Raw genomic sequence first — 138,229 nt, 5'->3', positions numbered from 1 at the left:
AGCAAATACAGCAATACTGCAGGATAATTCACTGTGGGGAGGAAAAAAAAAAGAGAATATAATTTTTCTTCCCCCTTCTAAGAATTGAGGCAAAACTAAGTGTGTATTTGAACTTCTCCTTTTGAAATGCTTTCCACATAACTGGCTTTACCGAAATGGAAGGGTGAATTCATAGCTCGGATGTTTCTAAAAATGTCTCTGCCAAATGCGTGCGGCTGCTATCGCATGCCAAGTGGTCCAGAGCAAGCCAGGCTGGAATCTCTGGGGGCTGAGAATATCCAGGGGGCATGTGTGCGCTTGTCTGCAAATATGCTGGGCCCTTCTTTTGAAGGGGCGGGGAATTATCCGAATGTGTTTGTAACGGTGTGATCCCACCAGAAGTGAAATCTAAAGCAGATATTTTAATGAGATGCGGTGCCTTTTCGATCCTGTATTGCTGCAAAGTGCGCTGAGCCCTTCGTGTAATTGGTGCCCGAGTGCTTGCTGTGCTTTGCCCCTCCAGGTGGGTGATAGTTCTCCAAACCAGCAGCAGGTGCAGCATGCCAAAGGCACTCAGCTCTACCAAAGCAGCGTGGCTGCTCCTGATGCCCCGTCGTGCAAGTGCCAAGTATCCTCAATGGGTTTCTTCTAGTTGCTGACATCAATGCAGTTCTTTCTCTGAGGATAGCGGTTGAGAGAAGGACCAAAGCTCCAAAACGCGATGCTTTTCGTAGGGCTGGAAGTTTGCTCTGGTGTTGATTGGTTTCCCTGGTTATCTGTGTTTGACAGTCACAGAACAGCAGAGGTTGGATGCGCCTCTGGAGGTGACGTTTGGATGGACCTCCAGTAGAGGGGTCACTGCCCAGGGCCGTGTCCAAGTGGCTTTTGAAGCCCTCCAAGGAGGGAGACCCCACAAGTTCTCTGGGCAAGCTGTGCCAGTGCTCAGTCACCTGCCCAGTAAAGAAATGTTTCCTCGTGTTCAGATAGATCCTCTTGTGTTCTAGCTTGTGCCCAGTGCCTCTTGTCCTGGCACTGGGCACCGCTAAAAAGAGCCTGGCTCTGTCCTCTATTCACCCTTCCTTCAGATATTCATGTATGTTTATAAGATCTCCCTGACCCCTCTATTTTCCAGCCTGAAGAGCCACAACTCTTTCAGCCCACATTTGGTCCTTATTTGTACCATGAAGTAAGGTATTTTTTATACTATGAAAAACAAGCTCAGCTTAAGAGGTGGAAACAGCCTGTGTTATAGTTGGAATTTTAGCATAATATTCACCTTTCTAATGCAGCTGTTGATGGTATCATCAAACATTTTTCAGTCATGTACATTTCTAGGCATGCTTTGTAAGGAATAAGGGGATTAGCTGATGACTGTAATCTTGCCAAGACTTGATGGCTGCAAGATTTGTCATGATCTGTAGAGAAACAGGAAGGTTAACTGAACCTAAAATGCTCGCAGGTGGTGAAGGCAGACTTTTCATGCTCCTTTCCAGTTATACTGCGGTATCTGGAGCACTGTCATCTTTCTAGTTGCATTCCACACTGTGAATGTCTTTGACTCGTGGACTAATTGCAGCTGGGAAGTGCAGAACCAGCTCTTGCTCCGTCTGCTATCTCTGCACTGGTCCCACTGTGCTGTCAGGTTTTTGGCTGAATGAGTGCATCCAGGGGCTCTTGCGTCATTTCACTGCTATCTAAATGGGTAGCGAGGATCTGGGTAACAAAGGTCTGGTTTCGTTCTTATGTTCTGAATAAGGCTAAATCTACAGACACCCTGATTAATAAGGGCACATCCATAAGGACCTAGTTTTTAGAAAGAATATTTCTTAGTCCAGTTTCACTTAGACTGTTTCCATGGTATGTTTAGCCACTTTTTGCCATTGCTATCCCACCTGGATAGGTAGGAAGTCTCTTAGATTTACGTGCTTTTTTTTGCTACTTTAATGAGCTTAGTTCTTTTTATCATCAGAGGTGACCTGTTTTTCTGATCTATTTGTTCTTGATAGGTGACTTACTGAGTTTTTTTTGAAGGATGCTTATTCCTATGTCTCAGTTATGAGTTCAACAATGTTACAGCTCTTGATAGGCTCTTTCCTTAGTATGTTAATTCTGGTGCTGCATGTAAATGGGTTTCATGCAACTGGCAGCCGAGGGGAATGGCACGCTTCCAGCACAGACCTCGGGTACTACTGCGAAGGAGAGATGCAATAAATACCGGTCTCACTTCTCATGAAGCGATGAGTATCGGATGCCAAAGCGCTGGGTAAATCATGAGGCTTATGCAGCCTTGCAAAGTCACTGAAAACAATTTTGTAGGGGTTGTGAGAAGTAAACCTGGTGAAGGGCTCTCCCTGGGGTGCCGTGGCACTTCAGCGTCACGTAGAGCGCCGCGGTCCCGTCCCTCCAATTGGGCTTCCCTTTTATTTTTAAACCTGCAGCATGAGACCGATCAGATGCTATCGCTGCCGACCTTTGTCTCCTGCCGCAGCAGCGGAGCTGACTCGCACGTCCCGCTTATCTCCCTTCTCCTAGGCTGCCAGGCAGGGTCGCGGGCTGTGCCGCCGTCCTGCGAGCCGCTTTGCCCTGCGTTTGGTGTCAGTTTCTGCATGAAAGGAAAATGCCACTCGGCTGCTCTGAGCCTGGCCTGGTGATAATGCTGCGTGCGTCCCTCCGCTCCCGCGATAAGCGCCCAAAGGGCAGGCAGGGAGAACGTCTCCGCGGGGATCAGCGCACACCAGGCCCTATAGATAGAACCACATATATATAGAACAACATGAAAGCTTTTTGCTTGCTTCTTTTCAACAGCGTGCTGGCTACGTATCGCGTGCAGGGACGCTTTCGGACCTGACCCCTGCAGGGGTCTGCTCTCGCTGTGCCCGCCAGGTCCTCGCTCTGCGTCGTCCCAACGGGAACGCAGATTTGAAACTGAAACCCGCGGCCCCTGCAGAGTGTTGTTCTGTGGTCCTGATAAACGAGCGGAGAGGTGGATTGGTTTCCCTTTATCTTCAAGAAGGACAGCGGGGGAAAAAATTTGTTTGGATTATTGGCTTTTCGTAGGTGTCACCCAACTCCCCAGGAGTTGTTGCTGCTGCTGATCTGAGATAACTCTGTCAGTGGCATCTAGGTGCTGACATTATTGCTAGCTGGTCTGAAACGGAGATAAGATTTTCTATATTGAGTAAGGCTATTGATCCAGTTGGCCTCCTATCCCGTGGCTGATAATAGCAAATACTTAATGCATCCAAGAGAAGCGAGCCTTGCCTTCGTCTGAGTTTGTGCTCCAATACAACGCTGCGTATTTGGGATTAAACAAATGAATTCCTTTCTGAGCCTTGTTCGACAAAGCATTTTTCTTTTGTTTCTTATCGTTTGGATATATAATTGTGTGTGCTGCCAAAGATCTTAATGTTACTCACGTTAGTTTAAATGTCAGAGAGTATATTTGAAAATAGCTGAAGCACAAATGCAGGTAGCTCAATGCAAGTAGTTTGACGCCAGCGACTCCCAGCTTTCAGTTAGCGACTGCTTTGTGCCAGTAAGCTGTCTGCTTCTTCAAAACCAGCCACAAAAGGAGGGGAGGGGATTTCTTTATGTGCTGATTTTTATTTTTTTAATAGTTTTGTCTTGGTACTGGTATCTGCTATTACTAAATAGCAGACTTTGACCCAAACTTAGCTCCTGATCTCCCACAGACCTAACTGTAGATAGCTCTGTAGGCAAATAGAGAATATTCGCAATGAAAGACAGCAAATGGGAATTCACTTTTGGTCAAAACTGCAAGTCGGTTAATTTCTGTAAAGATGTATGTGGATGTTCATGTTTACGTACTGCAATAAGAGCTTTTGGTGTTACTGCCTTGTGAAACGCACATTAAATTACCGCTGTTAGAGGAGTCTGCAAATGTTAGTGAGCTTTAAGAGAGAAATCGCCAGCAGAGTATAGTACCAAAAACATCCAACAGTAAATACAGAATGCTTCCTTTTGGGAAGGGGGCAAAAAAAAAAAAAAAAAAAACTTCTGTGTTTATTTATAAACTTTAAGTCTTCGCTTCGGCAGAGCTATTTTGGGGGATCGAAGCCGATGTTAACAGCCCTTTCCACACTGACCTGTGATGCGTAAGGCATGGGATTTAGTGTTGTAGTAGAAACCAGACCCTTATTGTTAATTAACATATCCCAATGTTATGAAGTACCTTGTCCATGGACCCGGTGGAAGAAAAAGCTCCCCCAGGTAAGTGGAGCCACTCAGTATCTCTTGCAGCCCGTGCACACCTCCGACTCTCTGCAGCTTGCTCCAGAAATGTGCTCATCAGCCCCAGGTGCTGCTGGTGACAAATAACATTTTCTTTGCCTTTGTACACTAGGGCATTAGATGGGGTGTTTCAATTCACGATCAATTATTTTTAACTGAAGAATGATAGCCCTGTGTCTAAATTATCTCAGGGCTTAATTCACATCAGTTAAACCTTTTCAGAGGCTTATTAAAATTCCTTAAGTGTGTCCAACTTATCAGCAGTTGAGTGTCGATGGCATTGTACAAATGTTGCTATTGGAAATAACTGAAGTTTTGTTTGACTCTATTAGTCCCATATATACATATTGCGCCTGTGACTATTAATACTACTTAGTACTTACACGACTCCTTTCATCTGGCGATCAGGAGGCATTGCCCGGGGAGGCCAGCATCGTTCTCCCCTTCCTAAATATGGGAAAACCGTCGCGTCCGGCGGCTGTCTCGTACCGGGGTTTGACTTCTCCCACCAAATGCTGCCTGACTTGGCTCCCTGTCTGCCCTGCTGGGTTTTAATGAGACTTCATCTCATTAGGTGTAGCACCTGGGCGCTGCTGTTTTCTGTCTGCATGAGCACACGGCAATGGCGTGGCTCCTGCAGCAAGGCCCCCACAGTGAAGGAAGATGGATGGATGGATACAGATGGAGGGAAGGGAGGAGATGGTACTGGGCTGTGCAGAAGGCAGTGGCAGCAGTTGCTGACCTGTTTCGGAGCAGAGGGAAGTTTGAAAGGAGGTTGGAAAGGTTTCTGATGGGGAGAAGGCTGTGTGGCTGGTTCCAGAGCACCCCTGTGCTGGCAGGAAATGTGGGGAAGCTCAAAGAGGCTTGTCTGAAGTTCTCATCAGAGCCTGGCGTTGACATCTTGATACTGAGAAAGAGAGGATGAAAAAGGGAGGGACAGTCTCTGAAAGGCCTCCGGTGCCCCTAGCTCAGTTTTCCCGTGCTAATCTCCAGCAGCGGGGAGGAAGGAGAAGTCCTAATTGTCGAATAAAGGGGCTACCTGTCTGGCATCGGATGCAGCTGCTGGAGTGTGGGTTGCCAATGTGAATTTATAGACAAATATCCAGTCGGAACTGCCCGGGTTAGTGATCTCACGCGGTTCTCCCTGCTCTATTTTTTTCCCCCTCTCCTGCAATGTCAATACCCAGTTCCCGTTCCGCTCAGGCAGGTTTGTGTTTACACGGGTCTGGGTTTGCCTCTTACTGAGCTCGTACAAGGTCGCCTCCTGACTCGGTGATCGTTCATCCCAGAAACCACTAGGTCGCACTGTGAAATAAAGTTCTGCTCAGCCCCGCACCGCCTCAGCACTCACCTACCCCGCTGCGCCTCCTCGGAACAAAGCGAAGACCCATTCCGTGAGGTTGAATTTCAACATAAATGAGTCGATGCTCAATATAATAGAGTATATAGAGCTCAATATAATAGAGTATATAACAGAGAATATATAATAACACTCTGCCTTTGGGCAGGGAGAAACCAGCCGTGATATATGCTGCTGTATATGCTCTTAGATGTTTTTGGGCACTATTCAGCAAAATACTTCAGCGTGTGCCCACTCAGTACGTGAGTGAGCTGCCTGCTTGTCTTGGCGAAGCAGAGCAGAGGCTCGCGCAGAGGAAAGCCCCCCTTTGGACACACGGAGGTGTTCTGCTTTCAGTGCTAACCATCACTCAGAAGCACAATAAACTGCAACGCAGATGCTACAAACATTTCTGAAATGATTAATCTTTGGGTTTTGGCAACAGCTGCATATTTTAGCTGAGGTGTGCTGCACCCAGATATATGGCATATTATTCTCATAATAAGCTTTTTTTTGCTTTATTGGAATATAACTCCCAATTTTTTATGTAGAATTTATGAAAAAGATAGTGTGCAGTTTGGTACTCAAAACTATTTTAAGTTAAACTGAGTTTCTTCTATCCCAATGAGATTCCTTAATTCCTATATATTTCTAATTTCCTTTGGAATATATCACAAAGGACAGTGTATTGATTTTATTATGCTAGGGGTTATTCTTCCAAAGGAACAGAGTTAGATAAAACTTGGTTTTTAATTATTGACTTGCTTTTATTAAAATTACTGCAGTTAATCCAAAGTATTTATCTGATATATTAATCCCCATGTTATTCTAAAAATAAAATTGGCAAAAAAACTTTGAGCTTCAAGTTAGCAAGCGAACTTTCTGCGTTCTGTTCAGCGCAGCTCTGTGTAGCCAACCGCATAATGGCTCGTGCACACTTGTGTTACAGTTGGCTGCCGGGTATTTATGCGGGACTGCACTGGGGCCATATCGCTGCTTTTTAAAATTAGAACTTGCTCTGACGGCCGCAGGGAGAGGAGCCGTGATAAAGGGATTGAGCATCGTGCTCTGCGGTAACTGCCGGCCTTGGGTGCTTGAGCTGCAGGAACACTGAGCCACCGCTGCTGGAAAAGCTTGCCTGCTCCTTGGCTGCAGGGCTTGTGATCGCACCCGACTGGTGTCAAACGCTTTGGAAAACTTTAGCATCAGCCTTCGCTGAGGAGCTGGAAATGAGGAGCAGGAAATTATTTTCCTGTATCTGCCGCACCTCGTGTAACAGCTTTTCCATCTGCAAAGTAATTACGTTCCCAAAAGTATTTCTTGAATCAGGCATAACGCAGGACTGCTAGGGAAATAATGTGACCAAAAAGGACTGTGTTTACACAGTCTTTCATCTTGTGTAAGCTAAAGATATCCCAATTTAAGCTGAAACAAATGCCCTTATTCCGAATGGGTTGTTTTCACCTTTTTTTATATGTCTGGCCACCGAGGCTTACAGGAAACTAACATTTTGGCATCACCTGTTGCTCTGGCTGTGTCTGTGGGTGCTTGCTGGGCAGTTGCTCTACCTTATCTGGTTACGTCTGTAATATCTGCAAATAAGTTATGTGGTATTCTCATCCCCCTGAGGATTTATGGTGACCCCTCGGGGACCTTAATCGTTGGATCAGTACCCTTCTGACACCTGTAGATCAACATAAACTTGACCTTTGGTCTTGACAAATCTATCACCGCAATGCCCTTTTTTTTTTTAAGCATCCCCATTGCTGGGAGCTGGACGGAAGCGATGATGGTGGCGGGGAAGCCCTGCACCCGTCTCAAGGTCAGAAGTCAAAATGATAAAGGGTGGGTCTGTGGTACCCGGGCGTAGCCATGGGGGAGCCTTCAGGGAAGGCTCCTCTGGGCTTGTGGGGTGGGGCTCAGCGAGCTGCTGGCCCTGTGGGGCGTCCCGTGGCCTGGGGAAAGCCAGCTCTGAGCCCTGCATGTGCTCACAGGTGTGTTTTCCTGTTGCCCTGTTAGAGCTGGCTGGTGGCTGGAGGAAGAGCTCTGTAAAACGCCGTGTTCGGTGAAAGCTGTTTCCCCTTCTAGGGGTCTTGCTGATAAGATGGGATGTGCTGCCTTAAAAAGCTGCTGGTTGTGCTCATCCTATCTTTAGCTCGGGTCATCAAAAAGTGTTTTCTCTTTTTGAAAAGTCAGTTCCTCTTCGTGCAAGGCTTCCCTACGCTTGCCCCCAGCCCCATCCATTTTTCCATCCATTTAGCATGCAAGTTAATCCCTGCTCCAAAGCAGAAATTTGTCTGTGTCTTTTCGGGCTGCCCGTGTTCAGTAGGCAATGGAGGACCTTGTTCCTCACGTGAACCATCTGCCGCTGTTTGCAGCACCGTATGTGAGGTTAGATGACCCCCACAAGATTCTGCATGGAGTGTTAGGGCTAGAATTTAAATAGGGTCTTCCCAATTTCAAGATCTCACCAACTTTGAGCTTACTGGAGAAAAAAAAGCAAGACCACAAGAAGTGTGCATGCTACATAACAGGCATAAATAAGGAGCACCCCGCACAACAGCTAATCACTGCAAGACTATTTTCAGAGTGATTATTCGTTGTCCCTGAAAGTTTTCCACAACGTGTCAGTGACTCAAATTCTGAAGTTGTTTCCTTTCTTAAGGAAAAATAATATAAAATTCCTGTAACCCACACTGTTTTCTCAACTGATTCTGAATCTCCTCTAAATAGTTTTATTTTCCCTCGGAAGGTGGGTGTCGTACTGGTATCCTGCTTGATACAACAGGAATGGCATCAAGATGTGTTTGTAGAAGATGACGCTCTTCAACTGACGTACAATCTGCAAAATTTATTTCATCTAAATGGTATTTTACCAGGAAAAAAAAAAGAAGACTGTAAGTGGGGAACTAATTGCTTGAATGGCCTCTCGAGTCCCAGCCACCTGTACCTCAGCCTAAACTTGACTCCTGTCACTTATGCTCTTTAAGTGTGTCCCGTTGACTTCGGGATGAAAGGACTGAGTAGAGCTAATGAGTGCCAACGTCTTGATTTTTGGCTGCAGTTGGGAACAGCTGCGCGTAGGGAAGGAACCTGCCCAGCAAATGAAAGGAATGGCCATCTGGGAGGCAGGGGGAGGAGGAGATAGGAGGCATTTCCTTCTGCTCTGCAGTTAGTCAGGCTCTCTGCCTTTCAGGACAAATCTTGGAGGGCCAGCTTGGCTTTCTGCAGAAGAAAGAATCTTTAAATATGTTAATTTTGCATTTGTAGTAAGGGTGTGTCTTACTACCGGGGGCAAATAATTGCCTGACTCTTAGAAACCTCTCTTCTGTTTCGGTTTTACGCTGAGATTTGAATGGATCTACCCCCAATTTACCTTTTTACCTGAGACAAGTTGAGCATAATGATATTGACCCTCACCTGAAGAGTGTCTTGTGTCACCACAACTCTGACTGTGGCTTTTCTGTGCTGCAAAGCTGAAAAAGTTACTCAAACTTAAGCTTGAATCTGAATTACATGACACTTAGGAACATGTCTGTATTCAGCCTTTGCTTTGGTAGCCTATTTGCTCTGTCTTCAGCTTTTAAGGCCAAAACTCTTGATGGTCCAGCATGGTATTTTCCTCATTATGATTTCTTGTCCCTTCTTTGAGTAAATAAAAGAGCAGGATGATACCTGCTACCCAACATAGCTATCCTTGCAACAAGGCTTGTGTAACTCCTGTCGTGACCAAGAAGCCCAGCAAATCTAAGGTATTGGAGAATAAACCTTCTGTATCATGGTAATGATGGGTGTATGTATTTATGAATTGTAGAAAGGTGGAGTAAGGGTAACACTGAAGCTTGTTTACAACAGGGATCCAAACCATAGAACTGTTGTCCTCTGCGGAACAATGAGGGAAGCTCTGGGTGTGTAAAAAGGAAGGGGGGAAAAACGCCAACATTTCTACTTACCAGCGTTTTTGTGGAATGTAAAAATAAGTTTGGCACCAAGCTAATTCTTTTGTTCAGAAATGTTCACTCCACCAGAGCTTAGCCACTGGTTCAGGAGCTGTGGTGTTAAAATTTGGGGGTTTGCCTCTTACTCTGATCTGAGTGATTTAAATCCCCCTAACCCTGATGTGCCATCTCAGCAACGTGTAAATGGTGATCCCAGTAGTTTGCAGGGCGGGTGGTGCTCAGCTGAGTAACACTGGGGTGTGTAGTGGTTTAAAATGCCACATTAAAAGAACTGAAGCAGTACTGATTATTGGTTTCTAATGGGTTCTAAAATGATGCTTGGTGGCTGTAGCTGTCAGCTCTTGTGGGTGCCCCGCTGATCCCCCCCATGCAGCATGGATTGCTGCTGCACAGGTTGGTTTCAGCATGTGTAATCTGGACCTGCACGGCCAAAAGGCATCCGTCATCTCCTGCTGTGACCTTGTACCACCTGTCTGTCCCATGCAAGGCCAGCAATTAAAACGTAAGGTAATGAAGACAGCAAGACATGAAAGGGCTTTTCACTCGCTGATCAAAGGGGTAGAGTGCAGTGTTTTCACAACCAGTATATTGAGACCAATAGGACTAGAAATGTTGTTGGGAAAGAAACTAAAGATATTTGGAAAGTAACCTACAAACATCCCTGTTTTGGTGTGCTGCACTAGATGTAGTTTCCCTGTGCTCTTATTTTATTTTGTGGGAAAAGCATCAAGTACTCATTTCCACCTTGCTACCTGGGGAATAATCCTTGTGTGTATAAAAATGAAATGCTATAATATTAGTGCTGAGGACTGCCTAGGGAAACTTGGTTTCCAGTTGTAATGCCTCATTATATGAAGTCATTTAAATTTAAATTCTCAAGGAGAAATACCAATGGGCTGTAAATTGGTGTCTCAGGCCTGGCTCTCGGTGCTGCTGCAGACCAGCAGCTCTTGTGGATTTTTTATGTGCATCTAAAAGGAGAAATTAGCCCAAGGTCCCAGACAGGCATGCTGATGCCTGTGAGTGGTGGGGGAGAGATACTGCAGAACATCTCTTTTTATAGCAGCAATTCAGCTTTCCTGTTTTAAGAACTATGAGTGAGTAAAGCAAATTTTCAGCATTGCTCTAAAGGGGCTGTCCATAAAGATGTCAGCGAGGAGCTGTGTTCCCTGTGGGGGGTCTTTGTACATTTAGTGGTGACAGCACAGGACTCTTGCAATACCCATGGATGTGCAGCGTGTGGATTACTTCCTGGGCATGCAACTGGAAAGAAAAACCCAGATATGCACCATACCCCAGCGCATGTATAACAACCGCCCTAGCCCTCATAACCAGAAACAAACAGCAGCAGGATGCTAGAGCCTCAGCATGGGAGGATGCCAGAAATGCAGCCGGGTGTCAGCGTGTCCCTCCGCTTCCACTCTGAGCCTCGCGTGCTGCCTGTGCTGGTATGAGGACCTTCAGCGGGATTAACCACGGCCGTAAAGTGAAGTGTGTGTACTTGCGGGGTGGATCTGGACCTGTCCCTGTGGTGGTGAGGGAAGCGGCAGCTGACACTGTACAATGCATAAAGCAGCACACGGAACCTCAAGTCAACCAAGATTTATGTTTTCCTTCCCAGAAATAGCATAAATCATCCCACTGACATCATTAGAACTGACTTGCTGAAGCCAGGCAGTACAAATTTGTTCTAGTCTTTTGCTACTTAAAAATATAAAAAACTTACTTATTTGACTGAAGCACTCTTTTTGGGGGGTGGTGGTGGTGGCGGCCTGTTTTTTAACAGCTTCTCTTGATGACAGCCAGCCAGAACTGTGCACATGTTTGTGTGCTGCACCTCCACTGACTGCAGGGACTGCTTTGAAAGCAGCTTTTATTTCTCACAGATAGTAAGGGGTACAGAAAATCCTGGCCAGGAAGATGGGATCTGGGGGGCAATTTTTAGGAGCCAGTCCTGTGACTTATTCAAAGCCTGTGCTGGAGAACAATGCAATCTATTTAGGAAACGTCTGCAGTGCTAAAATAAACTATGGTTATATTCTTGCAGCAGCAGAGTGCACCAAATCCTAGTCCCAATATGCAGAACACCTATAAAATATTTCTGAGAGGAGGTGTTTTTAACCCTGAAAATTAGTCATCTGCTAAACAACCAGATTTCTTGGATCTAGGACCAAAACTCTTCTTTTTTTTTTTTTTTTTAAAAAAAAGACTTAAAAATGTTTTTTCCTAATACATAATAGATCATTTCATACAATTTGAAGTGCTGGACAAACTTACTTTTCCTTCTTGGGCCTGTTAACTCTTGACCTTACCCACTCTACAGTAGCATCATTCATGCTTGTTTCTCCTTCAGCCTCGCCATCTCCACAAATAGCAATCTAGTTCCAGGATGTCTCCCCAAGACCAATAAATGCTATCCAAACCTAAGGAATAAAATCGCTTTGGCCGCTAGGAGATTCTGCCCCTTCGCGAGTTGATTTTTCTTTTTGGGCAACTTCTTTTTCCAGCACATCAAACTGGGCAAGCATCGAGCGCTCGCTGCAGGCCCCGGGGGTGAGCGCTGCACTTGTGTGGCCCCTGCTTTGTGTCGGTGCAGGGGTCTGCCTGCGCTGACCCGTTTGAAAATGGGGCGCCTCCGCCTGTAATGGAGCTGGGAAAACCGCACGGGTCTCCTGACGTGCAGACCTGTGTTTTAGCCATTAGCCAGTGCTGCTTTGTTGACACCAAACAAATGTTATTTTAAGCAGGGATGACTTAACAACTGTTTTATGGTCTTGGTGGAGTCAGTGCATCAGTCGTTCAGCACAGAGCTGGTTTAAGTGTGCCCTGCTTTGCTTTTCTGGATTCTCATCTCTCTTCATGGGTTTCTGTCATCTTTTCCTTTTGCTCATGTTCAGGAAAGTTTATTTTTTGTCTTATTCTGTATCTTAGTGTATTTATCAGGGCTCCATTTACACTGTTTGTATGTGATCTGCGGTTACAGCAATTCTTTCACACAAAGACAATGAAGCTCATCTATTATTTTTTACTTTTTTTTTTAATACTGATTTCAGCCAGCCCGTAGGCTCTAATACGCATTTCAGGCAACAGCCTGGGGCAAGCGTATGCAGTAGCGTGATGGCAATGGCAGAGATGGTTTAAAGCTGGTTGGTTAGCTGAGGGACAGCTGTACAACCTTCACTGTGGTGAGAACCAACACCAACCTAGTTCAGTCAGTGCCCCTGGAGATACTCTTCTGCTCAGTGCCTTCTGAGGACTAACCGATGAGCTGCGGTGGGAAGGGAGGAGAGGGGACTTTGAGATCCTTAAAGATCCTGTGTTGGTATCCGGAAAGGAAAAAAATCAGTGTGGGTCAATGCATGGCCTGGGAAGTGGAAGAAGCAGTAATGATGAGACCACTGTCAGAGGCTGGCTTGAAGTTTGTTCTAAAACAACAAAGCAATGTGTTTTGAGAGGGGGGGGAAAAAACACCACAATTCCCTGTGGCATGGAAGTGAACTAGGAAGAAGTTAGGGAAGGCCTCGTCTCTGAAGGAGGCTTTCTTAGTGAACGATGCTCTGCAGAGGCAGTGTTACAAATGACTGCAGGAGACAGGTAATGATTTGCAAGTAATTTATTCCGTGTCGCTTTGCTAAACCTTGATTAATTAACTTCCACAAATGTATTGCCAGAGCTTGGTCTCCTGTTGGGAGAAGTCTCCATTTCCCTCTCTCTCTGCATAAAAACGTAGCACGAAGCTGATATTGTAGTAAATCAAGCACCCAGGAATGAAAGATCAGCCTCCAGTCTGAAAGCTCCCAGTCTCCTTTCCTCACTCTGGAGACAATGAGGAATAGCATTTTAAAGGTGTTGATTCTTCTTAATAATCCCCGTTAACAAGAAATCACTTACTGCTGATATTGATCTAAACTGTTGTCAGTGAGATGAATTAGGAGCAGGGGCAGGGGAGAGAGGGCTGTTGATCTGTTGTTTTCCTGCCGGGCTCCTCCAGCACACTTTGGCTGATTCCTGCCAGGACCAAACCTTGTTTTGTGACTCCACGGAGTAACTTTGTGTGAAAGCTCCCAGAACTCAAGGAATAAGATTCTGGCCACAGATGCACTATAGGAATTGTAGGGGTGTTATTTAGGAAAAACAATTACCTCAATTTCTAGAAAACTGCCAGAGACAAGGGATTTGGTATCAGTCCCTTACAGCTGACATGTTTATTTGTTATTTTTGTTCCTTTACAAGTTGTATGAATTCCAGATAGTTTGTGTAAGCCCACCGTACACAATATGTCTGAAGAGAAGCGGTGCTGAGCTGCACTCCCGTTACCTTCGGGTGGAGCTGGGGGCACTGAGTTCTTCTAAATAAAGCTGGCCTAGAACGGGGGGAGGGGGAAATGCCGGTGCCAGACCGCGCAATTCAAAAAAGCTGAGGAAAGGGCACTGAGATCAGATCCAGGTACAAGGATTATTAAAAACCTCTGTCCTTCACCCCCTAGCATGCCCCGAAACACTGAGAGGATCTCTGATTTCAGGCTCCCTAGGGAAACGTTCATACCCTGTGCTTCCCTCTGGAACGATGCTTTCTAAGCATATATATGTATTTTTTTTTCATATTGCTCCAAAGACCATCATGTTCAGGCAGAGACATGTCAGGTTTGATGTGTTCAGTTTTTGTAAGCAGTTGAGAGGACTGGACTTGTGTGAGGGCGTGCTGTGGTGTGTGCCGACAGCCTCGGTGCCTTCAAAATCCCGGGGAAACCTTTGTCCACCACTCAGCCCTGTTGGCCACGCCGGCTCTGGAGGCTGCTCTTGCAGGAGGCGAGCCAGACCCGACAGAGCAGAACTAGCAGCGATGGGGTGCTTGAGCACATGAACACCGTGAGTGCCCTGTGGCTGAAATCAGCATGTTGGGGGTTAATTCCTAATGAGCATTAATTCTATCCAGCTTCCCCCATATCCACCTAACGAGAGGTCTTTAACCATGCCTTGCTCTGCGGCTGCTGGAGCAGGGCTGCGCTGCTGTGCTCGCCTTCAGCCAGCTGCTGCTCTGTCCTCTGCCTGCACTGTGTTCAGAGCTGGCTCCAAAGCTCCGGCTGCCGTTCCAGGGCCCCGTCTTATCCTGCCGCGCATCTGCTCGTGATGCAATTCCCACGGGGATGGGGAAGCGTGGGGAGGAGAGGAGCGTGTGAGGGGCTGCGCATCCATCCCGTGCAAGAACGAGCACGGGGCAGTCCTGGAAGCTGGACCTGAAAGTGGTGTCCAGAACTGCCCTGCAGAGTAACGGCAGGCCAGATCCCAGCGGACGGCTGGATTCCCTGATAGCTGCGCTGCTGAGATAGGACGGGGGGAAAATAAATTTGAAGAAACGACCACATGTGAGGAAGGGGAAAAGATGTCTGGACTATGTGGAAGTGAGAGGGGTGCTGTAGACCACATCATAAAGGGCCAGCCTCTGAACAGCAGAGAGTCACGTCTTAGCTGATCTCAATGCTTTCCCTCATGTTAACTCGGGACTTGTCCTCATCGCCTGGGGGCTCCCTGTCAGCTCTGATCCTGGCCAAGCCCTGCAGCAGCAGGCTCTGACTGCAGACGATGCCAACAGCCTTGAGCCAGGCAGTAACGCTGTGCGTGCCCTATCGATAACTGAGGCACGGAACTGCCAGTGCCCCACGGCATGGCAGAGTTTAAACCTGGCTCCCTCCCGTGTTCCCTCCCTGCGGCTCTCAGGAAAGCAAACACCTCGGCTCTTCGAGCAGGCTCTTCTCTGGCTACCCTGCCGTCTCTCAGCCACCTGCTAAAGTCTGAGAGTCCCTCCGCCCCACAGACTGTGTGCGAAGAAGGCCGAAGTTAAGGTGCAGCCAGCGATCCCGGGACAGGGGACAGGAGAGGTTTTGTGCAGAAGTGGCCCTTTCCTCCCGGGCTGCACCGCTCTGGGGCTGGCCCCAGCTCCTGCACGTTCAGGGGTAGGCAGCCGTGTGTCCATGCTTTGGACCCTGCAGCCTGGCCCCCTTTGCCGTAACAAGCCCAGTGTCCCCCTGCCGGGTAAGTGTCCCCGAGGCAGGCTGGCCTCAGGGGGCACAGCCCCCTTTGCACAGCCCCAGGCAGGTGGCTGTGCCCCGTGTGGCATTAGGGGCTCCGCGAGCAGCACCCAGGGCTCGTCTGCCCCTTGCAGAGACCAGGAGGAGGTGGGAGCTCCTCGCCTGTGCCATCCTGCCTCGGGGGGTGTGGGGTTGGTCCCTTTGGGAAGGAGGGACAGAGGCTGCAGAAGGCTTCCATTCACCAGCAGCCTTTCATCCCATGTCCCAGGGCCACAGCCACCCTGTCTCCATCCCTGTTTACTGATGGGGCCGATAGGGCCAGGACAGGAGAGGTTGCAGGTTCCCCTAATCGCCTTATCACTGGGCCGGACAATCTCAGACACTCAGAGGATGTTTTGACTGCGCCGAATTACAATGTTTGTTGTTTCTCACTCCCAATAATTGACATTTGATAGCGACTACTGTAAAGGCGGCCGAGGGGCTGGGGCTGAGCCAGGAGAGAGGCAGGGGGCCCTTCCCCTCCGGCAGCCCCCGAGCCCTGTGGTTTAGGGCTTGGACTGTTTCCCCCCCTCCCCTCCTTGCGCTGCCTTTCTGTGCGAGGAAGAACTCAGCCCCCCCCAGAGCCTCCCAGTGATGGGATCTGGCCGGGAGATGGAGGCGGGGGGGACAGGGCTCATGCACAGCAGTCCTGCCCGGGCTGGGGCTTCCAAAGCAGGTTGAAAAATTATTTTTAAAAGACATTAAAAATACAAGCACGGTTTGCACTTACCAATGCGGAAATCGCGGAAATTTAGGGAGGGCTAAAAGGGGGGGTGGCAGCAGGGGGGAGCCCTGGGGGGACCTTGGCCGTGCAATGAAGGCGGGGGACGCGCAATGAAAGCCACTCTCTTTAATGACAACTCGCTGATCTCCGTCAGCTGCTACAGCAAAGGGAAAGGCGGCGGGACGAGGAGAGGACAGTGCATTTCGGTACTAACGGACGTTTTAGTGCATAACCCTACAGGGACCGGGGGGTCGGGGGGGCCTTGTTCCCCAGGGGGGCTGACCGCGGCTGTGCGCTGACGAGATCCCCATCAGCTGCCTGGTGAGGGGCAGCCCGGGGGGGCGCTGAGCTGGCCGGGCAGCAGTGACCGTACGGGAAGTGCAAAACTTAAACGTGGATCTCAATAATAATTAGTATAAGAGTAAAAAAAAAATAATAATTACGGGTTGTAGGGCTTGGCTCGCTGTTGTTCGGTTAGTGGGAAGAAGGCAAGCAAAACGAGCGGCTGTTTTGTAGGAAGGAAGGGGAGGAATTACCGGGACGAAGACCCCACTGGAAGCAGGGAGCCAGAAGGGTCCAGCACGGCCTGGGGTGGGAGCAGCCCCCCAGTGCCAGCTCCAAACACCGGAGGCCTCCCCACAGAGATGGGTGCCAGGCTCCTGAGCTCTGGCGGGATGCTCCAGTGACCCGTCCTCGTCCCCCCGCAGCCCCCAAGTGTCCCGAGAGCGGCTCCCAGGCGCGGCCGAGGCCCCTCCCCGGTGTGGGGTTCCCCTGTGGGGCCGCCCTACCAGGCTCGGATCCCGTGCAACGTGGAGATGCCCGCGTTCCCCTGCGGGATGGGTGTCTGCACCGAATTCAAGTCCCCCACGCTGAAGTTCATGAAGTTGTTGCTGGCCGCCGAGGGCTGCATGGGCTGCACGGAGGGGTAGTTGCAGTTGTAGTTGGCGTTGCAGGCGGGGCTGTTGTAGTTGGGGTACGCGGGGTAGGCGTTGTAGCTATAGGGGTTAATGCTGACGTTATAGGGCGAGCTGTAGGGAGAAGACTCCCCCAGGCAGGGCTTCCCGTCCCGCACCAGCACCGGCACGGCTATCCGCCGGGGCGGCGGGATCCCCACCATCTCGAGGGTCTGATCCTGTCTTTGCCTTTTGCATTTATACCTTCTATTCTGGAACCAAATTTTCACCTGGGTGGAGGTGAGCTTTAGGACGTTGGCTAGATGGTCTCTTTCGGGAGCCGAGAGATATTTCTGCTGCTTGAACCTTCTCTCCAGTTCGTAGACTTGGGCCTGGGAAAAGAGGACGCGAGGTTTCCTCCTCTTCCTCTGTCTGGGGCGCTCGGGATCGTCCAGGTCTCTCTTCTCCTGCTCCAGGCTCTTGTGCAGGGAGCACAGCTCTGCAGCAAAACAAACGGGCAAAGGAAAAAGAGGGAAGGGGGGGAAAAAATAAAAAAATAAAAAAATAAAAAGAAGGGAAGAAGAGCGGTATTAAACAACCCGTGTGTACTGAGAAAGACCCTGCAGCGCCGTCTCTTCCCCCGACCGCACTGCTGCTGGCCTGCTCTTGTGGCAGCGGCACTGTCTCAATCATGCTTGCTCAAGTCTCAAGTACCTCTTTAAGCAATTTGTCTTTATTATTATTATTATTGTTACTATTGTTATTATCATTATTATTCTTTTGTAAACAAGGAGGCTCCGCGCCGATTTTAGTCACGCTCGTCTCTGCCACGGCTTGGCTTTCTCGCACGTGCGCCCTTTATATTGAACCCCAGCTGCGGAGGTAGGCTCAGCAGAGCTATTAATTAGAAATAAAACTTGTTGCCTCATTTCTCTTCGGACGCGATGGAGGCCTCGGGTGTAACATTGTGCCTTTGCCTCCTGCTTCCGCAGCGAGCGTGGCTGTTGAGGGGCCAGGGGTCTGTCCCCTCCGAGGGGCTGCAGGGCCGGGGGGATGTCTGGAGGGGGGTATGGGGGATATGAGATGCTTCTCCTCCCCTCGCTTTGCTTCCCCCGAGCCCCTCGGCCGGGCAGCAGCGGGCAGCCGAGGCCGCTCGCGGTGCCTCCCGCAGCCTCCCCGCGCCATCCCCGCAGCGCCTGGCCGCTCGCCTTTACCTTTCTTATCCGCCTTGGGGTCCTTGGCTGAGTCCATCTCCGCGTAGCTCTTAACGTAGTAAGGGCTGGGGAAGGCCGCCTTGCCCGGGGGAGGCTCGGGCAGCTCCTCCCGCAGGTCGGGCAGGCCGGGGGGCTCGGTGCCGAAGGCCTCCTGCTTGAAGGCGGCCAGCATGCAGGAGGGCGACGGCAGCTCCATGGGGGCCAGGCCGCTCTGGTGCTGCTCCAGGTTCAAAATATCCTTGACCGAGAAAGGGGTCGTCGTCACAGGGCTAGGAAACATGGCAGAGGAGAGCGGGGCAGCGGCCGGAGCCCGGGGTCATGGAAAAGGAGGCGAGGAGCAGCCGAGGAGGAGCGGCGGTGGAGCTCGCCGAGGGGGCACATAGCATCCCCGCCAGCAGCCTCGCCTTGTGCACTGCAGGCAGGTAGGAGCGGACCATAAGGGATTGGAAGGAGGGACTAGGCACTTTTTGGGTGACTTTAGCTTTCTATTGGCCAACATTGCGGTGATGGTATGAGAGATGCAAAGTTGCATGTCACCTAATATAGTAATACATCTCCAAAACATCCCCGCTCGTTTAAAGGGGCGGCACTGTATTTATCCAGCTTTCCCCGCCGAGTTTGTTGATCCATTTAGAAAAAAAAAAAAAAAATCCAGAATGGCCTAATGTGTACAAAGCCCCTATCTGATGCCATCTATCATACAGTCAGATTAAATAAACAGGCCGGGAGGAAACCATCAACCAAATATGTGCTGATTTCATTTTTTTTTTTTTTTGAACGAAGGAACGGAGGTTTCGTTTTTAGCATTCTGCAATATCCGAGCGCAGGAACCAGAAAACGGGAGGTCACTGTTGTGCGAAGGGGAAATCCGTGCTTAGGGTTCACACGCCTGCAAAAGCCAGCTGACGGAGAGCGACCCTCGGGCTCTGGAGGCCGGAACGAGGGGTGGTTTTTTTTTTCCGCCGTTGTTCGTAAAGCTTTCAGCCCCCAAACCAACATTATTTTTTAAAAAAACCGCTGCTAGTGCCAGCGTTTGAAAACACGGGGCCAGGGGCCGAGGGAGCAGCAAACCTCGCCGTGTCCCCAGCAGCCGGGGGCGAGCCCCGGGGGCGTTGCGGCTCTTTCTTGGCTTAGGGGTGGGAGGAAAAAAAAAAAAAAAAATCCCCCTTGAACGGCTTCTTTGGTGCGGGCTGCCCGGCTCCGGGAGGCTCCGAGCCCTGCGGGGCAGGGGGAGCGGAGGCCGGGGAGCGAGCGGCGGAGCCCCCGTGGATGCGGTGAGTTGGGGAGCCCTCGGCCGTGCCCTGCCGGGGAGGCTGCGGCTCGCAGGCGGCCGCCGAGGGGCAATTTGTAGGGTTTGTCCCCGTGCTCCTGCCCGCAAAGCGTCCTCCTCCCGCACAACGGGGGAAAAAAGTCCTCCGAGGCGGGGAAAAACCAGGGCACCTGCCCGCAGCAGCCCTCCCTGGGCAGTTTTTCCCCTGCTGCTGCTGATTTTTCTCTCCCCACGGAGAGGTTTTGCGTTTTGGGGCAATTTGGTTAAGGATTTTTTTTAATTACTTTTTATTTTTTTGCGGGCGATGCTGGGACTTTGGGGCCGGGGCTGCAGCAGCGCTTGCAACCTCGTTGTTGCAGCCTCCTGCTGCCGTCCTGGGAGCGGTTTTGTCGTGAATCGAATCGGATCCGGATTTTGCGCTGAATATTTCGGAGGCCTGAAATATTGCTGTTTATCGAGGGAGGGAGGCGGCACGGCGGCAGTCCCGCTCCCGGCGGCTGCGCTTCGCTGGGGAGCGAGCCCCGAGGAGGCCGGGGCAGCTCGGGGGGGATTTTCCTCGGCTGCAGGAAAAGGGGAGAAGCGCCCTGGGAAGGTGGAGGCAGCCTCGGCAGAGCCTCCCCTGTGCCTCGGCAGCCCCGCTCAGCCCCGGCCGGCTCCGTGGTGCACAGCCCGGCTGCCATCCCGACCCCGCCGTCTCCTTTCCGTTACCCTACAAGTTTATTGGGATAGGTTCGGTAAATACCAACGCAACGAAGCGGCCTCCATCTCCCCTAAAGAAAAACACAGCGGCGGCTGCAGGTCCGCCTGCCTTAGGGGCTGAGAAAACCGGCTCCAGCCCGGGGTGCTGGGGAGGCAAAACGCCCGTCCCGGCTCGGTCGCGGAGCTCGCCGAGTGGGGTGCAAAAGCCCCGGAGTCCCACTCGCCGAGTGGGGTGCCTGCCCCGGAGCCCCTTTCCCAACCTGCTGAGCCCCCGGGGAAGCGGCTCCGACCCCGGCGGGGTCCGGCCCCGGCCGCCCCCCGGCCCGCAGCGCATCCCCAGCGGGGCGTCCGCGGGGAGGAAGAGGAGGAGAGAGGAAGAGGAGCGGAGAGCCGGCGGCCACCAACCGGCCCTGAAGCGAGGCCTGGAGGGCTGGAATCACCCGGCGGCTCCCGATCGATGTGGGCCCGGCTGCAGAGGGTGGAAGTGATTAATTGAACGATAAGCCGCAGCTATCATTTGGAATGTCATTAATGCGTCGGGGAGACATTCATTGGAGACAGACAGCGTTATCTCCGCTTTATCTTCAACAATGCATCACTTTTAATACTGCAGTTTAGAAACAAATGGGGGCTTTAGCCTTAGCCCTTCTCTGCGTGTTTATATTTTTGGAAGAATCACAACTAGTGGGAGTCCCGGGCTCGGCCCCCTGATAAATGAACATTAGCACTTTTTAGAACTACTGTATCAACAAAAAGAGCTGCAGGGCCGCAATAATTGGTGAAAAAGCAAACACTCCGCAAAGAGAGGCCAGGTCTGCTCTGTGTCCGGCTGATTGATGAATAAGTCCCTGACACACAGCAGCTCACGGACTTTCCGGGTCGGGGCTCGCCACCCGCTCCCCCCCTGCCCCTCTCCCCGGTGCTCTCCAGCTCGCTGCTCCGAGACCCGGCTCCGTTTTCGTGGCGGAGCGGAGGGGCCGAGGCTCGCCCCGACAGCCGGGGCTGGCTGCGGGCACCTCGCACCGCCGTCGTTTATGGCCCCGCCGACCGGGCTCCGCACCCTGCAGGCGCCTCGGCTCCGGTGTCCCCGGGGCTGGCACCCATGGGACCCCCTGGCCCTCAGCGGGAGGGTGCTGGGACCCCGGGGGGCGCCGGGCATCACCGGTGCCCGGCCCCCCCGAGCTGTCCCGCACCGTTCCTGCGGTGCTTTGGGGTCGCTTTGGATTGCTCCGGGCTGAGCCTGGCCCCCGCGCCCCTCTGATTTCCGCACCCCTCGTTGCTTCTTCCCGCGCTTGTTAAATGAAATTCGTTTAAATATACTGGTATGGATATAGAGAGAGACCTTTTCTCGCTGAAAACAAACAAACAAAAAATCCACGCAATTAGCCCCGGAGAGTACATCCTCCCTCCCCCCGAGCTTTCGACACCTCGGACTGTTTAGAGAGCGAGCTGGGGCCTTTTAAAAAGTTTTCCTCTTAATGCCAGCCGGTTAAGACGTCCAGGGCCCCCTCCCGCTCTAATTCCCGGCTATCTCCCAGGACTCTGTTTATACCTCCCCGGTAAACGCCGGGTTTTGAAACCTTGTCACTAATTGAGTGCTAACACTTCAGGTGCTATAGATTTGTTAAGAGCCAGTAGTCCCGAAATAGCCTATTAGGGTTTCGTTGCGCGACCTGGTGCCAATCTCCCAGTTCCCCATGGGAGCCGCTGGGACCTCGGCACCCCCCGGGGCTGCCCCGGCTTGGGGAAGGGGTCGCTTCGCCCCTCCGCCTTTCTGCGGGGAAATGCGGCTTCGGAGCTGTCCAGGCGCTTCGCTCTGCCGCACCTAAAATCGCCTCCTCTCCTCGCTCTGATTTTTTTTTCCCTCGTTTTTTGCTGTAACGAAGCGCGCTTTTGCCCGCCGAGCTGCTGGCGGGGAGAGCGGCCCCGGCTTCCAGCGCCTCATCCAGGGCATGGAACAAGGGGAAAAAAGAAAAAGGGGGGTGGGAGAATTTTGACCTTGACGCCCAGGGCAGAGACAAGGGCACTTGGCGAGGGGCCGGGGCTCGCTGCGGCATCCCGGGGCTGCAGCCGTGCGCTCCGGGCGGCCGCGGCACCCGGCCGGAAAGCACCGCAGAGCCGCCCGGCTTCTTCATCCCTTCGTTTCGGGGCGATTTCCGCAAAAACCAGGCTAAAAGCAGCGCGCTCGGGGGGGGTTTGGGAGGCGCCCCCGCGGGAGCAGCGCCGGGAAGGGGGCTCTGTGGCCGCTCCTCCGTCTCCGCCGCTGACCCGGGCAGGGTGGCCGGGGCAGGGGGACTCCGGGACAGCAAAACGTATCCGTGGCTTTTCCCCTGCTGCCCTCGCTGGGCTCCGTGCCTGGAATCTGACAATTAGGCTGGGTCCTGCCCCGCGGGCGCTGGAGGTGGGCTTTCTCCCCCCCGGCTGAAGGCTGGGAGCCCGTCAGATAAATCCAAGGCTTTGCTTTTACCTCGCCTCTAACCTCTCTGCCCGGGCCGGGTTCGCTGGTGGAAGAGGGCGACCTGGGATTTCGCCTTCTTTCCCTTCCCAGCTCCTGGGCATTAACGCAGCGATCGCGGTTTTAATGCTGCCTCCGGTACGCGCCGCTCACCTGCGCTCGGGTAAAAGCTTAATTACAGTTAATTACAAAAGCGCCCGGTACGTTTCCCAGGGGAGCGCGAGCAGGGCAGAAGCAATGCGGTTGTTTTGGGGGCAGGAAAACCAAACGAAGAGACTTCACAAACGCAACAGCGGCTTGATCCGGGATGCGCCGGTGGCTGGTGATGGTCAAACCCGCTTTAAAAACGAAGGACCTCGAGGGCTGCCCCCGGAGCCTGCCCCGACCCCCGCGGGCTGCCCCCGGCGGAGCGCTTCCCAGGAAGGGGGCAGCCTCCCGGCCGGGAGGATTTCGGGGGGTTTGCAGCTCGCCTGTCCTCACGGCGCTTTCCAGAGGAGATCGAGGTCTGACTGCTCGGATGCTTCCCGCTAGCCGTGCAAATCCCAGCCGGCTTGGATGCGCCGGGGGGGCTGCTCCGGGCCAGGGCAGCGGGGTCCCGTTCTGACCCCCCCCCCCGGGGCCGGTGCGCAGCCTGGAAGCGGGGAGGCACGGGTCGGAGGTGGGGAAGGAAAAGGAGTGGGATACATTTAATGCGAGTTAGTGTTTGGGCTTTATTTGGCCCCAAAGGGATTTCCACCTCCCCGCCCGGGCTGCAGCCTGGAGCCACCGACCCTCCGGGCGAGCCCCTGCCCTGCGCCGAGCCGGGGAGGGGGGAGGCTGGAGCCGGGCGAGGAAAATTACAGAGCCCTGACCCCCACCTCCGCTCCGGCGTCTCCCGGCGATGTCCCCTCGGGTCCTGCGAGGGCCCAGCCTGTGACCCACAACCGGAGAGGCGTGAAATCGGCTGCCGAAAGGCTAAGCGCCGGGGCGGGGGGGGGTCCCTGTCCCCGCCGAGCCTCCCCGCCACCCTCCAGCAGCCGGCACCGGGCTCGGGGGCTCTGCTTTTTCTCCTTGTCCCAGCACCGGGAAGGCTTCCCCGGTCCTTACCGAGCACGGCTGAGCTGTCCCGGGGGGCGACACGGCCGGGCCGGGGCTCTCCGGTGCCCTGCGCCGTCCCCACCCGCCTCCGGGGCTCCTGCGGAGAGCAGGAATGAATTAAACTGGGAATTAAAAAAAAAAAATATGTTAAATAAAAACGAAATAAACTCACGCTAACCCGGGACGCTCGTCCCCGCTCTCATTTTCTGCTTTACATTTAATTTTGCTTTTCCTCCTTTGCCCACCGGTGAATTTTATAAAAGGGGCAAAAAAGGGCTCCCCGCACCTGCTCGGCGGGGCCCGGCTGCGGGATTTCTGCCCCCGGGAGCAGGAATAGGGGCAGGAGCAGGGGCAGGATCAGGCCCTCGCCCTCCAGCCGCTGTTTTTCCCGACTCGGGGGAAATAATCTGTCGGGTGCTTCCGCAGCTCCGGGCCGGTCGGTGTCTCCGGAGCAGAGGATCCCGGCACCGCTCCTCTCCCACGGGCCCTAAAACCGAAGCTCCGAGTCCTGCTGCGGCTTGGTCTGCAGAGAGAGGAAGGGCTGAGGAGCAGCTCGGGTAAAAACAAGGTAGATGGGGGAGAGAAAGCGGCAAACGGGCTGGCGGGCTAGGGGTTTTGCCAGCCCGAGGAACGTGCAATCGCTGAAGATAAAATATGCCGTTTTTCGAGAGCGCGAGAGAAACGAAAATCTTGTAAAACTTGTTTAGATTTTTAACTTTTTTTTTTAATCTGTGTAAAATTTCCAGGTTTCTTACGTCTTCGCAAATTTCTTTTTAAATTTCCGATGCTACTTGCATACCATCTATTTACCAATCGCGTATTTACCATCGCATGCCCAAACCCATCTATTTTTTCCGTCTCCCTCTAATTCCCTCATAGCTAATTAACAAGGAATTAGCCCAGCGGCCGAGGGCAGGGCTCGGTGCGGGCGGCAGCCTCCCCGTGCAGCCCAACGCCGCCGAGCCCAGCCCGCAATTTTCCATTAAAAAAAAAAAAAAACAGGAATAAGAATATCAAAATGAAACGCACGGAACGGTAAAACTTGCCCGTGAATTGATTTTCGGGGATGGGTTTTATTTCGTAAAGAAATGGCGGAGTTTTAAGTTTTGGTTGCCGGTGTTTTCTGATGGTTTCGCACGCCTTGCTCCCGGGGGGGTGTGGGGGGGGGCACTCCCGGATTTTAATCGCAGCGACCCTCTCGTGTCTGAAAGCTAAAATTAGCGAGAGGAGCCGGCAGGGGATGGGGCTTTTGGGAACGGGGGGATCCGACGGGAAGGGCGAATCCCGGGGAGCCGCTCGGGGGGAGCCAGCGGCCCCCTTCAGTGCCAGTTTTGGAAGCGGGCAGGACAGCCGTGCTCCCCAACCCCTGCCGTGCTCCCCAACCCCTGCCGTGCTCCCCAACCCTGCCGTGCTCCCCAGTGCCGTGCTCCCCAACCCCTGCTGTGCTCCCCAACCCCTGCCGTGCTCCCCAACCCCTGCCGTGCTCAGTGCCTGCCCCCCGGGGCAGCACCTGCTGCAGCCCCAGGGACAGGGAGACCCGGGGGGGACACCCGGGGGCCCCGTTCGGGCCCTGTCTCCCCAGCCCTCCAAGGCAGCGAGCTTGGGAAAAAATCCCCGAGGAGGCAATGCAGCCTTCTGGGGCATCTTCGTGTTAAATATTAGAGCCAGAAAAGATCCTTTCTTCATATTTTTTTTTTTTTTTTGGTCCCTGGCCCCTTGCAGTTTTTAATCCGCAGCCCTGATCGGAGCTCAAGAGGATATTTCCTCCTCCAGCGTTTCTCTGGGCAAAGAGGCACCACCAGATTTTTTCCGTAATGATGAAAACATCTGGCCGTCTCCGAGCTGTCAGGCTCTGCGTTGCTTCTTCCCAGATGCCGGCTGCCCCAGCGCAGCCCCTCCGTGCCCTGGCCACTCGCCTGGGCGCTGCACTCCCGACCTCCAGCTACGGCCCCCACATCCTCCTCGCTGCCTCTGCACGGGGTGCCCGAAACCTCCGGGACCCTCCTCGTGTTCGGAAACACTTTTTAGCCATAGCCCGGGGGAAAAAAAAAAAAAATCTATCCCAAAGTATTTTTGGAGGCTTTTTTCCTTCGCTGCGTCCAGAAGTTGTTTCCACCGCTGCCCCCGTGAATGTAGCTCAGGATTAGCTGCCCTGCGGCTTCCAGCCCTCCGGCTTGGCAGAGTCCATCCCGGGGACAGGGGCACCGCTGTGTTTTTAGCCAAAGCCCTTGTCTCTGCTTCTCATGCTGTCTGAACCAAACGTGCTTTGGTAAAAACGTGCCCTTGGTTTTGTGTGTGTCGGAGCTGGCATGTGCATCCGCTTTTAAGAAAAGTTAAAAGGCGGTAAACCCCCAAAAGAGAATTAAGGAAATAGTAAGCGCTGATTCAGTAAGATCTTAAAGTGCTGGTTAAATTTTAAATATCTGGATTTTGAGGATCATTCATGTGCTTGAAGTATCATAACAGAACTGAGGCCCAAACTACGAATTCTGTTACACGGTGTAATTTAAAATAAAAAAAAATCATGAAACAGAGCCGCCTCTGGAAAATGAACAAAGGTACATCCAAGTGGAATGACTGAAAAAATAAATACTTTCTTAGGCCACAAGAAAACGCTCTGAAAAATGCATTTGGCTCCAGTCAGTCAGAGCAGCCCGAGCCCTATCTAGAGTGACTCTTAGAATTTCAGTATTTAAAAAGGAAAGGGGGGATGTCCTATGTTTAAAAATATGACTTTACTTAGTCCCAAAGAAGAATAAACAAAGCAAAGGCAAAAACCTAAATGCCTCTAGAGAAAAAAATGTGTTTAACCACAATTCTAAACTATCCTTTTCCTTCTCCCTCCCCGCTTTTTAAAAAATGGACAGATAACAGCCACATTCAAAACCATTGTGTCATATTCTAGCTTCTCTATCTTTGCTCTCGTTGATGCCAAGGTCCATAAAATAACAATAATATTTACAAAATATGAACCTGATCCAGTAGTTCACGTTCAGGCAGAGCTTTGCACTTAAGGTGATGGAGGCTGTGGCGAAACAGGGAGCAGAAAATCACCGTGCTTCTCCTGTCTTGGGAACTTCACAGTTCTTCACGGGAGCAAAAGCTCGGCCAGACCGAGCCTTGGCTGTGTTCGTGCTGAGTTTCAGGTGCTGGGCAGGAGGTGGTGTGACTCCGTGGTGGAGATCTGGGGGAAGCAGTGGAGGTCCATTTGCTTAGCTGACCCTCTCTCCTCATTCCCACCACATTTATTCGGAATGACTTGTTAGCATTAGCTGGATTAAAGTTCCAGGAGGATAAAATGTCCCACAATACAAATTTCGTTTCTACAGTTTGGTGTGTGTAAATGATGTTGGCTCTGTGCGCTTCTTTGCGATAAGCCCCAGAAGCCCTGGAGTAAATCTGCATCTTGAAATCTGCCCCTTACTTGGCTGGCTGCTGGGCTCGCTCTCAACCAATTTTTATACAAATTCTGCAAGAAGTAAAAAACAGGGTAAAAAGGCTGCTGAGCGAGCTGCAAAGTCGGGCACTCGGCACTCAGGATGCGACCCTCTGCTGCGTACGTTCACAATCAGCAATGGGCCTTTGGGGTTGATTTTAGCTTTGCTTCCCCCCCCCCCCCCCCCCCCCCCCCGGCCTCTGCCTCCCAAAGCGCACAGGATGAACAGCGCTCGTGTATCAAGCAGCCACTCAATATTTAGTTTTATCCTTCCTGTTGAGCATGTGGCCCCAGGCCTTGCTCTGCAGCAAGCTGTTAGAGCACGGAGGGAGAGCTTTTTGTCCCGTCTGTCATTTCAGGGGTGTCTGAGCGCTGTGGTACGGGCGGGTCCACCTTCATCATCGCACACGTGGGAGGAAACCAAGGAGGTGTTGGTTTTATTCCCTATCCCTACAGGAGATATTCCCTATTGCCCAGGGAATTTAAGGTGCAGAGGTGAAGGTAAAAAGCACCCACTGAGTTGGGGCACCCACTCTGAGGTAGCTGCAGTGTGACTGTAAGTAGATATTGTTAAAAAATGCTACAATCTTCAAAGAATGTAGAAAGCACAGAGAAACTGGAGTTTAGCAGGGTGTATATCTAGGCCCACTTATGGTGATTCTCATGTAGGTGACGGAAACGCCTGTTTCTGTTACAGAGGCACAAGGACAAGACTTTTCCTACATGCAGAGGTGTGCCACGCTTTCTCAAAGCAAAGACCCCCAGGATTTTTGCCATGCATCATTTTCCAGCCTTGCTTTCCCCTGAGCTTTTCCAGAGCGTTGTCGTTTTGGCTCGACTGAGAAAAATCCTTCAGCAAGTGAAAATAATGGAAATATGGGACAAGTCTTCGCGAGGCTCTGCCCAGAAGTTGCCACGGGTTTGTCAAGTGGCTGTCCCTCATTCTGTGGCCGAGTGCCACCTTGTGGGACCTGCAGCCCTGCCTGGGAGCCCCCAGGGCTGGCAGGGTTTGGGGGAAAACAGGGTGTTTTTGGGTCCCCAGGGTGTGGGTGGCATCGGGAGCAGAAGCCTCTCGCTGCTGCCTGAGATGCTGGGCTTCCTCGGGAGCACTGAACAATAACTGGAGGATAACCTCGGGGCATGAAATCGGAAAAAGCCCAAAGCAGAGCAGAATGTAACGCGGCCCACAACAGCCATGTCGTTCGTGTCTTTGTCTCAGCGAGGGCAGATTTTATCAGCAGCCATCCAGCACAGGGATGAAATGCTGTCTCCAGATGATGAGCTTGGAAAGCTTGTGTGCATGAAAAGACATCAGGGAAAAAAAAAAAAAAAAAAGGTTCTTTAGGGAAGTGCTTTGAACTGATCATTTGCAAAACTGTCCTACTCAGACACTTTTTGGGGGGTTAGAAGCCTACAGCAGGCAGGTGCTGCTAGTGCATGGGTTTGCCCATTTTGCAGACACTAGGGTTGTTCTGAAGGTAGAAAAATCAGAGCTCCCTGCTTGCTTTCCTTTTGTTTACTTTCCCTTTTGTAAAATTAAATGTTTAGCCACAGTTCTGCAAGCGAGTAGTCCATTTGTAGAAATTCTAGCGTCCTGCCTGCTGCTTTTCCAGGGAATGCTATCTCTGTCTGCTTTGTCTTCCCTCTGTCTGGTTTCGGACACCCCATCCTTGGCATGGGTTTACTTCTATCAGTTGTGGTGGTGCGTGTTTAGGATGTGAAAGGCTATCCTTAGGAGCAGGAGCTGTTACCTCATCACAAAGACGTTAGGTGGGTCCGGCTTTTGATCACTTCGTTAGCTCAGACTTGATTTGACTGCCGTGGCAATCGGATGACCAATACACCAACGCATCCTGTCAAACCCATCCCGCTCTCCTCTCTGTCATCGAAGTCTTGAGATAAGCAGTAGCGAAATGTCTGTCTGGGAGGTGGAACTCGCAGCTTCTGGTCTAATCCATGCTGGGCTCCAGCACAAGTGTCTACCGAGGATCTCCGAGCGGGATGGTTTATACAAGACGTGCTGGTGGGTAAATTTAGAGTTGACAACTCCCTTCCCCAATTGCAGGACTTAAGGACAGTCCTATCAGGTGGCAACCGGCTAGGGGAGTATTTATAATCCATTTGCTGACTGCAATTAATAGGAATCTGTCATCCCTTGTGCCACTTGGGAAACCACGTAGCTGCGGGTTGATGATGCCAATAGCTGTTGGTGATCTTTTTTGGCAATAGCTGCACACGCTGTTCCCGACGGCCAAACGGATTTCAGGCTCTGCAGAAAGCTGTCACCGAGATAAAGCACTGTCCGCATCCCCCTACCTCCGGGCTCTGCCGACTCGGGGGAACGGGGGATTTGACACGGCCGGGAGATTGCAGGCTGGCTGTGGCCGAAGCACAGCTGGCAGGTCCAAGGAGCTGACAGCTGTCTGCGGAGCACTCGGAGCTTCTTTCCTCTCTCAGTGCAGAGCAGCATCTTGTGCTCGCGCCTGGTTTCAGCAGGGAGTGCTCTCCGTTAGCTGGATCTGCCTGCACAGATCTAGGACTTACCCTGGTTTAAGTAGGTGAAACACAGCCTGAAGTCTCCCAGGCAGGTCCTCCAAGGGAGAGGTGTTCACTGGTTTCTCTTCTTTGGCTTCCCAAATGCTGCGTTGGATTTTGTGGTTCTGAGGGCTGAACTGCGATGTCAGAATGAAGTCAGTTAGAGAGGTGGTTGGAGCAGAAGGGCAAAATGTTGGCACTGAGTAAGATCCACAGCGAGAGGGGGGCTGGTTGGGGCAGCAGTGTTGGCAGAAGGGGTGGTGAACTGGTTTGCTTGGGGCATCTTTCCTGCAGCCAGGTTTAGGAGGAGGCAGGGGAATAAGCACAGCTTTTTTTAATTATTATTATTATTATCATCTATTTTGCATGTATGCAATAGTCTGGAAAATAGCAGAGCTGTGAAAGCCCCTGGGGCAGGGGGAGTGACCTTTGCCCGTGCCCTTCCCTCCTCCTCTGCCAAAGCACTTTGGGGGGCCAGCCTTGGCACTGCTAAGCCCCTCCTGCCTGTATGTCCAAGTCGAGGACGCATCTACATTTTCGTGTGCCTGCTTCTCTGAAAGCAAGGCCTGCAGCAGATCTTGCCTTGGGTACATAGCACTGCCAGGCTGGCTGCTTGCCCTCTGACTTGGCTTTTCCATCTCCTGGCGAGCCGATGCCATTTGTGTGCTGTCAGGCACCCACAGACACCCTGGCCCACACCTCCTGGATGTGTGTCCAGGACTCTGTTCCAGCTTGGCAGCTGGATAAACTAATTGTGTTAGTTTTCTTCTCTCAAACAAATTAAACCAAAGCAGCACAGCTAGCTAACCTCTCCAGAAGGCCCAGCTCCATTCCTTTTTTTGCAGAAGCTCCAAATCCATCCCTACTTCACTGTTCTCCTCCATCTTCTTTTTTCCCTTCCTTACCAGCTTGAACCATCACGTTCAGTCAGTCTTTCCCTAGCTGTTTGAGATGAATGCCTCGCTGTAGCTCCTTGTATATGTTAACAATAGCAGTGGGTTTCGTCAGCAGGAGTCTCCTGTAAACAGCGTGCACCCTAAGAGCACCCACAACGGAGAGGTCTGTGGGCTGCAAGCAGCCAAACGTCCCCGTGCTCTGTTTAACAGCCACTGCCAGAGCTCCTGCTCTTGGGAGAAATGAGTTGTGTCTCAGGGTTTCCTGATAACTAACAGCCCTTGTCTTAGCAGTTGTGTAACCCAGCGTTAGCATCTGGGATCCAGCACCCCTAGCATGTAGCCTCCTCTTTTGTTGGCCTCCATGGATGTGCACAAGGAGGGCTGAACGGATGTGTCGTGGAGAAAGTCCCAGCCCGAGGTACCTAGGGGTGGGAGCTTCCAGGTTTCAGGAAGGTGGGGTTTGTTTGAATGGAGAACCGTGAAAGCGTAACAACCTTCCCAGAAGGAAAAAAAATGAAATTAGGGAAAAAGATTCACTCCGAAAATATACAACCCTTTGAAGCTGAGTCAGCCAGGAGACTGTGTACTTGTCCCACTCTGCCAGTGACCCTAGCTGGTTAGAGGAGATGGAGTGGCTGTGCCACGTTTGAGAGCCACATGACTGCAACGCTGTTGTTATCTCGGTAGAGCTATGATATTCTCACAGCATGATGCCCCTACGCTGGGAAGCACACCTATATGCTGGGTGCAGCAGCTCAACTAATATTTTGCACACTGTCATGGTCCAAACTGGGCTGTAACCTGTTGTAGCAGCTTGAAATTAAAAAACAAAACAAACAAAAAAGGGCAAAATACCAAGGCAAATACTTTGCAATTATTTTATTTTTTTCAGACTTGCTGGCAGACATTTACTTTTAATTGCAGGGTAGCTTATGAAATGGTCATTTTCTAAAAGAAATGAAACATGGGTAAAAATGTAAGTGGAAATTTTGGGCTGCTTTTCTGTGTCGGAAAAGAAGCAATGTGGTTTGATGATTTTTTAAATTTTTCCTCATGCCTCCTACTTTAGTAAATCTAATACATGGAAATAAAAGATGGCACTGTTATGCTGAAAGGAATTTTAAAAAGTAATGAATTTCTCCAGGGTTCTGATATTTCTTTTTGCATTTCACTCTGTTTGCAAAGGCTAATAGACTGCCTCTGTCTCTCCCACTACTTACACAACAACCCCTTTCCTTGGAAATACAGTTTAGCCACATTTTATCTGCAACCACTAAAAGTCAAGATATTTTAAACGCATTTATAACATATTCCAAGCCCCTCCTCCCATATTTTAGACCCGGAGAGATGAGCCCATTAAGAAAAAAGGCTGACGCAGTGGTGGCTTGCTGGAGACTTCCTGAGAGCCGCGAGGAGGCTGCTGGTGCTGCCAGGGAGCCGCACACCTCGCCTCCGCCTCATCCTCCGAGGAGCCTCAGCCGAGAGCCCGGCTCCCTCCCCACGCCGATGCCGTCTCCCAGTGTTGGCTGTGAAGTTTCTTCCCTGCTCCTGTGCCCCGCGTGGAGGTGGCTAGCTTTCAGGGCTCTGCCACCAGTGTGCTGGGACATTTGGAAAAAATATCAGAAATCTGGCCTGAAGTTTCCAAGCAGGGGCTTTGATTTCATTTCCTAATGTTTTCTGCCCGCAGACCGGGCAGAATCCTCCTCAGAGGTTTCAGGTGTTGCTTCTAAACCCAACAGAAATGGGTATCAATGTGTCTGTATCAAACACATCTCCCTGGTGCACGGGGAAAATTGTGCTTCCTTTAGGGATGGTGTACACTGTCTTTCCAGACTCCCATATCCAATAGCTTCTTGCAATTTTATTTTATTTTATTTTATTTTATTTTATTTTATTTTATTTTATTTTATTTTATTTTATTTACTTATTTGATTTTTTTAAGTTAATTAACTGTCATTATGCCAGCTACGTCTGAGGAGGGTCTTGCATCCTACGCTTTCAGATGAAAGTTCCTGGAAGTTTTAAATAAAACTTGAGGCAGGTTTGATGGGGTTAGTTTAGGGCAAGTCAGGAGTAAAGTGACAGTGGATAATACACAGAATTTGCCACCTAGCCTGAGGCTTCGTGGAGAGGGACGGAAATTTTTCTCGTTTGACATATTGCACGCACAGAGAGAAAACTGTGCCTTAACCCACAGCTTGTTTCACACCAGATCTTTTCAGTTTCTGAATTTAACTTCAAGCCCACGTATGTTTCAGAAGAGAACTATATTCTGCATCCCTAAAGCACATGAACTGCTGGAAATTGGCACAAATTTGTCACCAAACAGAAAGTAGAGAAAAGGCTCCATTCCAGAAAGTCTGTTGCCAGATGGTCATTTTGAGCAGAAGGAGAAGAAGAACATGTTAAATACTGCTCTGCTTTGAAGAGTGGTTTTCTAAGTGCAGTTAGTGCACAGTAGTGTTACTGGTTGTTCTTTTCAAAGTAGTGTCAAGAGGTGGACGTATATAATTTATTGATGAGTCTGTTTGCAGAAATGAAGGGAAAATATGTGCTTAATACCGTAGGCTTTTACATTTTTCTGTATTGTGTCTCCTTGTCTTCTCCATGCCTCTATCAAACACATTTCTGTGTGGTGCCGCTCGCTACAGAACAGTCCATGGGTGCTGTTACTCATCCTCCTTTTTTCCAGGCCCTTATTTCTTCCAGTATATTTCCGGGAATCGAAGATAGGCAGACAGGTCTGTAATTGCCTGATTCCTCCCATCCCCTGCTTTTGAAGGGAGACACTACCTTTGCCCTTTGCCCGTCTGCTGGTATCTCACCTGTCCCTCACAAGTTCACTAATGGCCAAGATAACCGGCTCTCCAAGTACCCGAGGATAAAATTCCTCGGGGACAGCTGGTTAGGAAATATCGCCCTTATCTACACAGTCCCAGCTCCTTCTGTCCCCACTCACGACGAAGCTCCTACCCTAACAGCACTGCTATTAATTGTGGTCCCCGTTGGTACTTTTGGCGAAGAGAAGAGCTCAGGAAGGCGGCGAGCGCTCGGGCATCGTCTGGGGATGCGCTCAGCTGCAGGGCATCTCCCCAGCAGGTTGCAAGGCTCTCAAATCCTGGGGGGGCCGAAGGAGGAGGCGGCAGCATGGGGGTGCCGAAGTGACCCTCAGCGGAGCCTCTGGGCTCTTCTTCCTCGGTGCCCGCAGCCCTGCGCTTCCCACCTGCGGGAGGAGGCGTGCAGAGGAGCTCTCCTGCCCGGCTCTTGGCGCGGAGATGTGCGGTGCAAGGTTGCCTTCAAGTGCAAGCAGGAAGGTACTGCAGGGACGGGAGGGTGGGGGCTGCGGGCACCCGCAAAGGCTGGGGCACGTTTGGGAGCTGCGCTCCCAGCTCAGGGCGCGAGAGCCTGCAAGTCACAAAGAGCCAGGACCTCTTTCTTCCTACAAACAAGAAACAACAAAGCAAAAACAAAAATCACCAACAGCAAAAAAAATAAAAATCACCCCAAAAGACAGTAATTTGAGAAAATATGACTTTATGTAGTTTATATAGCTAGTTTGTATAGTTGCACTATGTAACTTCGGTAATCCTGACCATATTCCGCGGCCTGCACACCCCACAGAATTTAGGACCAGCTCATATCCCTTTCCCGCTGCTGCATGCACAAGTTGGTCAGTGGCTTTGTGGGACAAGTTGGTGCTGGCAAAAGGAAGCAAAGCTTCGTCTTTGGGAGCCAATGCAGATTGTTCTCAGCCCTCCTGTCATTGTAATCTCAGGGGTTTTCTTTCACAGAACAGAGTTTTTATGAAAAAAAAAATCATATATTGATTGTAGCTAATTTTGATCTTTTTGGATCATTTTTCTCATTAAAAAAATGCAACCTGCCTCAGAATTAATGACACAAATGGTCTGAGTGTAGCTTTCCTGAAAATCGCCTTCTCAAATTTAATTTATTTTCTTAGGAAGGTTCTGGAAATAATCACTTAAAACTTAGTTAAAGTTAATATTAAGTTTTCACATTTCAGAGCCCATTAGCTATTTTTTTCTCATGGTTCTAAATTAATATTTTTTCCTATTTCAAGTCCATGTAACTTCTTTGCTGTTCCTTTATCTGGGAAATCTGGATACTGACATGAGAAAGCTGAGTTGTCCTCTAGGAAAAGTAATGAAACCTAATTAAGAGCCATCAAATGCACTGAAATCTGAACACCTCCACATGCTCCGTGCCCTTTCTCTTCATTCTGGCATGCCTGATATCATCCGAGCAGAGGGAGGCGAGGGTGGAAAGGGTCGTTCTGTGGTTGCTGCTATGGCTTCAGTTGCGTCCTTTGCTCTTCTAGATGCTCCAAAATTGTGTGTGAGAGAGGGTGGCAGATCTGGCACTGGGGAACAACGTCTTGTAAGGCACAGAATTTAGCGGCTATCCCATTCTAGCTGGATGAAAAGCAGCCACCACTAAGCGGGACAGGCAGGAAAGGGCTATAAGGGAAGAAGAATATAACAATAAAATACCGAATCCTGCAAACTCTTTCCCAGTTCATTTAAACCCCGGTGCTGCTGCTGGATGTTGTCGGGGATGCTAAAGGCCGTGACTCTCCATCCCTACCCAGCCTGTCGGTTATTGCCCTGCCCGTTGTGCTCCTGCTTGCAACTGCAATCCGGACTGCGGTGCCCTCCTGCTCCGCCTCTCCACGCTGCCGTCTGCAGAAGGTGCTTTCCTCCCTCCTGCTGCAAGGTGGTGCTGCAGAATCGGGAAACGCGGCCGTGCGAGAGCCGCTCGGCCTCGGAGGCAGCGTGCAGGAGGTATTGCTGCTGCAGGACGGGGCCTTCCTTCCCCGCACAGTGTGTGTGCGTGGCTCTGAGCGGGTGCAGGGGTTGCTGGCAGCGGGGGGGGGCCGGCAGCGCAGCACAAAGCTGGAGCGGGCTGGGGGCTGCATCTCGCCTGCGCCAATTCCTCCTGCCCAGGGACAAGCGACTCCGGTGGTGATCCCTCCATCCATATGTGCCGCGGATACGGGGGTGTCAGGGCGGAAAATGCGGGTGGAAATTCCCCCTCTGCCTTTGCCGTGCCTTTTCCTGCATCACGCACAGGGACGGGACAGCTTTGGCTTGAGCGTGGTGGGTTGGTATGTCCCCGAGTAATTAAAACTGCTGTGTTTGTCAGGCTTTAAGTCAAAATGTTCATGTGAATCCAGCCCTGATCTGCGCTGATGTAAGCTTCAGTTATTTCCTTGAAGAAATGCTGCTTCACACTGGTGGGACAGTTGGCAGCCTGACTTTCTGGCTAATGCGCCCTGGTGGATCTAGCGGCAGCAGTTTAAGATATTCCTGCCCCCAGCTCACCGTCTTGTGTTCTTGTGGAACGTGCCTAACCCCAAGTCAGACCAAGGCATATACCCATCATTCCACTTCTTTAGCCTTATAGCTTGCATTTTTTGGGAGGCAAACTGACCTTTGCTGATGGCTTAAGCTGATGTAATGAACTCCTCTTCGGAGCTCCCGCGATGGAGGTGTGCATCCCATGAGGCCCGTTTTGCTCCAGGAGTGGTGACCATAAGCAAGCCACAGCAAAATCCTTTGGGTGTCTTAAACTGGTCTGCTGTGGTTGACCAGAGGATGTAGGTCAGAGCCCTAAATACAGCCCTTGCACTTCATTTGTTCTTGTTTTTACCATACCTGTACCCATTTACTTACAGAGTTATACAACTTACCCTATGTTTATTTGGGTTCTCTGTAGGAGACTTTATTGTGCAAAAAAATGGTGCATAGAACATTTGTTGTTTTTTGACAAACTTCATTTTCATTAGTAAATTATTTTAAAACTTAGGGTAGACATGGAAATTCAGAATAGAAGTCACAAGAAGGAATTAAGGAATTATTACCTAAAAGAAACTCTCTAATGTGTCAAATGTATATGAAAACCAAAGTAAGTGTATAAAAGCCTATTCTGCATGTAAAACTGATGTATTTTTGTTTTTAAGTGGTGAGCTAACTTAGGTATTTTTCTGATTGGTTTTCAAGATTTTAGTGCTAACAGAACACATTCTGAATTTTTTATTCATGGCTAGAGGAGGAAAATTAAATTTTCCTGCTTTCTAAGCCATTAATTAACACCTGAATGATACAGTACCTGAATCAAACTAATTAAATCGGAATGAAAGATTTCTTTTTTTTTTGGACTTGCAGTAGAAGTTATTTTCATTAGAAGCTTATTGAGCTTTTTGACCTGATTTACTCTTGGTCTGTGGCTTCCACCATTTCAGCAGTTTGACTTTTCTGTAAGATGCTGTCCTCACGTATGGTTTGTGCAATTTTTCTACACAGCACAAAAGATTTCAACAGGTTATGGTCTAGGTTTGATTCCACTTCTGGGTATAATGTCTTGTTTTCTGTTCTCATCCCCATGACATTTATTCCTAAACATCCTAGCAGTTGCTGTGAGGGGTTTGACCATTTTCCTCAGAGCCCCCCATGACTCTGCTTCCAAATCCTGGCTGGAGTTGGTTCCCCAGCACAGGCTCCTGAATCCTTTTGTGGGGATGCTCTGCTCTTAGAACAAGGCTGTAGTCCATTTTGCACACCTAGGTGTCCTGCTTGGCCTCCAGCTGCTGCTCCAGAAGGCCACCGATCTCCAGGAGGTCCCGTGTCCCACCTGCCAGCCCTGAATGGGTATCTTGGATAACCTGCACACCTCAGCTGGCTCCTGACACCCGCATTTTGGCAACAAATGCCTTGCAGCTCACGCTAGACGTTGCTGTTGTTCTGCTGCGTGATCTGGAGCAAGTCACTTCTCCCTGCTCCTTTCATCCTTGGCTGTGGCTATTTTGAGAGTCACCTCCTTGGTCCATGGGCTCTCTCGTACCAGGTATTTACCTGGATCAGAGGAGTAATACACGGGTAATAACCATGTGGCCCAGACCCACCTGCCAAAAGCAGCAGGTCCAACAGGTCCAACTCGACATCCATGTGCACAGCGAGCTCCGGCTGTGTGCAGAGCACAGAAATCCTGCCCATGTGCAGCTGGGGCTGCCCGCCACCTGGAAATTGAGTAGGGGATCATAAAAGGTGGGGGGACCAGAAAATGGACAGATCGGTACAGGAATAGCAGGGAAGATGGTGGCAGTGGATGTGAAATTATCAGTGTTTTGGCTTTCTCCTCCCTTCCAACTGGACAATGACATCCCTTTGCTCTCGGGCAGGGTTTTCAGGGACCAGAGCTGCCTCCTTCCCGTGCCATACAGTGTGTGCAGGCGTAGCCTCATTAGCAGCTCATTAGTAGCACTCCCTCCCTTTTCTATTTATTTATTTATTTTTTAATCCTTCTTCACCAATCTGGGCAGTGAGTGCCCAGCAGAGTCAGCAGAAGAACAGAGGTGTGATGTCTTTTCTTTTAGGAATTTTTTTACTCTCGGTGCCTTCCCCCCCTGCCCAGCGTGTCCCTGCAGATGTCGCTCCTCAGGACACAAGGCAGTGGAGTTTGCCTCCTGCCATCCACCCACAGTGATTCCGCTGAGAAGTGACCAGAGGCAGGTTTACTCCTTGATTTCTGCCATCAGCTCCATTCCCTTGAAACTCCTTGAAAAGCAAACTGGGGCACGACTCAGGGTTCCCATTTGTCTTGGCTTCTTTCCAAGTCTTCACAGTTCCTTCCCTTTCAGTTTTTGTCCGTTTTTACTCTTTCTCTTTTGTTTCTTATTTCCCTCTCTGCTGCTTTCTTCAATTTTCTCCTTTCCTTTCTCCCCCTTTCTCTTCCTTCCTCTCTCTCTTGCTGCTGGATATTATGAGCAGTGACAGCAGCCGCTGGGGGCTGGAATCCAGGGAGATAACAGCACTGCCATGAGAATCCGTCTGCTCGGCTACAATTAGCCCTGCTGATATCTTTCACCTGGACAGAGCTGCCTTATCATTGCTACTTCTTGGAAAATGAAGGGTCACAGATACTGATCGCAGATAGCACGACTCTGGCATTTCCCTCTGGTTTTCATGTTGCTGGAATCCCTTTTTGGCTCCCTTCTCCATATGATTAGTTTTGCATCTCTCTTGTTCAGCTGTGCTGCTGTCAGATGGAAAGCAGGCACCGCAGCTTTCCAAAGGGCGTACGGCTCAGACAGAGACCCGGCTACATTTACCTGATGTGAGCAGCAGCACACGTCCATGGATCCTGCGTGTTTCTGAAGTTCAAAGCCAGAAATAAAATAACGCGTCAGTGCCCCAGGGCCTCTTTATGGTAAGTTGTTGCCCTGTCTTTGGAAACTCTGGAGAAGGGCGCAAGCCAGAGCCAGCTGGGCTTGTTAAGCGTTGGGCCGATCCACCCACCCTTCTGCTGGCTGCTTGCGCAGTTCCTGACTAGCAACGTGAAGATATTGGCAAATGCTGCCACGGCTTTTTTTTTTTCCACCGTGGATGAGTTTTGGCAACTGCTTCTTGAGTCCAGAGACAGCATGGTTGTCCTTCGTGGTCTTTGTTTTGGTGGCAAGTCCACCCTGATAAAAAAATTGTAGTCCCTGCTTTGCATTTCCCTGCTTCTGATACCTTTCTTTCTGTTAGCCTTACAAATACTGCTCTGTAGCAAGAATAAAACTTGATTTCTTCCCTCTCTGGACTTTGAAAGAGTCTGAATGGAAGAACAAGCTTAGCAGCAGGGCTGCATTTAGCTGAGATGGAGACGGCCTTTCTCCAACTCTTTGTGTCTTCCTTCTCTCTTGCTTTTCTGTGATTTATGGGTACAGTCGCTGTTGTTAGAGATCTGTTGGGCTGCATGTAGAGAGGTGAAGAGATACTGAAATTAAGCTAATGGCTCTGGGTCATAACTGGATGAGAAAACCTGCACTGGCAGAGAACTGGCAGCCCATTGACCACCTTATAAAGATGCCCTTCAGGACAAATGCAGAGATCGTTGTTAGTGCTTTCTCTCTCTCTGTTTTTGCCCCTGATTTGCTCCATTTGCAGACAGTACTCAGTGGCAATCAGCATGGCCCTGGGAGTCAGAACGGATATTTCTAAGTCTTTCCTTCTCCTTTTCCCCTGATCTGGTTGGACTCCAAGTCCCTTTTTGCCATTTTCATATGAACTCACAGCTATGGATTGCAGTCTTGGTTGGGGTCTGTTGTAGCCTTTCTGCCAGTAGCAGCATTTTAGCTGACTGCATGCCCTGTAGCTGTAACCTGTGAGATGGTGATACCACTGTCACAGCTCCTGCTGGCTCTGTGTGCCGCCAGATTGCTCAGTACCGTATATCCAGCTTGAACATGTGAACATATTTATATTTTGGTCAGCTGGAGCACACAGGTTGAACCAGCTTTATGCTTCTGCAGTGACTGTGGTTGCTTGTGAGACGGCGATCGGGATGATTTCTGCCAATACGAGCCAACATGTTGGGGGCACCAGCCCACATTTTGTGGTGTAGCCAGTGCCACGTGAGGGTCCCTGATACCGGACCCGCTGTGTTTCTGCTGGAGAAGTAAGCTGTGTTTGCAGGTGTGTGAGTGTCACTGAGTGTAATAAAGCCGGGGTTGTGTAAGAGTTACTACAGGTGTCCAACGGTGCAACTACACCTGCGGCACTGCGCTCGCAGCCGGGCATAGCCTCGAGTGCAGCCCCCGCTGGCAAGGGCACGGGGCTCGTAGTCCCTCGCTTCCTGCTGATGTCCTCCAAAGCAAACCCGCAGTCGGAGTAACTGGTTTCTAACGGCTCGATGGGTGTTACGGCTCCTGGAGTGTTTTAAGTTAACTCATTGTCTTGTCCTCAGGAGAACTGCAAAGATGTGAAAATACTCATGGCTTTCTTTCAAAGCCAAGGATGGGCGTTGCCCTGGGTTTCTTTATCCTAGGGAGCTTTGAGTTACTGTTACAGCCTCTGCCCTCTCCGTCCTGCCTCTGCCTTGCCCTGGTAGAAAATGTGGTTCTACAATTACCTGCCCACCCACCCTTAGTCCAGACAGAAGAAAACATAGGTGAGTCGCCAGAGGAATGCGAATCCAATAAATTGCGACACTTGTGTGTTTATCTGACCTTCACTGTTTACAAATTTGGCTGGCAGTCTCATGAAAGAGGATCTGCCCAACGTATTGGTCAATTGGACCTTAATGCTCTTCTTGTTTCTGGTCAGCCTGGCAATACTGTAAGAACAGTTTGTTCTAAGCAAGCTCCTGAATGAGTTTGTGTGCTTAAATGGCATCACCGCACATTCTCAGTGCTGTCGCCTGGTCTTTTTTTACTCCACCCTTCCAAGCTTTTGACTTCGAAGTCATGGCTCAGAATAATTGCTGTATTTACTCAAATTAAATGGTCACATCCTGCTACCGTCTTCACTGGGAGGGTACAGTTGTTCTTTTCTCCTCTGGAGAGAGGCCTGACCACTTTTCCAGGACGTATCAGTGCTGTGCTGCTTTACTGTGGGATCAGCAGCAGGAAAGGGAGAGGGCGCCTTTACTTCTGTAGGACGGCCAGAATTACAGCAATATGGTGTGTAATGTCATGAAGCCCAGCAAACTTTATTTCAGGTTTTTAAAAGCAGCATTTAAGTCTTATCTTTGTGAAGTTTAAAATGTCTAAAACAATTCTCTGTTGAAGGACGCTGTGGATCGCCTGCTCTCCACAGTTTGCAAATTGTCTGCGCTTCGAGAGCGCTGCAAAAAAACCCACCCATGCCTCAGATTCAGACATTTCTGAATGTGGGATGTTTGAGAACAGATTATTTTCAGCCTCGTCTATTTTCTGACTCTATTAAGATCCTCCCTGATAAGCCTATGCAGTCAGGAAAGCTCCAGTGATTCCCAGCTCCAGCAGGAGCCTAATCCTAACGTATTGCTGTTATCAATAGGATATTTTACCAGAGGCTTTGGTGAAACCAAGAATAGGCCTTTAATTATTATCCAAGACTCATTCCCCAGTCCTGGCTTGTCGGCTGTGGCCAGCTTTCACTAGTCCATGTAATGCAGATAGCCACAAAGTACATCTCCTCCTCCAGGAATCTGCAGAGTCAGCGGCTGCTGCCTCGGGCTGCCCGGACCCTCGGGAGCCCTTTCTTGCTGCAGAGCGGCTTCAGCTTCCTCGGGCATCCTCTGCGCCCTCCAAAGCGTCTCGGTTGTTTTGACTCCCCGTTTTTGTACAGGACACCGTGCTTTTAATGGGCCTTCGCAGGCTCGTTGCTTTCCTGCTGGCACGGCCCCACACGTGAGGCTTCTTCATGGCCTCAGGTGCCTGAGGAGAGGTGGTCTGGCTGGTGGTCTGCTGCTGCCGCCAGAGCCCCTTTTGGGCCGTGACCCTCTCCTGTGATACATTGACCCGTAGCCCTGAGGCTGGGACTAGCCGACAGCCAGGAGTCATTATAAAGAATAAAAACTATTTCAAAGAATGCCTCAAACTTGTGCATCGCGCCCCTCTGCAGGCGGATTTCGTAGTGACTTGGTTTCGTGTCAGCTTAACAAAACGCTGAATGTGCATAATTCCTTTTCATTTTGTCTTAAAATAGGACATCTAAATCAGGCTCTCCGTAGGCCTTTCCCAGTCTCTCCTGGCTGTCAGCTTTCACTGAGCTTCCCCACACCTCCCACCGCATTTTTCTGCGGGGTAGGAAGAGACTGAAATGTAAGTGGGATTATGCCTGGGTGACAAATGCAGCCCGATGTGATTGCGGGACGGAGAAAAGCAGATACAAAGAGAGCCAAATCTGGGAAATGGAAGTGGGCTTTACAGAGGGGATTACGTGCCACAATGCCTCAGATAGCAGCGCGTGGATCCTGCTCCGTGTTAAAAAGCAGCCTGGTTTTAGCCTTCCCATTCGCACAACGCTCTCTGCCATTTCTAATGACAGCGGGGAGAGCTGGGACTGGCTGTGCCACAGGGGCATTTTGTTCCTGCAGCGCGTGAGCTGCCCTGGGCTCGATTTCAGCCCTGTTGCGGTGCCCGTTGCGGAATCGTGCTCCAGACACGCCGCCATCAGCGCCACCGGTCCGGGGCGTGCTGCAGCGGCACTGCCCAGGGCTCTGCTGGCCAGCAGAGGAGGAATACCCTTAAAAAACCCTAAATCCCTATCAGTGCGGAGCGTCTCCCGGCAGCCTCTCCAAAGATGACTCCTTATTTTAAAAGAATTTCTAAATAAACTCCAAGCCGCATTTTATAAGAGAGGATGGTATTTGCAGAAAAGGTCAAGAATATAACAGTCAGCATCCTCGGAGATAGGAATTCTCAGCCCCTGCAGCTTCCCATAATTTGTCATGGCTTTAAACCCTCAAGTCCCCATTTTACATTCCCAATCAAGACAGACATGAGGTTTTGATTTCCAAATGAAACGCTCCGCTGGCTGGGACGTTTTTCCCTAAAGAAGATGTACAGAAACAAAAATTGTTAGGATTTCACTAATTATATGTTTACGCTCAGTCCCGACCCTGAGCCAGGACCCATTAGTGCTGGAACCGTGGGGGCAGCCCCGGGGGGGACCCTGCGAGGCGCTCGCGGCGCTGCGGCCCCTGGGGATGGCCAGCTGCACCTCCACCCCCGTGCCACCTCTCCGCAGTGTAACCTTCTTGTTGGGTTTTGGGCAGCCGTAATGTGGGTGACCCTTGTGGGTCGGGGTGCTGCAGGCTGCCCATGTTGCTCGAAGGCTCGCGCTCTGCTGGGTTTCTCACCGGGGAGAGCGTGCAGCGGTTTCTGCCGCTAGCAGGTGTGAGAGAAGCCTTTCCTCTGCGAGTCTGCGGGGAGAGCATGGAAACGCGAACACCGCAGCGAAAACTGAGTGGGATTTGTGTTTCTGGTGAGGTGTCGGGAAATAGCTTTTAAAATGCGCTGGTGAGAGGCTTCCCAGCGAGCATTAACTGTTCCCTCGCCTGGAAGGATGGCTGCAGTGAATGCACCTGGCGAGGTGCAGCAGGAGCTGTGCTGCTGCTGCTGCCACGCTCCGGGCATCCCCGGGTGTGGGCTCGGTGAGCAGAACCACGGGCAGTGCCTGGGAACCAGGGAGGGCTGCCCCGAAACCCTCACGGCGGCTTCGGCTCAGCTCGCGGCGTGGGCTGCCATCTGTAAGTTGCCATATATACATTTGTAAATGTTTTGGTATGCTTGAGCAAGCCAGTATCTGGAATTAATTTTGTTCTTTTGGGAGACTAGACAGGGAGCCCGTTGGAGGAGAAATCCAAATGGACCAAAAGGATGCATTTTGGTGGGATTTGTTCAGTTGGAAGAGACCTTTGTATGGATGTGCTTTTGCAATTTGAATGGCCTTGATTTGTTTTTTCTTACTTCACTTGTGAAGTGACTCAGAGCAAATTGAACTAAACTCACTCCAGTCGTGAAGCAGATCTGTATGCTGATATTAAATGTTTTATACACTCCTCGGGGTTGTGCAATGCAGCATCCCTGCTGTGCCGTCCGTGCTGGGGCTTCTTTTCCCCTCTGTGCTCCGTGCTTATGTCAGCACTCTGTTACTGCGCTCCTTTGTAAGATGCGACGCCCTGAGGGAAGGTGAGGGTCACTTCTCCATCACTGACGTGTAGCCGCTCTTTGAGCAGAGTGCAGTCTCGCCACTTCACACGTCAGGAGATGAAAAATTACTTTTCTGGCTGAAATTGCAGGGAGGATGGTAGAGAGCAGAATGCACTTACCTTCGTGGCATCCCAGCCAAGGGGTGGGCCAGCTCCTGCAGGAAATGCAGTGGGATCTTTAATGCCGGTGAGTGGCCCAGCACCAGCACAAGCTGGTTCATGGTCTCAATCCGACCAGTTTGGCCCAAGATCATACCCCACCAAACTCCGTCACTTCTTTACTGGCAAGATACGCGTTCCCTGTGGTGCCTGACGACAGTCTCTGGCAGGGTTATAGATAGCATTTCCTTGCCTTTAGGTGCAAAAGCTACAGGTCCTCGATTGCTGCAGATCACATTTAGGCTTGCGAAGCCCATCTCATCCAAAGGCTTCAGCATGATTAGTTATTTTTAAACTCCACAGAAGGAGTGTTAAAAATGTGCTTTTTCATGCAAGCAGCCTTAAAAAAAAAATCCCTGCTTTATTTATGTTCTTGAGGTGCTTTCTCATAATTTTCCCATCCCCTTGCTGCCTACACCGCAACGCTGTATGAAAACGGCTTTGGAGACAACACAAAGTGCTGTATCTGCAGTTTGATTTTTGCAAATCTTAGAATTTTGCTTTTCTCCTTTGCTGAAACTCCGATAAGCATTTAAGTTTTGATACTGATCCTTCCTGGGATGGTAACAGAGAGCACTCAGGATTACAGATACTGCCCTCCTGTTACATCCCTGCTGACCAATGCTTACTGATAGATTATTCAGAGCTGGCAGCAGAGATGCCAAATGGATACCCTCTGTTTTCACGGTAAAATGTTGAAGGGAGATCTCTTGCTACGTTATGAACTATCAGGGTCTTTTATACACGCAGGACAAGTCTTATCAGCTGTTACAGCATCTAGAAAGCCTTGCAGTTGTATTTCTTAACGGGTCTGGCTGAAACCCAGTGCTCATGGCTCTGTCCCCGTGCTTGGCGCTGCTGAATTTGTGTGGGTCCCCTTCCCTGCCCTGGCAGCATCTCAGGACGCTGAGCTGTGCCTCCAGCCAGGCTGAGCACAGGGCAGTGCCACTGCCACGTCTCAGGGGATTTTGTGATCCAAGGTCCAAAACGCTGGGCAAGAGGAAACCCACCAGCACCCGCATCCCTGCACTCTCTTCCCAACCTGCATAGGGGCTAATTTAAAGCAGATGAAATGGCTCTGACATGCCGCAGTGAACCCAATCCGCAGCTCCTGCTGGGGAAAAAGCCTCCCAGGCTGTGCAGGGGCTTTGCTTGAACCTGCAAAGGATGTGAGCTTCTGCTCCCGGTGGTTTTTATCGTCTACTTTGCCCTGCATCTCTTTCTCCACTCCCAAGCCAAGCTGCCAGATCCCAGCTAAGCAGCCAGCAAGGCCTCCCTCCCAGGGGAACAGCCCATCGGTGACAAGGTCTCTGCCCCTGACGTACAGGGAGGAAAGGCTGGCTCTGTCCGGGGAATGAGCCACGGTGCTGGCACAGCCCCGTCCCCGTGTCCTGCTCCAGCCAGGGCACAGCGCTGCTGCTCCCAGCCCGGGGACAGCCAGACAGATCACCTCTGCCCCCCTTGGTCGCTACCGGGAGCCTGGCCTGGCTTCAAAGGGCTTTTCTTACCCCTTATCACAGCGTCTGAAATTCCAGCTTAAACAAAACCCAGCCACAGACTTATTCAAAACATTTATTAGTGTTTAAGGAAAATAATAGTGTGAAAGGTACAGAGCTTTGTCTAAAGCCATATGCATTTTTGTTTTTTTTTTACAAGCTTATTTGGCTGCAAATTCTACATGAGATAAAACTAGTATGTTTTTCTCCCAGAGATTTGGAATTAAGGACAGTTTGTCGTTTTTTTTTTTTCCTTTTAGTTCAGCACTTTAAGTTAGGACAGCATTTTCCAGGGTTTATTGGTATCTTCTTCCAGTAAGCATTTTGCTTCTCCCAGTATTTTCATTCCAGAACAAGGCTCATTCCAGATGCAAAGCGTAAAGGAAACATTCATACCTTGGCTTTGAAGCTAAACCTCCTTCATGAACAGCAAGTTCATAAGGAATGTTAATTAAAGCATCATACAGTATCTAAATGGACATTTTTTTTTTTAACTTTATAAAGAATTAAGGCTATGTAGATGTCACAATAAAATACTCTCAGGTAAAACGCACCCTATTTGTTAGACATGAAAGAAGGTTTAACAATAAATAAATGATTTATGCTGTCAATAACATTATGGAACTGTATAAAACTATATTTACGCAGCTTTAAACATAAAAAACATACTAGTGGCATGAATATATACAACACAGGTCATGACGTACGTTTAAATTATCATAGCCAGCAGTGTTTTTTTTTTTTAAATGGAGACACTATAATAAATAGAAATGTTAAATATTTACAATAATAGCATATGTGGAATCAGTAGATGAACACATAAAATCTTCACACACAGAGGAAAAAAAAAAGTTATGCCTTATAAAAAAAATCCCTCCCACCCACAGCTTGCCCACCCACCCAAAAGAAATTGTCATTGACTAGACAAGGGGAATATACAATTTTCCCCCCTCAAAACAAATGAATACAAATAAAACTGTATGCATGCTGAGGTGATATGTTGACTGAGACATTCAAGGATATACCTGTCTATATGTTTGGTTCCCATAGATGCATCGGACCTCTAATGAGAGAGGGATCTTATTTCAGTTCGATGCATGAACATTACGTTGGTAGCGAGTCGTTTCATTTCGTGTTTTTTTTTTTTCCTTTTTTTTTTTTCTGAAATGCTTGGATTGTCTTTTTGGTTCGAGCTTGTTCTTTACGGTGACATATGCCACCACAGGGGAGAGGATGCTCACAGGAAACTCCGGGAGGCACACTGGAGACTTCCTTATGGTACCACCAGCAGCCACTTGGTTTTTGGAGCAGTTTTTGGAGCAGAGGTGCTAGCTGTCAGAGCTAGCAAGAGCTAGCCTTAGCAAGCCCCTCCGTGACATCCTGGGGGCACCCTCCAGGGGACAGCCCTGCTGCAGCTCAGCAGGTCAGCCTGGGCTCTGCTCCTTGGGTCACGCTGGTCTTTGTAGCTACGGTATTTGGCCTGATCCCACATCTTCCCGATTAAGTTGAATGAGAACATCACAGAACTTAGCTAAAATCAGGAAGGATCAAGGTCATTTCCTTAAAGACCCGGTGATCACAGGGAGCCACACCTCTTCAACTTAGCGGTTCTCTCTTGCTTCCTACGTGACTTCTATTAAAAGTAATGCCTAGAAATTCTGCGCGTGGATACATGCATTAAACCCTGAATATAGCTATTAGGAGCTGTGCTCACTCAGCAGTAGCTAAAATCTGAGTTGGAAATTGTAGCCAAATTCCAACAGCCTCTACTGTTTGTGCAGCTCCTTCCCACCATGCGACAAGACGTACGTTAGTTCACCGGGTACGTTCTGTCTCTGCTGAACTGCCTTCCTGCCCCCACAGCTTTCCTCCCAAACTTTCTAAATAAGAAGGCTCAGATCTTTGGTGTGATTCCCACTTTCTAAGAAAACTCACTTTTTCTCCAGAGGAAGCTGAAGAGCTCACCCTTCTGTCCCCGTGGGTGCTGTCACCTCCATTTCCAGTACCATATCTGGGGACATAGGATTGCGCGGCTGCAACCTGAGAATTACAATTGCATAGGGGGTAGGAGAGATGCATCCCAACACCTCATTCACACTTTAAACTGCCTAGAGACAATCCATTCTTGGCACTCTCTCTCTCTAGTAACTCATTCTACAGAGACCGGCGGTCGTTATCTGCACAACAATGAATAAAGAAGTCAACCCCCTCTCCAGATCTTTGGCATTTTGGTAAACCAGAGCTGACAGGCAGGTTCTGGTGGGGCTCCACATCCCAGCAAACCACACCGTGTCACTTCTAAGGAGAGACACATTTCTGATGGGCTTCCAATGCAGCCCTGTGGAAGAATTTAGTGTATGTACGGGGTCCTTCATTGTGTGAGCCTACGGCCATCCTTTTAAGCTTGTGCATTAGGGTGGAGTAGCTGTGTCTGGGTGGACAGGTGTAAGAAGAGAATATGCAGGGGGGTTTAGAGGTTCGGGAACATACTCTTGGGGGTCCTCCATACTGTGCTCTGTAAGTAGGGAAGTCGTGTCAAACTACTTGGTCTGGAAGCTGATTACCTAGGCCTTGGATACGCTGAAGTGACTGGATAAGCAAGTGTTAAGTTACACAGTGGTTAAAAAACAACTAAGGGGCACTTGAACTAGGCAGTGTCGCCCGGATGGGAACAATGGCTCAGAAATTACTCAGCAGACAACGGTGGAGCTCCAGACTGCATTGTTCCTGTATGAGAGACAGGACAGCTATTTCATTCCAGTGTGTCACAGAGAGCCTCCAGCCCCTGCCTTGTCAGCCACAGGCAGAAACCAAATCCCTCTGGAATTCAGCCATCTGCTGTAAGACTGCACCCTAAACCTTCGGAGGTGCTAAGCCACAAGCGGCCGCATGCAATCTGCCAGAGCCCTTGTAACCTTCTCCCCAGCTGAGGGACCAAGATAAACAAACAAGCCCCCAAAACAACCCAACGACCCCAGAACAAGATCCTAAATTTCAGCCAATGTCCGTTTCATTAATAAACAGAGGGGAAAAGAATTTAGTCGGAGACATTTTGCCACATTTAGCGGCTGCTCAAGTGTCGAGTTTGCTGGTTCAATAACCCATTGCCACTGCTCTCCCTTTGCTACTATATACACTGGTGCTGAGGTCCATATATCTTGCAATGCCCTGTGCTTGACCTCTGAATGGGAAATGCTTTGGAATGTCCATAGACGGGAAGATGGACTCAACGGAGGAAGCTTCCAGCGGAGGGGGAGGGTGGGGGTAACGGGGGGCTTGGTGCCTTTTTTCACCTCCGGATGTCCGAGAAGTCGGACAGTTCGTCTGCCCGGTCCATGATCCCATGTGCCCCTTTGGGACCGTGGGCCCCAGCTTTCACCCGGGCATGGGCATTCAGGTGGCCCTTGGTACCTCTCTCTGCCTTGGACGCTCGTGAGCTCTCCCTGGGGTCGGACTCGGAGTGGGCCAGGATGTCCCCGCGGCCAGCGGTGGCTTTGCCAGCTTCAGTCAGCTTCTTCTCAGGGCTCAGGATGGCATCACCGTGCACGGCTGAGGTGCAGAAGCTCAGGATGGAGCAGAGACTCCCCCAGTTCTGTTCGCATTGGGCCTGGACGCTTCTTGTTATTGCCTTTTTCACCTCCTCGCCACAGGTGAGCAGGATATTCACTAGGTCAACATACGGCCTGGAGGGAAAGAAAACAGTGAGAGGCGAGTCAAAAAATATATTAGGATTATCTACCAGTCAGCCAGGGTAACGGCCTCTCTGCCTTACTCTCCCCTTGCCTACAGCGCTGTTCAGTAGCGTTTGTCCCCCGCTACCTGCTTACTTGGCCACCAGGGGGTCAGACATCTACTACCTTGAGGGCCAGTTCTGCACCATATGTTGACTATGCGATGTGTTATACTCTAATTGGCCACATCAGAGTAAGAAATGCACACGATAGCATCCTGTGGAGCTGAGTCACTCAAGTGCAGGGGCTGCCTTGATTGTTCACCCAGTGGAGATGCTCTGGGAGGACTGTAATTCCCACCAGAGGAAGACAGGAGGTCTACACGCTTGGCAAAGGGGGCTGTCAAACGGAACAAGTGCTGTCTCACATCTTCTCTCGCTATCTCTTTCCATGCTCCTTTGTCTTTATTAGTCAGGAGACATGACAAAGGAAGCCAGCGCTGGAGCCATCAGCTTGATAAAGCAGCTTGCTATCTCCGGGTGAACACCTGATACAGACATACACTGGTAACCAGCCTGCAGGAGGCAGGCATTTCCTCTGCTCTGGGAAGAACAAAAGACACTGTTCTGTATGAGGTCCTCTGGCTTTTCTCACCACCTTCAGCTCTCCCTGGAGCAGCAGGTGTTGACCTCTGCCACAAGCAAGATCCTATCTGGGCCCACGATCCAACTGCAGCTAAGACACATGGAAATCCACTCAGGTGGCACCAAATGTTCTCCTCATTTCCTTACAGAGTTAAGTACAGCCTTCAGTATATGCCTTGTCCCAGCAGAACAAGGACTCCAAACAAGCCAAGGCCAAATGCTGCTCCTGCTTCCCACCCAGCGCCGAGAGCCGCCTGCAGCCCCGCAGCACAACACGGCCTCTGAGCACAGCTCGCTTCCTCTGTCATGGGCACGGAGGACAGCAATTTTAAAATAGCTGTGGTCGCAGGTTTTGTGGGTCAATATTGATGTTGTCTATTGACACAAGTGCTCAGCTGTTAGCAGGAGGTGCAGGCAGGCTCAGAAGGACATGCTTAAGACTTGGATGGTAGGACCCATGCAAACTGCAAGTCAAGACCTGTCCAGGGCTGGCAAGCCTGGGTTCTGCGGTAAGGGCGGTCGTGGTTGCATGCATGGGGTGGTGGTGGTGCACCTTCCACCATCCCCTAGCTCTGTGACGGTGGACGAGCCCTGTCTAACAATCTCTTCCCAAGAACTGAGTCGAGGAGATGAGGAGAACCAACAGACCGTGAGCAGATACTACCCTGATTTTGCTCTGCCCAACTGCTTAACCTCATTTTGAATGACTAATCTTGGAGAGCCACCTATTCCCCTATCTGAAAATATTTCCCATGTTTGGATTGTTTCTGTCATTAAAAAAAAAAAAGCTATTTGGAATGCAACAGGGAAGGATCTGCCAGGGCCTGTCACCACTTCCACCATGACAAATGGGTCTGACCCACACCCCCACAGCAGCTGACTCCTCAGGAAGAGGCTTCACTGCCCTGATCGTGCTCCTTAATGCGCATCACAAGAAAACAGCCAGAAGAATAAACCAGAGAACAAGTCTGAAAGCTGCCACTGGCTTCTAAGCTCTTAGGTTTTTGTCTTAATCATAAAATAGAAGATGGCAGAGAATTGAGCACAACGCATATGAAGTAAAGGGGAAGGATAAAAAAGAGATCAGTCGTTAAAACCGGGCATAATCTGTGCAAAAAATCTTTGGAAGAAAAAGGTTGCTGGTATGACTAAAAAGCGGCTCAGCTGCCAAATATTTCAGGTATTCAAAGTCTGCCAGAGCCCTGCGGATTAATACTGGCCCATTTCTCCTTCACTGTTTTACTTTCTGCATTTCAGCTGGCCTGACCATAGTACCTGAACTGAGCACAAGGCTGCAAGTCAGCAGACGTGATTTTATTTCCAGCTCTGCCACACTCACCTATTGATCTCCAACAAGTTACTTAGCTCAAGAATTTCAGAAATGGCCTCTAAATTTAGAGGAGGGGAGGAGGCTGGCTTGCTTCTATTCGGGGAGTCCCACATAGGAGAGCTTAGCTCCAACTCCACAAGATGCTGAAGATGAAGTTTATGCAGCTCTAAGTGAGATCATGTAAAATGTAGGTGCTCAGCTAAATGACCTGTGCCTTCAAACTGAGACCCCCCCATTTAAGCTCCCCAGAAAGAAGCAGTTGCCTTTGCGCATTCCTGTTTTAGCTTGTTTGCAAAATAAGGAAAACCTAACTCTTCTTTCTACAGCTTTTGGCTCTCATAGGTGGTTTTCAACATAAAGTAAGGGAATCAGGGGCCAGCTCCTCCGGAGACCAATGAAAATTCAAGGCTAGAAGTCAAAAATAAATGATTCGGTGAAAAATTAACATCACAATCGCTGGGATTTGGGGTTTCTGTGCTAATATCCCTTGGGGATAAAAAATAAGCATAGTGGCATGGTAGGTAGATGCTCTAAGGTAAGCCTGCTGCCAGGCTGTGGCTCAGCCTCCTTGTTTGGGAGTGGGATGTTCAGCTGCAAGAAAAACAGGCTCTGATTTTTGCATCTGTGCACAAAGAGTTGGTACAAACAGCTTGTGCCTGGCTTGTTGCTGTCATGGAGCAGCTTTGATCAATTCCTACTAGGACTCATGCCTGCCATTCCTTGGAGGGCGGCTGCGTTCCCAGGCAGAGGGATGAGCTGCTCAAAATCTGACTTGTGCCTTTATTTCGTACACCTCCATGTTTTATTAAAAAGCATCTTAGATTAATAAGGAGTAAGATGAATGGGAGATTACCTGGGGGACTGCAGCTCCTTCAAGGACAATTAACTAGAAGACATTTGAAAGTATGTATTTACAAAAGAAATTATCCTGCTGACAACTCTGCAAAGACCATCTTCCCCCTTCTCCTCTAGCTGTCACTTGTAACAAACTGGTCATGAACAGTGCCTTTGACTACAGAAAGCACAAAGGCTTTGTGAGATGCCTCTCGGAACATCAGAAGCTAACGCTGTATTTGCCTAAGGACCAAGAAGACAGCCAAATCCAAGTCCAACCCACTTCATTTCCTTCCACGACCACATCCAGCCCTTTGCAAGCAAGCTCCTCTTCCAGGCCCCTGCGAAGAAAGCATTGCCTTGGTCTTGTACCTGGGAAAACAAGCCGTGCTTAAGGCCAGAAGGAGGTGAAACAGCTTTTGGGCAGATGCACAGCCCATTGGCACCATCATGCTCCTGGAAGGAGCTCCCACGCCTCTGACTGCACTAGCACGGAGGCACTTACTCATGCTGCAGCAGGTCTTTGAAGTGAATCATCTCCACAATGACCTGGACGTTCTCCTTGGCAGCGGAGCAGAGGTCATGCTTCAGGTAGCACTCCCGCTGTAACTGGAACACCATCTCTTTAATGGCTGGGCACTTACGGCTGATGCAGCTGAATTTATGCCTCAAGGCATGAGCCTTACACTTCAGAGCGTCTTTAATGAAGGATTTTCCCTGAGAAGAAAAGAAACGGAGGAGGTCTGTATTTTTGTCCATTAAGCACAGCAGCTGATTTATGGCCAGCTAGCTGCTCCTCTGCAGGACAACCTCAAGGGTTATTAGATTGCTGGGGAGATCACTTAATGGCTTCTTCTCCCCTCTTCTCTTTGTTTCTCTGCCTTTAAAGATCACGCCAGGTTGCGCTGCCTTGCTATTCCACTGGGGCTGAGCACGCAGGGCTTCCTCAGATATTTTGGGGTTTCCTCTGCCCCAATAACAGACTGCCCAAGAGGGAAAAAGGGAAAAAGTAAGCACCTTGAAATAATGCAGTGCTTGAGTTACGGGCTTGCTTCGCCTCTGGGGTGGTAGCACAGCAGGTTCCCACAAAGGAGAAGGGCATCCTGCCATGGCTAGGGTCTCCAGAACCACAAGCACATTCCCATTCCTTTGCTTAATTTTTTTTCTCCATTTTTAAATCAGTTTGTAAACCCCTTACATAGCATACATACATGTATGCACCATTTCCCAGCTATCAGTTTTTCGCTACTACCACTTCCTCAGGTAGAAAGGGACCCAAATCAGCACTAATAATAATTCTACAGTGTCTTGATGCCTGTCTGTTGCAAGAAATTCTCAGTGAAATAAAAAAACCCAAGAAACTAAAATGTACACTGCAAGAAAGTTGCTTTAGCAGTATCTCTTTAAAGATCATTTGCAATTCCCTCATTCAGCTGCTTAGAGGGTATCAAAAATCATCCCTACCTTCTCCCTCTTTGCTATCTGACCCCATAGCCAGCCATACACAGTGCACGTGTCCCAGCCTGGCAGCTCTGCTCAGCCTTTCTTTACTTTGCTGAGCAATAGGTGCTGCACTGCATCCATCTCTTCATTGTTTCCGATTCTTTTACACAAATGCTTCCAGAAGACCAAATTCCTGTTGTCCTTTATCCAGAACACGTGGGCACAGCTCCACGGACATGGACTAAGATTCACCCAGACCTGTGAGCAGATTTTGTCCCTAAATTGTTTCAACCCAGAAACACTTCTCCCTGATCAAAGAGCTATTTCAGGTATCATCCCCTTCTATTCCCTGTACCTGTACCCTACCTGTCCTTCTCTTCAATACAGAACATGCAGAGCACAGTGGGAAAATTAGGATAAAGAGAAAATCCTTATACAAACCAAACCTCACATCATTTATCAGATTTCAGAGAGGGAGGAGAGCAGAAAGCAGAAAACGGCCAGGGCTAGTCTTGTTATTTCATGTACCCTAAAACAACTGTAGGTAATACAGAGATAAGCCCTGAAAAACCACATCACAGCAGAGGCTCAAGTCACCTCCAAATTAAAGCTCCAGGGGTTTGGTGCTTGTGCACTGCAAAGGGGACAGCCTGGATGGGAAACGGGCTGGATCTGACCGCAGTACCTGGGGATCCCATGGAACAGGCATCAGTGGCTGCACTCAGCCTTCACAGGCACACCTTCCTCCCACCAGGGCTCGCTGCTTCTATCAGCTTTGCTCACTGACAGAGCTACGCAAAAATAAGTGTTTGCTAGAAGCCACTTGGAAATGATGTCAAAGGTTTTCAGATACCCACAGACTTTAGGAGAAACAATTCCAGTCTTAATAGCTAACCAGACCCTGTGTACATCCTTGAGAATTTAAGCCTAAAACTCCAGCACTTGAAGTGTTTCCTGCTGGGTGGTCCCACCATCCCTCACAAAAGGGATGGAGCCCTGGAGACAGCTCTACTTTACAGCACGCTTCCAGCAGTGCCATGTAGCTGGTGCTTTTAGTCAAGTTATTCTGTAAACTGCATGGTCAAGCCAAATGCCGCTGGCCCGGCGTAATGTTCTCTTCCCTCCACACTGAAATGGGAGAGTAGGTTTACAAGACATAATAACAGGATGTCTCAATGATGCGTAAATGGTCTGGGGAGAAAATGAAGGAGACAAACTTAATACTGCATACCATCGAAGTCATGTATTTTAATGTCAGTGCTCGAACTAAGGCTTATATGAATGCAGCAGCTTTTGGAGGTTGCCTGTACTGGTTGTGTGCAAGTCTCGAGAACCAAGCTTTAATAAGCACACAGTGGGAAACATCTTCTGATACATCTACGTGAACTTGGGAGCCCCAGGTGCATTTCAGAATCAGCTCTGAACAAACACGATGTAGAAGCTTCAGTCATTTAATGTTTCTGACAACCGTGCTCAACTACATTACTGATTTTTGTCCTGGGTGCAGTAGGAACAAGTCCCCACGTGAAGCTGCAGCTAGGGACCTGTCTCCTGGGGCAGCTTACACACTGCTGCTGCCTTGGGTCTTGATTCTGGACCCTTCGCTTCAACAGAATAATTTCTATTGAAGCTGGTGTCACATGCAAAAGCAGATTTGCTCCTTAGTGGTAACTTTTTCCTCAGATGTGCTAAAGAGCAAAAACACATCCTAAGTTTCATTGCGTTACCTGGGCATCAAATTTTCCAGCGTTGTGCAGGAAAGTCATGCAGATCTCATGTAAGCCTCGGATCTCGCAAGAATTGTTTTCAAAGCATTCAAACACTCCGCATCCCACATCGCCGGCATTAACCAGGCAGTGCTGGATTTCAGCTAAAATGAGCATTGATTACAGTTAATTTGAAGAAGTGTTCATAGAAGCTGCTGGTGGTGGGTAGGGGGGGAAGGGAAAGAGACGTTTTGCTAACATCATCAGTTCAAAAGAAAAAACACATGTGACAACAGTTATTGTACCCACAGCATGCCCACTTTCTGCAGAAATTAGGCCAAAACTTGGGTGTATTATGCTATGAAAGTGATATCCAAGAAGCAAATGCCAAATCCACTACGCTTACGTCAAGCTCTTTCACTTGAGAACTGTCTAATGCTTTCACATTCCTCAGGAGCAGAGGACAGGCATGATTTTTGCTGTCTGACTTGTAAAAAGACCCCATCAAATTCAAGTGCCAAAACGAGAAGGCCATGAGGAGCTGGTCCCAGCCAGCTGGAATTGGTCGTTTCTGGTGATACAGCACAATGCTCTTTGCAGGCTACCGGGCGTCCCCTGTCCCGATGTCGAGGAAGTTTATGGCAAAACTCCCACTGATAAACAAAGTCCTTTGCACCGATTGTTGCATAAAGCTGAGACTCTGTCCTCACCTATGCAGAAATCAATTGGAAATGCGTATTTTTATATACGGCACATAAAACAGATCCACTGGACCTAGCATACATGTTTATTCTGCCCGAACAGATGTTATGTAATGCTGTTAAAAAAAATGCTGTCTAATACCTACGCACAACCCCTCCTTCCCAAGTTCTAACTCTTAATAAGACGGCTTCTGGGCCTTTAAAAAGAAGGGACGTCGTAGCGCTGCCAGAGGGAAGGTGGTTGCTGAAAGAGCCCGGGGATAAAGTTAAACAGGGGCAGCTTTTAGGCCGGGACTGAGGATGCTAAGAACGCCTGTGCTCCGTGCCCCAGTGGTACCTTTAATTAAAGCTCGCTCTTGGGAGCCAGCCTAATCCCCCTGCGGACCGCAGCGCGTTTCAGCCCCCCCCCGGCCCCCCCCCCCCCCCTTTGCCATACGGTCCATTTTGCAAGTCTTTGCAGCAACTTTGGGTCCCATTTCAGCCCGCCGCAAGGCAGAGGGGAGCAGAGCCGGGATGTCCAGGCTGAGTCCCACGGGGCTCGTGTGACCCCCCCAGGGGGGCAGCGGCTCTCTCCGCCACCCCTTCTCCTTCCTACCTGCCCCGGAGCGCATCTGGGGGTGTGGGGTCCGGGGGGGTCCTGTCCCCGGTGCTGGGGCCGCTCCGGCATTGTGTCGGGCACGGGCGGGGAGCTGCGCAAAGCCGCGGGCACCGGGGGGGGGGGGGGGAGAAAAAATGGAGCTCTTTGTGGAGCGCTGCAGAAGCGCGGAGCCGGGCTTTTTTTGGGGCCGGGAGCTCAGCTGTAGTGCTTGTGTTGGCATCCGGATGCAAACCCTCGCCGGGATCACATGTCCTGGCTCCAGCGTGCTGAGAACTGCACAGTGCCGTGATTCACATGTGGCAGTCCCTAATGGGCATTCGTGCATTCCTGCTCGTGTGTGTTTAAACACGTCGCGCAGCAGCGAGAGTGTTAAAAGGGAGGAAAAAAAAAAATAATAAAAGGGGGTTGGGGTGGGGGGGGGGGGAGAAGGAGGGGAGGGGGGGAAGGGAAGCGCCTGGATCCCGCGCTCTCCGTGCACGGCTGGGAAGCGATCCAGCAAAGTGCACGCCTCGGCTCCCTCTTTCTAGGCAGCTACAGCCGGGGGAGGGAGAGGAGGACAGAGAGGGACCCCCCCGAGCCCCCCGCATCACCGCCCGGCTCCGTGCGGAGCGGAGCAGCGGGCACCCCCCCCCCCCCAGCCTCCCTCCGCCCCCCAAACTTTCTCCTCGCCCCCCGCCCGCTTCGTGCCGGGCCCGGGGGCCACGTGCACGGGGCAGAGCCGGCTGCGGGCTGCCAGCACCGGGCTTTTCCCCTTCCTTCCCCTCCGTGCTTTCACCCAGCAGCTGCCTGCCTGACACCCCCCCCCCCCGCCCCGTACCTGTGTTCTGCAGGGACAGCCGCCCCTTCTGCGGCGGGGTCCTGTCGGGCGGCCCCTCCGGAGGGTGCGTGGCCTCAGCACCGGCCGCCGCGGGGATGGGCAGCACCAGCACCACCACCAGCAGCACCACCAGCAGCAGCAGGGCCGGGAGGTGCCCGCGGAGCCCCTCGCACATGGTGGCGCCTTGCCGCCGCCCTCCTCCACCTCCCCCTCCTCGCCTCCTCCCGGCCCCAGCGCGCTGCCCGCCGCGGCCCCGCGCCCCGCATGTGCCCGGCGCGGCGGCGAGCGCGGAGTGGCGGCGGCGGAGGAGCCCGAGGGTGCCTCAAATATCCCCGCCGAGCCCCGCTGGCGCTCGCATGAGGGAGCCGAGCAGGTGTCGCTCCGCGCCGCGGCCAATGGCAGCCGCCGAGCGCTCCGCCCGCCCGCCGGGGGGCCGGCCCCGGCCCGGCGGCAGGTTGCAGCCTCCCGCCCCCCCCCGCCCCGGTTCCCCCCCCCCGCCCCGGTTCCCCCCCCCCCCCCGCCTCCCTCCGGTCCCCCCCCCCCACTGCTGCTGGGAAGGGGCCGCCAAGGTGCCCCCCCCCCCGCGGGGGGTGGCGGCGTTGAGGGGTGGTTTTGGGGGATTTGGGTTCGATCTCTGAGGGGGAAGGTGACTAAAAGGGTTTGGGGACGAGGGGGGGGGGGTGACTTCGGTTTGTTGGCGCCGAGGGGCCGGAGCCGGCCGTCCTGCGGCGCTTGAGGCCTCAGTTGTAAGACTTTAGAAAAAAAAAAAAAAAAAGAGAAAAAAAAAAATAAATGAAATCCCTCTCCAAAGCGGCTGTTGCACGGAGTTTCTTGGAAATCCTCTCCTCCCTTTTTTCCTGGGATTTTTGTACCCTGCGAGCTCTGCGGGGAACTGGGATAAATTTGGCACCTGGGGGGAGGCCGGGGGGAGCACCTACGGGGTGCCGCCTGTCCTGGCCCCCCAATGTCCCCAGCACCCCGCGGATGGGGGGGGACATCTCCCCTGCAGCCTCCCCCCGCTGCATCCCCTCGGCCTCCCCGAGCTGCTGCCTCCCTGGGAGCCGGGGCTGGGGGAGAAGGGAAATCTCCAGCAGGTGATGGGAAGCGTCCCGCTCGCGGGGCCAGAGGCGCGCAGGCCTCCCCTCGCCCTGCTGTAATGCGCATCAGATGTTTCATCAGACCCCGCAGGCCCCAAGCGGCTCCCACCGCCCCCAGCAGCCCCCCCCCAGCCCCTCGGTGCTGCCGGGGCGCGAAGGGCCGGGGGTCCCGCCGGGGGGGTGCAGCCAGGAATGTCTCCAGCTGCTGCTGCCGCTGCCGCCGCTTCCTCACAGCTGTCAAAATGCACTTGAGGAAATCCACTCACACCTCCCCGAGCAAGGGTCTCCTCGGCGGGACGTGACACCGCGCCGCAGGACCATGGCTGAGCACCAGCAGGCACGTTTCGACCCCTCCAGCTTTCTCCTGGCAGCCCCCAAAGCATCCCCCCCGCCAGCACCGCCAGCCCGGGGCCTTGGCCGGTTGTGTCCCAGGCTGGGAGGTTTTTTAGCTGGGTCTGAGCTGCGCAGAGTTTGTTTACTGCTCTTTAGGGTCTGACTTCTAAACATCTTTTTGAGGCTGAAATTACGAACAGGCGTGCCAAGCTCGCGTGGAAATTCCCTGTTATCAATACGCCGCTGCCTCGTAAACGGCGACTTGCAGCTCTCCTCCGGGGAGCTGGCTGGGCCCCGTGCCCCTGGGACAGGCTCTGCTCTTTTTGACGGCAGGGCTATTAATGGAATAGAGAGGGGTTTTTGTTTGTTTGTTTGTTTGTTTTCATTTCTACCTCGCCCGAGTGCCTGTTGGCCCTTCTTTTGTCCTTGTTCTCTTGCTGTTTATACTGCTGAAGATTTTCGCTCTTTAATTGCCTTCGCTAGGTCCAACTAACTCGGCTTTAACAATTCTCATCTCCAGCTTTCGAAGACCAGGGGCTGAATGAACTCCGGAGCAGCACAGATGGAGTACAGGCAGGAGGATTCGAGGGACAGCAGCTTTTCTCTGCCAGAGGAGGTAACAGCCAATGTCACTGTTCCTAACCAGAAAGTTTGTATTATATAAGATACCACATATTTTTACTTTTTCCTCATGCCTCGCAAATTGTGCTCTCTTCTGTCTTCTCTCTGATGCGTTAAGTCTGATGCCCTCCTGCAGCCATCCCCCGCGAATCCTTTCTCCCCTTTTTAAAGATATAATTTTGGATGGGCTTTGCCCTTTTGACTTGAAGGCATTCCACACATCCTCCGTTCACCAGACCCGAGTTCCTCCCTCTAGGTGTCTTCTCTAGTCAGGGCTCGTCATTTCTCAAAGCGTGTCCTTTGAACCAAGCAGCCCTGCCGCCTGTAGCGTGGCTTGTCCTCCCCCTCAGCCCACGTTGTATTAATTGCTCCATCCAAGGTTATTTTCACATCTCTCTTCCTTACCAAAACCGTGCCTAAAATAGCACCCCCTCGTGTCACTATTTGGTGCAGAAATCTGCCGGCTGTCAGCAAGTTGAGCGTTTCCCATTTCTTTCTGCTCAGCAGACGTTGCTGCTCGGCGGGTGGCACTGGGAGCTGTGCGATTTCTCCCTGCTTTTCTCTGCCGAGGTCACTCCTTGGGGTGCTCCTGGGATTAGAGGATCTGTTCCCAGCCAGCCCTTCCTTAGCAAGGTGAGGTGCTGTGAGTGCATTTTAAAAGTGAGAGCTGTCAGAAAATTTGCGCGTGCTACACAATTCATGCTCTAGCAATTTTGTCATCTCCTGGAGAGCAGTGCAACTCGCTCTCCGGCAGCACGATCGACTGCCAGAGGGAGTGCCAGATAATTTTATAGAATAGTTATCAATCCCAGCGATTTCAGGGCTGGTTTCCAGGACACTTGGGATGCCCAAATCCCGAGGCACCAAGGCACCGAGCCTGCAGATTTGCACCAGCAGCAGGAAGCTTGTGTGGATGCAGGCATCTGACTGCGGAGCGGTGTCCGGTTGCGAGGCGTTCGATGACGTTTGAGGAGTGACACTTCAGAGAGGATGGCAAGGCATTCCAGCAGTTTTGAACGCCTGTTTCTCTTTCGGAAATGCACTTTTGAGTTCCCTTTGATTAACACATGTGGGCATTACTTTATAATAGCATTTCATGCTTTGATCGAAACATTATGTGACCGAGCACAAGCATTTTGCAACTACCTTTAAATGGGAAGCATTTAATTGTTTGGGGTTTTTAGGGAGAAGAGGTGCTTTCATGATTATTATCAGGGCTGTGTCCCTGCAAGGCCTTCTCAGACTGGCGAAGGTTGAGAAATGCTGTGCGAGAGGCCCTGGCACACAGGGAGAGAGCGAGCACACCTTGTTATGCAGGACGGAGAGGCCGATGACTTAACAAGGGAAGAGGATGCTGTGGGGAAGGTGTGCCGAGGTCTGGATTCTGGGATTTTGTCTGTGACTAAAAGCATTTCACAGTAGAGTTAGAGTAAGCTGTGCTGTGCAGCCCAAGCAGCGCAGCGTGATTTCATCAGACTTGAGAAAATAAGCAAGACAGGGAAATTTATTGTTGCCTCTTCTCCTGGGTAATTTCCCCACCTCGGGGCTTAGCGCAAGGTGCTGACTTGCAAATGACACATCATTACGAAGCCAGCCCAGAGCTGCAAAGCATCGCTGGGAAAGTGGTCGGGAGAGCGGAGGAAGCTGCCTTTTGGACCTCGTTCATCCTGGTGCGGGACCTGCTCTGGGAATGTGTTGATTTAATTCCCACAAGTTGGTTCTCGGATGGTGCGAATAAAGCTGCTGACAGTGACTGAAATGGGATTTGACACTGGAGAACCTGTTAGGCTCAGTAAACGTAGGCCTGTTGGGAAGCTTCAAAGGGTTGTATTTTAAGCCACTTTCCCCCCATCTATCACTGATTTAGTATTTTTGAATCTCTGGCAACTGGAGTTTTTATGATGAATGAGCAGAAGTTGACAATAAAGCCACAGAAAATGAAATGCAAGAAAAATCGAGAGTTAATTATATTAAAAAGTGTACAGACTCTCTTTCCTGATTGTTTGTGTAAAAATCAAGTATTTGAGAAATGGTCTCAATGAGTTATGCAGCAGGTTTGAAGACAGTCTGGCTTCTTTGATAAAATATGAACTATTTGAAAGATTTATAAGGGTCAGAAATCCTGCCGAACGTTTTAGTATTTAGAGCAGCAGGAAACCACTCTGCGATATTTTTAAAACAGGTATTTACTCAAGTAATTGGTTACTTTTTATGTGGAATAAGAAAACCTGGTGTAGCTATATTGGACTTGACATAAAAGAGAGGTATGTAATTTGTGAGCAAAACAGGGTGGAATGTACACATTGTACCTGGGGAGGTATTTCGAGAAAGACAACTCCTTGAGACAAAAAGCCAAAACAACAGACAAGCTAGGTTGCATGCCAGGATTGTTTATTCCTTAGTTAATCAGCTGTGTAATAGGTGTCCAGAAACAATCCCTTCTGCCCAGGTAGTTTAAGTTTCAACCTTTGCAAGCTTTGTGGCCTTCATAAAATGGATTACATGGAAGCTGGATAAAAAGCATGTTTCTGAGAACATTTTGATTCAAATAAAAAAAAAAAAGTGGCAATGTTGGTGCCAACAATTTACTACAGAATATACGAACCAGATGCTGTTAAACTATAATTCCAAACAATTTGCCAGAATTATGTATTTGCTTTATTCTTAAAGTCAAACTAAAGATATGCATGTTTTTTATTACTTGTGGATATAAACAAAAATGTGATGTGATTACAACTAATATGAGGCAGATAATGCCAAACAGTCATGATTTCTGTGACTACTGCACTAGCTCAAGAAAAATGGGAGCTCTGTTGGTAATTATGTGCGAAAGGGTCATCAAAATGTGGCTGCTCAGATTGAGGCGTATCAGGCTGCAGTCTGCTTAGTCACCAGATAAAGAACATTGGCCAAAACCATCTATTTCTCCCCTTTTCTCACAGTAGCACTTTTTTTTTTCTTTCTTAAGAGAATGGGGAAGAAATCTGTAAGGCATGCTGAGTTACTTACATTCTTAAGTAATATAATACAGGGAAGGGACTCTTGTTATGTGATTCTTGCAGGCAATCTCTGACTTGCCAGTTCTTACCCAGATGAGCTGCTTTGTGATGGTTAAAGAGACAGACATTGACGTCAGGACTGCCATCTTGAAAGGACAGAGTGAGTTTTAGGAGGAGTTTTTATGCCATTACATGTCATTCAGGTTATAAAGGGTTCTAGCTGGCACTCCCACAAGCTGAAACAGTCTTCACCTACTGTCAAGAGGCTCTCAGAAAACCTCAAATAATTTCCTCTAGTGAAGTGGCTACCTCAGTCATCTGTGGCTTGACGCAAAGAAGTGCTGAACATCCTGTAACACCCATCTTCTCAGGTCGGACTCCAAGTCAGCTGGGAGAAAAACACACCAGAAACTAGAGAAAACAGTTTCGAGAAGAAGCTTGGATTCAGAGAATCGCTTGCTGAAGTCACCAAAACCGAATTCCCCTGTGTGTTACAAAGAAAAGAAGAGTCTGCAAAAGATTTGTCACGGAGTCCTCGGTCTCATCCAGCCAACGGGCTGCTGGGACACAGCGAGCTGTCTCCTGACCAAGTGCTACAGCGTCAGATCCTGCTCAGAAAAGCATGGAAACTCATCATGTCTTTTCTGTAGAAATCATCTTTGATTTTGAGGAAAACATCCCTTTTTTTTTTTTTTTTTCAATAAAACAAAAAGTTCTCTGGGTCCCTGTCAGAAGACCACCTCTTATATGAAGTGCCGTCTTGGTTTTACATCATTTAAGGTTAATTTACTTCACTGCGGGCAGGATCAAAACCTAGAGGTGCAGCACAAGAAGATTTTGCATTTTTGAACCCGCCAAGTCCTGAAGCAATAGCTATAGGAGAAAAGAATTAGCACTACAATATTAATGCCAAAGCCTAGTAAAATGACTTACTGGTGTCATGGCTGATATATCTACCAGACACACCCAACGTATGTGTGCTTACGATGCAGTTATATGAGGCAGAAGTTAAAGATGAGGGAGATTTGCTAGTCCCAGGGTGTCCTTCTCCTTGGAAGTGCCAGATTCTTCCTATGTTTGGTTCCTCGGGCTTTCTCCACATGAGGAAGACCCAGCTTCATCAGTGGCATCTCCAACTTTTTCACTGGACTGGGAGTCCTGATACAGTTTTTCTCCCCCCTTTTCTTCCATCCACCTTCTTGACCCTGCTAACACCTTACATCCTGAAGGAGCCACAAGCGATAGTGCCAGGAAACACTCGAACCACACTGGGTTGCAATCGAAGTGGACATTGACCACATATTTTTTTTCCTCTGGAATAAAACTGTCTTGGCATTCCTGTCCTTCCAATTCATACTACCCCTACCAAGTTGCAGCCAGGCCAAAAAAAATAAAATAAAATGCTGTTGTCCGTCGTGTTAGGACTATCAGAAACTCAGGTCAGGTAACGGGACTATAATTCCATGGGGCTCGCCAAGAAGGAAACATGCCAGTGTAATTATAGTGGTAATTATAGCACCGTAGTCACCGCCCACAAAGTACGACTCTCTGCAGAGCACAATGATTCCAGAATCAGAGTCCAAACAATATAATGCTCGTGAATTTCCCGACCCGCCAATCCTGGCTCTCGCTCTGATTGACCTCAGATTGAAAGCGAATCCGCCTCTGCCGTGAATGGCCCTGCGGCTGCCAGCAAACACAAACTGAATGGATGCTTCGCCTGCCTCTCCTCCGCTTTTTCTCCACTGATTCCCTTCAGCCAGCAGCTGATGCTGAAGCTAAGGGCCGGTTTTTGTTTTCATGCTGGACCTGACAAATTAAACGCAATTCTGCAGAGCCAGCGAGCATACAAGGGGCAGGAACGCCCCTCCCCAGTCCCACTTTGGGCTCCCATTGCCTTTGCATAACCCCATTTCTCTTTGTACATGTAGATGGTCTTCCCCCAGCTTGGGGACTTCTCAGCACAGTTGAGAGAAGAACTAAACCATACCTTGGTAGCTATTCCTGTGGCCTAACGGCCTCTCATTTTACTCTTACGGGATCTGACACACGGCACACAGTCTGTAAACCCAGTCGGGTGGGAGGTATTGTGTGTGGTGGTCCATTTGGGACCACCCAACACGTGTGGGTTTGTATCCTTCCCGTCAAATAATAACTACGTTGGATTGAAATTCACATTACAATAAATAAGTGGTTCAGCGAATAATTATTTGTCAAACGTGGGCAGCTGAGTCTAAAACCACTCCCCAAAAGTTATCAGTTCTGTGCAGGACTTGCTGACAGCCCGCAGTAAAACCAGGGCTCCCTGCAGGGAGCAGTCGCGGTGCCGAGGCCCTGCTGGTGGCTCTCAGAGGAGCAGCTGCCGAAATGGGAGCGGGCAGCCTTCAAAGCACAAGGAAAGTCCTGCTGCTGCCGTGGGGTCTGCTGGTTCCACTGGGACCACTGAGATGCAGGGAACCTGTCTGAGCCCAGCCTTCTGCAGGGCTGATGCTAGCCTCTATTTTCAAAGCATCTTAAATTATTACTTACCACAAATAACTTGCTGTTTGCCACTGTGATGTGTATGTTGCCTGCATCTTCCGTATCTGTATTTATTCTGAGAATGAGTTTTTATTGTGATTAATTAGGGTTAGCTTTTGCTTTCTGTGGAAACCTTTTATTTTGCTGGGCTGTGGTGGCAGGAGCTCTGTGCTGTTGTTTATCCATCGCCATGTGCTTGCTCCGGGTACGATGTGCCCCGTGTATCCACAAGCACGCACGCCTGCTTCCAGTGGGATCCGACGCCAGTGGAAACACGTTCTTCAAAGAGATAGCTAATTACTGAAGACCTTGTCTAACGTTATAGCAGGACCAATAGACTCTTTGAACCGGTTTAGTATTCATAATAATACATGGTTCGGAGCTGAATAAAAGGCTATAATTCTTTTGAGGGGTTCCACTGACATAATAAACCACGAGAGCTCAGCTAGTCAGCAGAAAGCAAAGATTGGATTATAGCTGGGCTCATCGGCGTGGTACCCTACACGGCGGTTTCTCATGTCTGCAGAGGAATTATTTCAGAAGGTTTTTAATTCGTATTTGAAATTACTTTAAATCTATACCCCAAAATAGAGGAACTGCCGGCCGTTGTTTTCTGTAAGAAAACCCTCAGAGATAATATTTGCTTTCTTCTCTACTTTGGTGTAATCAGATTTTATTCTGGACGTGTGTCCATGAATGGGATTCAGTCCTTTCGCCCATCCAACCCCAAATAGGCCGTGGTGCTGCAGAACACCAGCAGCTGCAGGTCTGGCTGGTGCATGGATGCCCCCCGGTGCTGCCCTTCAGGTGGCTCTTCTCCCACCTGCTTAGCAGTTTTGCTGCTCTACGGATGAAGTCTGGAACCTATAATTATTTAAATGGATTCTGTACATGTACTGGGTGGGTCCTTTTCTGTGGCTGTTTGAGCTAAACCCGTTTTCATAGCCAGTAGAGGGTCCCGTGTGCCAAATATGCTTTGACTTTAGGTTGATGTCATATTGCATTTGTAAGTAGTTAGAGACCATGTCAAAATAGAGATGTGTTTATATAAATATTTATATATATTTTTTTGATCACCTCAGGAAACCAACTCAATGACTGAGGAAATAAATAGGCATGGAAAAAATCATAAGGGTATTGTTTATGAGCAGATTACAGTCAGATGATAATAACAAGCAGAATGAATAAACTGGAGAGACAGAACTGACATGATGGATACTAGCTTTAATACCATGTACTGAGCTTTCAGTACATCTTGTTTTAGGATTCATATTTCTTGAAAATCCACAGGAAATAAATTGGACTCTGGGTAAATGGCTCAGCCAGAGCTGACTGGAGGCTGGAATGTGCAGAATGAGACCACAAACAGCATGTCCATGGTCTTCTGCTGTCTCCCAGGACTCCTCTTTTCTCTGCCTTTTCAAATCTCTGTGTTTAGTCAAGTTTGTGTTCTGATAATTTATGCACACTGGATGAGGTAAATGCTGTCTGGTCTTTTGTGTCTTCCTCCACCAGCGGCTTTGCAGGGCTCCCTGAGAGCATCTGCTGGGACTCCTCTGTGCATTTAACGTCCCCAGCTGGCAGGTGGGGACTGGTCCTCCCCAGCCCCCTGCGACACACGGGGTGTTTCATCCCCAGCGGGAAGGGAACAGGCTGGCTCTGGCTTGAACACGGGGTGGCCGTGGAGCAGCCCCCGCTCCTGGGGAGCGGAGCACTAGCAGCCTGGAGGAGGGCACAGCTCCCAGTGGCATGTGGCCGGTGACACAGCTCTTTGTCAACCTGTCTCACCCTTGGGCTGGGGAGCGTGATGGAGAACTGGCACAGCAGCGTTAACTCTGAGTGCCTCTAGCTGCCAGAGTCTTTTTGGGAAACTGTTTTGCAGGGCACAGTTTAGAACAGACTCGAGACTGGTATAAATTGCGCTGAGGTCAGCCTCGGCTTGGATGGCACTAGGATTAGATTGCCAGAAGGTTTTTCAATAATAACAGCAACCATCCTAACTAGTGACACAGTAATACTCATTTATATGATTTATGGGAACACTGTACGTAGTGATTCCAGCATATACAAGCAGGACTGAACTTCTTTTTAGCCTCCTGAATAGAGGCAGCCGTGTAATGCACACAGGAGCTTAGTGCTTGTAGGAATATCCAGCACTGCCTGTGGCTGGAGGAGCTGTTTACATCCATCATTTCTACTGGCCCCATTAGGAGTTTTTGGAAACAGTAAGGAAATTTCACCGGTCTTGAAACCAAGAGACCAGGTAGCCTCCTATCTGCTTTATGTTTCCGTGTTCATCTGCCCACTTGTGTAGCACAGTCAGGCACGGGGATGTTGTTTGTATTTGGGTCTCGATTATCAGTGAGCATAGAGCTTGTATTGTCTTGGCTGGGCCCCTCATTGTGGGCAGACTGTCTGACTGCAGTGGGTTGAGTCCTGAGATCATACCAGCAATTCTTCCTCCACAGCCAGTCTCCCATTATAGGCTGTTGGAACACACTGGGGTATTTCCAAATTCTTTTCTGCATCTGTCTGGGAGGGTTACGGAGTTCCCTCAGCATTCGCCTTTCTTTCAATGAACGTGTGTGGCAGTCTTGATGTACTAAACAGGCCAAAATCTTGGGTTTTGCGTTTGCAAAAAAAAAAAAGTAGGCTGTTCAGTTCCTTCATTGCTGGGTAAGATTCGTTAGGTACAGAAGCCACAGTGTACCCACAGCAGAGCGCTCCTTGCACAGTGCAATCCAGGGCACCCTTGGAGATGCAGGGGGAAACATGGCTATATATACTGTGTGTGTATACATTCCTCACCGTGTGCCTGGAAAGCAACATTCAGTACAGATGTCCTCAGCTGGCTACAGAACAGTGAGAACAGCCTCACACTGGCCTTGTGACAGTGTTATGCAAGATCGAGTGCGGGAGCCTGACGTGTATTTTGTGCATCTACAGCCCGAACAAAGCAAACTCCAGAGGCTCAACGCAGCTGAGCTTGTGTGTATTAGCCACCCTGCAAGAAATGAGGGGAAAAGAGGAAACGTATCACATCCCAGGGAACTCCAGACTTACTCCTGGTCTTGACATAGAAGATCTTGGCATTATAACATCATTCACTCATTGTCCCTACTAGGTATTTCGTGTGGGACCCATGTTTATGAGGTGATGTGTGGCTGCTGAAAACTAGCAGGGCTCCTGTATCTGCAGGGGATCCTGTGTCTGCATGGACCCAGAAGCGAGCAAGTGAAGGAGAAGATGGCTGCTGTGAAGGGGGGAGGTACTGCAGTGACACAGGGAATAGCAGCACAGAAAAGAAAAAAAAAGTATATATACAGATACGCTGTTTGCTGATTAGAGCTTTAGGGACTCACCAGTAACCACAGGCTCCTGTTTAGCAGTGGAATACTGATTTTGCTCTCAAAAACTGTATAAATTCCTCAAGTGGTACAATCACTGCCTACCAAGAACCTCACCTGGTTCAAATGCAGATCAACATCATCTTCAAGGTGTTTTAGGGGAGATGAGATGGATTAGTGATTGGAGATCAGCTTGGTTTTGAAGTTCTTTTAGGTAATTTTGTCTAAAATGCGTTGAGTATTCCCCTTTTCCAGTCAAAATCTCAATTAATTAGCTAACATATTAGTTCTGTGCCTATTCTGTGAAGTTTTGAGCAAATCTGAATGATTTCCTGAAGCCTACTAACAGCTGCATCACCTTAGTGTGCCAAAGTGCGTCTCCTAAAATAATCAGATGATTAAACGTCCCACCAGGAGGATACGATTTCTCTCAAATTGATGTCTGCTCCCTGCAAATTTAAACTTTATCTCATTAAAATGATTAGGAGTTCCTTACTCTCCTACCAAATATTCCCTCCGTGTTTTAAGGATACGAATGACATAATCTAAGTGAAGATATTTTCAGTTCTCACATCTTGGGTTAGGTCATGTATCATTCTCTGCTATCTCACTCGAACATTTATGGGTTTGAATGACATTCGGCAGACCGGGGTACCACCAGTTCTTTTGTCTTGGTACTTGGAAACTGCTGATGGTGTTGGAGGCGCCATAGCTAAACTACAAATGTATTCCTCTCTCGGTTGGAATTCCACTGTGGTTGTCTGCTACGTGGGGATAACGGTAGATTTGTCTGTAAATGAAAGCTTCAATAGTCAGTGCATTGACCAAGTCTCTCTTGGCATTTCTTACTGCTGCCGTTGGGTCTGCCGAGGGCAATTTAGGCAGATGCCTCTGGCTGTGCTCCAGCACGTGACTTTGTTTCTCTCTCGTTGCCATCTGACCAGTGCTGTGATGACGGAGCCCTTGGAGAGCTCCCTCTGGTTTAAAAGTGCCGTCCGATGTTGGCTGAAGGGCAAGGGTCCTCCCTTCTTCCTCCCTGGAGAGTGGGCTCGTGTTTCTTCTCATCACATTCTTCCTCTCCTGCTGTCACGTCTGCCAGCCTTTAATTCATCGAGCTGTTTCAGAGCCAACCTCCTCTCTTGTGACACCAGGTACACTGAACTCTGTCCTGGCGATGTGATTTTCCACCAGGCACACCTGCTGCTCACTCGTGTCGTTCTCCTGCACTGTTCTCCTGAATCTGGGCTTCGGTCACTGCAGACTGGTCCAGCTCGGGACAGCTGGTTCCCACCAGCTCGTGGAAATGGCGTCAGCGCATGGGGAATCCTTTGGGACGTCAGCGCATCACAAGCTGATTTCACCACAGTTTTTCTCAGAGGCCGCACGGGGAGCACTTCATCTCTGTCACCCTGGAGGAAAGGCAGGGGAAGCGTGATTTGCCCCCAGAGGCAGCACTTGTTCTACTCCCACCCACTGGAGATGTCTGAAAAACGTCCAGGGGAAAATACGTTAGCACAGTTAACAGACAGATGAACTCACTCCAAAACAGCACCCTACTGAGCTGATTCGGCTGCATTTCACAGGTAAAACAACACTTAGTTGAAGTCCCTCAAAGCCCAGCAGCACCAGAGAGAGTGATCATTTCATCAGAAGTCCACTCAAGTTATAAATGTGAACTTCTCTAAGAGCTGGGTTTCTCGTGTAGTCTGATGCAGCTGATAATTACAGCTTATTTAATTTTTGCAGTTTCCATGTGCTTCAGCAGCGCCCGTTTTCCATGGCTCAGAAATGTTTCTGGCTTTCAGGCTGTCAGCGTCATACCTTCACCAGCAGCTGTGTGGCCAGTGTTTTACATGGGCCTTGGGAAGGGTGGCTGATGGTGACTCTGCTGCTTCAGCAACTTCTGTTTTTCCCTGATGTGGTTTCCCTACACTTGGGCAATCCTGTCACTGGCGACCTTTGCCTCTATTCTGCCTAAAAATTCATCTAGCCTCAAACCCACGTGGGAAACAGACGGTCTCCTCCGAGCCGTGGGACACCTACCACAAGCTCGCACTTGGGCCACCTCCAGTTTTTAGCCAGTTCACTAACGATCCTTTTCTGAAGGGCTTCATTCTGTACAGATGATAGGACGGGAAATTACTTACAGATGGGAATTAACAGCTGGTGCCTTAACAAGATCCCTATTTCTGCTTCCCTGGGGGAGTCTGTCTAATTTAGGCTCATTCAGTACCTTCTTTTTCTTCATCAGTGTAGATTTTGAAGTTCCTTCATTCAGTTGTTTATGACCTGACTTTTCACTAGAGCTATTTTATGGAGCCCTTGTAAGAACAAGCATCTTTTCACATCACGAGTTCTGCATTCAGCTCAGTACAAGCTGCCTTGCAAATCCGTCTCCTGGCTGAAGTGCTCCATCAGGCCCTACCACAGCAGTCTCCTCATTGCACATGATGTGCCAGGTTCATCTCCTGCCTCCGTGTGGTATTTCAAAAGGTTTTCGTCATAGCTATCTGCAAAACTGGAAGAGGGAACAATGAAAAAAAAATTACTAACAGCTATTGGTACAGGCATAAGGACCTAAAATCCATCATAAATACTGCAGTGGCTTCTCAGCAGCCCTCCAGCCTGCACAGAGGAGCAGCCTCACCTCCGATGTGCTCTTGCACCTTCCAGTCCATCCGCACCCTTCAGCATCTCTTCACCCATCGAGTGACTCCTTCCCAGCTGGAAGACCTTGCCGGCTGTGCTAGTTCTCGCTTGTAAGCTTGCTTACAGAGATTTCACAATTCCAGCAGGCAGGACTTTAATCTTAGCCCCTGCTTCAAGTGCAGGCTGAAATCCTGAGCTTGACCCTTTCAGAGAAGTAATTTCTTTCCCTCTGCAGGCACACCGCAGTGAATGTGCGTTCTCCATTTCCCCAAGTAAACCAGGCAGTCTTCTATGAATTTCAGCTAAAAGATACATAGATTGTGTTCTTTGCAGGGAAACTAAAAAGAAGAAAGTCCTTCACAATATATTTCCACCTTACTGAAAAATCTTATTTTTGCACTGATTTAAATTTTGGGGTTAAGGGTATGATGTTGGGCAGCGTTTGATAATGGGTGCAGGTGTTATGTGGCTGACCCTGATGGATCCTCACCAACGAGGTGGCCATCACTTCCTGATCATCTTTTCCAACCCTTTTCCTTTGAAGGCTCTGTCTGAGACAGGAGATTGGAAATCTCCGTTAGACAAGCTCGAGTTATTGCTTGCATGGGCTGTATTCTCAGCACAACGTCAAGTGCTGCTGAAGTACTGTGTTAGGCGAGAAGCTAAGATCTCTGTCAGAAACAGATGCAACACAGCAAGCATCTGCTGAGGGAAGTGTCCTGGAGAGAGTAAGTGTGTTCCTGCTTACTGCACCCACTCCTGGGACAGTCCCCAGGGGTCTTTCAGACCTCACTGACACCTACGAACTGTCTGTTCTGTCTCTGCCTCTTCAGGGCTAGTACTTTTTCCATATTAATAGGAAAATGTACATTTTTTCCCTGCTGTTGAAGCCCTGATTTCACAAAAAGCAAAAATTATCTTGGATTTAGGCCCCTACTTGTGTCTCTGTGAGCATATTTCCAAGATCAGGTTCTCTTGCCCACTCATTCATTTGGATCTCCAGCCCAGCAGGGATCACTGCCATAATGATTAATACCCAGTCTTTCCCTTTCATTATTGTTTACCTTTTTATTTTAAATTGGAAGTTTGGATATTTCAGTACATTGTTTGCACAAGGATTTTGTTGTTTTAAGCTTGATTTTTCAGTTGAGATAGGGTTTATTGCTGTGTTAGTATTGTGACTGTAAAGGCACAGTATGTTTTCATCCATGGTGTTCCTTTCCTAAGCAGATCAATCCCAATGAACTCTTACTCAGCAAATGATGTGAGCCTTACCAAACATTTGCTCAGAAAATACATTCTGTGGTTAGGTATACTGGCATGTTTGCTGATACGACCATGTACTTCAACAGTACACGATTGGAGCTGGCCTGTGATTTATGATCGTGGGGTTGATTGCAAAACAACGGTTTGCCGCTTCTTTATTTTAAAACGTGTTGGGTATAGCATAAGGGTAAAAACCAAATCTTCTTTAAAAGTATCTGAAATTTAAGAAGAAAAGACAAAAATTTTGATTTCAGTTCTGCGAATTGTGACAACATCCTTTTGAGTGCTCTGTACCAAAAAAACAACCCCAAGTGATTCTCAGGGTGTTTAAAAGGAACAGGACTGAGACTCAGTCTTTCATGAGGTTCTGCCAAAGCCCCAAGTAGACACAGACGCTGATGTCAGAAGAGAGCTGCTGCAATTGTCTTGTTTTCTGTGTGAATGACAATACGTGTGACCGAATCCCAGTGCCCAGCGCAACTCAGTTGGAGTTTTTCCATTGGCTTTGGTGAGAATTGGCTCAAATCCTACATTTGTGTAATGTGTTAATGTGTTAACTGTGTCAAAAACTTTGCGACACCATTGACTATTGTGCAGTTGATGATCTATTGGATGATAGCTGTATCTGAAGAGGACAGACGACCACAGGAATTTCCCGCAGCGTCTGTTGCATTGTTATTAAAGACAGAACGATCGTATGGTTCTGACAGTGCAATTTCATTATAAAACCAGTAGATTTTCCAGGAAGTTAACTTATGGGTTGCCACCTAATCGCCAAACCAATGAGGGGCTGTTAGACTGAACGGAGAACAGTTTGCTTTTGACTGGATGATTATTATTTTTAACCATCGCATCGTTCAGTGTTATTATTTTTGCTCAGGAATGAAAAACAAGACTCTGTGTCCAAGCAATAGATAAATAATATCATAGCAGAAAGTATGGGAGGAAAGCCCTGTATGCCTCCCTGATATTCCTGCCATCAAGGGGTTTATTGTTAAGGGTTGTGTGTGTTTAACGGAATGGCTGAAGCACCTATTTTGTAGCTGTAGTATTTAATTGGCACTAAATAATGAATTTGTTCAGGATTTACATCTGTTCTTGGTACCCCAGCAAAAGAGTACCCTCGGTCAGGTCTGTCTTATCATTCCAGCACATTATTAGGACAAACAGTCTCTGTAAGTTCAAAAATGAAGCAATGCTTCACCCCTCAGCTTTGTTGATTAAGCCTGGAACCTGTGCCTTTTCTTTTCTCTGTGCAAAGCAAAGCATGCTTTTTTTTTTTTCTTTTTTTTTTTTCCACCTTTCTGTTGGTGGTGATGAACTTTCGCTGCTTACACATTTTGTTCTGTTAAGTGAGAGCTCTTCATTTTCAACAGCTCCAGTCTCTCAAACTCCTTGTAGTGGCCATGGCTGAACCCCGAGGTCCTTTCTTTGGTTTGATTCTGCCTCATGATCCTACTGAGCTCCAGTTGATTTAAATGGGAGTTTTGCTTGAGGAAGAGGAGGAAACTCAGGATTTGGTGCAGCATGTTCTGGGAAAGGACGTTCACCCATAACCTATATTGCCTTGACTTGGCAGTATTGTTTTATCTTGCATATCTGACAATCTCCCTTTCACTGCTTACGTAAGAAAATCGTTTGTACTGTCAACAGCTCTGTTTAACCTTTAATAATAAAATTAGTAACTAAAACCAAGAGGCCCAAGTCCTGAGGCCCACTTTTGGGTAGTGTTTCCATTGAAGCCTATGACAGTTTTGCCAGGGCCAGCTCTGGGTAAGCCCTGAATATTGAACTCAGCTTTTACCCCAGCAAGCTTTTTCAGTAGTCTCTTGTTTCTGCTCTACAAAGAGCAAGTAGGGCTACAGTGGCAGGGAAGGAAGCGTTAGGAGAACCTTGCTGTACTTTCCATTTAATGACTTTATTGGATGAGACGTCTGATGATACCAGGTTTTTCTAATTCTTATTTTTGTAAGCTGTCTGTTGCGCAGAAATGTCAGTTCTGGGCATATGTTCCTGTCCCTGGAGTCTTGTTCAGACATTAGAGAAACATTTTCTAACTCAAAAGATAAACACTTCTGCTAGAGTTCAGGGACGGAAATTGTTTTCATCGCAGCAGGTGTTGCCTATTAGTTCTACTAGAACTAAAACCCGAAGCTGGGCTTTAAGCGAGATGCATAATCAAACTCTTACATCATTGTGAGATGTACCGTACTTGAACCTTTTGCTTGCTGAGACTGTATTTCCTCCAAGAAACATCCTGTTTTGCAATCCCCCAAATTCCCCATGTGCCATACAGCATTAGGAATTTCATCACCTCCTGGGCACACAGGCTATGCTTTCTGCAAAAGACCCGAAGGGAGGGAGAGACAGAAAGCCAGACAAGTCAGAGGTTTCCGTGTTTCCTGGTGGGACCATGTGATCTATGAAAGATAGCTTTATTTTTATTCCACACCCCCCTTCTTCGCTTCATGCTGTTTCCATTCTAGACCTGAGTCTGCCTAGCAGGCTGCTGGAGACTGCTGGTTGCATCATTTCAGGGCAAGGATCGGGCTCTGTGCACTCCTGCTCAGTTGTTCCAGGTCCTCTCTTACTTTGAACAGCCTTGCCTGCTGTATTTCTGTCCTTCACCTTGCTGAAGTGACCAGTAATGCACGGTCGTGCATGCTGTCGTGCATGTCAGACCAGTAAAAGGCATCGCTCTTTGTAGATTCAGTTCTTTACCTCCAGCTTTCTTCAGAGTTTATGGCTAAAGACCTCATTTATTTGCAAGTTTCAGCTTTGTATTTGTGGACAGTATAGAGATATATATTTATTAACAGTTCTTAACTTTGCAAGTTGTAAGTCCTTACTTCTTTCTTTTGGACCTAATTTGACTCACCTGAATTCACTGGGTTTGTTAGCCTGGGTTTATAAAGATGTTTGCCAGGCTGCTAACAAGCTCTGAGGGGTGCCCTGAACTGCTCCACCTGAGTCCCTCATCCCCAGAGGTCCCTCTGGGAGCTGTGCCTGCTGCTCCTGGCTTCATTTGGGCTTGCCTCAGGAACTGGGCCGTTGCTGACTTTGGTTGTGGCCACCAGACTTGCTCAGCTCTTGCCCAGGTACTGGGGGCTGCGTTCCTGGCTGGTGGAGGGGTCACCCTTAGTTCTATTTGTCCACCTCCTGCAGGGCAGCTCGCTGTGTCTTCTGCCTGGCAGGGCTGTGGAAAGCAAGAGTTGGCTTTCAGTCGCTGTGAATGCTTTCAAGACTGGTTTGCTCTAAGCGCTGCTCCCTTGTTGTTTTGTACAACTGACCTGGGTCATGCATTGTGACTTGTCTGCAGCTCTGCTGCCTTTTCACAGGTCTTACCCCAGCTGCAGTGCTCGTTATGCAACAATAGTCTACATCCCTGGTTCTGCAGTCAAGGATATTTGTCTTTCTAACAGTTAAAGTGGTCTGGATATACTTTTTCTTGGGGGAGTGGGGTGGAGGCAGTTAGCTTGTTTTGTTGTTCTTGTGTATTTTTTTTCCCTTTGTAGTGAAAGAAATGTATGTAGCTACAGTCACTGGTTCCCTGTGTTAATAAGCGCTTAGTCACCTATGAAATTGTAGTTAAAATGGTGCCAAACTCTGAGGGGTGCAAGGAAAACTAGAAGGAAGAGCTCATCTCTAAGATGGTTATGGTCCCAATGAGTTTCACCAAACAACTTTTGTTTTTTGGTGAAACTCATCGGGGCCATAACCGTGTTTTAGAGCTCATGTGTCTTATTAATGCATATTTTGCACGTGATGCATGGTGGGTAGAGGCAGGCAAAAAGAGAAAAATCTTAGCATGCCTATCCTATATGCAAGCTCTTTGAGTAATATAGCAAACTGTGCTGTGTTGGGAGACAATGTATAAATAAGAGAGCAGCCTGGAGAAGCACTTTTTCCTCATCCCACTAGAGGGTGGGTGCAGTTTGGACAAAGCGAGGCTTTGGCTGCCTGAAGGCTGCCTGCTTGGCAAGGCACACAATGGGAGCGTGAGCAGCAGCTCATCATCTAACAGAGGTGGTGGGGCTGTCAGAGGTGCCAGTTCAGAAAATATTCAGCTCAGGGATGGATGCAAGCATTTTGTCTCCGTAGTTCAAGTTCTGTAATCAGAAGATGCTGTGAGTGCTAGTAATATATAAATTGATACAAATGTTTTGATTTTCAGTAGCTCATGACAAAAGTGTCTATGTGCTCTTTTCCACTATGGATTTAGAAGTTCATCATGTTGACATGTTCTACTAGGCTCACAGGCACAGCATTTAAAGACACTTCTTTCAAAGAGATGGGAAAAATAGAAGAAATAATATTCCAGACTGTATTTTCTTTTACTTTAATATTTGCAGATTTTTTTCAACAGAAAACATGCATGTAAGAGCCCCTGATTGCAGTCTCTGCTCTGGAAATGAAACGGCTCATGCAGAAAGTAAATAGCTGCAGTTTAGAAAGAATATGCTTCAGTGTATCACCATCAGTATGGTGACTTCCCTAAACTCTACTTCAGGTACAACAGCCTAAAATAGATTGTCTCAGTCTATCTTTACTTTTTTTCCCCTAATCTGTTGGTTTGTATAGTGGGAACTGAGAAGACAATGTTGGTTTAGGGTCGAGCTAAGTATTTCTATAGCTGAACTTTAAAAAGCTTGTCCAGGATAATGTGGAATAAAGATAGGAAAGAATAAAAGCTCATGACGTCAGGGGTTAGAGGATCTCTAAAGAGACAGCAAATTAACCATCCTTAATTTGGTAAGGGAAGGAAAGGGTTTAGAGCTCTGAAACAGGGTGAGGGTCAAGAGAATGTCATGAAACTTCAACTACTGCAAGAAAAATCATTAACATACTTAAGAAAAATGTCACCCTTTGACACCAAGTTGAACTCGTCTGTAGAGTCTAGTCTTGCAGACTGTAGTGAGAGGCCAAAGATTTGATCCTCTTGCAGAGGACTTGCAGTTAGATTAAGCTAAAATGAAAAGGAAGAAGAAATTACGGTCCTCTGACTTGGCCATCGGGTACTGTCATATAGAAATATATCTGGGGTACTACAGCGTGGCATACCCCAGTTGTGTGTAAAAGTAGTACAGCCGTGTCCTGGGTCAAGGGAAGAAGATTGCACAACTGACCCAGGTGCCTTGCAGGCTCTGTGTATCCATTTTTAATTTTCCATTAAAGTATCAGCGTTGGCCTCCGCTGGAGACAGAAGACAAGAAGATGGATCACTGAGTCTGTTCTGGCCTGATAGTTCCTATGTTTTGTTCCACAGAAAAGGTTGTGATCAACAAAAACACTGCCAACCTAGGTCACTTGCCAGTTTATGAGCAATGGGATTGCTTTGCTGGTTTGTGCAGCCCCAGTTATTTTTGCTGTTATTGAAATGTGACATTGGCTGACAGCTCTGTGGGATCTCACATATGGAGACTTCGTTCCGCAGGGATGGGAGAAACTGGACAAATTGTAGTGGGTTTTCACATATGGGGCCAATTCATGCCTGATGAACTCCTGTGGAAGATGCTGGCACTGCACCAGCCGAGAGACTGTTTGTCATGATTAAAGCGCTTGAAATTTTCTCCCTAATGGGGGACCATGCTGGGTTTCAGTGTGTACTGCTCTGCCGCCGCCTGTTTCTGTTGTTGCTAGCTCTTCTGTAGTTGTTTGTGTTTGTTTAAAAGGCGAGCGGTGAACTAAGCTGGTAGCTGAAGCTGCAAATGGGGTCTAGTTGGATTTAAGAGTGTTTGACACTGTCACCTTCTTCACCATGTGATGTGAGAGGGTGTGAGAATGGGCAATGTGGATTAAGAAGAGTCAGATCATGGAAATGAGACCAGAGTGGTGGAAAGCAGAAGAGATAGAAATACTGTGGTGATTTGCTCAAGGACAGTCTCGGTCCTGCATCCAAGTGGTTTGGGAGGAGACAGTGCTGCTGCAGCTGTGCTACACGTGTCTGCAGAAGATGGAGCCTGAAGATGACCAGGGATGGAGGGGAAAGGAGCGTGGTGGGATTCCTGGAACTGGGAAGGAACTGGGTTGAAAGATCTGTGTGGGAGCAGAGCTGGGGGAAGCTTCACTGCAGCCTGTAGTGTTAGACCCATGCAACGTGCACGGCTGAACTTGGCTGGTGGATTTAATGGGCCACCCTTGCAATATATTAGAGAAGGTGATGAGGGCGTAGAGATGAAGATACAACTGTTGTGCTGTTTCCCAGCAACTTATGGCCATGGTTCAGAAAGCTAAGAAGCGAAGATGCCAGTGAGTGATTTTTGGTAATAAAAAAAAAAAAACAAGCTCAGGTCTATTGTTTTAAGAAGTCTCTCAGGTCATACATAATATGGGGCTCGCTTCCACTGCTTGCAGCATGTTGTGGAGGAGGGGGCTGGAGGAAGAAAAGTAAAAACCCAAGAGAAATGAGCGTGAGGCTTGAAAACAGTAGCAGGGCTGTAGTCTTGAAGAGAACCAGAGAGGCATCTTGTCTAAATAATTTAAGATGCTTCAGCTGGCCTGAAAGGGTAAATAATGATCTGGCAAGTGGGAAAAGATTATTTTTAAAGAGCTGACAGTAACACAGCCTACTAGGAAGGGCAGTGGTAGCCAGACTGAGAGACTAATGTGGGCAGCGGAAGGAGAGGGTGTCTCAGGGTGGTGGGGAGAACTGGAGGCACCTTCCTTTGTAGGAGGTGGAGGCATGCTGAAACAGCGATGCCCATGCCTCATTTCATGGTCTTTTGGAGCACTTGTTCTGTTTTCATATGCAGTTAACTTTGGGCAGTGGAAGTAACATTACAAAAAAAAAAAGAGGGAGTAAGTGTGGCCTCTGAGCTGTTGCTGTGTTGCTAAACCACCACCATCCAGTGCTGGCTTAAGCTGGTGCAGGAGGCTGTAACTAGACAGAGACAAATATGAAGATAAGCTAGGGAGATCAAATAATGTGTCCTGTAAGATGCCAAGAGTGTTCTTTTACATAAAAGTGCTTAAATTCTAGCAAATTGTAGTCAGTAGTCATTGCTCTTGCAATATGCTTAAACTCATGTGTAAGCTCTGCTTTAAATTAAGTTGTTAGTGTGGAAATTGTGTATAAATGAGCACAGCAGTCATAGAAAAATCGAATGTGGTAACAGAGAACCCTGAAGTTCCCGAATAAATTCTGATTTATTTGTATATTTTCTGGAAACCAGCAAAACCTGTGAGCATTGTATGTGAAAGCAATGAAAGCACTGTCTAATATGAAAAATCTGCTTTAGAGAAACTTTATTCTGCATGTTTTAGGGGAGGGACTTTGACAGGTAACAGGTCTTTCTCCATTCAGATTTTGAGGCAGTGGCTGGCTGGTGAGGTTTCTGGAATCAGAAGGACACGAGGGTGAGCCAGGGAGGTCATACAGATGTCTGTGGATGGTTCATGAGGAAAGAGAAGTAGGAGAGTAAGGGTGAGGACAAGTGGAGCCAGAGAATACAGCTGTGAGATAAAGGTACAAGGAGGGTGCAAATATTTGTTACACCTGGGGCTGGACTTTCTGGCAACATACTTGAGAGTATGTGCATTCAGAGTGTAAGCTGGGAGTATTAAAAAAAATACTGTTATTGCCTCCCATGTGCATGTAGAATCTGCCTGCAGAATCTCAGGCAAGTCTTCTCCCAGTCTGGAGGTAGCTTTGGTTTCACATGTATGGTTTTCGAAGGGCCACCTCTGTCAGCCACTATGTGGTATTGCTGTAAAATACGAAATAATAATCTTGCTCCCTGAAAGCCAAATCAAACCACAGGACAGATCTGACAGCTGTCCAAGCAACTGAAAACAATCAGTCATAAAACAAATGCCTAAGTCAACAAATAGAGAACCAAAGAAATATCGAGTGAGATTAATCACTATCAGTTGTTCCAAGATTTTATAACAAAGGGGGCAGGAGGAGGGATTAGTCTTGCAGACTTCACACACTTTTTTTCTTAAGGGCAGCAGTTATCCAAGTCAGTAAAAATGAGGTAATTATATTGCAAAATTCTTTGGATGAGAATGAGACTTATGTTCTAAAATCCGAAGCTACACTTACCCACAGCAGAAAATTGCTGGAAATCAGGAGAATAGCAGCTTGCATGTTTATTTTTCCTAGAAGAAAACAATTGACTCTTCAGAACTCATTTTGGAGTGACTGAAAACAGATGGTGGTGGAGATGCTTTGCAACCCAGAAGCATTAGGGTGGTTATGGATTCCTGGGGGCTTGTCGTGCTTGCCTGCCTCAGGCTTAAACTAATTCAGACTGGACTGGGAAGCAAAAGACTTTTCAGGAGGCAGGAATTCTCAATTGCTGATTTCTCATACTGAAAGAACAGGAACGCAGCTTTGTTCTTTCTTCTGCTGTGACTGTTAATTAGACTGTAATGTGCTAGGTGCTGGCAGGGCTGACCTTGGCTTTCCCAAGTCCTGCGAAATTCTTATTTAAATTCTGTAGCTGGAGAAAAAGGGGGGCTCTGGACAGAAGCCTGAAAAATCAGGGTTCCCAAAGATCTGTTGATACAGTTCAGTGGCAGCAGATCATGCTGGGAAATGTATGTCAAAGTTAACCTGTGACACAGTAATTCTAGGTGTACGTATACTTGTAATAGCTCGACACAAACAATGAAAAATCCTTCTGTATGCAAAGGCTTTGGGGGGGATCCTCCATTGTTTCTGGGGATCCCCTGCTCTAGAGGGGTTCAAAGAGGAAAGACAGGCTTGTGCTGTGGAGATAGTTTTCTTCATCAGAATAAAGGTGGTTGTTAAGTGTTTGAGGAAAGCACCTTTTCCTGTGATGCTTTTTCAATGTTAGTACACAAAGAACTTGAATTCTTTCCAAGCGAACAAGTATGTGCATTAAACGACAGTCGCCCTGTTTCTACTTGCCAGAACATCCAAATGAGGCTCACTATTTTTATATCAACCAGTCAGGACAGAGACACCTATACAATATCTCTTTCCATATGCTGTAGTACAAAGACATGGAGATCCAATTTGGTGTATTAGTCCTCAGAGTTTCTACATCTGTGACTTGCTGCATGACTTTTACCGTTCTGTCAATATTATATTTTACCGTCCTTTCCAGAACTGGGTGCTGCTGCAGCTAGTTGTGCAGCTAGAGGATACTCATGACATACTCTGATCCAGGATAGTATTTAAATAAATGCTTAATAATTTCAGGTTGTGAGTAGTCACACTGGATTAACAGGAGCTCCTGCATTTAGAGGCTAGCTTGTGCATCTGTGCTTTGTATCAGGGAGCAGGTGCACATTTTCGGTGCTGTTTCTTACAAAAACTAAAGTGATGCTGTGGAGAGATTCCAGATCAAACTCAGTTTTCAGGCCAGACCTATAGTATAGCAAACTCTGCCTGGGATCTGGAGGTGGAACTGTCACTCTTCTGTCGCTTTCTTCATCCTTAACTTAAAGGGTGGAGATGGGTCAGGCCTGCCTGTCACTTGCAGCTTTGCCCATGCTGCAATCTCTTGGGGCTGTTGCAGACATCTAGGGTTTGAGGCAAGGTTAATTAGTGTAAAATCTGACCCTTCCCCCTTCCCTTTCTCTCTCTGAAGTCACAGCTAAGCCCTCACCCCTTTTTATTTACCTTGCATCTTATCTTTTTGTTCTCCTCTCCCCAGGAGTCCAGTTCTCTTAATGGCTTCAGTCTCCCTCCTTTCTCTCTTGTCCTATTGTCATGCCGAGCCTTTGGGGTTCTTACTGAGGAAAGGTTAGAGTGAAAAGTCCCTGCAGCCCAGATCTCACACAATCTCACTTGAGCTTAATCCAATTTGTTTTTGCAGGGAGTTTTATAGCCAGGATGGGGCAGCCCCGGAGCCTCTGAAGAGCAAACCTGGGCTGGCTGTACTGCAGTACGCTCCTGCCTTGTGTTATCACTGGCTTGGTCCTTAACCTTTGTGGGTTAAGGTCTTTAAATGAACTAAAAATGGATGGAAAGCCTGTAGAGAAATGATATTACATTAGTTTTCAGTGGAGGAAGAAGTGAGGACCAGGCAACTAGAGGCAGAGCAGCATATGTACATCCTCAGTGGTACTGAGGGAGTGAACAATTCCTGTGTAAGCTACGGTCCTTGGAGGCTTCTTCAGAGCTCCACGTCCTCTTAGTGCCACCATTTAAATGGGCTCCTGCTGGCTCTTGGGCAAGCTGGCTGCTTCCCCTACTCTGAGGGGTCAGAGGGAGTGACTGTTGGTATCACCCGTTGATGTTGCTATTTCAGGCTTTTGAACACTTTGGTGGGGATGGAGACTGAAGAAGTGGGAGAAATAGTATAAGACCATATGCTGCCTGCATCCTGGTAGTATCAGAAACAACAACTTATGAGTTTTGAGATCTTAAATTATCTAAACGAGAAGTCTGAGATTAGCTGGGTAGTAAAAGCATAGGGGCTAGACCCAAACCCTGCTCACACCGCAGTCTGGACTTGTGGTGGTGGAAACTGAGGTTTGTAATGCAGTTGGGGCCCATCTCTCAACAAATAGCTCTTCAGGCACTTGCTAACTTAAAAACATGGCTAGAATGCTTTGGATATGAGGAGTACTCTATCCGTGTTTACAGAGCCTTGCAAAGGCATGAAATAGTGTTCCCTGTGTTAATGTTCCATTTAATAATAGCAGTCTGCCCCTCGAGGTAGTCCATTTCAAGACATTAATTGAACTTCTTGGGTGCTCAAGGTCATTAACCTTTGACTGTAGCTCACACCAGAGGCAAAGTAATAACTCAGATGTTCTCCCCGGTGTGCCTTATTGCTTAAGCACACTGTAGGAATGCACTATATCACTGGATAAATCATTCACCACGATATCATCAGAACGGCTGGTTTGCCATTTAATTCTACCGGGGTACAGAATGTTTCAAAGCATGGCAATTAACATTTTCATTGACTGGAAAACTTAATTGAATGATGTACACGTGTTTTTTAAAAAAAAAGTGGGGAAGGAGAACAAAAGGAACAGTGAGCTGCATGTTGGCAGGTAAGTCTGCATCCTCCCCCAGGCAGGTGCCTTATCTGCGTGGTGTGCTTACTGTTATCTCTGCTGGCCTGGACCATCTGCCAGGTCTTAGCTCTTACCATGCTGGAGGTTTGCAACATGGTGTTATAAGGGAGAGAACTGGGATGTAGCTGTGTGTATATCCAGAAAATCCAAAGAGATCCAGAAAAAAATAGAGACACCTTAGACACTAGGAAGCTTATTTTTCTCTACATTTTTCCTGCTGTCTGGAAAATTCCTCTAGGGGATGTTAGGTTTGAGTATTTTTAGAAGTAATTTTAAGCTGAGAATGTTAGTGGATTTGCTAGCTTGGACCAAAGCTGGTAGTACTTCCTAGGGTAAAACTTGCTCTCAGCATTGTGAGAGTGGAGTGTTCAAGATTTCCTTGCAGGTACTTTCTGGACTGCTGTAGTGAGCTATAGTTGGTGAAATCACCAAGAAAATTAGTTAAAATATGTATTCACAACTCCTCATTCTCACTACAGCTTAAAAAAAAATAAATCAATCCCTTCTTCAACACCCCTGCACCTCCCAGCCCTGCTACTCTTCTTGGCTCCCTAATCCCTGTCCTAAGCAGGGGGCTTCCTCTGCAGCCCACCTGGCTGCTCTGGGCACCCCTTGTCCTTTCCTCTCCTGCCGGCTGAGCCCCAGCTGGGGCTGTTTGGAGGTTCTCAGACCACTGCATCCTGACACAATTCTGGGGCTTTCCGCGCTGAAATGCCTGCAGAGACTGTTCTGGGAAGAAAAGGGCTCAGCCTGTCCAAAGCCAGAGGCAGGGAAAAGTCCTCCTCTTTGACGCCTGCTGATTCCAAGAAGTAGCTTTGGCCTATCCTCCTGCAGAAGCTGTCTCTGCTGGGGCCCTGGTGGATGACCACACGAGCGGTAGGCCCCAGTTACTGGTAATGCTTCCCAAAGAGAGGGACTTGGGTACCAAGTAAGATCAAAATATTCTGCATCTTTCTGTGTCGGTGTGACCTTAGAGCAATGTGACCAGAGGGTGGAGTTCCCAAAATACGTGACCGGTAGCTACAGTCCTGAAGGAATCCAGAAACCTCCAGCAGTGTGCATATGAGCAGGATAAGGAAGAATGTGTAGCTACTGGCTTTATTCTAGGACACTGCCGTCCCTTAGTCTAGCCTAAACCTGGTGCCAGAGCAATGAAAGAGTAGAGATGAGTCTGAGGGAGCGTGGAAGAACATGAGCTCACCCTGGAGGTCTTAAGCTGCCAAGGTTTTCCTGAAAAGGGAGCTGATTTCATGCAGGCAGAATACAAGGACTCGAATGTCCCCGATAGGAAAGTTTCTATTAAAAAAACAAACCCAGACGAACGCTTTCATATTAACGTAAAAATTCTTCTGTTTATGAAATCAACTCTTTAAGGGGGGTGGAGGGGTGGGGGCAGAAAAAGAAAAGCTGTTTGTTAGCATAATGAAATCCAGACAAATATTTATAGCTACTTTCAAGTGGCTTGTTCTAACATGAGTCGACTATCCTTAATACCTTCCCTTTAACACCATTAAGCATCTCACTGGCACTCAGAACAAATTTATGAATGTCTTATAAAAGTCAACAAGCCGCAGGAAAAAAATAAATAAAGAGCCTTGTGCAAACAGTCCTTCATCACAAGAACTCAAACAAAGAAGGTCATATTCGTCATTTGTTCAGAGAGAGGGAAGCCAAGAAGACTGATGAAAGATGACACAAGACCTGGCTGACTTTAAATCTCCACCTAAGAGCAGTTTCTGTAGGTGCTGCCAGGGTGGCCACACTCTTTGCAGGCTGCTCCCCTGCCACGTCTTGTGGTCTGGTGGCTGCTTTTCTCCTCTCGAGCGTTGTCTTCTGCACAGATGCAGAGGTGGGGGGAACTGCAGGAATCTGGCCTGCGAGGCCCTGTGAGGAGGGGGGACTCCTGTCTAATGGGAAGTACGGTTTGATGGGTTTAATAGAAATAGGCAATGGAATTTATATTGTTGGAGCCCATGAAGCAGGTGGGTAGGCTTCAAAACAGAGGAGTTAGTGGCAAATCAGGTGGGCAAATGTGATGGTATGAGATAGTGGGTGAGCATGGCCTGAGGTAATGTGACTCTTCTCAGCAACGGCTCAAGAGTTGGTAAGAGGGGATTTGTGTTGGTAGTTGGTGGTTCCCTGTCATATTTAAGCACTCTGATACACACAACAGCAATTAATTAGGAGCTTATTGTGACCAGTGAGCCTTTTCTTAATCAATTCTAGGAAGTTCTGAAGCTGGAAGGGAAACTTCCTGGAAGTGTCATTGTTTCGGTGACAAGCACACAGTGGAAGAGGGAAGACGCCCATGTGGTGGAGGTTGAAGCTGGGCTGAGTCATGGGCTGTGGCTGTAGGAGTAGGAAGGGCTGGGGCCTCATCCAGGGCAGTGAGGTTCAGCTCTGAGCATCAGCGGGAGGCAAGTCACCCCCTGCAGTGGGGAGAGGCTTGGGATGGGGCTCCAGCATGGTGCATGGGGGGAGTTTGCCCTGGGCTCGTTGTTTTCTGGCTTAAGGGAGTGTTAAAGCCTGTGGAGGGATGGGGACTGTGGGAGGAATATGCCTTGCAAGATGGGAGGTGGGAAGCGTTTAGACTATATTGCAGTAGGGTCATAAGCCTAGGTTAAATCTGGAGCTGGAGATATTTTTTTAATATCATAGAATCATTTAAGTTGGAAAAGACCTCTAAAATCATCACCTTGGCTGGGGTTTTGGAGAAACAGATATTTACTGGAGAAAGTTCCTTTCTTGTGGCAGTTTTTGTTTCTGATGAATCACTGAATTGTTCTGCCAGCTTTCAAACCTGCCCTCTATTTTCACTTTCCCCAGCTTTTGGAAATCTGTTCAGAATTAAGAGCAGGGATTGTATTTTTTTTCCTTCCCATGGTGAAGGAGCACGTGTGCATGCGGTCACATCGTACAAATTGCCAGTACAATGCAAGTAGTGCTGCATTGCACTGAAATGAGTCAGGGTCTGCCCCCATAGCAAAGCAGGTGCCCCACAAGGTGACTACGCTTACAGGAGACCTCATCTCTTTAGCCTACAGAGCTGTGCAGTGCTTTGAAACTGGAAAAATACACATCTTTATTACCGCTTGTGATGTTCCAGCGTTGAAGCTACCTGGTGAAAGGACTGCTACCACCAGGCATCTCTTTGCTCTTGCTTGGCCACTGGCTGATGTCAAGCAGAGAAGGGGGCTCTAAGGTCCTTCCTAACCAGGACCTCGGCTTCTGAGCTGCAGGGATGCTGGATGTGGGGCAATCCAAGCTCTGGCTGCCTTGTAATGTGGTGCCTGTGGGATATAAGCTATCAACAGCCTGCAGCCCACAGTTTCCCTCCTCCAGGATGACATAAGCCTGATTTCTCTTGGTTTTGCTATCCCTGTTATTCTTCTGCAAGGTGAACTCAGAGGCTCTGCCACTGACCACCATGCATTAGACATGGTCACTGTTCCCTGTCAGGGTCTAACGCTGCCATTGAGGGCAGGTTACTTAAACATCAGTGGGTGTGTGAGGGGCAATGTATGTGTATATTCTCTAGCTCATGGAGCTTAATAATCCTGTAGAAAGGAAGCTGCTACAGGATGCTCATCATTTTCAAGCAAAACTGGAAGACTTATGCCCATGAGATAGCCTGCAAAGTTCAAGTGAAGGGGAGTGGAAAGAGCAATCCTCAGACTTTTCATAATTCACACAGAAAAGACCTGAAAAAATCCTCTGGCAAGGGATGATGAAAGAGCCTCATGGTTTTGAAAAGTTTTTTTTTCCTAGGGTTAAAGTCTGCCTGCTGTGGAGTTAGACTTTCTCCTGCTCGGAACCCATGTAAAAGTTAAACAGTTCAAGAGTATTTGCTGCTGTAAATTGTTATCCAGAATCCTGGTGTTCTTGGCTATGTTTTATCTCTTATTCATGTCTTTTCCTTCAATATTTAAGGTCATTTTCTGTTTTATGGCATGACATAAACTGATAACAAAACCCTACAGCCTCAATAGTTACTTTAACCACTTATTTTCTTTTAAACATTTTGTCTTGCCAAATTATTGAGTCAGCTGTAATGACCTTGATGTAAACATGTACTTTTGAACTTATATGAGGATCAAAGGCAAAGCAATGTTAAATGGAGGCTGGAATCTGGAAATGACCCATGCAAAGTTGGCATCTGTCTTCCCTCTCCTTTCATTCATTTTTGCAGTGTGGAGCCCAGAATAAATTTGCTCATTTCAAAAGTGAAGAAAATGAATTTTTTTACAATTGCCAGTTCTGCAAACACTATGGTGTCTGAGCAACAGCCTGCCTCCTTTCTTGCTTTAGCATTGTCATCATCATGATAAATCTTTCACAAGTGACACAGGGAAAAAGAGCTGTGCTATTTATTTTCTGACCACTCCTTTGCTTGGATTCTCTGACCAGAGTAAAATGCTGGCCAAGAAAAGTAGTAGATAGCTCTAACTGCAGGCTGCAGTATTTCAGGAAGAATGCTTTGTCTGTAGTAGTCCTTCATTTCTTTGAGAAATGAAGAAGTAGGGGGTTCATCAGACTACTTTTATTCATTTCTGGATGAACAGAAGAACAGATCAGCAGGTTATCACTTCTAACAAGGCAGACAAACCTGAACAGCGAAGTTAGAACTTTGCTACGCTGCTCTGAAGAAATGAAGGATGAGTTGTGCTGGCAATGGAGGTTTTGATTCTAGTTTGTTCTGACTGTTGACCCTGGAATTGAGAAGGTTTTGGTAATTTATTAGGTGACATTTAGCTTTGCTTAAGATGACTTAAAATTCTAAACCAAATACTCTAGAAATCTTACCTGCTGCTGTGAGAATGTGCAGAGAAATAGAAGTCCTTTTCAGAAGTGCCCTCTGATTTCATGGACCTCCCTTTAAGTGCTCAGAGCATCTGCAGCTTCCCTTGGCTTCATCTGGAAAGGGAAGATGTTGGGGAAAACCAGGCCTGCTTTGTCCCTTAGGCTGCACGCTTGGAAGGAGGAGATGCATGAAAGCATCCTGACATACTTACATGTTGTGAGGGCAGTCAGGGCTGAAGCAGCACTAACAGTTTCCTAGGTCTCCTCCACTTTGTCTTGCAGCCTGCTCTTGTCTGGTGGTAACAACAGAAGCTATCTGGGGTCAAGGACAAGAGTGCTTTTCTCTTTTCAAAGAGAAACAAGTTGTTCCCCCACCCCCCCACCCTCCTCAAACATCCTACGTTGAAATGAATAAGATCCCTGCTGTAGCTATCATATCTCCTTTACAAATTTGTTGGGTTTCCAGTGAGTAAGTACCTATAAATGCTAAATATTTAAGAAGTTAATTTTCCAGGCTCTTAGTGGCATTAAACAGTAGATAGAGTTTATGGAAACCTGACTCTCCAGCAGCTATAAATCCCTAACAGTGACGAAAAAGTTGCTTCTTTTTTTTTCCAGCCACACGGTCTTTAAAATATTAACAGGATTTTTTAAACTTTATTTGGACCAGCAGTCATTTTTCCAGCTGTTGAGCTGATCAACACTTCAGTTTTTTCTTCGCTCCCAGCCCATCAGACACTCTAACATTTTTATTTTAGTTTTTAACAAGGAGGAAGTTTCGTTGGCTACTTGGTCTTATTCCTAAAAATACATATGAGTGTGTTTAAAGGAGGCTTGTCACCATTGCCTGGATTGTACAGAGGTCCTGTCTTATCCCATGGGGCAACATTTTGCAGGCATAAATACAGAAAAGAGGCTGCTGCTGTTGTGACATAGCAATAAAATACTTCATATTTATTGTATGTGCAGTTCTGATATCAATGAGATCTGGCAGTGTAGATCAGTTCTGATATCAATGAGATCTGGCAGTGTAGATCAGATCTAAATCTTCTCAGGACACTGCAGTCAGTCCATGCCGTGGCATACTGATGGGACAGAGAAGGCTTCTGATACCTTTCCATCTGCCTCATGGGAGACCCTCTGCTTGCAGAACTCTCCCTGAAAATGTTCTCCCCTCCTGGTATTCTCTGCCATGTGGCCATTTTCCTGCCTTTGTCAGGAAGGGCGATGTGTCAATGGGCTGGATGTCGGTCAGAGTAGGAGAAAAGGACACTCCCAGGATTCTTGCCCCAGCGTATTCTTCAACTTGTTGGACCACATGCAAGGAACAGCTTCACTGTGTCCATCTCCTGGTCAAGAAAACTGCTTGGTGTTGAAGGGGTGTGTGTGTTCATAGGGAAAATAAACCCTTGGGACTGGCCAGGATCCTGGAATTTCATGGTGCAGGGGAATTGTGTGCTGTCCATGCTTCAGGAACACCACATTCTTTCAAAATGGGTCTGTGGTGATGTGCCATGTGTGACAGCCGCCGAGAGCTCTGCATGCGCCGCTAGTGCTAGAGGAGGTGAAGGAGTAAAAGACTTGAGGTGATGGGTGAACTCAGACTGTATGTTACTCCCTAGTGCCTGGCTGCAGTTGGCTGTGTAGCACTAACGGTCCCATCATTTGCCTGTGAATGTTTTATAGATCTATATTGAGTTGGTTGTATAAAAACAATTAGCAAAGAGTATCAGTTATGTTCTCAGCTGAGGAGATTGCAAGGAGCAGACAAGAAAACCGGTGTCTGTAGTTCTCGCAGTGTTCAGCTCCTTTCTGGTTTATAAAAGGAGGTGTGTCAGGGAAATTGCACAATCTGGAACTTGAATCTAAAATGAATAGGGCTCACAGAACCAGATAATTCTCCTAAGGGAAAAATAAATACCCAAGGAAGTTAATGGCTCGGTATTTTGAGCACACGTTACCAGAAAATGAGAACTAACAGCCGTGGTTGGGTATGGCCCTTCTCTCCCCTGCCCAGCTCAGGGGTTAGAACATCTACTGATCGTGGCGAGGGGGCTTTCTTGGAGTGGAGCACTAAGCCTCTACATATACATATATAAAGGAAGTGTATCTTCTAGCTTGGTGGTGGGAATGAAACAATGCATCAAGACAGTCACAGCCGGTGACAAGCCCCAGAGCCACCTGTGCCTGCTGGGTGCATTTCAGCTTTTAGTTATTGTAGAACAGGTTTAAAAATAAGCTGGCATTTACTGATGTGTATCTTAACTTTCTGCTTTCATCTCCAAGTGGATTCTTGGGCAGAACTCCCAAATTTCTTGGAGGAGGCCCTTCTTCGCACCCTCCAATACTGAATGCTTTGGGACCACAGTTCTGTGTGTTCTTACTCTCCTCGAAAGCCTGATGCAGGACAAGATCCTGCTCTCCTTTGTTTAGTTGTTCTAAAATTGGGCCATTTGTTTGGACTGTTGCCCAAGTATTTTTTACAAGTCCAGACTTCCACTCTGCCCTTGAGAGCTGCTGGTCGTCTCCCTCCCCTCAGGCTTTTGTTTATATATGTCTTTCCCTAGCCTGGCTATTAGGGGAGGGAGAAATACATGAGAAGAGCTGGAAGATGGTGATACAGATGATTGTTTGTATTGTGTGATTGACACTTGTTTGTAAATGAAAATAATCGGGTGGTCACCTTGGCCTAATGTCCAAGGTGTGTTTAACTAAAGGGCAGAACAGCTGACAATCAAAGTTCTTGTACAATAATGGAACATCAATCATTGTTTCATTCATGATTTTTTTTTGCTGCTTCAGTAGAACTAGGTCAGGATGAAATCTAATCTGCCTATCACAAAGCCAATCCTATCACAAGGTCGTTCCTTTCATCCTGGCTGGAAGGCAGGGTTACATCAGACAAGGTGAAATTGCTGAAGTCCATCTTCCACTATCCAGAGGTCGTGTTCCAGATGGGCAAGTGGTCTGATTTGCTGCCCTGCCCTCTGTTCCCTGTGGTGGCATCCTCTTCCCTTAAGCCGGGGAGCAGAATTGCAGGCTTTGCCCCTGCTAGCAGAGAATGGGATGGCTCAGGGATGTGAACGCAGCCAGGAGGCAGTTGGCCTGCTGCCTGTCTTGTGTGGTCGGTCAAAGCTGGCTGCTGTTGTGCTCTGCCAGGTGCCGGCAGACTCAGGCAGGAGCTGCTGCAGTTTTCTCAGCCCCTTGGAGCCCTCTCCAGAAGTCATGCGGTACCACCAGGGCTGCTGTCATTTAGCTGTTGTGGATGCATTGGCTGTGGAAATGACATGGGGTAGAACAGAGGAAACAGTTCAGAAAAAGTAGTTAAATCTTCATCTTCCAAGTTCATCGACTTCCAGATTCCCTCTCAGGAGGGAACATGTTGCTATTTTTTCTAATAAGATTCTGGATGACTTCTTCCTAAAGTGTCAGAAGTAAAATGTGTTGTTGCGATGAGGACTTGCTGTGCCCAGTGTCCTCCTGAAGACAGATCTATCTAAACTCAGATACAAGAGTTCCTATAGAATTGCACCGTACATAGGGCGATACAGTCTTATGAACTGGCATTATTATTGTTGCTATGATATTTGTATGTCATGTATTACTTGCAAAATGCTGCCTATTCCTATTTTAGATAGAACACACATCAACCAAAATCTGTGTTAGTGCTTGAGGTATGCAGGCGAAGGAGAATAAACATGGGAGTAAATTGCAATCTTGTTTTCCAGACTTGGATGCACAAATAATGCTGGAATGGTTCTCTGACAAGTTTTGGGGCTGTGCCCTCTGTGTAATGCTTACATATCTTACTGGTGTGATTTCTACTTACCATAATTACAATTCCATGGTCCACTCCAGGAGTGATGCCTGTAAATTGTTTTGAATGTATGTCTGAGAGTGTAAGCATGAGGATCCAAGGAGAGGTCCATGGCAGTTAAGCTGTCTGACAAGCAGCTGTTGAAGAGTACCAGGCAGACATTCAGGACTCTATTTTGCTGCTGAAGTTGGGCAGCAGATCCAGAAATGAGGAAGAGGGCTGAAACTGAGCTTGAAGACTGTAATGAGCCCAAATGCAGGAGGGAGTAAGATGGGAGTAAGATGGGAGTAAGATGGGAGTAAGATGGGAGTAAGATGGGAGTAAGATGGGAGTAAGATGGGAGTAAGATGGGAGTAAGATGGGAGTAAGATGGGAGTAAGATGGGAGTAAGATGGGAGTAAGATGGGAGTAAGATGGGAGTAAGATGGGAGTAAGATGGGAGTAAGATGGGAGTAAGATGGGAGTAAGATGGGAGTAAGATGGGAGTAAGATGGGAGTAAGATGGGAGTAAGATGGGAGTAAGATGGGAGTAAGATGGGAGTAAGATGGGAGTAAGATGGGAGTAAGATGGGAGTAAGATGGGAGTAAGATGGGAGTAAGATGGGAGTAAGATGGGAGTAAGATGGGAGTAAGATGGGAGTAAGATGGGAGTAAGATGGGAGTAAGATGGGAGTAAGATGGGAGTAAGATGGGAGTAAGATGGGAGTAAGATGGGAGTAAGATGGGAGTAAGATGGGAGTAAGATGGGAGTAAGATGGGAGTAAGATGGGAGTAAGATGGGAGTAAGATGGGAGTAAGATGGGAGTAAGATGGGAGTAAGATGGGAGTAAGATGGGAGTAAGATGGGAGTAAGATGGGAGTAAGATGGGAGTAAGATGGGAGTAAGATGGGAGTAAGATGGGAGTAAGATGGGAGTAAGATGGGAGTAAGATGGGAGTAAGATGGGAGTAAGATGGGAGTAAGATGGGAGTAAGATGGGAGTAAGATGGGAGTAAGATGGGAGTAAGATGGGAGTAAGATGGGAGTAAGATGGGAGTAAGATGGGAGTAAGATGGGAGTAAGATGGGAGTAAGATGGGAGTAAGATGGGAGTAAGATGGGAGTAAGATGGGAGTAAGATGGGAGTAAGATGGGAGTAAGATGGGAGTAAGATGGGAGTAAGATGGGAGTAAGATGGGAGTAAGATGGGAGTAAGATGGGAGTAAGATGGGAGTAAGATGGGAGTAAGATGGGAGTAAGATGGGAGTAAGATGGGAGTAAGATGGGAGTAAGATGGGAGTAAGATGGGAGTAAGATGGGAGTAAGATGGGAGTAAGATGGGAGTAAGATGGGAGTAAGATGGGAGTAAGATGGGAGTAAGATGGGAGTAAGATGGGAGTAAGATGGGAGTAAGATGGGAGTAAGATGGGAGTAAGATGGGAGTAAGATGGGAGTAAGATGGGAGTAAGATGGGAGTAAGATGGGAGTAAGATGGGAGTAAGATGGGAGTAAGATGGGAGTAAGATGGGAGTAAGATGGGAGTAAGATGGGAGTAAGATGGGAGTAAGATGGGAGTAAGATGGGAGTAAGATGGGAGTAAGATGGGAGTAAGATGGGAGTAAGATGGGAGTAAGATGGGAGTAAGATGGGAGTAAGATGGGAGTAAGATGGGAGTAAGATGGGAGTAAGATGGGAGTAAGATGGGAGTAAGATGGGAGTAAGATGGGAGTAAGATGGGAGTAAGATGGGAGTAAGATGGGAGTAAGATGGGAGTAAGATGGGAGTAAGATGGGAGTAAGATGGGAGTAAGATGGGAGTAAGATGGGAGTAAGATGGGAGTAAGATGGGAGTAAGATGGGAGTAAGATGGGAGTAAGATGGGAGTAAGATGGGAGTAAGATGGGAGTAAGATGGGAGTAAGATGGGAGTAAGATGGGAGTAAGATGGGAGTAAGATGGGAGTAAGATGGGAGTAAGATGGGAGTAAGATGGGAGTAAGATGGGAGTAAGATGGGAGTAAGATGGGAGTAAGATGGGAGTACTAACTTTGATATCTTTTTCTTTTTCTAGAACTCATCCAAGGCACAAATGGCAGATGCATTCCACCTTCACTGTCCTCAAACTGAAGCAAGGAGTTTCATGTGGAAGTTAAGGTAACCTGTATTTCCTTAATTAAAACTGTGTAGTGAAATTCCTGATGATATAAATGAAAGGACATGGGGAAGAAAATTCTATGACATGAAGAATAGGACAAATGAATCAGGTCTGAGACCTGTCCCTTTCCAAACCTCTGCACATTGCTCTTCTGCTTTGCTGGTTCTGGTGACAGTGGAATGATGCCAGCCACATGTCCGTTACGTTTTCTCCCCAACTATGCCTAACTAAGGTCCTGGCATTGCGACGTGCTTTGAATGCTGTGGAGTATCAAACCAATGGCCTTCCGCATCTTTGGTGATCAGACTAGGATGCTGTGCAGAGTATCACTCTAACTGGACAGAACTGAGCGGGATGGCTTTCAGAGAATAGTCTTTCATTTATATGAGAATTTGCTTAGCTTCTCTCTGGTAAGCTTTCGAAGCCTGCGCAAGGATGAGAGCGGTTATCAGAGTACTGCAGTGCTTTTGTGATGACTTGCAATCGTTAGGACTTCAGTCTGTGGGAAAGAACAGACAAAGAGCTGTACTGAGTCATCCCAGAAGTGCAAGTAGTCCTAGCTTGTGTCTGGTTTGGGTCACAGCAGCTGTGTAAGGAGGAATCTGTAACACGTAGTACTTCCCTTGATGTTACCTTCCTAGCCTGTAATAGTCTGCAACTGAGGAACTCTTTGAACCGGAGATTTGTTCTTCTCTTCCCCCCTCTGAGATCAGTGACAGCTGTGGGCTCAGTAACCTCTGAAACCCAGGCTTCTATATTTAAAGGCCTAAATATAGATGTGTAGAGGCCTATGAGCCCGTGGGCACCATTGAAGTGGACTGGAAATTTCACATTTGCCTTTCTGGTGATTGGATCAGGCCCTATTTCAGGTAACCAGCTTGAAAAAAAAAAAATTGGATTAAGTGGCTTCTGCAAGATGGTTGAACAAATGGGACAAATGGTTGGCAAAGCTCAGGAGTTCTGGATTCCATTCCTGTGCCCTGACTGCTGAATTAAATTTGTTCTTGCGTAGAAAGAGCTCATGCATGCAGCAGAGATGCAAAGGCATCTTAACTGCATCTTCTCGAAGTACAGTGCTGCAGTGTTATTTCTTGCGCTGTTCTTTACAGCGGTGTCTAGAGAGCAGGAGCTTGTAGGATGTTTTAGTATGACTCCTTCTGCTTGGTTAACAACACAATAGGGACAGAGCCTCCATGTTTTGTGTTGATCCAGAGAAGATTCATGATCTTCAGTCCATCTGTTCCTTCTGAAGTGTGTATATGTGTAACCAGTCGTGTAGTTTAATACCTCTATTTCAAACAAGAGCATTTACAGTGGGGGAAGCAGAGAACTGTCAGAATGTGCTGCAGCAAGGAGGAGGTATAGCTTGGAGGTTTTTTCTGTGCAGGATACAGCTCCTAAACTCATCTCAGGGAGATCAGCCAGTCTAGCAGTGAGCTGTGCTGCAAGTATGCACCAAAATCCCTTTCCCTTTGAAGAAGGGAGAGTTAAACCATTGACTTCATTGCAGTTGGGTTAAGCCTGTAAATAGTTTGTAATACTTGCATATTATTAGTTACTCTCATGGCTAGATCTAAGCATACTTGATCTCCAGAGGAATTTGACTTTGCATACAGTCAGGCATTCCTCATTTCACGTTAGTTGGATAAATGCATGTGCAAAGAAGTGTGGGTTTGTCTTAGCCCAGTTGCTTCTTCCTGAGAGGGTGACGAATGCTCTTTTAGAAACTGGGTGAAATGCAGCATTTCTGAAAAAGAAATCTATAGTTCATCTCAGAACAAACTATGGCTGTGACAGCTGAGCAGGGAACGCTCAGGCTCTGCATAGGTTGAAATCTTTTATGATGTGGGACCGTTGGCATCTGCTGTGCATGTCACAGTCAGAACATAAGGACAGCAAGTGGGCGGTTCAACAGCTGGGATGGGAATTGGGGGTGGGGGGGTATGGAGCGAGCTGTCATCTGATGGCTCAGAGCAAAGGGAACAATAGGGTTTGGAATACTGTCTGTAACTTAGCATGACTTGCTTCACAGTATATTGAGCTTATTTCAACACCATCTCTCATTTTTTCTTCGCCTCCTATTCCCCAGTACAGTTGCACACTTTGCTTACTCCTGCCCTTCCACAGTCATGCATACAAACTTCCCTGTGGATTTGTCATCAAGAAAAGCTATCAGCAGGTGCACTTGGCACATCATGTGCAAATGAGCGTGCTACGACGCTAGTGCAGGAGTAGCAGCCAAAAGGTGAGAGGCTGGATTCTAACAGAGGGACTATGCCAAGGCCTGGGGTACCTTGTGTATCCCTCAGTCTTCATGGGGAGCGATCACAAGGCTCAGCGCTGGGTGGTCCAGCGTGGTCCTGAAGTTGGAGGTGGTTCAATACACTGGAAAAGTTGTCCTGCTGTGACTTGACAGGAGAATGGCTTGGATAAGCACACTTGAGATTTTCTTAGAAATGCTGTTAATGCTTGCAGTTGGGTTTTATCGCTCATTAAGCTGTTAGCCTGTTTTGATCTTTATTTCAACAAGGCCAGCTTGCTATATCTTTATTATACGAGTGTCAATGTGTATATAGTCTGTGTTCCTCTTCTAAGAAATGAGTGAGTTGCATCTTGTCTGGGTGATATCTCTGGGCAAATTCCATGCAGAAGGCATTGGGCAGCCACACCCAGGGTCAGAATCTTCTCAAAAATCACCAGGAGTGGGTTCTTCCAGGGGTGTATGCGTGCAAATGTAACACATGAAGCTAGCCATCTTTATTCGCAGTTTCCAGGTACAAAGACTTACTGGTGTGGGTGGAAAATCAGGCTAAAAATAGACTTACCTTACCTGACCTTGCAATTAAGCTTGATATCTAAGAATCCGTGGGAATGATCCCTGGGTCTGAATTTATTGCCTGTTGTGAGCTGAGCTGTTTCCCTGTCTGAGGGTAGTACTGCATTGTTCTCTTAAGGGCTGCATGAGTCACATCTTACGTGGGCTGTTTTATCACTCTAATTAGTCTACAGATTGAAAAAAGGAAAAGTGTACACAAAAGGACAAAGGCAAAACATATTAGTGGCCCTTGTAAACTTATGAGGCACTCCATATGATCTTCTGGTTGAGAAATAAAACACTCCGAACTCCTTTCATCTAGGCTACAACGCTGAAATGTCTCTTCCATATGTCAGTGGTATAATCTACATAATGAACAAAGCTTCGCAGATGGGCTGGCTGATGCAATGGACATTCTTTTCATAAGTTGCCCTCACTTTTATCATTTTTCTTTGGTTTCCCACAAGATGGGCTGAATATTGACAATTACTGAGCTATTACTTCCTAAGTTGCATAACTTATAAAACTGCTGCAATTCAGTGAGGTGAAATTTTGTTCCAGAATAATCAGTGGCACAAAATAGCCAGAGGAAAAGAAGGTAGAAATTAAAAAGAGGAGGAAGAAGAAAAAACACTTCAGAATGAGTGTCTTTAATAAATAAATCCACCCCGATTTTATGCTTTCTTTTTTAACCAATGTCATTAAGTTAATGTTTTTTTCTCCCTACGGTTTATGCAATGATACAGATCTTCTGACTGCCTTGGAACTTCTTTGTGTCCTTGGCTTCTGAAGTTTTTAGAACTTGTTTTAGTTTTTATTACAAATGCTTTTTTTAAACTAAAGGCCTTTTAGGAATGCAGGAAAATATTTGTTTTGAAGTCCTGCTTTCACCTTCATTGCTTTCCTTGGCCAAAGATCACCACTTATTCAAATTCACAAAGTTCTAGGACTTCAGCTTTTATTTCCGCAAGCCTCCTTGGTAGGTTGGAGATCAAATCCCTTCTGGTTCCTCTCTTAGTCTTTCTCCAAAGGTGGTTGGTGGTGACGTGGTTTTAAACTCAGGCTCAGTCTAGCCTCCCGGTTATTGCTGGATCAGAGAAGGTAGAGTCAGAAGCTGAATTTACTATGACCATGTGTCCAGGACTTGGATGAGCTTTGTGGAAAACAAAAGTCTCGTTTGTATGAAAGAGGGCATTTTCTTTTGCTGTGTTACGAGGATGCATCATCCCAGCCAAGAACCTGGAAGACATTAAGGTAGATGTGATTGTCACAAACATTGAGCTTGTCATTTCTGTAAGGGACCAGCTGAGCTTGTAGAGCATGAGGTGGAACTGCAACCCACGAGTAGGTATGAAGGTGACATTTTGGTTATCCAGGAACAACAGTAAAGTGCAAGAGTTCTCACTTCTCATTGGCTATGTGTATGGGGAGAATATAAAACTTTATGTAGCGGTGGCTTCCAATAAAAGGAAAGATATCTCATTCTTGGAGTGAAACTCAGACACTCGCCAGTCCAAAGAGTTTGCCTAAGGCCTCCCCAAACTCACAGTCTCCTCTTGTCTTTCATAGTTGCCTGGTTGCTGGTTCTCCAGCATTTATTCCGTCTCTCAGAGTACGTGTGCCACCCAGCTGAAGGTGTGACTGCTCTACCTCATGTACCCGTACCAATAACCAAGTAACCGCACTGGCAGAGGTTTAGGTGCCAAATATCTTCCCAATGTCTCAGGCAAACATGCTGAACCTCCCACTGCTGTCAGACATACTTTTACGCTGACTACCTTGGAGATGTCTAAAATAGTGACATTAGTAAAAAGAGTGGCATTAGTACCGTGAATTGTACTGTAAATGCATCTTCAGAAGTTCCTGCAGCTAGGATCAGAGCTGCACTGCTTCCAGTAACGGGAAAGTATGCAGAAAGTGTACTCGCTTCTCCAGAGATTATAAATATCCTTGTATATTTTTTTCTTGATTTAAAAGAAATGCCAGTGCCTCAGCTTTATGCTGAAGCCATCCATAAGGGTTTCTGTTCTATCTCTTGCTAGATTCTTTTCAGGTGTTGTGTTAGATAACATCTCCCCTCCTATCCACCTCTCTGGGACCATCACCTCTGAGTGCCTCTCTCACTATTTTAGGCATATTGTCCTGATGCTTCTTTGGTGCAGAGCATGGAGTCTGTTTTTACAGGCTGACTGAAACAACTGGCCCAGGGACTCACGGGTAGCTGTGGGTTGAGCGAGGAGCTGAGCCCAGGTCTCTTGATCCCAGTGAAGTGCTCTGACCATAGTTGTTTCCTTCTCACTTCTAGCAAGAACTTAATTTCCTTTCAGGAGAACAACATTCTGCTGAAACAGTAGCTCAAACCCAGCTTTTAAAAGCCTGGGTGCCAGAAGTGAGAGGCACCCACTTACGTTGTCATATTAAGGAGAATAATTCAGAAATGCTGTCTGTCCTCAGCTTTCAGAGTTGTGCTTACCCATTCTCTCTGCAAACCAGGCCCTCTGTTTTGAAGTCTAGTAGATGTGTTGTGCCTTTACAGCTCATGGGGATTTGCAAATTTGGAGCCAGACTGAGGTCTGTAAGGGCTGCTGCTATCTTCCTGAACTTAGACAAAATGTTATTGTCAAATTTAATCACATGTTTCATACAGTATCTGTGCTTTTGACCTGTTTGAGATTTCCATGTGGAAGGGAAGAGAAGGGAGGTTCTCCTGGACCCACCTCAGATAATCCATGGCTAGGGGGGGAAATGAGCTCCTGATTTATTTTTGGTTCTGTAACATGATGCAACTGCTGTGCATGGAAAATAAGGCTGCATGTGTAGACTGAATGATTCCCAGTGAATATCTATCTGTACAGTACTGTCCTTTTTTTGCTTGCTCACCACTAGTACACCAACCATAATTTCCTGTAATATGTTTCAATTCCAGGTTAGCAACTGGTTTAACAGCCATGAGTCTTTGGGCTTTTTTCACCTTTCTGGGCTTACTGAATACCAAATAATAAAATCAATACCTAGATTATATCAATTACCTGAAATTAGTGAGAGAATACACACAATATTTTTGTTGTCTCCCTGGATGGAGGAGTGTAAGCATTTCCAAAGCAAACACAACAGTAAACTTTGCTTTCCATGGCAGCTTGTGCCAGTAAAATCTGATTTTTTTGTGCCAGTAAAATCTGATTTTTTTCAAAGCTCATGGCAAGCTAATGCAAGAGGTGTGAGTGTGGAAGGGATAAATCTATAGAAATATTCAAACAATATTATCTCTGTTCAGCTCTCCTGGATTTCTGCATTTCTCTTGATTAGGATGATATCTGAATATCTGATCTAGATGCCCATTGTAGCCTGGCTTTACACTTGTGTGCTTTCATGGAGGCAGCTGACCAGGGCAGGTTGTACTGACACAGGGTTACCCCCCTTACTGCCACGTTTCCAGTTTTAGTGCAGTGTCCTGGGCATGCAGAATGGAGGGAGTGCTCCCCACAGCCCCAGCACTGCTGAGGTTGGCAGGGACCTCTGAAGGTCTCCTACTGCAGGTTGTTCAGGGCTGCATTGAATATCTCCGTGGATGGAGACTCCACAACCTCTCTGTAAAACTTGTTCCAGTGTTTGATCATCCTCACGGTAAAACAATTCTGTTTCTTACGGTTAAATGGAGTTTCCTGTCTTCTAATGTGTCCCTTGACCCTTCTCCTTTCTCGGGATACCACTGAAGAGAGTCTGACTATCCTCCGGACTCCATCTACCCATGAAGGATGTGCTCCTACACGTGTTCTGGGTTCCCGTAGTTATGCAGTTTCCTGAGTGCTTCAACATTCATTTAAAAATAGGGGTTTTAGCTTTCTCAACCGGGGGATCGTTTCAAATTTTTCATTGTAAAGGCACAGGAACCAGAAGGATGATGAGGTTTAGATCAAAGTGACTTCCAGACTTGTCCTCTCCCCTGCAGAACATGCTGCCTCCCACACTGACAGCTCTCCTCTGCGCAGAGATGCACACCTATGGCACCGTGTCATTATCACACCATAATATTAAGCAAATGGTTTTTGTTCTACTTGCCCATGTGTACCAAATCCTCAGCATGATGGAATGTCACATGCTGCAGGAGAGAAAAAGGTGCATTTGCTTTTGTAGCTCATGCTGAGACACTGGTTTCATCTACCCCCTTCCTTTTTGTCTTTACGTCCTATGCATTATTATAACTCTGCTAGGGACAGAAAAATATTGGCTTTCCTGGTTGGTTAGTGCAGTGGCAACTAAGAAAAATAATAAAAAATAATCCTAATTAAGGAGTTATCCTCATGATTTGTGGTTTTGTATACTGGAAAGCAGGCCAAGGCTGTCTGATTTCATTTCTGTAAAAGAATGTAACTCCAGTTCCTTGCCAGTTTATACCATTCCCCATGCCGGGCAGTAGATAATTTCTCATGGTCCCAAAGCTTTCAACAATACTCCATTATGTTTCATGACTCATAAATGGGCTGGTGCCCATGGAAAGCCATGTGTCTCAGTGCAGGCAGCACAGCTCCCCGCAGTATGTTTGAACTGATTTCATAGCCTCCAGACCTAGCATGGTTTATTATTTTCATGACTCGCTCCCTGTTCTCATTGTTGCTAAGACCATATTGCATCAGTAGCAGGAATAATATTAAAGGCTCTGATGCGTTTCGATACGAAACTAAAAGCACAATATGCGGAGCTTCAAATGAATGCAGAAGAAACAAGATCAAACAAAAGACTGAACTAAAGTTCAGACCTAATAGCTCTTTGAGATAAGCAGCTCGTATAAACTGCAGAGGCGGCTGACAGATAAGACGATATTATCAGGACCGATAGAGCTGCGGTGATTATTGCTGGATTACCTGTGTACTCAGGGCTCCATGCTGATGGATGGAGCACACATCCTCTGTTAGACTGGAATAAAGCTGAAGGATTAGAAAGATATCATGCATAGTCTTGCGTCTGCTCCTGCAACCTTTATTCGAAGGAGCTGAATCAATGAAGGCAACTGTTCCTTGCCTAATTATTCTTTCTTATACTTTCAGCCTGTTCTGTGCCGTGCAAACGCGTGTGAAGCCAGGGTCCATACCTTTATACCCGAGTAAAGGTTGGGAGATTATGGTGGTGTGTTTACAGCCTGATTCTGCTTTTATTAATGTCTGTGGATAAACTGCTGGTTGGCTTTTTTCCTCCGTATTTTTTAATCCTGTTGTGCTTTCCTGGGGTTTTGATTCTGTTGGCGTGGTCTCGGGGAGCCCCGTGATATGGGGAGGGCTGTTCGGGGGGGGGGGGGGGGGGGCAATTCGGAGCAGAAGCCAAAAGCAGCTCAGTTGAGGAGGGCTGAATGGAGCAGTTCTGTCTGCCGTCGTGAAGGCGTTTTGTAATACTCGGCTAACTTAGTGAAACTGCTGCCAGGTACTGTCGCAAGCATCTGACTGTGGAAATAGCTGCTTGAGTAACAAGAACAATAGAATCTGGAGGAAAAAGGCAACAAAAAAAGATTTATAGTATTTCTATCTGGTTTTGGTGTTTTTTGTTTGTTTTTAGCAAATGAGTTAGTATTGCTCTATGTAGTTAGACTCATTTTCATATACTTATACTCCAGTATAAGGCAAGGTTTAGGCTATAAGTAGTACAAATTGAAGGCTTTTTTTAAAAAAAATCCTTTTCCTTCTTGTTTTTTGTCTCTGTCTCTAATAGAAGCATTTACTAATCTTTAAAAAATTGATTTTAAAAAAGCCCCAATTTAGCTTTGGAAGAGCATGAATAAAGTATTTTAAATGCATGTTCTCATTGAACTTGCTCTTAGTTACATAATTTCCCATTTGCTATTCCATTTTTTTCTGATTTAGCCAGTTATCAAGTTTTAACGTACATATTTATTTGAGAGGGCTGAATATATTTGGTCTAGTGAAAGAAAAGTATGTTCTATAAACAGATCTGTTCCTTCAGCAGAGCTTCATCTGTTTAGCTATTTTTTTGGAAGGAGCTGCAGCAGTAACATTGGAAATGTGCTTGGTTTCTTGAAACAATCACTGGGCATTTGTACAGAAAACAGAGGCAAGTCAGGAAGCTTTAAGAAGCAAAGCATGTGTGGATCTGTTGTGATGCTTAATGATTCATTTAGTGCTCTGTGGTTAATGATTATAATGACTATATGTGGTAATCCCGCTACCACCCTCGCCTCCCCTTTTCTCTCTCACCCTTTTCCCCCCCCCCCCCCCCCCCCCCGAAATAGGCAAGCAGATAAAAATCCTGCAGCGTGCAGCGTCGAGGATGGGGTTACGCCGAGTGGCTGGCAGCAGGTGTGGCGCTGGAAGGGTTTGTGCCATTAGCACCCTCAGCAAGACTCAGCATCAATTTAGGAGCTGAGGCTTCCCGCAGCCTGGCCCACGCTTGTGGCTCCCGTTGGCTTTCTGCAAGCTGCAACAGGGAAAATTCCCTGCTGGGGACCGGGCTTGATGGCTGCAAACTACAGAGGATGCAGTCCCTAACTGTAATTAAAAGGGCCTTCCTATTAGTTCATGCAGTTGGAGCCGAAGGACCTGGCTTGGTTCTCTGATGCTGAGGGAGGCAGGAGCAGTAATTAATTAGCTAGATGAACTTTCCCATTGTGCAGAGTCTGGTCCCATGACCCTAGACGGGTTTCGTAGCAGAGCTGAGGGAAGATTTGTTTATTAAAGCTTAAGGCAAAGGTACAGATAGATAGGTAAACGTTTGGGAAACAACCTAAAATCCTCGTGGAGTGTAGCAGCCTGGGGAACTGTTTACCCAGCTTTCATGAAGAATGCCCTCCTTCCATCCCACCTCTGACCAACTCCAGACTAGCCACCTGCCTAGACTTGCTCCTTGGGGATTTTTCTCTCGGTTCAAATGCAAATGCTGTGCCGATAGCTTGCTCAGGAGGTTGGCAGCTGCTTTACCCAGGGTGCAGTTTCATGAACGTTTTCCCCAGCAGCAGAGGCAATTTAAAAGCTTTGCCCCACCTTTGGCCACTTGCTGCTGGCTCTAAACCGCATGCTTCATTGCCCCCTCAGCTGTGCTGAGATAGCTCTTTGTGGAGACATGAGATGAACCGAAATTAAAAATAAAAAAAGACCACCAAAAACCACAAAACCAAATCACCCTGCTATCCAAAAGAACTGCCTGACCCAGTTTAGCTCAGCCCCACCACCAGTTGCATCAGCATGACCAAGCAGGAGGTAAACTGAGGTGCAGGGGTGGGAACAGGAAACCTGGGTCAGGAGGAAAGTGAGAACTTCTCAAACTCCATTTCTTCCTGGAGAAAATGGTTGTGTAATTACTGGCTGTGGCTGTACCGTACCAGATTGGTGCATCCAGAGGAGCTAAACTGATTGTAGGACAGGGATGGGAACACAGTTGTCTTCACGTTGAGCACAAGATGCAGGATTCACACCAGCTTTGCAGTTTTCTTTCAGCTTTATGCTGGTGGCAAGAGGACGGGGGAATACTTCAACCAGCATACAGCTAGCGTGGTGCAGGCAGGTGATATTTGATCTGGCATAAAGCCTGCTGGTACAAAGTTAACATGTTGAAATGTTTTGAACAAACTTGAGCCAACACAGCTCATAGCCATTCAACGTTTTGCCCATGTGGCTGTGGTGCTTTTGGTCAGGCAACAAAGCAGATTCAGTGTGTTGTCAAACCATGGCCTGGAGGTCTCGCTTCTCTTCCCACAGCCCAGCTCTTTGAGGGAAGCTGCTGAGCTCCTGAACAAGATATTTCTTCCCTACCTTTGTGTTCCCCACGAGCATGCTTTGTTTGAAGTCGGTGCTATTCCATGCCTCTCTGTCATCAAAATCTGAATTAAGAGTGCGGACGCTCTGGTACACCCCACTCAGCTTCCAGCAGAGATCCCACAAGACCTTCAGACACTTAACTGAAGTAGCAAGCAGACTGACAAACAAGGTACTTGTCCCTGGATACAAGCTCTGAGGACAGATTTGTCCTGTTTTCTGCTGTCAGAGTTTGGGATTCCTAGGTCACAGAGGGAAGGGGAAAAGCAAGCTGTCTCCCCAAAAGCTGAGGAAGGTGAGAGATGCAGCTGCTTCTGTCCCTGTGGTAAAGTTCAGAGAGAGCAGGTAGGCTGAAAATGGGAGTATTTGCTGCAGGTGATGCAGAGTTAATGCTCTTGACAGGTAGATTGTGCCGAAGTGGTTTATTCGTTTATCCAGAACACAGGCTTTGCATCCTCTTTGAAAAGTGTTCAAGAAAGTCTGGTTGCTTCTGATACTCCACACGAGGCTGTAGTTCCTGGCCTAGCTCTGAGCTGGCAGATGAGAATGAAACTACTTCTTCGCAGGAAAGGGAGGCTTGGTTCTGATGTCCATCAGGACCAGAGCCTCTCCCGTGAGGCTGCTGCTGAGGAGATGTAGAGCCGAGGGTGGCCAGACAGTGGCTGTTAGAGCAATTACTGCCATGGATCAGATTTGTTCACGTAATGAGTTAATGCCTAAATAAAATTAGACAGAACCTAGTTAAAATTGCGTGCTGTGTCTGAGAAGTGATATAAGCCGATGCCTTCAGATCCTCATTGAAAACTGACTTCTGTCTGCAGAGGCTATAGAAATGTGAAGTGCTGGCTGCCTATGAGTTACTGGGTTATTGAATAAATGTCAAACCCAGTGAAAATGCAGGCCCAGACATTCAAACGGTCTGGGGTGCACAACTGGCAGAATTATTTCTGAGCACGTAATGAGAAGATATGTGCAAAAAGTTAATTAGGTGCATTTTCCTGAACATTACCTGGTATATACCCATAGTCCCAGTGCTTGAATAGGCAAGTCTAATGTGTGAGTGTGAGCATCGGGCCTGGCAAAGCATCTTTATGATGATATTTGGACATGCAAGTCAACACACAATTTCTTTTGTTTCCCTTTTCCTCTACTTTTTCATGATTAGCTAAACATACCTAGAGGATGCTTTGTTTCCCTATGGCTCCCTTCACCTCATTCAAACAAACTTAATATGCTTTTCTGGACAGCAACCAAGTTTATATTTGTGCCAGCACCCCAAGCTTGTGCTGACTTGTTCCGTTGTGGCAATAACTGCTAATGAGTGCAAATGTGTTCCTGGAAAACCCTTGACGCTGGAGAGGCATCTCTGACTGGAATGATGCTCCTGGCTATGAAATAGCTGAACACCTGTTCCTTGCTCAGTGCAAAAAAAAATACAAGAGACCCTCAGGAGCTCTGCTCCCTTTTTAATTTTCAAGTGCCCCCTGACTGCAAGGCCTGCTGTTGAATCTCAGGTTTTTTTCTTAATTGCCACATTCCTTTATCAGCTCAGCAACAATCCCTGCTCTTCTGTTCTTGCATGCAAAGGGTCGTCACGATGCAACAGATGGAGCCGAGGGTTGACCATCAAGAAACAATTCCTGTGAAACCCAGAAGGCGGTGGGAGGAGGAGTGATATTTGGAAGGCTGTTTGGCTCGGTTCCAGGGCTGACCTGTAGTTGTGTGAGTCCTGCCTGATCAAAACTGAGAGTTGGGCTATATTTATTGCTTAAGCATATTTATTACTTGCTTGTGGTAGGTTTTCTTTTTTTCCCCCCAAAGTTTTTCATCACCGAAGGTGCTGTGCTAATAAATGTATTCATGTAGAGAGACTGGATGTCATTGTTGTTCTATCAAGTCTCACAGTTCTTTCTTTGAATAATTTTCTTCCTTGTCTTGGCTAATGTACCAACCTGACCAAGTCATTTAAAACCTGATTTAAAGCAATGTGGTTTTGCTTCATTCCTTTCCCCATAGCTATGTTGAAATATCAAATCACCATAAGCCAATATTGGCTGACTGAAGAGTGCACTCAGGATGGGTTCAGCTTGTAATAGTTTTCCCCAGGTACTATTGATGTTAAGGGGGACAAAATCAATCTAGGAGTCCACTCAGAGGCACGGACTGCTGTAGTTCAACCCATTAGGCTTTTGTTGTGGCAAAACAATTAGAGCTCAGCCCTTTCACCGTCTTCCTCCAATAATGAGAAAAGCAGTAGGGAGATGTTTCAGAAAACCAAAGATGCCCCAGCCTGTTGAAGAGTCTTGTGTGTAGTGCTGGGCTCAGCGTGGCCTGCTGGGAGTAGCGGTGGCTGATAGATGCACATCTTCTGTCACCTCAGAAACTGGGTAGAGGAGCTCATTAGAAATGGCTTGCGGATTACCTGCGACAGAGGATTTGGGTCAGATGTGCCCTCTCTCGGGCAGCGTTCCCAGGTTGAATATCTGCTCTGTGTTATTGCCCAAGGCTTTCCTCCAACCCGTGTTCCTGCTCCATTGCCATGGTGATGAGGCTGCAGAGGACTGGGGAGGGGCAGACGTGGTCCTGCCAACTAACCTGTTCCTCACCACAGCGTTCAGCTGCCACCGTCAGGTGTAAAGCCCCATCTCTTCTGCTGAGGCAATGGGGGTCTGTTCCGCTTTTTGGGAGCTGGATCGGGAGAGGATGAGAATGGATATAGGAAAATAAATACCCCTGAATAGCTTTATTATTGTCTTTAAAAGACAAACAAAACTCACCAAAGCAACAGAACCCAAACCCAAGGAATCAGGCTGTCAGCTAGTACAAACCGGGCTTGTTCTTAACAGCCGAGGAGCTGGCCTGTCTGCATATAATTCACAGTTGGCTCTTCTTTTCTGCGTTTATTTTGCCATCTCTGTGGTGACTTTTTTTAAACAGTATACAAGTCGCATCACCTTCAGCTTCGAAGGTTTTGTGGACACAACATAATGGACTTCCATCCCCCCCCGAACCTTGAAGGGGACCCCCTTATCTCTAGATTCCTTTGGCAGCTATGGTCCATCTCAGGGATCCGTAACTCCTCCAGGGCTGGGAACAAACAGTTCTTGACTGTTTTCAAAACCTATTTGTACCAGGCACTTCATCATTTTGACTTTATGATACATTTGTTCACAGAAATATATAGAACCATTTTAATAGCTTCAAGCTGTTCTAGGTTGACCTACCCTAGCAGGTACTGGCAAAATCTGAACCTATTGCTTCATTAGCTGTTGTTCATGAGACCTGGATGGGACAGAGGAGTGGAAATGAAAAATAAATTCTCCTTTCTTGGGTACTGATGTGACTTAAAGTATGGAGAAATCTTAATTGATGGGTTACACAAGAAGAATTTAAGGTGTCTCAGCCCAATTTCTAGGGAGCTGAAGGTTTTTATCAAATAGCTGCCTTTACCTTTTTCAGCTGCATGGAGGGATATATAGATTTTTTTTCTCCCTATTCTGTCTTCCTTTGCCAGAAACAGTTGATCAGAATAATATTAAAAAAAAAAAAAAAAAGAACAGCTGTTTCCAGTGATTAGTAATGGGGTGGAAGGGAGGCAACAGTTCAGGACATTTTCCAAGCCTGGAAAAGGTGCATTTATTTATTTATGATCTCTCTATTGTCATAAAAACGTGTTTACAAATGCATGGGAGTGGGTGGGCTGAGGCTGGGGCTGGCCCCACTGGCCCTGTCATAGCAAGGACTGGCCTCTGCTACGGGTGGTTGGTGACAGGGACCCAAGTGACAGCCCTGCATGCCCTGGTTTGCAGCCATGTAACTCCGGAGGAGAATAGGTTATTTATATAGGGCTCCTTGTTTCTAATTAGGGAGGTCTTATACTTCTCGGACTTCAAAGCTGAGGTCTGCTTTTAGGACAGGGTCAGCACTGAAACTTTCAGTCCAGGTTTCTGTCAGCCAATATTCCTGTATGAACTTAGCAAATAGGCCATAATTTCTGTGTGAAACTAGATTGATGCAGCTACGTCTGAAGGAGATTTTGAGAGTGAGCCTTGAGCACAAGCAGTCAATATTTGTACACTACATAATTAAACTGTTCTCAGGAGAAGAATTATCTAATAGCTAACACACTACAGCTTGGAAGTGGGAAGTCAAATACTTTTTGCCTACTGTTACCTTAGTTACTCTGTCTATACATTAGGGATAATTTGAGAAACCCCTACAGCAGACCTGTGGAGTTGTTCAAGTGTTAATAAATGTTTGCAGAGCTCTTTAAAGTTTTGATTAAAGTGATTATGAAAATGTGAAGTGTTAAAATCTATTTCTAGACTTGGCTGCTGTGAAAAGGACTCAAATAGAAGAAGCTGAATCTTGTGCTGAGAAACTACTGAAAGCATAATTTAAAAGAGAATGGTTATATGTTAAACTGTAACCACGAGAGATTTTATATATTTAAAGAAAGGCAGATCCTGTGATATTGACACAATATGTCAGGCTTTTTTTCCAGTCTGCCAAGCCAAACTACCCAATTTTCTGGCAGGGATTCTGAGAAATTTACTCTTATCTTCTATTTAAAATTCACTCAATTAGTATTATCCATAGTGGACCATCAGAAGCACAGACATAGATATCTCCCATAGCAGCTATTCAAAAGTGACATTCATGGGGAAAGGGAGTTCACAAACAGAAGACATCATTCCAGAATTAGAGTTGAAACACCCCTTCACCTGCCCTGTGTGTGTCTTGTTGTTGTTGATTTTGTTTGCTTGATTTGTTTTTGTTTGCTTTTCTCTTCTCTAAATTACAAGCCAGGCAGTGACTGTCTACCTCCTTGTAGCTGTATAGTGCCCAAAGAGCCCCATTCTTGGCCTTTTGACAGTGCTGTTTTAAAAACATTTCATAATAATAAAGCTTCCAGTGTTAATGGTAAGGCAAGAAGACTTGACTTTTCTCAACTATAGCTGGCTTGCATCCTCCTCTGCAGTAGCCAGTGGTAACAGGGACCCTGCGCCAAGTTGTAGCATCAGTTCCACCCAGACAGCCTTCGGACTGGAAGGGAGGGTAGACAGGCTGGTGTAGCTCTAATATCACCAAACTGGAAAAAAAAAAAAAAAAAAGATGATTTTTTTTTTTTAATAATACCATCTATATTCTTTTTGAGAGACTAGATTTAATAGATCTTTAATAAGCTGCATAGAAAACTCCAAGCCAAGTCACAAACTTAAGAGGATAGGTGGGGGCAGAGATGTTAGCAGAACAAAGTGGCCGAGTCGACCAAATAAACTTATGAAATTATATCTAAGAGTGGAGCTACCTACGTAAGTGAAAAATGAAGAGTATTTCTGTCACCCATGGCTTGGTGCAGAAATCAAAGCAAGGAAACTCAATTACCACTACAAGCAAGAAACCCCAAAGTCTGGCATGTTCCAAGAAGTTCAAATACACTCTGTCCTGGCTGCTGGGAATTGAAGCAAACATCTTAGGTGGTTTGCATGTCATGCCAGACAGCCCTACCAACTGAAAACAGGACTACTCCCTTACACGTGGAGAGGAAAACTATCAAGGAATGATCTGTAATCAAGTGGAAAGTGTTTTTAGCCAGAAGGATGGTGATATGAATGGTGCTGTCAAACTGGGGGAGACTTTAGGAAGGCAAATCCCAAGCTGTGATGAGGGACGTGTGGCTAAATACAGAGGAGTCTTGGGGAACTCAGCCTTAACTCATGCTGGCAGAAATTTGCCCTTGAAGAAGGTGACCGTCCTATTAGGGCTTTCCACAATGAGCTTCTGTACTGTAGAAGTCTCAAAGTTACAGCTCAGTTGCCTTTCACTAGTTCATTTCTGAAAGTATGTCCTTTTCTATTAACTGCAGGATTGGTACAAAAGTGATGTCTTTGTGTCGGTATCATGCAGATCAGGTTAATGACATGTAAAAAGAACCCCACTGAGAGTTGCCTAAGGATTGCCTGCACATATACTTCTAATGATTTACAAAGCTATGCTTTTATTTTTATTTTTCTTAGACCATTTTTAACATCCCTAAATATTTGGACAGTGGCTCAGAAGTTGTAGTTTTAGTCAGCTCCCTCCTGACATCAATTAATCAAGGAGGCTCAGTTGAAAAATATGGCATAAGACAACTGAATAATGAGATTCTAAATTGATTTAAATGAATAGATAAAGTATATAAGCATAAATGTTGATTATGTAGCAAATATCCTTAAAAGCAAGCTCAACTTCAGGAAATATCCAAGTTACACCATGAGAGAGGATGAGCAAGAATAACTCCAAGACTTACTAGTGTGGAATTATCTTCTCAGAAAAGTGGGGAACTTCCCCATGATATTAAAATAAAATGAAGAAAAAAGTGCTATGACATACCTAGGTGGAATACATGTGCAGTGACAAATAGGTAAGTCAGAGATTCCTAAGATATCTGTAGATAGTTTTCACCATTAATTTCATAGTACAGCAACTTTTAAGCTTGGGTGAAGGGTAAAGTTTTGAAATTGAAGTCTACGGGGGTGTGATTCACCTGAGCAAATACTGAGATCTCCATCTGTGCTCACTGTCTAGACTGCCGTTACAGTCAGCGAAGAGAAAACAGGCGTTTCTAGGACATGATTTGTCGTCTTCTAAAATAGACATCTGGGATATGTCAGGCAACTGCTTGGAGATGGTAGTCCAGAGATGACTTAGCAGTATGGAAACTTGTGAGCCAGAAATTTGTCTTCTGTAGTTCAGAACTTAGTTATGAAAAGTAGTTCTTTTCAGCACCTATCTTGAGAGCCATAAAGCATGAGGCTTCAGAAGCACAAGCTGGTCTGAAGTGAAAACCCTTACTGAGGACTTCATCAGAGGGTAAGAGTTGCTTCCTGAGCATTGGCTGTCATGGGAGCCATAGTGCAGCCAGCCCATCTCTCATACCATTTTGAAAAACCTCCTCTTGCAGGGTAAATTGCCCTTCAGCGGTCGCTTTGCAGCTGACTTTTAATCATTGCTTCCCACAGAAAGTGTTATCCATGTAATTATAGATGAGTCTGTCAAAATCAGCCAGAGGAGGGCACTTTTGAGCTATGGGAGACCTTCTCCAGGCCACTGGGGCCGAAGGTGCTGCTTGTCCCATTAGTTCTGTTTGTTGGACATTTCCTCAAAATCCTCCAGTAGTAGGCTTGGTTCAGCGTCTGCCCTCGACACAGGAGTTGGTGGGCTCCTGTCTGTTTCAGACCTTTTATCCTGTTGGTTTGTCAATTGTGGTTGTGTCTGTTAGGATGTGAGAAGACCCAATGCTTTGTGGAGGATGATGGACCTGTGCTGCAGAGTTTGGGTGCAGATGAAGGCCTTGGTACCTCAGTGGCAGGCCCTGGGTGCCAGGAGCTTGTCCTTCAGGAGGTGTCTGGCCTAGCCAATGTCCTGGGATGCCTCTGTGACAATGAGCTAAGACCAGGGCACAAGCTTGAGGGCTGCCATACAACCAGCTGTTACGGTGTTAGTACTCTGGTGGCAAGCTTCTGGCCTGGCCCAGCTGTTGCTCCATCAGATGATGACCAAATGTGCCTGGAGCTGGCATGGCCAAAGGCTGTTTTCATTTTTTGCCATGATGCAGTCTTTTCATATGGAATGATATCTAGCTCTGGGGACAAGTCACTCAGCCCCAGCACCAGAAAGCAGGTCCTAGCCTTTACAGATTCACAGTTTAAGCATTGCCTTGATATTCATCAACTTGTGGTGTTTGGAAAGCGAGGGCCCTGTCACGTCAAGTGCTTGGCTTCGTTTGGAAAGCTCTTCCCTTGAAAAGGTCGGGTCGCTACATTGCATAGCAGCGAATTCGGAGATCTGCTTAGCAGCCGTTCTTACAGAGAACTATTTTCAGGGAAAGTATTTAAAACATTAGCAGAGGGGGGTGGGGTGAAAATCTCAGGGAAAGTAAAATCCGTACGTATTGTACATATGTTTGCTCTAAAGAGTGGGTGACCCCTGCTGAGTTTCTTGGCAGTCAAAGCCAGGCCAATGAGGACATCACCAGATGGGTTCATTACCAAGGCATTTTCATTATCACCCCTTGGGGCCAGTCCCTCGTCGTCCTCCTGGTCGGAGCATGGGAAGGAACACTCTGTTCCCAGTCCATGGAGGTATGAGAACACAGGGGGAAGTGCTTGTTTCTGGGACAAAAGCTGTGGTGACTGATCACGCCACACAAGTTCACGTGAGACGCTGAAGGCCAGTTTGCTGGTCCTACAGCCCCCCTCTCTCAGCCTATATATGTAAGTACACACGAGTTCAAATGTGCTATTAAGATCCAGTAAATGCCAGTGGAAATCTGCTTCATCTCAGATGAGGCTACCCTGGCATGACCCTATCAGTACGTTAATTCCAGTGGAGCTCACTGGAACTTATACAAAGACAACATGAGCAGACAGAACATAAGAACATAAGCAAACCAAGTAAATCTTGGTTAATCCAATCTGCAGGAATTCCCTACTGAAAATGCACTAATGCCTTGAATTTGTTCTGACTTATCTTACAATGGCAGTTCTCTAAGAGCAGGAAAATGATAATTTTCAACACTAAGGCTCCTTTAAAAACTGCTTTTGCTGAAGCAAAGACATGAAGTTAAATTGATAGTGTTTTAGTTCTTTCCCAGAGAATTGCTATGCATTATGCAGACTCTTATCTTTCCTGAAATTTGTCACTTGCAAACATCAGTATGAGGTTTTGCCTCCCTTGGTTAGGCTGGGAGGCTACCTTGGTGCAAAAGATTGTTTTCTTCAGTTGGTGAAGAAAAGTTAGTTTTTTTTTTTTTTTTCTATTTTTTTCCCCCTCTAAATGTATGTGACTCTAAAGTTCTGGAATAGTTGCTCTGAATTGGAGCGAGTGAAGGACCATAGATGTGTTGAAGACCCATTCATGATTGTGAGTTAAGATTTAGTGGAGTGGGTAACCTCTTTCTGCCTCAAGCAACCTCGTACACTGTGGAGGACTTGTGTGCTAGACTTGGAATTGTGCAGAGTGGAATTTCTATCACCTCTTTCCCAATTACCATTGTTTACGCATGAAGCCACCTGTCTTCTTGGTACCTTGCCATAGTGAAAAGAAGTTTCTTTCCATGTTCCCAAGAGAAGGAGAAGGCTGGTGAAAAAAGGAAGGCATTCTGACATTTATGAAGAAAAAGCAAATACATATTGCAACAGACCCGGAAGGGTCAGAATGGACTGAATGTTCCTAAACCTTTATGGTAATTTGCTTCAGTAATTTCCATCATAATTAAGAAGCTGATACTGAAGCCGTTACTGCTATGAGTCAGGCTTGCAAGATCTGCTTCTACAGCACACATAGCTGCAGGCTGCCCATATTCAGCATTTAACTGTTATTAATTTAGAAACGGTTACTAGAAGTATGTCTGTTAAATGCTAGATTTAGAGCAATACAGATATACAAAGCTGATAACAAACCCCAGCTGTGGGGAAATGTAGGAATTTTTATGCACACCTTAAGTCTCCACAGCCACCTTTGCCCCCAGGAATATGTCAGAATAATCTTGAGGGATTTTTTTAGGATGCTGTGTTCTGGCTTTTTCCCTCCTGCTGGCTCTGCCCTTCCTGTAGTGTGGATGTGAGGGAGCGAATCAGTGTTCAGACTGGTGAAGGCAGATGTAGCAAGGGTCACCTCTTTCCCATGCTTATTATCTGTCCAAACCAGTGTTGCTATCTGCAGCCCATGTTGACTTCCATGAGGGCTGTTGGATACTGAGCGCTTCTGAAAGCAAGCTGTTTTACTGAAGTGCCAAAACAGGGATGCAGGCTGTGTTTTCCCTTTGAGTATCATGGAACTGTGTTATTGGACAGATGGTTGATACAAACAGATTTCAGCCCCAGAACTGTTCACAAGTTGTCCCATTGAAAATTTGCTAGTCGTTGTTTCTGCTCCAAGACAAGATGACTTTTTTTTAAATTATTTTTAATATTATTATTATTTAAGCAAGAGAGTAGGAAACAGTGAATAATGAGGAATCTGTTTCAACTGTCAACTCCCTTCATGACCCACAGATCAAGTTGTTGGTAGGAAGAATGGCAATTACCCTGAAAAACATCCGTTAGAGTGAATATTCACAAACAGCAGGGTAACAGGGTGTGTGAAATGTCTGGAATTTGGATAGTTCTCAGTACTTGCCATGTTGGATCATCCTTCTCTGCAAGATACTGCTTTGATTCCTCCTCCTCAAAACAGGTGTTTGCCAGGCTTGTTGTGTGATGTGCACTGCTGTGAGCAGTGACACTCCCTGCCTTTGTGTGACTCTTTCTTTTCCAGAATGGTCACCCTGCCATGACTGAATGAGCAGTGTGGTTCTGATGCCTTCTAAAACAACAGATGTGTTTCACCAGTCTCACTTGCACAGAAGGGTCTGGCTTTCTGCTCAGTCATTTTACATTCTTTTTCAAAATAATTCATGTTCTGTGATTCTGTGTTCTCTGTATCAAAAGGGGATGAAAAATGACTCAAGAAAAGGTCAGTCCTTCGCTCCTGATCATTAAGATCTACATACAGTTACTTTCAGTAAACTCTGTGAAGGTTCTGTGCAGTCACTGTATGGGATTTCTGGTGAGGTGTCAGAGATGGATGTTCTTGTGGTTAATATAAAGGACAAAGCTTTAAGATCTGCCTTCTGCTTTACATATCCAAACATACAATGAACTGGAAAAATCTGTGATGCTTTTTTGCCTTACATATTGTAGAAGGATTTAATATGTGCAATGCACTTATAGCTTGCTGATAGAGGAACTCAATTGTAAACACTATTAGGTGAGCACTTTCTGCTGCAGTGTCAAACATGACACTACTGGATCATTTTAGTACCAACTAGATGTGATGGGAGGGCAAGTAGTTCTGCTTATGACCTAGGTCACATTTAAAAGTGGAACTTCAATAGTAACAGCATGGTACGTTTTGAATATATCTGTGAGTGAGATTGCTTTGATAGGTCCTCTCTTGGGAAAGATGTTCTTTCGTCAGCTACAAGTCAGTTCTGCTTGCCCTTGGCAGCCTGTGCTGGGAACACGGAAGCTCAGTGGATGCTTTTTGAATCATATACCTGATGTCAATTGTATATGTACCCTAAAAGGTAACAAAATGCATTCCTACATCTACAATGAGTGAAGCATGTAATGACATTTCTTCCCTGGACACAGCATGTATTGATGTAAACAGTTCTTGTGCAGGGTTTGCAGTTCCAGCACGTGCTGCCTGTGAGAGTGTTCCCTGCAGCACATTCATCTCTCACTGCACAGAGAATCTCAAATTCTTTTTGGATAGCCAGGGAAGAGCGCAGAAATGTAATCGTTTTCTCTGAGAGCAAACACAAGGTATTATAAAAGGCTTTTGCAGTATGACTCAGCAACAAGAATTACAGTGTGCTGTCTAGTAAGAATTCTAAAGTTCCTATAACTGACTTTTTCCATTTTATGACTTACCAAAAGCCAAGGTTGACCTATTAGCCTGCATTATGGCTAAGAAAACGGCCACAGAATCATGCAGCAACACAGTTTAATATTAGTCTTGAAGCTAAGCCCAAGCAGAAGTTGACAATGCAATCTGAGTTAATGATGACTATATAATAGGGAGACATAACCTGTGAACTGTTGCTTTCAGAGCTCTAGGTTGGTTCCCATGGACATGAACGAACTGTAAACCTCAACCTTCCCTTTCCTTGCTTATAGAAACTCTAGGGGAAGAAAAAGTCCAAATAGCTGAGAAAGCCTCTCACACAAGGATCTCAGATAATTCGTGAGCAGACTTGTGCTGCTAATCCATTTTTCATATTTTGCTTAGCTGATCTGAAAATTCAGAAGAAAAAAGTCTCAAATGTGAGTCAAGCAAGCAGGATATTTAAAAACAAACAACAACAACAAAACTAATTGCAGAATGGAAATGATTTCACTTCAGGTCAAACAGAACATGTTGTTTAACCCAGATGTTCTATTTTGTTCAAATTGTAGAATGTTTTAAAAACATAGTGAAGTAATTTTTAAAAATTACCAATAGTATTGATTTACAAAATCTAAATGTTTTGATCCCCCACACCCCCTTTGGGATGTATGTTTTTCAATTGAAACAATTTGCTAGAATCAGTATACGTCCAGCTAGCCTGCCACGACCTGTTTTCTTTTTCTTCACCAAATGATTTTGTTTGGTTCCATCTCCCAGCCTCTTTCCCTAGGCAGTGGCAGAGACCCTCAGCATCATGGGCTGGCACTGGACAACTTTTTGGATTTGGCAGGGGGGTTAGACCCAGTGATCTCTGGAGGTCCCTTCCAACCCCTACAATTCTGTGATTCTGTGATCACTTTGTTATTCTGGTACCAGAGGCTGGGTAATTTCGCTTGACTGCGATGCACGAATGAAGACCATGGAGAACTACTCCAATTTAGAGGAATCACCCCCAGAAATGGCTGGTTTTGGTAGGACTGTATGAGGAGGCTTGTGACTGCTGCTGGGGAACCACTGCAGCAATAGGAGTTCTGGCTTCGAGGAGCCACTAATGGAACAAAATGTTCCCTCTGTCCCTGGCGTGGGTTGAGATATGGCCGGGCAGTGAGCTATTGACCCAGCACAGCATGTCTGTGGGATGTGAGGGAGATTTTTTTGGACAAGACCTTTGAGAAATTCTGCAGGAAAAAGTTCTACAAACAACTGGATTTAATCTCTGTTTCTGCTCAGATGTGGATACTCGTGGTTTGCAAAGTTTGTTCAAGAAAGGGTCAGTCATGTAACTCAATCATGATGGACACTGGAGGCATTTTACTCCTTTATGTAAAAGAGATTTTAGGAGGGCAAAATAACTATCAGCCGCCAGTAGGAGCGAACTCAGAACATTGGCTGGCCTCAGTTTGTGGTAGGTTCAATAGCAATAAATGTGTGTGTTTTATGCTTCCAGTAATAAGCCAATTAGAGGCACTTTGAAAGGAGATAGTGCTTGATCTTTTTGTTGAGAAGTTGTCCAGAACACAGGAACCAAGAGGAGAAAGAAAAGAACAAATTGTTTGGAACTCATATCATTAGTAATGTTTGGACTGAGCAAACAGACCTTGGTTCAATGGATTCTGACTCTCTATACCACTTAAGGAAGGTGTAGAGAAGTACAACTAAGAAATTCTGTGCACACAAACTTTTTGGGTTTCTTTTATTCCCTATCTTGCCACAGCAGTATAGAAAACATTTGGTAAAAACCTGTTAAGCTGTTAGGACCCCTCTGGCTAAAATCAGTATTGCGAAAAGAAGTCTTGCAGCATTGAGAGCTTCCCCAAACCGTAATGGTCTAAGCTTGGAGATGCTGTTTATGCATTACTCATTTACATGGGCTTAAATTTTTAAATCTTACTTTTCTGTGTGTGCATATTTCCAAAAAGGATCCAACTTATCAGATTGGACTTGTGAGTATTAGAGGCTGAAGCTTCACTATCCTGAATTAGGCCCACATGTACCAACACTGAACGTGATTTGCTCAAAAAATAATATCAAGATGGCTTTTCAGTGTTAGAAAATATTGTATAGTACAGGCAGAAGTGTGGGATTAGGGTTGAGTAAGAAATTGTAGTAGTTATTGAAAATCTTGAGGGAAGAGCCTTGAGGTAAGTCCCTCGGTTTGTTCAGCCCAGAGCAGAGCAGGCTGAGGGGAGGCCTCATGGCGGCCTGCAGCTTCCTCATGAGGGGAGCGGAGGGGCAGGTGCTGGTCTCTTCTCTCTTGTGACAGTGATAGGACTCAAGGGAATGGCATAGAGCTGGGACAGGGAAGGGTCGGGGTGGGTGTTAGGAAAAGGTTCTGCACTGAGAGGGTACTCAGGCACTGGGACAGGCTCCCCAGGGCAGCGGTCATGGCCACAAGCCTGCTGGAGTTCAAGAAGTGTTTGGACAACGCTCTCAGACATAGGGTCTGATTTTGGGGTGGTCCTGTGTGGAACCAGGAGTTGGACTCGATGATCCTTGTGCGTCCCTTCCAACTTGGGATATTCTATGATTCTAGGAGATGTGCTGAGAAGGATTTTAAAGATGGTGGAGTATTCAAGGTAACCATTAAGACACATCTATACTGCACTTGTAAGAACTGACTGAGTGAACTATGATATAGCTACATAATTTCTGGATTTGCTTAGAATGGTAGGTAAAGGAGTTCTGATCTCTGAACCTATATTTTCCCCTCTTAGGCTGGTATGACAGACTTGCAATCTGACCCGTGTGTACTCTTAGTTTCCTTGACAAGGCTTATAGTTAAATCCTGGCCATTTCTGGTACAAAAGAAATTGCAAGGACAGGAATGAGAGAAGGGTTATTTGTTGTGTTCACCCTTCATTAAACAAAACCAAACCAAAACAACAAAACACGAAAGAAAGTAGCTTCTACTCGGGCTACTGGTATCTATCTGCAAGCTCCAGAGGTGGTCTAATAGGTGACTACAGAAGAAGACCTGCTATTTGCTTTACTTGTAATGGAGTGGGAGAAAGATAATGGAAGAGAAAAATCCATACAGTGTGATAGAAAGAAAAAGCAGCCCTCAGTGTGAAAGAGCCATGCTGGGAAAAATGTGAACAACTCATAAAGATGTTGCTGTTATTTGTTCCAGTACTTAATATTCTAGACAAAGGGCTGTTCTCTGTACTTCTTTGTGTGACCTTATTGTGTATTTGGATGTATTTGCTGATGACCTGGAGTTTTGGATGGGCATTGGCTGGAAAATTTTTCCTTACAGACATTGTTTTCCTGTTTCATAATAGGAGAAATTTAACTCTTCTAAGAAAGGACAACTGGAGCCTTAGTTCTGTGATAATGCCAATAATAATAGTTACTACTTTCTTGTCCAAACATTCTTTCGACACAAATGACATTTTGTACAAAATATATATTTTTTCAAAAAAATATAAATTCTTTTCTAAATGCAGTGGGAGTTTTGACATTGATTTAATGGTTGGAGTATCAGACCCTAGAGGGAAAAAAGCAGTATGTTCTCCTTTGATCTTCTATTCATCTTCTTGCTTTTGTTATCTTCATTTCAGTTCATCTTTTCTGAACAAGGATGAAGTTGCTGTCCTCTGCTGGCCCTCTCTCGTTTTGATGCACATGATCATCACTGCAGTTACGTTTTTGGCCCAAGCGCACAAGTAGTTGAAGGAACTTCCTCTGTCCTAGTGGAAAATAGAGATGAGGATCTCTCTTCTAACAGACATAGCTGATGAAGTGGCAGATGCCAGGTCAGTGTGCAAATTGTAAACAATTCTGGTTAATGTTCGCTTTTCTGCTTGTTTATACCTGAACTGTTGAGATAAGCTTGCACCACACATCCAAATTCTCATTTTCTGGCTGCCGGACGTGGCCACTGGAAACAATTCAGGTTCACAAGAGGAGTATGGGAGGAGAACAGAACAGTGGAGTTGCAAAAGCATATTAGATATTATTTGGCCTTGAGGATAAACTTGAAAGCCTCTCCAGGATCTGGGGAAGATGGAGATGAAAAATTACATATTTAAGGCAGCAAATCAGTGGGCTGTTTACTGTTTAAATTCCATAATCAGTATGGTCTGGGGCTTCAATTATATACTGTGGTTGAAATGGCCCTGCATGTCTTCCATTTGTACAGTTTCCTCTCAGCAGAATTCAGCTGATACGTGGTTCATATGTCTGACATGCCAATATAGCACAAGTTCTGTTGCTGTCCAGTAGAGAGAAGCTGAAAGATTAGAAATACTTACATAAATATGACCAAAAGTGCTTAAGAAAAATGAGTTTTCCTACTGGGTCACTAACAAACACTGATATGTCATGCAGCCAGCCAGATGCTGGCTGAACAAACAAACCTTGCAATATTGCACTCTTGAGCTGGTATACTACACAGGGAGTGAGGGCCAGAACTGGGGACCATTCTTGGACAGGACCCAGCCTTTCCTAGGAATTCCTCCTCCAGCGCATCACAGACAGTTCCAAGTGCTGCAGTAAGAGAGTCATGCCTCAGACCTTCCCAGATTCTATAGGAAACAGCTAGTACCATGAACCAGATCCATATGTTGTTGGGGCTGGCTAACCATTTTGTAGTCAAAACTGCAAACTGAATAACTGAAACCTTGCATCAGATCTGGAAAACAAACTATTCTGTTCTGTACCCCATCACCATCCCCGGTACGGATAGCAGGGATAACACTTCAGCTGGCAGCATAGGCCATGAGGTTTAACAGAATGCAGCTTATTCTTCCATGACTCTCAGTCCTGGAGTGCTGACAGCAAGAGACTAGAAGTGGGCCAAGGAAATTGATGCTGGATATGAGTCAGGTACAAGGCTGAATTCAGCTTGGATTTAATATTATTGAAATACCACAGGTGGTTTCTGTTAGGATTTGGCCTCATATAGCAAGGCTGAAGTCAGGTCAGCTGTTTAGTGAGATCCAGCCTTGAATTCTCATGAGCATGGTGAGTTGAGTGAGATTTCAGTCACACCTGAAGCAAAAAATAGTCCCTTTCCTGTCTGGGTGCGAGCTTGTGACCAGAAATCACACGGGCTCATGTGAAATGTACATAGAAGAGTGGGCTTGGGCGTACACACTTTAGTTTCCTTTAGCTTAAGTGGGATTTGTACCAATGAGCTGTAGCAGAGGTCTGACACTGGGTCTTGTGGCTGAAAGTTGACCCTTTACCTTGTTAATCCAAAATTGGTTGTTTTATCTATGTCCAATTGGTTGCAAAGAAACCTCAAGGTGTATTTTAAGAAAAGCCGTGAGAATTAAGATGTGTGAGTAAGAAACCGCAGCAGCTCATCAGGTTATGAATTATGTCCATAAATATGTTGAGGCTGAGCCACGTGGGTGCTAAGATGCCTTTCTTGCAGTTGGCTCTGGTTTATCCCACGCTTTTTGGACCTTACTTTTCTTGTGGCTGTTCTGACACATTGTGAAAGACCCACCAATATAAAAAGAGGGACTTTCCAAGCTACTCAGAGCTCCACTTTGCGGCTTGTCAATCAGGGTTGGCTTTTGCTGACCTGGTTTGGTTAGAAATATTCTGGAGAAGTTCCAGAGAGTGGAGCAATATGGACTTGTAACCAAGGTTAGGTATGAACAGAATAGGGTCATGCTCCCACACTTCTAATGATGCACCACAAAACAAGGGTGACTTTTGTGCTTTCCAAGACAGCGCATGTAAAAGGAGAAAAAGCATGTCTGTTCTGGGTCAAACTGATCGATCAGGAGCCCAGAGAAACCTCTTGATGTGAGATACAGGCTAGAGGTGACATCACCAAACTCTGATGCCATTACGCTCCAGTGTGTCATGTCAAGCTTGTCTCTATTGTTTGTCATGAAGTCATGTTACTCCCTTTTTCCCCCTATTTTGTCACTGTAGAAAGTACACTGGTTGGCAGTTCCCTCAGATATTTTTCACCTATACTTCCGAAGTGTTAAAGTGAAAGTAAGAGTTGGAATTCATAGCCTTTTGTACAGATAAATGTATTAGAATTGCACCGTTCATCTGTTCCTAACCCCATTTCTCAGCAATCCTCCCTCAAATCCAGTGGACCTTACAGTTGCTAACTGTTACATATCAAAGGTAGGTACGCTGGGAGGGAATGAAGCATTTCTTTGACTATTTGGACCCTGGAGGAATCAGTAATGGCTTCAGGGGCAGAGAGGTGACACCAACCACATGCTCAATTTTCCAGGCTCAGTGTTTGTAGTAACTGACCTCGCTGTAAGCCTCACGTCTGCTGTATTTTTGGCTGACTCAGTCACTGGAGATTTGATCCAGTATGGTTGTTAATTAGCTGCATTTACTAGCTCATTTGCATTTTTATCCATGATTTAATAATTGTATTCTGTTAGCCTTGATTAGTTCAACAGCAGAAAAGTGTCAGTTATTTCAGGGAGAAGTCAGCTGGCTGGCTTATTCATCTCTAATCAGTAAGAAGCATAGAGGGCTGGTTTTTTGTTTGACTTTCAGTAGGGTCAGTCACAAAGGTGCAGAGTTGTTGAGCTATTTGACTCTTTCTAAAAGACTTTTCTCCTTCACACGAGTTTGATTTTACATATTCACTCTGCCTTCTCTCCTCCCCATGCACACAGGGTTTAGAGGAGTTTGAATCTCAGCATCTGGTTTTTGCAATCCTTAGCCAGTAAAATGATGATTGAATATGGCTTCCAAAATACACAAAATGTGCATGAGCTGGTTTTTACCAAAAGGCTGTTTTTTTGCAGAGTCATTTTTTGCTTATAACTACGTACTAGCAAAGCCCAGGGGAACTGTAAGGTGGGTTTGTGGAGCCAGAGAGGTGGTGTTTTTTTTTTTTTCCCCTAACCCCTTGAATTTCACCTGTGTTTCTGAGGGTGAGTCATGAACAAAAGAGTTTCTATTAAAGAAAAATGAGAAGTGCAAATCCTTCTTGCCCAGCTCTGGGTTTACCCAGGTATGCAGCAATACCGTTGTATCACTGAAACATCCATTGTACTAGAAAACCTTGTTTCTTAGCTCCTGGCTAAGAAACGAGCCTAAGCCCCCAGCTGACGGATAGAGATGTTTCAATTTCCCTCAGTCATTCTCACTACGGATTGTATATTCAAGGGAAAATCCTCACCGCAATACTGGACATGCCATGCTCTTAGCAGACTGACGTTTATTAACTAATACAAAGTTGCAAATGATGTACAAACACAGCTAAACAAAAGAGCCCAGTGTTGAGCCTAAATCAAGGTCCTAAATCATAAGCCGTGGTGTGACAAACTGCACAATGTTTGCCAGTACTTTTAAAATGGGGCTTTCTTGCCAGGCTGAGAATCCATAGAGCCCGGCCAAAGAAAACAATGGGAGGGAGCCAGGGTTCTCCCAAGCCTTGGCATGAAATCCACAATAGTAGCTTTGGCCGAGGTCCACGGACTCGAGCACATGCTCCAGAAGGTCACTTCAGAACACCATAATTACTTGGTATTTACTTCAGCGGGTTTTGCAGACAAAAATAATAATAAAGACAAAAAAGTGCCACCAACACAGCTTCGGGACTCTGTTACAAACCCAGGTTCTTGCCGTCTCTCTGCCCCTGTCTTTGGCACCACATGGGCGGGGGTGGAAGCGTGGTCCCGGCTGCCGAAGGGTGGCCCTGAGGATAAGTAGCGCGGCACGCTGGTCCTTGGGCACTGCGAGTGGACTTTTTGTCCTGGCTCGTCCCTGAAGTCGTCAGCAGTGTTTGTCACTGCCATTCAGCGCCTGTTTACTGACCTTTGGGGGCTGAATTGGGGGGTCACTGCCGAGTTCATGTAAGGCAAGCGTTTGCTTTTTCAAATATCCTCTCTGCATCCTCTCCCTCCTGGCAGTCCTGCCGGAGAGGTCAAGATCCGAGCAGATTGTTAGGGCTGGAAAGCAGCCCCGAATCCAAAGCCTGGTTCTGAAACAAATGGGAGCATTAAAGGGGCGACCGAAAGGCCAAGTTTATTCTAAATTTCAGTGTCTGGATTGGATGGTACAAAAAATCTGTGATCCAAGTATATCCGGTCCAGAAGCTGACAACTGAGGATGCTCACTACCGACCCTGCATGTCCCTTACCCCTAGAAATGATCCCTCCGCAGGGCGCTGCTGCACTGGGGCTGAGGAGCCGCATCCTGCCTCTGTCCAGGGCTAGGTCTGCTCACAGGCATGTGGTCTCCAGGACTCAGCCTCAGCTCCCTAATGCTCAGCCTTTACTATTTACATTCAAAAAAATAAACCACATTTGATTATTCAGCATTCTTCTTTTACATTTTTATTGCTGTTTGCAGAACTCTTATGAAGGCCAGAGGAAACCTTTTTGCTTGACATCTTTAATATTTTAGCACTTCATAGTGTCTTTAGACAAAAAACGTCCAACAAGCACATGTGTTTTGGCAACTCTGCTTGTGGCCTCTGTTCCATCTCTGGCCTTGAAAAGCGAAAGAATGAAAGAAAAAAAAATCAAAACTTAAACTGGGTCAGCGCTGTTCTCTATCTTTTTGTTGATAGTTCCATTTGGGATTTATGCATTGATAGAGGACAAGTAGGGAAAAACATATGCCCCAAGCACATGCCCTTGAAAAGCAATGTCACATCTTAATTTTCTTGGGCTGGCAGTGCATACATTCCACGCTCTCTGTGATGTAGAACTAATGAAGATAGAAGTGCAAGAAAACCTATAATCAAATCCAGTACATACCAGGCATAGCACACCAAGAAGCACACCCGTCTGAAATCTCATGGTGCTGGAATTAAAATCCAGGCCGCGCGGCCACGACAGTCAAGTATTTCTCGCTGGGGATTTTTTTAGGCAGCGCTCTGCATCCACAGAAAAACAAAACCCAGCAAAAGTGCTTCCTGGCATCGCCTTGTGTCAAATACTTGTAACCAGCGATATTCGGAGAGTGGCTCAAGTACGCAGAAGTGCAGTTGTTAGAAAAGACGAAAGGCGTGAATTGAACATTTTCTTCTGGTGGTTTAGGATCTGGTTCCCTGTGCTTTAATCCCCTGTGTGCATCCCAGGAGCTTTGTGCACATAAACTGTGTATTGCTGGTGCCATGGTGATGATTAGTAACCCGAAAAGAGACCGGCCCTTTCAGCCAAGACGTTCTGCGAGCCCGCAGTGACGGGGGCAGCGCTGCCTCCCTGGAGCCAGTGCTCTCCTATCTGGCTGTTTCCACCTGTTTCTGTGTTTTAGGGCATAAATTTCCCCCAGGAGATGAGGTTTGAGGTTTCTTTTTTCTTTATTTCTTAAACAATTGTGTGCACAGAGTGATTTGCACAATGAGGTCCCGCTACCTGATGGGGGTTCCTGTGGTAGTGCCTGTAGCAGCAGCAGTAATAATAGTAATAAGAATAAAAACCTAAACCAACAGCTGGTGGGGGAAGAAGCAGAAATGTGATGTGACTTTTCAGGAGTCACGTAACAGCTCAGTGTCAGAGTCCTCAAAATAACCCCCCGTGTCCTGACCGCCTGTCTGGTGCTCCGGGCTGGGGAGGATAGCACGCGCTGGTGATGTTTCCTGATCTGGGTTGATTTACAGTCTGTGCAGATCCAGGGAGAAAGCCTGGAATGATACAGATTGTTCCTCCTGACTGTGGATTTCCATTTTTACTGTTTTATTTTAAACCGTAATCTTAAAATCCTGTTAACCTTCAATCCTGTTAAACCTAGCCCTGTAAATCTTGTTATCTTTTACCCCGTACTATTGTAACTCAACCAGTGTCCTAGCTGCCTTGTGCTTTAAGAAGTCGAGGTATTAGCCCAGGAGCTGAGAAAACTTTTTTTTTTCCCTTTTTTCCTTTTCCAAGTCCACCTCGTTTTCAGAGATCTCCTGAAAGTCACTTTGCTTTTGTGTCTTAGGTGCTAACATGTAAAAGAGGAATCTTGTCTGACAAGTGTTTGATAAATGCATGGAAATATGGGGATGCCACGAATTTCTTAGCTTGTTGGTTTTATTATTGTTTTTATTTTAATTAATTAATTAATTTATTTTATTTCAACCATTGTGTTTTGCAAATGCTACCCATCATGTATGGCTGGTCCCTGCCAGCCCCGTGCCGGGCAGCCGGGACCTGCTCTGGCTTCATTGCCGTTGAATTGTTCAGTCTTCCATAGCGAGCTCTTTTGTCCTTGAGCATCGTGATTCCCCCACCCTCTTCTCAAAAATGGGCTGATGTGCTGCACACTTGTCAGTCCATCTTCTAAAGACTAATCCTTCAAAGTAAAGGTGAAGTGCTCACCTTGTACCAGCTCCTCTCACTGTGCTACACCCTGGTCTGTGATCGGCTGGGGTCCTGCTCCCTCCGTTCCTCCCCAGCACACTTGGTGAGCTCCTGCAGAGGTGGAGGCTTCTTCGTCTTCCCTCTGGCTCAGTCCTGAAGGGAGCCACTCTGGGGAATATCACAGCATTCCGTTACTACTGCTTTGCAGGAGTGTTAAAGTCAACACACCTTTAATGTTAGCTTTGGCGGGGGTAGGATCCTGTCTGTTGATACTGCCCCAAGTCAGGGGAGAGCCTCCACAGTCTCCAGTTATTTACCTACCACTCACCAGCGCGACTTTCCCAGGTTTACCCAGGGGAAAGCATGGAAGTGGTTAATCCGAGCTGGCTGGGCAGGCATCCCCCTGCCTGTCAGCTTTATATCCCTCCCAGATGGGACAAGTGATAGGGAAGCCACTGGTGGGAACTGACAAAAGGATACAGAGGAGGCAGATAAGGGGTAGCATGAAATTGTCTTTTGCTTCCCTGTGAGTGCAAGGGAAGAAAGCAGCAGGTGTTTTCAAGGAGCAAATGGCTTGAACTGAACACCAGAAACCCAATTCTCATCTCTCAGGATAGTCTTCCTAAGCCTCTTGTGAACCTCACTTCTTGGCTCTGGCCGGCAGCTCAGTATGGCTGTTGAGTAGATTCAGATATCTGCACATCTGTAAATAATGAACGATAGCAATTACATGTTCTTTCTGAAAGACAAAGCAGTACATTGAATGCTGTTGGCAGGGAGCAAAGCCCAGCAGGACCAAGCTTAGGGCTGCTGATTTGAACCGTCCCCTCCACTAAAGGGGCACAATTGTCGTGGTGGACTTGTCTGAAACCCAGGGCTTCCAGCCTTCATCGTTCCTTGTACTTCTGCCTCTCCCATGGTTCTTAGTCAGGCATAGTAGGGGCTGACTGATACTGGAAGGACTTACCTTTCCATTCCTTCCTCCCCTACTTCATTTTTCCTTTCAGCACTCCTTTCTTTATAAAATACACGTAGCAGCTTTGATCTGCAGAAGACGGATGGGGAAACTGAGGCACGGAGAGATATTCAGTGCTGAAAGTGGCAGTGTGTCGGCGTGTGAAGGAGCAGCAAAACCAGGCAGAGAGCCGGTCTCTCCTGATTCCTCGTCCTGTGCTCAAATATTGGAGGTGTATGCCATTTCACTTCTGGCAAAATTAATAAATCCTTGCATGTGCTGTACCTGGCACATTTCGTACTCATTTTCAGCATGCAAAGAGCCACAGCCTGCTGCAGTGCAGCGGATTTCAGGGTCTGGCTTACCTTTTGCACATTTGGATCCCTTGTGCTTGCCCGTCCCAGGCCTTGTTTGCGTTGTACATTTAAACCCAACGGCGTGGACTAAGTCTGTTTTGGTGCAATGAGTTCATACATGGAACCATGCCAAAGCTTAATGAGCAATCAGAAAGGTGAAGGAACATTCACCATGCTTATTTGTTGCTGCTGCTGCTCCCAGGGGTGTCCTTTAACCCTCTGAATTCAACACGACATTATGCAAGTTTTGTTTTTGTGCTTAGTGGAGTGTGTAATTGTCCCTTCGGTGACTTGAAGAACTCTAAATGTTCAAAGACCTTTTGGAGCTCTGGGGAGGAGGGGGAAACCCAAGCAGATAAGTGACTTATTTAGGCAAGGTTAACGCTGATTTCACTTTCTTTTTGGTTCGCCTGACTACTGCTGGTACGGGCACCTCTTCCTCCTGCACCAAACTCCAGAACTGCCAGCAGGAGGTTGGTTACCTTACCTCTTGGTCACTGCTCATCTCTGCGTTACGTAGGGAAGCCTTCCAGGCACCGAGCCTGATACAGGTGGAGCTAGGTTCCAGCTAAAAGAAGCTAATAAGTAAGAATAATTGACTCTTTTATCTACAGCTGGAATAAAATCCCCAGTTTCTCATTCGGTATTCTGGAATACGAAGTGACAAATTCAGAAGGCAGTTAGCTTGGGAGTAACTAAAAGGATAGAAGGAGCTCTAGAAATGAGTGTGTGCTGTGAGATGCCTGGCACCATTTCCTTGCCCCCATGTGGAGCTCAAAGCTGTTCAGGTAGCTCCCAAGGCTGGGATTTGCCCCTGTATAAAAGGAAAGGAGCAGAGTTTGATGGGGGACAATTGAAAAGTGTTTTTGCCATGCATAACAAGTTCCTGGGTTGCTTCTGCCATGCGGATAGGTGATCTGAGCTTACTCCAACTCTGCACGTGGACTGCGAACGCGGGAGCCAGCAAGATGCTGAGCACTGGGGCGAAAGGTGTGGGCTGGTTGTGTGCACGGAGATGGGCAAGCAGTTGACCTCTGATGGTTTACACAGTGTATGGGTGGCAGTGGTGTTAGCCGTGGAGACAAAAAACTGTGTCAGGACACTTAGAGATGTGGGCCATACAAACACGACGGGTTTGGAGAAGAAGACAGAGGGATGGGCTGGCTTGGGGACCTGGCCCAGGATGAGGAACGTTGCTGAAGGCAGGGTGGAAGCTCGCTGTTATAGACAAATGCTGCTGTGGTTAAGGTGGTTCTTGAGGGCAGTCTTTGTTCAGGCAATTTAACAAGGAACGTGTAAACTTACACCTGCAAGGAGCACTTTGGTGTGGGCCTGGGCCAAACCCTGTAGAAGTCGAGAGGAATCTTTCCACTGACTTCAATGGGCCGGGAGTCCAGGTCCCCAGTGGTTGGTCTGAAGTGACACATAGACTGTTTTTGTCTGACAGTTTTTTCCTTTCTATATTTTCCAAAAACAGTAAGAGACGAACAAGCAAAAACTTCATCTGTTTTGCTGAAGAAGAACTGAGGGTTGTATTATTCACTAGTATCCCAGGGCTGCCTTTTCAGATTGTGGGCTGTATCGCTGCAAAATTGAGAGGTCTTTCCTTTCTTTCCTATTTTTTTTTTTTTTAATCCCTAATGAGATAAGTGATCTAAAGCTATTTACATTCTTGTTCTACAGATTGAACCACTGGAATGGAAAGATCTCTGAAACATTAACAGCTGCGGGATTTCCTTGCTTTAGAGCATAACTGATTGCAGTAGGAATATGAGAGATTTTAAAAAAATAAATTTGTAGAAACTAGCAAATTCTGCAATGATCTGTGAAACCGGACACTCAGCAGAAGTGTTCTAACACACTTGCTGGTGGTACAGGGCTCACTGAATATTTCAGTTCTTTTTTCCTTCAAGTTCCCTTTACCTTGACTTTTCTTTTTCACCCCTACGTGGTGTGGGCCCTCCAGCTGCCACCAGCAGTACTGCTCAGTGGAGGCCTCCAACTACATGGTGAAGGTGTTAGACTTCTCTGCTGCCTAACTGGAGAAATTGTAAGGAATTTGGTTTTGTGGGTGGATGGAGTTCTAAGGGATTTTACAATTGAATACCTGTAGGTAGGTCAGTATCCAAACTTTGCTGTTGCTGGACCAGGGAATGTGTAAGAAAGCACTGACTGATGCATCTCTAGAGACATCAAGCAAGAGCTTAACTTAGTCCTCTCTTTAATAGAAACTTGGATCTCAAGCACTACTCTTGTGTAATGACGGGTGAAAGGAAAAACTAACAGGCTTGCTTTCTTTAGAAATCCTTCAGTAGGCTTTGAAGAGGGGCTTTGCTAATGGCACCACGTAGAAGGGTGAAAAGATGACCGAAGTGCTGATGAAAAGCATTTTAACTGCAGTCAGAGCGGTGTGACAGATGAGTGCATCGGGACTGGCAGCCTTTGCAAGCTGTGTGTGAGGCTGTGTTTTTCGAGGTCTAATGACAGGGAGTGCCCTTCCCAGAGTCATGACGATCTGGATAACCAGTGCTACCTCCCTCAGCAGGAGACAGTGGCTGCCCTTGAACCTGGAGGGGAGGCTGCGGAGCTGGGACCTGTCCTTTCTGCTCCCCTCTTTTAGCCCAGCTTAACTCCAGGTAATGGGAATCCGCCTGCATGCAGGCGTGGTGCTGGTGCCCCGGTGTGGATTCCTGGAGCAGGGGACAGCAGTGACACGCTCTCACATGACAGCAGGTCTCAAACCTTCCCTGCGAGCCCTAATTCCAGCAGGAGACTGGAAGCCTTCTGGGCTTAGAGTCTGTAGCTGCCCCCTTATAATATTTGCTAAATCACGGCCTTCCAACATTCAGGTCACACTTTCAGAAAGCTTCACACTCCATCCACAAGAATTTATCTCTATATTTAATATATCTTGTCCTTTGGTTATGGCTTCTGCTGGCAGCACGCTTGGCAAGGGATGCACCAGCTCCCAGAGCAGGGTATAGGATGGCGAAAGAAGTTGTGCTCTGAAAGAGCTATTATTACTGCTCGCATTTTCAGTCACATAGCTGGACTTCTGCTCGCTACTTCACAGATTCCAAAACCATAATTACTGGCTGCTGCCTCTGCTGTGAAGCACTTTATTAAGTCTTTGAAGTCATTAAGGATTTTCAGGAAATTTATGGGAGCTCAGGTCATGTTGCCTGTTTGTTTATATAGCCCAGGATCTGCCAAAAATGTGGCCTGCAGAGTTTCTGTAGCGAAGCCCGCTCTCACCCGCATCTGCTTAAGAGACTGATGCGAGCTGCCTGTTTTGTCTTATGCTGCCCTGTCTTGGTGTGAGCTACGGCAGGCAGAGGGATGCAGCCCTGCGCTGGAGCAGCGGAGGGGTCCAGCAGCACGAAGCCCCTGCAAAGCTGCTGGATGCTGAACGGCGGCGATTTCTTGCTGGAGGCAGCAGCCTCAGTGGGAGTAAGGGCTGAGCCTAGGAGGGGTAAGAAACCTGGGAATCGGTCCTGAATGTTTTAAGGGGCTGTTGTTTCCTCCCACCTTGGATCTAAGGGAGCCAAGGGGAATTTGGGGCTCATGTGGCTGTTTGAGCCAGACAAGGTGCAGCTTTATATGAGATCATGGTGACTGGCAAGTATTAGTATTCAGCAAGGTGGCTCAGAGGTACACCTAATGACCCTAAGCCCCCAAGTCTAATTCATCTCCCTTTTTTTTTTTTTTTTTTGTTATTTTGGACAAAATTTACAGTTTGGGCTTTGTAAATGTCCTGTTGTGCCACAAACGTGTGGCATCACACAAGACTTACCCAGTTGTTCCACAGACATGTCTGCCATTCTGAGCCATATTAACAGTGGAGCCTCCCAAATATATCGTACCGTGATGACATTGCACAATGTTCGGGGTACATTTGCAATCCAGTTATAAGGGATGTGGCATTATGGACGTCAGAGCTAGATTCTTCCTCCACTGTTAGAGATTTGTATTTTTAAAGCTGGAATCGAGTCCAAACCGGCAGTATTTAGTGTGAACCAATTATGTCTTGGTCTGCAGAGCGTTCATTTATTACAGGATCAAAAGCACTTGTAATGAAGAGGGCCAGTTACAATTACAGTCTCTCTATAATCGTGTGTTGCACAGTCTAAAGATATCTTTGCTGCAACCAGCTCACTTCTGACACCAGCCCAGCATGTTCTGTGCTAATGTCAGAGCTGGGGCTGGTGGCTGCTCCTACAGAAAAGGTTTGCCCTATGCTTGTGGAGCAGAAAAGCCCGGTGTTTCTGCCGAAAAGCCAGATTAGTGTGTCTGAGTCTATGTTGCCTTTGCGGCCAGTCTGCATTCCTTATCTCTGGGTGCTTCCTGGGATTTACCCAGAAGTGGTCCCTGAGGATGGAGCTGTGGGGCTGCCCTCTGCTTTTGAGCACCCGTAGCAGCGTGGATGCTGACTTGTTGCTGGTGAGCTCCGTGTCTCCCATCTGGACATGCAGTGACAGCACATTTACAACCACAGGCAGACCCAGTGGTCTGGGGTCTTTCCTGACACCTTTTGGGGTTGCCTGTTGGAAGGTTGATAGCCTGAGCTCAGCCTGAAAGGAAAATGCCAGTGTGCACCTCTGGATGCCGGGAATGGCTCAAGGTGCTCCAAACTCCCGAAAGGTAAGTTCAGGGTTGGCACTTGTCCAACAACACAGGCACGATTTCCATTATCCTTGTGTTAATGATAATTATATTTAGCTATGGCCCTGAGCCTATAAAAACTTTTCATCCTCATTTGTCTTTACAGACCAGTAGGTGTGTAATGTAGGCTCCTAATGATACTAATTACTATCTGTGAATTTCAAGGGCATAAAAGTCCATGCCAGCAGAGGATTAGATAGCTCCTGACTCTCAGACCTTTAACACGCCACTGGTTTCTTTTTCTCACCAGTGTTAATCGGAACAGCTTTGCTGACACAATGGAAGTGTCTGCAACAGCAAAGGCGGCTCTGCCTTGGCAGCGTGCCTCGGGGAGCTGCAGGCAGGGGAGGATGAGATATACCATACGCCTCCATTTCCTGATTTGCAGTGTATCAAATATAGACATATTTTTTAATTATTTTTTGTAATGTGAAAGCAGAATGAAAAACTAGGTTAAATCAGTCTTGAGGGATATGAAGCCAGTTCTCAGGAAACCTATGCAATTACTATGCCTCATCCCAGCCTTCTTGATTGGGAACATGCCTTTAAGAACATGATCAGCCCCAGGAGATCTCCCCTGTAGCCTGGGAATTCCACCCTGTCTGCTGACGAGGAGGGAGGCTGGGCCACAGAAACTCTCCATTCAGAAAGGAAAGCTTTTCCTTTTTTTTTTTTCTTCTCCTTTTTTTTTTTTTTTTTCTTTTCTGGCAAATTATAAATGTGCGCTCTGGATTCTTTTGTCAACCAAATCTAATGGGACTGGCCTGAGCTGAATGGCTGGTCTGTGTGATGCTCGGGCTGGATTTCTTTTCAGGTGCTCCTTGCCTGTTTCCACAGGATGATGATTAGCATCTGCCTTTGGGCTTAGAGCAGCTGTGGACACTGTGTTGTGTTCCTGGCTGGAGGATGCTTGTGGGAGATGCAATTTGTCATGTTAGACTGGGTCAGAGGAGGTGCCTCCTCAGCCTCAGTGTTATCACAGGGGCCGCAGGGCTGTGAAAATAGCGCAGAGCCAGGAGTGAGGCTATTTTGTTCTTTTTAAAGGTGGTAAAGGCCTTCAAGGTTGGCCTTTCACGTGTTTCTTTTCTGCAACCTGAATTAGGCTGCCAGGTCAGATGGGATGAACTGGTTGTAGGGACGGTGAGTGGAGTAAAAAAGTTCAGCAGATCTAAAGGGGCAGCCCAGTTCTCCAGGCCAACACACCTGTGGTTTCCTTTGCTTCCTCTTGAAACTCCTCAGCTAGCTGGGGGTCAGCTCCTTGAATCTGAAGTTTTTTTCAACAGCATTTAGAGAACAGGTTCCCAGGTAGAGCACCTTATACACTCTATATTCTGATAAAAGCCACCCAGGTCTGACATTCCAAGTGGAGAAAACTCCAGCCACTGCAATAAAAAGAATGTGAAACCTTCAATCTGCAACTGGAGCGGGCTTCCCTCTCATCCCCTCCTGCAGCCCCCAGCCCCAGGAAACGTGGTCCTTGTGCACACACACACACACTCACCCACTCCCTCTCTCTCTCACAGTCTGTTCTGTTGGGAAATTTGCAGTTTGCCTTTAAGAGTGACCATCCATTACAGTTCAGTGCAGCTGTTCGCATGAAGACAGCTTTAACCTCCTCCAGAAATTGCTGGTGTACGGCTGGGGATGTCTCGTCCTCTGCCCCTTGCTCGGTCCCTCAGGGCAGGAGAGCCGTGCTGCCACCCTCTCCACCCTTGGGGACCATGAGGGAAAAGCTGGTGGCTCTGGGCACATCCTACCCACCTCCGTTGACCAATTTACCCTTGTGCCAGTTCTTTTGTGAATATAACGTCGCACAGAAATCTCCATGCTCTGCTTTCTGAACAATGGCATCAACTTTTAGTTCATGCTGCACGCTCTCAGCTCAGCGTCTCTCTTCCTCTGCATATCCGATGCAAAGCTCTCTATATGCACGAGAACATGCAGACACTTCTGCACAATTGCTCTCCAGTCATTGCTCACTCACCTTCCTTTTGCCACTGCATTAAAGCACAAATCTTCCCCAGACTATTGCTTTTGATGGGCCCTGTGTGCCTATGGCACAAGCAGTCGGAGAGGGCACGTTAACATCCGCATGCTCCAGGAATAACCTGCTGTCTGTGTAGTCATTTCTCTGTCCCACAACTGCAGGAGGAAGGACGAGACCTAAATACTCATCTGGGTGAATAATGTTTCCCTTCCCATGGGGTAATTTTGCCAAAACTGAATTCCTGGCCTGGCAGTAAGTTCTCTTTTTCACCCATGCCCTGCCTGGGGCACCTGTGTGGCCCCATTTGGGCAGCACCAGGCTGGTTTTACCCCTTGGCAGACCTCCCTCCTCCCCCAGGGGATGAACGTGAAATCAGAGTTAAGGCTCTGGAGAGGTTTGAAGGCAGGAATCACACCCGCACACCTCCCAAACTTCCAGGCTGGGCTGTAACCTGCTTTGGCACATGTTTTTTGGTTGCTCTTGCTTTCAGGAGACAGGGTGCATGGAGCATCTCTCCCCTTAAGGCAGAGGGTTTGGGTGGCACAGGAGGACACCTGAGGCTGTGCTCAGCTGCACGTGTCGGCCAGCCCACGGCCAGCAATGCTCTCTGCAGAGAGCTGAGCCTCCTCCGATGGTAGGCGAGGTGGCACTGGTGTGAGAGGTGGCAAGGCCACTACTACCACAGCCTGTTGAGAGCAGTTGGGATCCCAGAGTGGGAAAAAGTGGACACCGTATAGCCAAGAACTATACTTTAAAATGTAAAGCAATCCGTTCATTTCCAGCCAGCGGCTTTTTCCCAGCTGTTGGTTTCCAATAGAGTATTATGATCAGTAATTGATACTCTCAGATGTCTCTGCACGGTCCCCAGAGAAGAATGGCCAGGGCAATATATTTTTTTTTTCCCAACTCACTGGAAAATTGAGCCCCAGCTGGGGCTAATAAGTGCTTTCATTAAAATACTGATCTTAATCCAAAACTGAGAATAATGTCTCCTCTGTGCTGCAGCTCTCCTCAGCTCTGACATGGGCTATGCTTTTTAACAAGAAATGAAAGGAGGATAAATAGACACTTCTCACCCCAACATCATAATAACACCAATGTTAGGTCCCAATGAGGTCAATGTTTTTTTGATTGCACCAGTGGAATGTGTTCTTGTTTTTTCCGTGTGATGAGCTCTTTCCAGTGATGGAGACAAGGTGTATGGCCAGTGTACCCCTCTGTCCTCCTCCTGAATCCAACCTCCTCCGCTGCCCATGGGTGGTCTCATCAGGAAGAAAATGGGGAGCAAGAGTCCTTGTCTGGGTGCTGCGTGCATGCCAAGGTGTGTGCGTTGCAAGGCAGAGGCAAAACTCTTCCATGATTTCGCCACAAGCGCTCATTTTGTCCTCCCACCTCTTCATTTTCCTCCAGCCAGAGCAGAGAGATCATTGCTAACGTTTACCCATCCAGAGCTCCTCAGATGGAGATGTGGTTTGCAAACCGCATCTTGGAAGGTCAAAGGCTTTTTCCCCTAATTCTCATCTACCTGCATGCAAAGCAAAAGGAGAAATCTCCTCTTTTCTTTTTATTTTATTTTTTTATGTTTATTTTTTTATTTTTTTATTTTTTTTTCCTAGTGTCTAGCCTCATGGCTACAGCTGAGTACACCAAGTCCTCTCCCTCGTTCACATTCATCCTGTTACCTCTCTGTCATACCTTTGATCTGAAGATGGCCCTGTCTCTGTTCACATCTTTTCTGCTAAGCACTGTTCTGAACCAGAAGGCCCCAGGCAGGGATGCTCGGTGAGAAGCCTCAGATGTCATGGGAAGAGATGTTTCACAGATTCACAGATTCACAGATTTCTCTAGGTTGGAAGAGACCTCAAGATCATCGAGTCCAACCTCCGACCTAACACTAAGTACTCCACTAAACCATATCCCTAAGCTCTACATCTAAACGTCTTTTAAAGACCTCCAGGGATGGTGACTCCACCACCTCCCTGGGCAGCCCGTTCCAATGCTTAATAACCCTTTCGGTAAAGAAGTACTTCCTAACATCCAACCTAAAACTCCCCTGTCGCAACTTTAGCCCATTCCCCCTCGTCCTGTCACTAGGCACGTGGGAGAATAGACCAACCCCCACCTCTCTACAGCCTCCTTTCAGGTAACTGTAGAGAGCGATGAGGTCGCCCCTGAGCCTCCTCTTCTCCAGGCTGAACAAGCCCAGCTCCCTCAGCCGCTCCTCGTAAGACTTGTTCTCCAGACCCCTCACAAGCTTGGTCGCCCTTCTCTGGACTCGCTTGAGCACGTCCATGTCCTTCCTGTAGCGAGGGGCCCAAAACTGAACACAGTACTCGAGGTGCGGCCTCACCAGAGCCGAGTACAGGGGCACAATCACCTCCCTCGACCTGCTGGCCACACTGCTTCTTATACAGGGCAGGATGCTGTTGGCCTTCTTGGCCACCTGGGCACACTGCTGGCTCATATTCAGCCGACTATCCACCAATACTCCCAGGTCCTTCTCGGCCAGGCAGCTTTCCAGCCACTCATCTCCCAGCCTGTAGCTCTGCTTGGGGTTGTTGCAGCCCAGGTGCAGGACCCGGCACTTGGCCATGTTCTCGAGATGTTTTGTCAGAAGACCGACCTGAAGTCTCAGAAGAGTCTTTCGCATACACATCAGGTTTCAAACATGAAGCTGATGGCTGGTTGAGGATGAGCTACTGTGACTGGGACGGGAACACACATCCTGGTGGTCCTGCGATGAACGCTCCGGGCATGCACAGGGTTATGGCCAGATGAAGTCCTGATAGCTGAGGCGCGTCACGAGGAACAGCTGAACTGAGGGATGCTTCCCTGAAATGAGCCCTTGTTTCTTCACCTGCTGGCTCTTGGTGTCCAGCCTTATGGTTACAGTTTTGCTTGAGGGGGAAAATGGGCATTCCAGGTACCACAGTTGGAAAGCAAAGTGCACAAAAATAGAGAATTTGTCAGATGCATCTGAAAACCTGTAATCATTCCCTTTTGTCTCTAAGGAGTCATACAGTTCTGGGGAAACCTTTTAAGCAGTTGCTGCACCATTCATTCTCTTCTGCACTGAATCCAGGATGCCCTCTTTGAATATCAGCATGTCCTTTTCTCTCTTGACAGCCAATAAAAGCAAAGAGACGGGCTTTGATAGATTTCCTGACATCAGGTTTCCTGTATTTCATAAGAGCCGCCCTTCATTTCACTGCCACTGCTCAGAACTAATGCTCGCTGCAGTCAGGGATTGTGGAGTCTGGCAGCTGCCCATCTGTACAGCAGTGTAACACCCCAAATTCATACCCAGTGGAAGGCCCCTCACGCAACACTGAATGAAGATGGCAATAGGAAGGACCCGTTCTCCCTATCCTGCTCGTTTCGCTGAAGTGGGTTTCTCTGCTCCCAGTGCTTCCCCACACTCAGACCATTGCACCCAGCTCTGGCGTTGTGATGGCCCTCTAGCTTACAGCATCCTGCCCAGGTTTTTATTCTGGTATGTAAAAATGTCTGCACTTTTATCTCTGCCTGTAGCATCACCTTACATTTAGTCTGTAGGATCTTCAGGGCAAGAACTGCCTCTTTTTTTCTTTTTTTTTCCTTTTTTTTTTTTTTTCCTTTTTTTTTTTTTTCTTTTTTATTTTTTTTTTTCCTGTGGCGCACCTGACACATCTCAACCTGCTCTGCAGTGCTGCAGTACCGCTATGCACTTGCCTTAGGGTTCAGGCATAGGATGTC

The 138,229-nt window shown here is 47.4% G+C and overlaps 2 protein-coding genes and 1 long non-coding RNA gene across 3 annotated transcripts; 1 reads left to right on the top strand and 2 right to left on the bottom strand.

Moving 5' to 3' along the window:
• Positions 1–17,034: 17,034 nt before the first annotated feature.
• NKX2-5 (NK2 homeobox 5) lies at positions 17,035–18,873 on the bottom strand. The gene is made up of 2 exons (XM_013191885.3): positions 18,427–18,873; positions 17,035–17,711 (listed from the first exon to the last, which is right to left on the bottom strand). Exons 1-2 carry the CDS (start codon positions 18,704–18,706, stop codon positions 17,104–17,106), a joined length of 888 nt encoding a protein of 295 aa, XP_013047339.1. The 5' UTR covers positions 18,707–18,873; the 3' UTR covers positions 17,035–17,103.
• LOC125184912 (uncharacterized) lies at positions 18,772–107,394 on the top strand. The gene is made up of 5 exons (XR_010834963.1): positions 18,772–18,848; positions 19,210–19,700; positions 59,623–59,718; positions 94,169–94,251; positions 106,412–107,394. It is a non-coding gene; the product is annotated as an uncharacterized lncRNA (long non-coding RNA).
• STC2 (stanniocalcin 2) lies at positions 45,991–57,984 on the bottom strand. The gene is made up of 4 exons (XM_067005575.1): positions 57,673–57,984; positions 55,578–55,720; positions 52,913–53,124; positions 45,991–49,611 (listed from the first exon to the last, which is right to left on the bottom strand). Exons 1-4 carry the CDS (start codon positions 57,845–57,847, stop codon positions 49,218–49,220), a joined length of 924 nt encoding a protein of 307 aa, XP_066861676.1. The 5' UTR covers positions 57,848–57,984; the 3' UTR covers positions 45,991–49,217.
• Positions 107,395–138,229: the final 30,835 nt, after the last annotated feature.

The sequence above is a fragment of the Anser cygnoides genome, chromosome 14, assembly GCF_040182565.1.
Source record: "Anser cygnoides isolate HZ-2024a breed goose chromosome 14, Taihu_goose_T2T_genome, whole genome shotgun sequence".
Taxonomy (NCBI): Eukaryota; Metazoa; Chordata; class Aves; order Anseriformes; family Anatidae; genus Anser; species Anser cygnoides.
Note: the sequence above shows the minus strand (reverse complement) of the source record. Positions and strands in the feature narration are given on the sequence as shown.

Coding starts and splice junctions, on each gene's coding strand:
- STC2 (XM_067005575.1), bottom strand. CDS start 57,847: ATGTGCGAGGGGCTCCGCGGGCACCTCCCGGCCCTGCTGCTGCTGGTG. Junction 55,721..57,672: donor GCTGTCCCTGCAGAACACAG/GTACGGGGCGGG, acceptor TGCTCATTTTAG/CTGAAATCCAGCACTGCCTG. Junction 53,125..55,577: donor CTGGAAAATTTGATGCCCAG/GTAACGCAATGA, acceptor TTTTCTTCTCAG/GGAAAATCCTTCATTAAAGA.
- NKX2-5 (XM_013191885.3), bottom strand. CDS start 18,706: ATGTTTCCTAGCCCTGTGACGACGACCCCTTTCTCGGTCAAGGATATT. Junction 17,712..18,426: donor CCCCAAGGCGGATAAGAAAG/GTAAAGGCGAGC, acceptor GTTTTGCTGCAG/AGCTGTGCTCCCTGCACAAG.